General features: G+C 40.3%; 3 protein-coding genes, 1 long non-coding RNA gene and 1 pseudogene across 26 annotated transcripts; 4 read left to right on the forward strand and 1 right to left on the reverse strand.

Annotated features, from left to right (window-relative positions):
• The first annotated feature begins 3,725 nt into the window (after positions 1 to 3,725).
• Positions 3,726 to 69,424, forward strand: ANKDD1B (ankyrin repeat and death domain containing 1B). 11 transcript variants are annotated; one of them, XM_047730257.1, is made up of 15 exons: positions 3,726 to 4,031; positions 13,836 to 13,939; positions 16,909 to 17,007; positions 29,059 to 29,157; positions 29,274 to 29,378; positions 38,754 to 38,852; positions 39,541 to 39,639; positions 44,786 to 44,884; positions 51,219 to 51,317; positions 53,860 to 53,958; positions 56,863 to 56,961; positions 61,805 to 61,900; positions 65,311 to 65,512; positions 67,946 to 68,077; positions 68,948 to 69,424. In XM_047730257.1, exons 1-15 carry the CDS (start codon positions 3,857 to 3,859, stop codon positions 69,007 to 69,009), a joined length of 1,668 nt encoding a protein of 555 aa, XP_047586213.1. In that variant the 5' UTR covers positions 3,726 to 3,856; the 3' UTR covers positions 69,010 to 69,424. The 11 variants fall into 11 exon arrangements, 10 of the variants coding, with proteins under 10 accessions (XP_047586213.1, XP_047586214.1, XP_047586215.1 ...); XM_047730258.1 differs by having other exon boundaries at positions 65,314 to 65,512; XM_047730265.1 differs by having other exon boundaries at positions 3,891 to 4,230; positions 13,836 to 13,965.
• LOC125100237 (60S ribosomal protein L23a-like) lies at positions 19,159 to 19,885 on the forward strand. Its single transcript, XM_047730268.1, has one exon. It carries the CDS (start codon positions 19,359 to 19,361, stop codon positions 19,614 to 19,616), a length of 258 nt encoding a protein of 85 aa, XP_047586224.1. The 5' UTR covers positions 19,159 to 19,358; the 3' UTR covers positions 19,617 to 19,885.
• Positions 69,425 to 72,872: 3,448 nt separating the features above from the next.
• POC5 (POC5 centriolar protein) lies at positions 72,873 to 111,682 on the reverse strand. Of its 13 annotated transcripts, none has more exons than XM_047730246.1 (14): positions 111,520 to 111,659; positions 110,211 to 110,239; positions 106,896 to 106,991; positions 99,483 to 99,624; positions 97,502 to 97,588; positions 95,103 to 95,174; positions 94,969 to 95,024; positions 93,336 to 93,512; positions 90,991 to 91,095; positions 88,979 to 89,158; positions 86,643 to 86,796; positions 82,989 to 83,263; positions 76,248 to 76,424; positions 72,873 to 73,251 (listed from the first exon to the last, which is right to left on the reverse strand). In XM_047730246.1, the coding sequence occupies exons 3-14, from the start codon at positions 106,977 to 106,979 to the stop codon at positions 73,108 to 73,110; spliced, it is 1,653 nt and encodes a 550-aa protein (XP_047586202.1). In that variant the 5' UTR covers positions 106,980 to 106,991; positions 110,211 to 110,239; positions 111,520 to 111,659; the 3' UTR covers positions 72,873 to 73,107. The 13 variants fall into 13 exon arrangements, with proteins under 13 accessions (XP_047586202.1, XP_047586207.1, XP_047586203.1 ...); XM_047730251.1 differs by lacking the exon at positions 111,520 to 111,659 and adding exons at positions 110,394 to 110,602; positions 111,384 to 111,507 and having other exon boundaries at positions 94,969 to 95,174; positions 110,211 to 110,256; XM_047730247.1 differs by having other exon boundaries at positions 94,969 to 95,174; positions 99,570 to 99,624; positions 111,520 to 111,658.
• A 4,910-nt stretch (positions 111,683 to 116,592) lies between these two features.
• LOC125101182 (phosphoserine phosphatase-like) lies at positions 116,593 to 117,491 on the forward strand (annotated as a pseudogene).
• An 18,126-nt stretch (positions 117,492 to 135,617) lies between these two features.
• Positions 135,618 to 139,651, forward strand: LOC125101308 (uncharacterized). The gene is made up of 3 exons (XR_007127772.1): positions 135,618 to 135,885; positions 138,592 to 138,652; positions 139,616 to 139,651. It is a non-coding gene; the product is annotated as an uncharacterized LOC125101308 (long non-coding RNA).
• The last annotated feature ends 4,528 nt before the right edge of the window (positions 139,652 to 144,179 follow it).

The raw sequence follows: 144,179 nt of genomic DNA on the forward strand, positions 1-144,179 counted from the left end.
GGAAAACAGTTTGCTTTTCTTCAATAAATTTGAAGATGTGTACATTTAACAACCCAGCAATTGCACTCCTAAATAAACTCCATTTGCTCTCCAGATTTACTCTTGACCCTTCTCCCTGCTTTCTGTCCATGCAGTAAGGGGCTGTGGCAATGGGGGAACCACTACAGATTTCAGGGAGAAAAGAAAATGAAGTTGGGTATTTATTCCCACATGTACCATATTATACAATCATCTAGAGTTGGTTAGGTCCCTTGACCCAAGGTCACAAGTTTTTTATACTGTGTTCTCTCCTCTCTCTTAAGGTTTTTTTTTTTCTTTTTAAGCTTTATTTATTTATTTATTTTTTTAAGTTATCTCTGCACCCAGTGTTGGGCTCCAATGCATGACCCTGAGATCAAGAGTCGCATACTCTTCCAACTGAGCCAGCCAGGTGCCCCCTCTCTTCAGGTTCTGATAATCTTTTCCTTCCCTCACCCTTTCAGCCTAGAGGTGTCAACAAAGCCTTGCTTTTATTAGTTTTGGGGTGCTGCACCATCTTTTGTGTTTCCCCACACCTTTGTAAATGGTCCTTTTCAAAAACTCATCTCAAAATATAGTTTTTTTTCCTTCTACAGCCCTGATACAATGTCTTGGGAAAACTACTGAACATATTCCTTATAAGTAGGTACAAGAATGCTCTTAGCAGCACTGTAATAGCAAAAATGGAAAATAAATATTAATTTAATTCTACCATTGTATATTCATGTATATTCAAGCAATGGAATTCTACACAGTGGTAAAAATGGAGGAAATAGCTAATCAGAAAGTAGAGGAATATCTATCAGGTGGCTCTGTAGGTTAAGCATTTGACTTGGGCTCAGGTCATGCATGATCTGAGGGTCCTGGGATTAAGCCCTACATGGGGCTTCCTGCTCAGCAGGGAGGGTCCTGGGATTAAGCCTTACATGGGGCTTCCTGCTCCCTCTGCCCCTCCCCCCATTCATGTGTGCTCTTACACTATCTCTCTCAAATCAATAAAATCTTAGAAGAAAGTAGATATCTATCACAAACAATCTGGAGTAAAGTAAGTCATAGATGGCAAGTCATAGCATGCCACCAGCATGAATACATTTATATAAAGTTCAAAACCGTTGAAACTATTGTTCTAAGGATTTATCCAAATGAAATAAGATTATTAAGAAAAGCAAGTATGTTTCTGTCCTGAGAGAATAATGATTTCCTCTGTGGGGAGGTAGAGAAATGTGAACATAGAGCTGCTGGGATGCTGACAGTGCTCTATTTCTTGGGTGGTTCACTGCATAAAGGTTTACCATAAAACTATTCTTTAAACTGCACATATGTGACCGAAATCCTACTAAAAAGCCAGTTCACAAAATTCCTGAAAATTTAACAATCTACTCTTGCAAGCCAATACAAGCTAGCACCCATATATCATGTTACATGAAAAACACAGGCTGGGCATTCAAGGCTAATCAAGTCACACTGCATAGCTTAGAGTTTCCTGAATAGACCAAGCTATTGCTTCCTTCTGGTATGGTGCTTGGTTGCTCCCTCTGTCCAGAATGTACTTCCTGGTCATACACTCTCTCTCCCACCATGCACAACTTTGCTCTCGCTCCCTCCATACCGAACTTAACCCCAGGGGCCACATTCAGGAGAGGGTCCCTGCCCTCTGGAAAAACTGGTCAGTCACTCCTTTGTGCTCCTATTTTTTCTCTATGAGGACAATGAGACATTTTTTGCTATGGCTTTGCTGCAATCTTGTCCCACTAGATCTCTGAATATTAGGTGTGAAGTATATGGTCTGGCACTTAGTGTTACTATTATTTAAGGACCTATGAATGAATAAATCATATGTAACCAAAGAGTGGTGTCTATTACTATCTTACTTTCTCTGGGAAGAAAAAGCCGTGGCTGATGTAGGGTGGCTGCACTCAAACTGGGCCCTAAGGGATGGGCCTTTCAGAAGGAAGGAATTGCATTTCTTTCCTTTTATTGGATAATGGCTTGCGTTACAAATATTTTATTACTATGGCCTTTTGGCGTGCTTGGGAGTATTTGGAAGATGGCTCCAAAATGTACTATTTAACCTAAGGCTTAAAACATGTTTTTTGAGGAAATATTCCATTTTGAATACTGTCCTTGGTTCCTAGTGCTGATTTTTTTAAAAGTAATATTCCATTTTGAAAAGTAGTGCTAAATTTGAACATACCTGGTGCTGATAAGATTTTAGTGAACTTCACAGAGCAATGGTGTTTATTTCCCAGAGCAAAAACTTCCTTTTGTTGTATCATTAAAAGATAATCACTTTTCCTTGGTAATACAAACCAAAACAGTTGGATTAACAGTTCAAGAAAAATTCGAATGTTATTATAGTGAGTATTGGAAATGTAATTTCATTTATTAAGCAAACCATAATGAACTATTCTTACAAATGTGAAGTAATTTATGAGTCTTTTCTTCTTTTTTGTTAATGAGTCTTATTTCCTCATTATTGCTCAGAGACAGAAGAAAATTCAGAGGCAAATAGTGTTAACCCTTTACTTCTAACGCCAGTCTCTTAAGTTTATTATTATTTCAAACTCAGAATACATTCATATACATAAAAATACATACATGTGTGTGTATACATAGATATACATATATTTGTGTGTACACACACAACCTATCCAAACCCTTGTCTATAACTGAATTCTGTCTACACTTTTGAAAATGTCCACTTCTTTTCTTTCCTTTTGTCAAGTCCTCAGCAGTTGCCTAATCTCATCCAACATATTTCTCAGCTTTCATTAGTTTATTTCTCTTTAAACTGTCTTGTGTGTTTTTATAGGCAATGCTCTCTTAATATTCTTAGGCATGTGTGTGTGTGTGTGTGTGTGTGTGTGTGTGTGTGTGTGTGTATAAAGGGTGGGTCAGTTCTGGGGTCAAATCTAGCTGTTTTATAAGGACTTAGTTTTTTTTTTTTTTCACTCCTAGAACGCGCTAAACTTCCTATTTGACCTCTGAAGCCATCCACAGGTGTGAGATGTGCCATGGTTTTACTTTGTTTTGTAACGCATCAAACCCACTGTGCTTGGGTGCGGTGGATTCAGGGCAGAGGTCCTGGTTGTCCTTCAGCTTTCTACTTTTCTTTAATATGATGAGAATTTTAGCTACGCACATGGTTGCCCAGGATCCTATATTTAGTCAATTTTTTATTTCATAAACCACAAAGAAGAAAAAAAAAAAACCTAAGATGGGCAGTCCAATAGGTTATGGCTGGGTTTAAAATGGAATACCAAGGGGGAGACTGGGTGTCCGTCTTTTAAGCGTCTGAATTTTGGTTTTGGCTGAGGTCATGATCTCGGGGTGCTGCGATCGAGCCCCACTTGAGTCTCACGCTTATTGGGGACCCTGCTTAAGATCGTCTCCCTCTTCCTCCACCCCCCGCGCGCACTCATGCTCTGTCCTCTCTTTCTGAAACAAATAAAATCTTTGGGGGAAAAAAAAAAGGATAACAAGGTTTACACCTTCAGAGAAAAAATTGAGAGTCTTACTTAATTCAAAAGAAAATTCTGGAAGCCCATTCAGAAATGATTTAATATTGAAGTTCTCATAGTGTGGTTATAAATCCAGCCTGGACATTTCTCAAAGTTGTAGGAAGAACTAAAGTGTGAGCTGGGCGTTCTCTCCTGGGCGCTTTCCTTTAGGTAAAACCCAATCCTTAGACGTGCGCAGGCCACACCCGCAGGTGGGCCATTCCACGCGGCGGAGCTGGGCCGGGCGGGAGAACCCGGGCGAGCTGCCGAAACACCGCGGGGTAAAAAGCAGCGGCCAGACTGTGCCTGCCGGCGCTCCGCGGGCAGCGACGACCTACATGGACCCCGGCCAGAGCATCCCGGATCACCGGACGGCCGCCAGGGAGCTGCTGCAAGGGGCGGCCACGGCCGTGAAGGGCCTCCGGGAAGATCTGAGGGGTGCAGCGGGACGGCCCTGGATCCCGAAGCGGGAGGCGCCTCGAGAGGCTGCGGCGGCGGCGGGACACGAGATCCGTGAGTTCCAGGAGGCGGGCCGCAGCCCGCGCGGTGGCGGCCGGGCCGCGGGTGGGGGCTAGGGTGGAAGGTACAGAGGCGCCGCCTCAGGACGCGGCGGAGGTTGGGCGCCCACCCTCCGCCACCTCATCGCCTGTGCGCTGGTTTGCTAGCTCGCACTCACCCCGCCCAAGCTTTGACTCCGGCTGTTTGATTTCAGGTGAAACCTATCCTGTGGTTGGCAGGAAAGAGCTACTCGTGTAAGGAAGCGGGTTTTTGAAGAAATGATTAAGCCCCATTGCAAATAAGGAAAGGAGTTTCCTGTGGTGTTATCTCCTATATCCTGACTCAGGCGGTGACTTGTGTGACTTTAAATCGCTTAATCTTTCTGTGCTTAGGTTTTTTTTTTTTTTTTAAGATTTTATTTAATTATTTGACAGAGAGAGATCACAAGTAGGCAGAGAGGCAGGCAGAGAGAGAGAAAGAAGGAGGTTCCCTACCGAGCAAACAGCCTGATAGGGGGCTCGATCCCAGGATCCTGAGATCATGACCTGAGCCGAAGGCCGAGGCTTAACCCAACTGAGCCACCCAGGTGCTCCTCTGTGCTTAGGTTTTTAAAGCATGGGATGAGTCTTCTGAGCCTCTTGGAGAATACACTTATATTATAGCTTAAACTGAGGCACATCGTTGAAGAGTCTTCGAAAGTTGAGAATGATTTCAGGGCTGTTGACAGAGCACCCGTTCCTGAACGGTGTTCAATTAGTTCATCCATCCGTCTGTTCATTCATCTAGAAGTAGTCTCAGGAGTTTCAGGTTTACCAGACATTATTATTATTATTATTTTTTAAAGATTTTATTTATTTATTTGACAGAGAGAAATCACAAGTAGGCAGAGAGGCAGGCAGAGAGAGAGGAGGAAGCAGGCTCCCTGCTGAGCAGAAAGCCCGATGTGGGGCTCGAACCCAGGACCTGGGATCATGACCTGAGCCGAAGGCAGCGGCTTAACCCACTGAGCCACCCAGGCGCCCTACCAGACATTATTTTAAAGATTTTTTTTTTTTTTTTTTTTTTTTTTTTTTTTGACAGAGAGAGAGCACAAGCAGGCAGAGAGGCAGGCAGAGAGAGAGGAGGAGGAAGCAGGCTCCCTGCTGAGCAGAGAGCCCAATGCGGGGCTCGATCCCAGGACCCTGAGATCATGACCTGAGCCGAAGGCAGCGGCTTAACCCACTGAGCCACCCAGGCGCCCCTACCAGACATTATTTTAGATGTGAATATGCAGAGGCAGCAGGACAGTCCACGTTCTGGTTTGGGTGGAGGGTCGAAGGACGGTAGAACAAGCCAGCAAATCAGTGAGGAAGATCTTGGAAGGCAGTGATAATTGCTGTGGAGGCTACATAGCCAAACCCCAGCTTAGGAAGTTTTTCTCCTGTGTTTTCTTCTAAAAGTTTTGTAGGTTTATGGTTTATACTTACATCTGTGATCTGTTTTGAGTTCATTTCATATAAGGTGTGAATTTTACATTAGGGTTCAGATGTTTTTATTTGGACATCCTGTTTCCACCAAAATTTTGGTTTCCATTTGTTGATACCAGTCTAGAGAGATAGGATAGATTTTTATGTGTTGACTTCATATCCTACAACCTTGCTAACCTCATTTATTAGTTCCAGAGCTGCTTTGTACATTGCTTTGGATTTTATATGGAGATAATCAAATTGCTTGCCACTAGACAAGAGACAGTTTGGTTTCTTGCCAATCTGTTTGCCTTTTGATTTACTTTTACTGGTGTACTGTACTGGCTAACACTTCCAGCACAGTGTTTAAAAGAGTGACAGTGGATATTTCTGTTTCTTCCTGAGCAAAGAAAGTATTGAAACTTTTATGATTAAGTATGAAGTTGGCTGTCAGTTTTTTGTACATGTTCTTTGTCAGGTTGAGGAAGTTCCCTTCTATTGCCACTTTGCTGAGAGGGTTTTTGGTTTTTGTTTTTAGTTATAAATGGATGTTGAATTTTTTAAAATGCTAAAGTGTTATCAATCAGTCATATAGTTTTTCTTCTTTGGACTACTTGTGTGATAGATTACATTGCTTGGTTTTTGAATAATGAACTGGTCTTGTATTTTCAGGATAAACCTCAGTTGGTATGTTACGCTTTTATGTATCACTGAATTTGATTTGATAATGCTTATTCAAGGAGTTTTGAATCTATGTTGATGAGGGATATTGGTATGTAGTTTTCTATTCTTAGAGTGTCTGGTTTTAGAATGAAGGAAATGTTGATCTCAGAAGGTGAGTTGGGAAGTTTTTCCTCTTGTTATGGTTTATGGAAGAGATGGTATAGATTTAGTGTTATTTTTTAAATATTGGGCAGAATTCACTAGTGAAAGTATCTGGGCATGAAAATATCTTTATCTCGGGGCGCCTGGGTGGCTCAGTGGGTTAAGCCGCTGCCTTCGGCTCAGGTCATGATCTCGGAGTCCTGGGATCGAGTCCCGCATCGGGCTCTCTGCTCAGCGGGGAGCCTGCTTCTCCTGTCTCTCTGCCTGCCTCTCTGCCTGCTTGTGATCTCTCTCTGTCAAATAAATAAATAAAATCTTAAAAAAAAAAAAAAAAGAAAATATCTTTATCTCTTCTTTTTTTTTTAATGCACATCTGAATGTTTTTTAGGAGCATGAAGATTTCTTTTTAGATTATTTTAAATTACAAATTACATTCCTTTAATAGTTATGGTATTATTAGGTTATCTATGTAATCTCAAATATATTTGAATAGTTTGTGGTTTTCAAGAAATTATCAAAGTTGTTGAGTTTTTGTGCATGGAGTTGTTCATAATATGCCCTCGTTATCCTTTTAATGTCTGTGTGGACTGTGGTGTTATGTTCCCTGTTATTCCTTATATTGGTAATTTGTGCCTTCTTTCTCTCTCTTTTTTTCTTGTCAGTATTACCAGAAGTTTACTGATTTTACTGATACAGTCAAAGAACCAGCTTTTGTTCTCATTGATTTTTGTTTTCTATTTTTTATCTCTTTTCAGTGTCATTGATTACTGCCCTTACTTTTGCTATTTGTCTTCTCTGCTTGATTTAGGTTTTTACTTTCTCTCTTTTTTTTTTAAAGATTTATTTACTTATTTTAGAGAGAGAGTGCATGCGTGTGGAGGCAGAGAGAGAGAGAGGAGAATCTCAAGCAGAAACTCCGCTGAGCACAGAGCCCAGCACAGGGCTCAATCCCAGTAACCTGATGTCATGACCTGAGCCAAAATCAAAAGTCAGCTATTTAACCGACTGAGCCACCCAGGTGCCCTAGGTTTTTACTTTCTTAAGGTAGGAGCTTAGATTACTGACTTGAGACTTTCTTTTCTAATAATTTAATGCTATGAATTCCTGTTTTAGCTCTACTTTAGCTGCATCCCACACATTTTGATTTATTTTTATTTTCATTTAGTTCAGATTATTTTCTAATTTCTCTTGGGTTTTCCTCTTTGATACATGATGTGTGTGTGTGTGTGTGTGTGTGTGTGTGTGTGTGTGTGTGTGGTGTGTGTGTTTATGTTGGAAGTTTTAATAATACTGGGCATAATATTTCCTCTCCTGGCAGTATTGTTCTAGAGGTGGATAGTGGCTTCCCAACCCTTCCATGCATCCATCTAACAAATATTTATTGAACACCTACTAACACTAGGCACTGGACTTATTTCAGCTTCCTTATGGATAGTGTATTCTGGTGAAGGAAACAGATAGTGAGTAGGTAAACATTATATGTATTAGAATGTCAAGTAATAACAAACGATATGAAGGAGAAAAATGAAGGAGGGCACAGGGCAGAGAATGACAGGAGAAAGGGGATTGGGTGGTCAGATACAATTTTTCAGAAGTGGTATCAGTCGAGCAGAGACCTGAATGAAATGACAGATGGAGCTGGGCCTTGTTTTTCTACCTCAGCATGGTCTTCTGTTCTGGCCCTCTTGGTTTATACTTGCCCAACTCCTGAAGGCATTGGAGTTTTTGACCCCTAAAAGTTTAAGTGAATGATACAACTCTGTGTAACCTGTTGTTTTGGGCTGAACATTTAACCTTTCTTTGATCTTAAACATTTTGAAAAAAAAAAAAGACATATATAGTAAAGTTCTCTATTATTTAGTCAAGCTGAAAATTGATACCTTTATGATTTGTCTAGATCATATTTTCAACTCTGTCACTTACTAGCTAGAAGGTAGATAGTAGTATGTTAGTAAATGTTTGATTACCAGCTCTCTGGGGCAGGGTGGTTGGAGGAAGTTCTGATTTGTAGTATTTTCCAGTTTTCTTTGTGTAATACTTTCACCACGACTGATTTAAAGCTACAATATAATGTCATTGGACACAGAGTTGGGAAGAGATATAGCCAGTTCTTATTGGTCTGTACAAACTGGCTTCTCCACACTGCCAAAGGTAGTTTTATAATCTCCATTTTACATTTGAATGTAAAGATTCAAAATTGTTACAAGGTAACTCAGTAAATTATGGGCAAGTCTGCAAACATTTTGAAGCCTAGTGATTGTGATGCAGTTGGCTTGGGTTGAAGAACTTCACTTAGATTTCTTTTTTTTTTTTTTAAGGGATCCAGTTGATTTTATTGTGAAGCCAGAGCTAAGAACCATTGATTTTATAGATTAAGAATCTTGTATGGTGCTTCCCAGTTGTCTTAGGAACCCCTTCAAAATTACTTTTTCTTATAGATGTGGTAGAAAAGGGAGAAGATATTTGACTTCAAGGATGGAATAGAATCCATGTGTTCTATTTCAGAAGACCACAGGGACTTGATTTACCCTGGGACATAGCCAGGAGGGAAAAGACCAGGAACTAGAACTACACTCCCATTGGATTAACACAGAGGGGCAAAGTGAGTCAGGCTCTGTGGGAATGAAGAAAGAATTGAAAGAAACCCAGTCTAACTGACAGAATGCATTAGCTAAAACATCTGACAGTGGGCAGTCTATACTCTCATGCTGACACCCTGGACACTTGTGGGGCTTGGAAAGGTTGGGTTTGGATTCAGGCTGCGTGGGATAGTTCTATTATTTATTGTCTTTAAGACATGTGTAAGGGGGTTAGCTTTTCTAGGTCTCATTTTCCTCATCCGTAAGATGGGATGATAGTATCTACTCTGCAAAGTTGTTAACTTCATAAAAACCCCAGAGTGCTCCAACACTTAGAGATCAAGCAGAAGAGGAAGAGCCAGTAAAAGAGACTGGAAGATAGCAGGTAGTCTATCAGAAGCCTGAAGAAGAATGTAAGGAGAGTATGGCCCTCTGTCAGATCTGCCAAGAGTTTAAGGTGCACAAAGAGAAGCGATGACTGGGTTTTTTATCAAGATGGAGTGATCCTGTAAGTGCTGATTCAGTGAAGTGGTGGGAATGAGGTCTTATTAGCATGGAGATGACAAGAAGCTGTGAAGTGAGGAAAGAGAGACAGAAATCATAGAACACTTTTAAGAATTTGTGGGGAAGGATAGATTGAGAAATGGAGGGGCATTTGGAAAGGATGTGAAGTTAAGAGAGTTTTTTTCCACTGGCATATTATAATGTCTCTGTATATGCTGAAGGGCATGGTCCCTGGAGGGAGTATAAATGATGCAGAGGAGAATGGGATAATTTCTAGGGGACTGATACATGAAATAATTGAAAAGATAAGAAGGGTGCGATCCTTTGCCCCAGTAGGGGGTTAACCTTGGTAGGCTCGGGGATGCTTCATTGACTATAATAATAGTAAAAACAGAGAGTGTGGGTATCAAAGTAGGTAGGTAGGTTGATAAACTTAGTGATGGGAAAATAAGGGAATTACTATCAGATTGCTTATGTTTTCTGTATGCAATATTATCAGTTGAGATTTGGATGTTGTTGATCATGGATACTAAATTAGGCACATTAATAGATTAGGGTATTTGAAAGGAAAGGAAAAGTCATGGAATTGAAGAACAGAAGGCTAGGGAATTGAAGTAGGATTGCTGTGATGAGATCGTACTTGAGATTAGTAGGTAAGAATTTAGGAGTGTGAGGAATATGGGGCCACCTGAGTGGCTCAGTTGGTTAAGTGTCCAACTCTTGATTTTGGCTCAGGTCGTGATCTTAGGGTCATAGGATGTAGTCTTGCATCAGGCTGTATGCTCAGTGGAGAGTCTGCTTGAGATTCTCTCTCTCCCTCTCTCCCTGCCACTCCCCTTGCTTATGCACACATGTGTGGCCTCTCTTTCTCTCTGAAACAAATAAATAAACCATTATTTATTTATTTATTTGTTTTTTTTTAAAGATTTTATTTATTTATTTGACAGAGAGAGTGATCACAGGCAGGCAGACAGACAGGCAGAGAGGGAGCAGGGGAAGTAGGCTCCCTGTTGAGCAGAGAACCCAATGTGGGGCTTGATCCCAGGACCCTGAGATCATGACCTGAGTCAAAGGTAGAAGCTTAACCCACTGAGCCACCCAGGCACCCCAAATAAATCATTATTTTAAAAAAGAATTTAAGCCGCCTGGGTCTATCTCGCTTTTCCTACAGCAGCAAATAACCCCTTAATCTGAGTGACTGAATATAATCAATATCTCCTTCTTGTTTAGACAACATGTCTGACAGCAGGGTCTCTGCTCCACCTAGCTTCCCAGGAACCTGTGTGTCAAAAAGTGTTAGGAGGTCAGGGCGCCTGGGTGGCTCAGTCAGTTAAGTGTTTGCTTTTGCCTCAGGTCCTAATTCCAGGGTCCTGGGATCGAGCTCCACACCTCGGGGAACCTGCTTCTCCCTTTCCCTTTGCCCCCCACCCCCCCCCAGCTTGTTCTCTCTGTCTCTCTCAAATAAATAAAATCTTTTTTAAAAAAAAGTTTAAAGAGGCCATTTACTTTTTTTGTTTGTTTGCAAGCTAACAGGTTAGCCTACCATGGTATCACGGATACTAGCAGAAGACACTTCTGGATCAGACACAGAGGACTTTAGTACTCACAGAGGAGCAGTAGCCAGGCTGTCAACATTTGTGTCAGCTGTCCAAGCCCCTGTTCCGCAGGGAGATGCTAAGCGCACCAAGTGACACCTGCATAAGCTGTGGGTTGTGTTATGGATGAATCCTGAACTTAGGGAACCCAAACCTTTTCTCATAGGCCAGAAGGATGCCTTACTCTCTCTGTCTTTTAAGGCAAGCCATAAGCAAACTAGCCCCTTGCTCCAAAGGAGGACATTATCTCTCTTTTCTGACACAGTTGACTGTGCAAACATCCTGGAAAAGAGGGTCTACAACAAAAGCAGTCAGTTCTTCTGCTTATAAGATATACAGAAGCACCTGGGTGGCTCAGTCGTTAAGAGTCTGCCTTCAGCACAGGTCATGATCCCAGGGTCCATTGGGCTCCCTACTCAGTGAGGAGTCTGCCTCTCCCTCTGCCTGCTGGTCCCCCTGCTTGCACATTCTCTTTCTCTGTCAAATAAATAAATAAAATCTTAAAAAAAAAAAAAAAAGATGTACAGAGACCCATGGAGAATTGTCTCCCAGTACCAAGCTGATTGAGGTACTGCTATCATGTGACCCTATGTATTAGTTTGCTGGGGATAACTATAACAAAGTAAGCTGGATGGCTTAAACAACAAACATTTGTCTCAGTTTTTGAGTCTAGAAATCCTAGATCAAGGTGTCAGTGGAGTTAGTTTCCCTAGAGGCCTCTTTCCTTGGCTTGTAGATGACCATCTCCTCCCAGTGTCTCAACATGGTCTTTCCTATGTCATATCTGTATCCAAATTTCCTCTAAGGACACCAGTCACATTTGATTAGAGCCCACCCTAATGACCTCACTTTAATTACCTCTTGTAAGACCTTATCACCAAATATAGTCACATTTTGAGGTACCGGGGTTAGAGCTTCAACATGTAAAATTTGAGGGATTACAACGCAGCTACAACACTGCAACATTTAAACACATGGCTTCCAGGGTTGATAAAATGGGAAGAAAGCACCTGGAAGGTGACGCAGGAGCTTTTCACCAACTTCACCCCAAGGAACATACGACCCCTTCTGCTTTCAGTCCAGGGGAAGGACCTCACCTTAATTGCACCCTGACTGGGATGTGTAGGTATCCAGGCATTCAGATGGGGGAGCAGATATGAATGAGCACTATCCGAGTCTCCCACAGCACGGTTATGTGTTTCTCTGTAGTACTCTTCAGCTGTTCAGGTGCAGAAATGGAACAAAGAGAAGTTGGGTTTAGCCTCAGAATTAAGATTCTGCCAGCTGGTCTGATGAGGAAAGAAATTGGCAAGGGAGGTAAAGGTGTTTGTATAGAAGCAATTTCAGAGGTGGACTATAGGATCTAACCTGGGCAAGGGGTGGAGTAAAGGAATAAAGGATGAATAACAGGAAAAGCTGGTAAGAACAGTAGATTGGAGGACTTGATGAGGTTGCAAAATTTCAGGACTGTGAGAACTAGAGCAGGTGAGTTGGATGGATGAGGTGGTGGTCAGATGGTGGGATTCTTTTTTTTTTTTTTTTAAGATTTTATTTATTTATTTGACAGAGAGAGATCACAAGCAGGCAGAGAGGCAGGCAGAGAGAGGAGGAAGCAGGCTCCCTGCCAAGGAGAGAGCCTGATGCGGGGCTCGATCCCAGGACCCTGGGATTATGACCTGAGCCTAAGGCAGCAGCTTAACCCACTGAGCCACCCAGGCGCCCCCAGATGGTGGGATTCTTAAAGATGTCAGAGGTAATGTAGTTTTTGATGGTGATGTCAAGAGTAGGTCCCTGAAATTGGGTGGCTGAGTTCAGGTGGGACATAGATTGTTCTCCATGAGGGAGTCAGAGAACTGGGAGACCAGGGATTTGTCATCTGTGTGGATGTTGAAGTTATTTAGAGTGGGGACCATAAGAAGGGTGGAAGGCAAGAGGGGGATCCATGCGATAGAAAGAATGAATGTGTATTTCTCCCATGAAGATCCTCTTGGTCTTTGATTAGACTTGTTCATATTCTACAGTCTTCAACAGAATTTTGTTATTGTTGTTGTTATTATTATTGAGAACTACTTGGCAACACATCCATAAAACCTCTCTTAGGTGGCTTTCTTTTTAGAGATGGTCTGTTGCTGATTTCAGATCATTCCAATTCTGACTTTATCCCCCAATATTGGGGTTGTTCCCCAAATCCTCCTGCATATTAAAAAAACTAAATAAATCCTAAAAACTTTTCTAGGCTAGTTAATAAAACCTGCCACCCGAATGTGTGTGTGTGTGAAATATGTGATGTTTATAGTAGGTATGAATCTACTTTTACCTCTTTTTATATAAATGAAAATAAAACATGTTCATCCCTTTCAGCCTTTGTGTATATTTATATGATATGCTACATTTTAATGATTTATTTCTGCTGGCCAGCATCTTCAGTGGGTTCTGCAGACAGCAGTTTTATCTCTGTAAACTTGTATGGAGCATTTGGGCTTCTGCCTATCTAATCTTATACAGACATTTATTAAAAAACAAAACAAAAACCAAAAAACCAGAAAGTCCATGGCCACCCTCCAACCTCCTAGAGGCAGATGCTACATTGCTGACTTCAGGGTGGTCCTTGGAAATGATGTTTTGTTTGGGACCAGGAATATGTTTAAGGATGTGAAAACATTTGCATGGCAAGCACAGAGTGGAATCTTGATAATACAGCTCTGTAGAATATTGATGCAGAGTTCCTATGTCCAGATTGGCAGAATGTGAAAGGCTCAAGGCTGTTGTGTCAAGTTTTTAAAGTTACCAGGTTTGTCACGTGAGGTTTTTTTTCTTTTTGTCTTCATCCCCCTTAAAATTCTTCAGTCATGCTTGCTTTCATTCTTTCAGTACTGCCAAACGAGAGAAACTTTCAGAATGCTGCAAAAAGCAATAATTTGGATCTTATGGAGAAGCTGTTTGAAAAGAAGGTTAACATTAATGCTGTGAACAATGTGAGTAGAAGTCACAGATATGACAAGTGAGTACCCTAAGGGTGGTTTGGATTTACACAGTGCAACTGAAATAGTAATAAAAATTAAAATGATTGTGCTGGATGGGGTGAAGGATAGCTCTGTTGTTGGTAATTCCAGAATGTGTAAGCTCAAGGTGGAATTAAGCTGAGGAATAGTTCTGGGTGTTTTAATTTATCTTATCAGAGGGGAAATACACGTCACTGGTGCATCTTTGCAAAGACTGTGGGTGGGCAGTAAAGCCAGTTGTCAAGGTTATGGGCCTGGACGTGATCCTGGATTGCAGCCTGTGGATCATTGGCCTCACACATTCTGGAAAGGCAGAACATCTTTTGCTTCACAGTTTTGTCACTGCTTTCTCTCCAGGGATGTCCTTTGTTGTTCGGCCCACCAAGTTTAACATCCAAAGGAGCATGGGTTTGTATTTTACCACTTTGGAAATATGGTGCCTTTGCATGACAGGCACTAGGGCCTTTTCTAAAACCTGGCTCTTAACTTTATTGTTCTTGATGTGTCTGGGGTTAGGAGAGAAGTCCACGGCTAGAAATACGAATTTCCTACTGCTTAGTTTTGTAGAGATTTCCTGATAGCTTTTCAGGGCAATGTTTATCAAAGTGAACAGATTTGGGGCTGTGTTAATTGCTTAGGACAATCTGTGCAGTGGATCAAAAACGGGAAAATAGAGTTGGATTTAATGTTAAATGAAGTTCAGTGTTCTGACTTGTACAGACCCCTTCCCAGGCACTGGGGAGGGCTCTAGTAATATGTTCTCATGCTTAAGTGGTTTTGTAAAATCCAAAAAAAGTAAGAAACTTTAATTGCCATCAATTCAGCTTTTGACTCTGGCTTTAAAAAGGGCTCCCTAGAGAGTAGACTTTCCGTTCCACAGCACATAGATCTGTCCCAGACAGTGAGGTCATATGAATTGAAGTCATGCATCAGATGCAGTGGAAGGATGTTTACCAGTTGTGCTGTGTATATGTGAGAGATATATGTTTGCATATATATAGAAATTTATGTGTCTATGTGTATATTGTGTGCATGTGTATGTCTGATGTGTTACCGTTTTATATATCATTCGTTGTCCTTAGGTATCCTAGAAAGAGTAGAGAAATAGCAAAATTTTGCAGCATAACAATTTTAGGAACCAAACAAAAACAACAACAAAACCAAAAGGAAAAAAATCAGGAAGGAAGGGAGTAAAAACAAAGAAGTAAGCAGGGGTCTTTGAAAGTAATATCTAGTTAAACTGTTGAATAAGTAAAGCAATAATCATTTTCCCAAGTAGCGGGAAATAGATTCTCTAATATACTTTTACAATAATTTAAAATTTTTGCACATAAGACTTTCTGATGTTTTTTATCTTTAAAAAATATTTTATTTATTTATTTGCAAGAGAGTGAGCACGGAGGGAGAGTGAGAGGGAGAAGTAGACCCCCACACTGAGCAGAGAGCTCAGTGTGGGACTCCATCTGAGGACCCTGAGATCATGACCTGGCCGAAGGCAGACATTTAACCAACTGAGCCACCCAGGTGCCCCAAGACTTTCTGATATTTTAAACTGTATTTTTATGTTAAAGTATTGAAAAGGATTTAATGCTAAATGAAGTATCATTTAGGGCACATTTGAGGCATTTTAATTTATGGTCACTGTGGCAAGTTATCATCAGCACTCGATGAAATGTATTATACTTTCTAACAATATCTGTTTTGGTCCAATTTATAGCAAATTGTTGACGTGGTTAGTTGCAGAGTTCCTTAAAATCTGTGATGATAGAGATGAAAAAAAATATATAAGTGGTTTTATTGAATTCTCTTGGATGCTGTTTTGGCTTGACATACCAGAACACAGCTCTAAATGGCAGACACTATCAGGATAACTTATGTTTTGTCAAACGTCAGTTTACCATCAGTTTAGCTACCAAGAATATCAGATATTTAAATTTTGCAGTTTGAAATAAAGGAGGAAATCCATGTGCAGGTACCTTGTTTGGAAGTAAAACCAGTCTCTAGAATATGGGAAATACGACTTGTATTTTACTTACAAGCAAAACATCTCTTGTCTGAAACACAGTAAACTGTCTCTGGACATCTCAGGAGCACCTTGTTGGCTTTCCTTTGAAGCAACAGATAGTCAGAGCTTTCTTTTTCTGTGTCTGTTCTTTTTCTTTGTCTTGTTCTTTTCTTTTTTCTTCTCTTCCTTCTTTCTTTCATTTTGAAGGTGTTTGTTTAAGTGAAATAAACAGTACAAAAATTATAGAAGAAAGACCATATATGGGTTGAACATCTAGGGAAATTTTTGTTTTACATTACCAATATAAGCAGAAAAAATTACTGTTCTTTGTGATTGCATATGGGAGAAAATACAACTTTTACTTTTTATTAACTTATTTTTAAAAGTTTTATTTATTTGAGTGAGAGAGGGAAAGCATGTGTTGGGAAAGGGGCTGAGGGAGAGGGAGAGGGATAAGCAGACTCCCTGCTGAGCACAGAGCCTAATGCAGGGCTTGATCCCAGGACCCTGAGATCACGACCTGAGCTGAAGACAGATGCTTAACTGACTGACCCATCCAGACATCCCTATAACTTTTTTTTTTTTTAAGATTTTATTTATTTATTTGACAGAAGGAGAGATCATAAGTAGGCAGAGAGGCAGGCAGAGAGAGAAGGGGAAGCAGACTCCCCGATGAGCAGAGAGCCCGATGAGGTGCTTGATCTCAGAACCCTGAGATCATGACCTTAGCCGAAGGCAGAGGCTTAACCCAGTCAGCCACCCAAGAGCCCCAACTTTTACTTTTTAATTAAAATCCATTACACTGTTACAATCAATCATAGTTTATGCCATGCACATATAAACATATGATAGAAAATTATGACCATTTAAGACATAGGAATCATGAAGAAGCTAAATAACAATTAGATGATGGAAAATACAAATTATGTTTCCTCAGATGAACCGCACAGCCCTGCATTTTGCAGTGGGGGCAAATCATATATCTGCGGTGGATTTCTTGCTCAATCACAAGGCAAGAGTGGATATTGCTGATAAGGTAAGTTCATTTTCATTTGGTAGAATGGACTGGAGCATAACCAGTGTATGGGGGAAATCTGGTTACTTCAGTTATCTTTTCTTCACATACACACCCAATATTTCCAAATTCGGCTTTCACTTTGGAAAGATATCTTTAAGGTGTATTGGTAACTAAATTGTTTACCCACTACCTGTAGGACTTAGGCTTTTGCTCATTTTCTCATATTGACCTTACGGCCAGTAATATGCATTTGTGGACATTGTGGAGGGTATGTGCTATGGTGAGTGCTGTCAAATGTGTAAGCCTGATGATTCACAGACCTGTACCCCTGGGGCAAATAATACATAATTACATTATATGTTAATTGAAAAAAAAGAATAAGAGGGTTGCCTATAGTATAATTTGGGACATGGAGGACAGAAACTAACTGGCCTCAGGGACACTAAGTCTTGACTTTGCTGTGTGAACTCTAACAAAGCTTGTTAAGTACATACTGTGTACTAGGCACCAGTCTTAGGATTTTGATATTTAATGCTCAACCTTGTCTCCCAACCTTGTGAGAACAGGGTTACTAAAAATACACAGTTTTCATATGAAGAGCCCAAGACACAGAAGTTAAATATCTTGCCCAAAGTATTACATCTAAGAAGGGGTGAAGGCAGGATTTAAACCTGGTTTACCTGGTTCCAGAGACCAAGCTGTTAGCCCCAAAGCAGCTTAACTATTTGTCTGCATTGATATGAAAACCCACCCTAAGGATTTTCTCCCTATTTTTCCTAACTTCACTTACTACTTTACCATGGCCCAAGAAAACCACTTGGGCTGGATATACCCAATATCACGTTCATCATCTCCAGCTGCAATGAAGGATGATGGGCTTGGTTTTTAGAATCCTATGGACTATGGCTCCTGGTTCTTAATCAAATGGGCCATTGTTCTTAAAGTGTTCAGTAAGTAGGTTTCTACATAGCTATTCTGTATTCTGTCTGGATTGACTCATTGGAAGATAAAGCTCAACACTGCTTTACTTTCATTCTCCCGGAGCCTGGGTTTTTACTATGTGCTTAGTAAATCTTTGGAAGATGAGTGAATGAAGTCAGATCAAACTAGCTGGTCATCTTATTGGCTTTGTTGGTATAGACATGGCCTAGACATGATAATGATGAACATTTTTCTTTGTTTTACAAGTGGAACACATCCTTCTCTGTCTACTTTATTCCTCTGAGATTGGTAGGCAAGTTGATTGTTATGTAGTAGAATCAGAATGAAGAAGTACCCTTTATTAAAAACTGGCACAGAAAGCACTCTAATTTTGTGAGGATAGTAAGTTGTATTATGGTTATGGTACTTTACATGTTGTTTGGGTCTGGAAGTTGTTATTTGATTATTTTACAATGTTAGTTAGCCTGAAAAAGATGATTTGATAATAGAACTGATTGCCAAGGGTCTATTCTTATTTTGACATTGAAACCCTGATACAGGGGCGCCTGGGTGGCTCAGTGGGTTAAGCCGCTGCCTTCGGCTCAGGTCATGATCTCAGGGTCCTGGGATCGAGTCCCACATCGGGCTCTCTGCTCGGCAAGAAGCCTGCTTCCCTCTCTCTCTCTCTCTGCCTGCCTCTCCGTCTACTTGTGATCTCTCTCTGTCAAATAAATAAATAAAAAATCTTTAAAAAAAAAAAAAAGAAACCCTGATACAGTAACTTTTTGTTTTAATTTTTAAATGGACAATACAATTTTCTTTCTTTTTGGTATACAGTTCTATGAATTTTAGGTCATGTGTAGATTCATGTAGTCACCACCGTAAACAAAATACAGAACAGTTGCATCACCCAGAAAATTTCCTCATACCGCCTCTTTGTAGTCAAACCCTCTCCTCTCCATCTCTATATTTTTGCATTTTTGAGAATGCCATATAAATGATGTCATGTAGCAGACAAAATGTTGACAATTGCCTCTTTCACTCAGAAAAATCTCTCCTGGATTCATTCATATTGTATGTATCAGTAATTCTTCCCTTTTTGTTGCGAATAGTATTTCTGTATATAGATGTGCCACAAGTTTATTTAGGCCTTCACCTGTTGAAGGACATTAGAGTTGTTTCCTGTTTTTTACTATTACAAATAAAGCTGCTATGACTTTCATGAAAATGTCTGCTGAAGGCTAAGAAGGAAGCCTCTGGCCCTCCCAAAGGTGAAGCCAAAACAAAGACTTTGAAGGCCAAGAAAGCGGTGCTGAAAGGCATTCACGGTCAGGAAAAAAAGATGACTTGCACGTCACCTACTTTCTGATGGCCCACGACACTGCATCTCCAAAGGCAGCCCAAATAGCCTCAAAAGAGTACCCCCAAGAGAAACAGGCTTGATCACCATGCCATCATCCAGCTCCTCTGCCACCCCAACTACTGATTCAGCCGCGAAGAAGACAGAAGAGAGCAACACACTTGTGTTCATTGTGAATGTCAAGGACAACCACCACCAGATCGAACAGGCTAGGAAGAAGCTCTATGACATTGTTGTGGCCAAGGTCCACACCCTGATCAGGCCTGATGGAGAGAAGAAGGCATATGTTCAATTGGCTCCTGACTATGATGCTTTGGATGTTGCCAACAAAACTGGGATCATCTAAACCGAGCCCAGCTGGCTAAACCTATATAAGTTTTATTCACAAACACCAACAACAAAAAACAAATAAAGGTGTTATCAACATTTGTGTACCAATTTTATGTAGGTGTAAGTTTTCCTTTCTCTAGTAGAACGTCCTAGCAGCGAGATATCTGGGTGGTATAGTAAGCTGTATGTAAGAAACTGTTTTCTGGGGCACCTGGGTGGCTCACTGGAATAAAGCCTCTGCCTTTGGCTTAGGTCATGATCCTGGGATCCAGCGGCATGGGGCTCTCTGCTTGGTGGGGGGCCTGCTTCCCTTCCTCTCTCTCTGCCTGCCTCTCTGCCTACACGTGATCTCTGTCTGTCAAATAAATAAATAAAATCTTTAAAAAAAAGAAAAGAAAGAAACTGTTTTCTTTTGTGGCTGGGCCTTGCATTTCCAGCAGCAGTGTAGCAGAACTATTTGTTCCAGATCCTCATCAGCACTTGTAGCTTTCATTTTTTCATTTTTTCTTAAGATTTCATTTATGCATTTGAGAGGGAGAGAGACAGAGCACAAGCTGGGGAAGAGGCAGAGGGAGAAGAGACTCCCCACGAAACAGAGAACCTGATGTAGGGCTCGATCTCAGGACATGACCTGAGTCAAAGGCAGATACTTAACCATCTGAGCCACCCAGGTGCCCCTAGATTTTCTTTTTTTCTCCACAGTGTTTTCTTTTCTAATGGATATGTATTGGTGTTTCATTGCTATTTTAATTTGCATTTCTTTAATGGCTAATAATATCGAGCATCTTTCTTGTGTTATTTGCCATTTGTATATTTTCTTTGGAGATGTGTTTATTCAAATCTTCTGAATATTTTTTAATAGGGTTGTTTGTTTTCTTAATGTTCAGTTTTGAGAGTTCTTTACATATTCTGGATATAGGTCCTTGGTTAGATCTGTGATTTGCAAATATTTTCTCACACTCTGTAATGTATCTTTTTCACAGAACAAAAGTTTTTAATTTTGATGAAGTCCAACTTAGCAGTATTTTAAAAAATGAACCTGGGTGTTGTATTGTACCTAAGAATGACTTGCCTAACTTGTCATGAGATTTTCTCCTATTTTTCTTGTAAAATGTTTAGAGTTGTATGCTTACATTTAGATCTATTGTCTATTTTGAGTTACTAAGTATAAAGTATGAGGAAGAGGTCAAGGTTCATTTTTTTCCTTGCATAGGGATGACCAGTTTCTTCATAATTTGACACTAGTTTCCCTTCAGTTTTCAACACTTTTGCAGAGCTCTTTGGACCTGCTCCACAGGTCCACTATCCAGGGCCTGGTCTGAGACCTGGGCAGTAGTCTGCCCCCGTAGTTCTGCATGCCAGGCCTTGGTCATGCTCTGTAGGGTCTGGTCTGTGTACAGATCAGGGTGAGGCCACACACTCACTTCTCAAGCTTCCACCTCTCCAGCATCCTCACCCCCACATTCTCCAGCTCCAGGGTCCCTTTCCCCCTTTTCCTGCCATTCTGACTAGAAAGTCAAAGGTGTGCTCTCTGAGCTAGCTGTGTTGCTTCCCACAATTAGGTCTGCTTCTGGGACTGAGGAAGGAAAATAACCAGCATGGGTCCCCACTCCACCGACTCTTCTGGTCCAAGAAGATTTCTCTGTTAGTTTCAGGTGCTTGCCCAGTTAGTGCTATTGCTACCCCTTCTACCACAGGGTTCCAGCTTTGGGAATGAGGCTTGCCTGGGGCAGGGCCAGAAGAGAATAAAGAAACAGTATTTCTGCTACTTTTCTCTATCCTGTAGGGCCTCCCTTCTGCTCCTCAGACTAGAAAGAGAGGGCTTCTCTTGGAGCTCTTTCTGTCTGTTCCCAGAGCACACTTCTGTGACTTATACTGCATTGAGTTCAAGCTGCAAGGTATGGAAGGAAAAAAACAGAAACCAAATCAGGAAAGAATCTTCGTTTATATTCTGAGTTATGGTTTACTTCCTAATCTACCTGCTATCATTTACTTCTCAGAGTCCTCAAATAGCTACTCTATGAATTTTATCTGGAGATTTTAGTTGCGTTTGGTGAGAGACAGTGTACTTATTCCATCCTACCCAGGACTGTAATCCCAAATCTTTAACATACTAAAAAGTGAAAAGATAGCTACTCTATGAATTTTGTCTGGAGATTTTAGTTGTGTTTGGTGAGAGACAGTGTACTTATTCCATCCTACCCAGGACTGTAATCCCAAATCTTTAACATACTAAAAAGTGAAAAGAATTGTACAATAAACACTTATGCATCCATTGCCCAGATTGGTAGCATCTTTTCTTATAAACACCATGTTTCTAATATATTGAATATACTGCTGGTTTCTGTCAGACCATAAGTCAGTTGTTCCTGGAATGATGAAGAAATGTTCTACCATCTTATTCCAAACATACATTTGGAAGCTAGCATCAGCTTTGTTGTTGTTGTTGTTGTTTGTTTGTTTGTTTGTAATTTGGCCTTGTAAGATTGAAATGCTGTCAGGTGGGAAATATGGTATTGTACATATATATTTCAGATATTCCTCTGTACTCCACTTTGAAAGTTTCACTAAGTTTAATATTTCTTTTTTTTTTAAAGATTTTATTTATTTATTTGACAGAGAGAAATCACAAGTAGGCAGAGAGGCAAGCAGAGAGAGAGGAGGAAGCAGGCTCCCTGCCAAGCAGAGAGCCCGATACGGGGCTCGATCCCAGGACCCTGGGATCATGACCTGAGCCGAAGGCAGAGGCTTTAACCCACTGAGCCACCCAGGTGCCCCAAAGTTTAATATTTCTATAACTTTATCCACTGTGGCATTAGAACATAACTAAGAAAATGCTTTTTATAATTCAAGCAATGCTCTGTTTGGTCAAACTTTCTTTATCTGGGTCATGAGCCTTGAATTTGACTTGGCAGATCTGTTTTCTCACACCGGATTGTAAAGAGCCAACAGTTGAACCCCTTCACCATCAATATTTATTCATTTCCTGCTGTGGGTAAATCTCCATGCCAGCTACTGGAGATTTAATAACATTTAAGTTCTTGTTATTCAAAGTGTCGTCCTGAGACTAGAAACCCTGGCCTTTCCTGGGAGCTTGACATGCAGAATCCCAGACCCCACCCCAGACTTCCTGAATCAGAATCTGTGACTTAACAAGATCCCTAGGTGATCATGTCAGGAAGCACTGGCATGATATACAGTCCCTACTTTGAGGGGTGTACAGTCTATTAAGGACAAAGACCTTTAACATAATGTATCTCTCAAGGCATTACAAGCTAACCATGGCCTAGGTGCTGAGAGCTCCAGGTTCAAAGTCAGTGGCATCCCTGATTCTTGGGAAGAGGCACACTGGATAAATGGAGGCCCTTAACAGATGTGAGTCAAGGATCCCAGGTGGAGAGCAGGTGGTGCTTAGAGAATAATGACAGCATCAGCTCTCAGCTTCTTATCTCTGGGGAGGTACTCCAATGCATGTGTTCCTCAGGGGAAGTTAATGACCTCACCTATGACCACACTGTTGATAGGGATAGATCACCACTGACTGTGGGTCTTTCATGCTCTACAGAACATTCTGTACAAGTGTGAGTGTAATCCATGATACATGCTCACAAACTGTCCTAGACATGTCAGTTTCTTGTCACAAGACATAGTTTTATGAACATTTTTGTTAGGGAATTAACATCTGTGAGCAGTGATTCTTAACCTCTGAGGAATGATGCCTTCAAAGATTCCTGTTGTTGGCAGTTTGAATTCCTGACTCTTGGATTTTATGATTAGTGTTTGAAATCCTTAACTGTTGCCTGCTTTGAAATTAGGAATGACCTCTTAGGAAAAAATAGAGCTCCTATCCAGGTGTGATTTATCTTCTATCAAAAATATTTCTGAGAAGGGCTTGCAAAGCATCTGGTTTTACTGCTATTCTTTAGAAAACTCACAGTGCAATGTTCTTCCTGACTGAACAGGTGTCTTGTGATCCCTTGGGGATGTCAATTCATTTGTTTGACAGGGAGACATGATTTTTGGAGTCATCAGTTTGTGTGGAACTTAAAGCCATCTTGTGAGGACGAGACCACCTAAGGAAAATCCAAAACTGATGACATCACAATCCTGGACTTCAAGCTCTAATACAAAGCTGTAATCATCAAGACAGTATGGTACTTGTACAAAAACAGACATATAGATCAATGGAACAGAATAGAGAACCCAGAAATGCACCCTCAACTCTATAGTCAACTAATCTTTGGCAAAGCAGGAAAGAACATCCAATGGAAGAAAGACAGTCTCTTCCACAAATGGAGCTGAGAAAATTGGACAGCCACATGCTGAGAATGAAACTGGATCATTTCCTTACACCATACACAATGGATTCAAAATGGATGGAAGATCTCAATGTGAGAGAGGAATCCATCAAAATCCTAGAGGAGACTACCGGCAGCAACATCTTTGACTTCAGCTGCAGCAACTTCTTGCTAGACACATCTCCAAAGGCAAGGCAAACAAAGGCAAAAATGAGCTATTGGGACTTCATCAAGATAAAAAGCTTTTGCACAGCAAAGGAAACAGCTGACAAAACCAAAGGCAATCAACAGAATGGGAGAAGCTATTTGCAAATGGCATATCAGATAAAGGGCTAGTATCCGAAATCTATGAAGAACTTATCAAACTCAATACCCAAAGAACAAATAATCCAATCAAGAAATGGGTTGAAGACATGAACAGACATTTCTGCAAAGAAGACATCCAAATGGCCAACAGACACATGAAAGAATGTTCATCATCACTTGGCATCAGGGAAATACAAATCAAAACCACAGTGAGATACCACCTCACACCGTCAGATGGCTAAAATTAACCAGTCAGGAAACGATGTTGGAGAGGATGCAGAGAAAGGGAAACCCTCTTAGACTGTTGGTGGGTATGAAAGCTGGTTCAGCCACTCTTGAAAACAGTATGGAGATTCCTCAAAAGGTTGAAAACAGAGCTACCCTACGACCCAGCAATTGCACTACTGGGTGTTTATCCCAAAGATACAAATGTAGTGATCCTAAGAGTCACTTGCACCCCAGTGTTTATGGCAACAATGTTCACAATAGCCAAGCTATGGAAAGAGCCCAGATGTCCATTGATAGATGAATAAAGAAGATGTGGTATGTATATACAATGGAATACTACTCAGCTATCAAAAAATGAAATCTTGCCACTTGCAATGACCTGGATGGAACTAGGGGGTGTTATGCTAAGCTAAATATGTTGATCAGAGAAAAACAATTATCATATGATCTCGCTGATATGTAGAATTTAAAAAACAAGACAGAGGATCATAGGGGAAGAGAGGGAAAAATAAAACAAGACAAAATCAGAGAGGGAGACAAACCGTAAGAGAGTCTTTTCTTTTCTTTTTATGATTTTTATTTATTTATTTGACAGAGAGAGACATCACAAGTAGGTAGAGAGGCAGGCAGAGAGAGGTGGAAGCAGGCTCCCCGCTGAGGAGAGAGTCCGATGCGGGGCTCAATCCCAGGACCCTGAGACCATGACCCAAGCCGAAGGCAGAGGCTTAACCCACTGAGCCATCCAAATGCCCCCCTGTAAGAGACTCTTAAGCATAGGAAACAAACTGAGGGTTGCTGGAGGGGAGGGTGTGGGGGATGGGGTAACTGAGTGATGGACATTAAGGAGGGTACATGATGTAATGAGCACTGGGTATTATATGAGACTGATGGATCACCTCTACCTCTGAAACAAATAATATATTGTGTTAATTGATTTTAAATAAAAATAAATAAATTTAAAAAATATATCTGACCTCTTTTTGGCCATATGTGAAACTGGATTTAGTATTCCTGAATAGAGACCATTAATTTGTAGAGAAGAGTCATTAAGGAAGGGTCATTAAGGAAATTGTGTTTAGGGCACATTTCTTGAAGAACCTCAATGAGTTATTGTCCATCATTAGTCCTTGGGAAAAAGTGCAGAACTTGATGAGCATTTTCTGCATATTGGAATTGTAAATATATAAATAGACTTAAGTAGACTCACTGGGTAGTGTGACAGCTGAAATGTACATTTTATAGAGTGTGTACATTTAAAGCAGAGTTTATCAACAGTGACCCTATGACATTTTGGTCAGATGGTTTTTTTGTTGTGGGGGACTGTTTGGGATTATAGGATGCTTTGCAGTATCTCTGGCTTCTACCCACTAAATGCCAGTATCTCTACTCAGCCACAGCAATCAAAAGTTATCTTCAGACATCTCCAAATGTCCCCTGGGGGGCAAAATTGGCCCATCTCCCCCACTCAGAACCACTGAGTTACACCTCATAATCTGGGACTTCCTTTTCACTTTTCTGTATCTGTACTTTCTTGAGAAGAAGAGAATACATTAATGCAGTTTCTGGGGCAACCAAAGTAAATGCCAAAAGGCAAATGAAAGTGCCCCCCACAGACCCTCCTTCCTTGTTTTAGTCATACTGTATATCTCTAGCAAACTGGTTTCTTGACTACAAACAAAGTCAATTAGGAGAGGCAGTTAAGATGGAAGTCACTTGAACAGATCAATGGGTGATTTTTTTTGACAGAGATAAAAGGAAACAGAAGATCAGACACATGAACTTACGGTTAAGGAGTATGAGGCTGAGTGTGAACTAGAACATTACTTGAAAGTAGGAGAGTGAAATTGGTCAGTTTCTTTTAACTCCACAGGTCACGCTCATAATGTCTGCTCTATATTACTTCTCTAACTTGGGGCCTAGGATGCATGTCCCAACTTTCCTAGTTTAGTACTCTCCAATTCCACCTTCCTGAGACAGCCAATGTTAACTACCGGCCGTTTCCTTTCACACTTTTCTCCTGCTCCTTCCGTCTACAAGTCTAACTACCCACAGCATCCCTAAAGGTCAGTAGGTACTTACTGAGTCTGTCAGTCTGTTTCATGCACATGCACACCTATATAATTTCATATAGAAAAATATTTTAAATGATTTATATATAAATAGGATTATTTTTTATTAATTATTTTATTAACATATAATATATTATTTGCCCCAGGGGTACAGGTCTGTGAATCATCAAGCTTACACACTTCAAAGCACTCACCATAGCACATACCCTCCCCAATGTCCACAACCCAACCACCTTCTCCATAACCCCCTTCCCCCCAGCAACCCTCAGATTGTTTTGTGAAATTAAGAGTCTCCCTGGTTTGTCTCCCTCCTGATCCCATCTTATTTTATTTTTTTCCTTCCCAACTCCCCAGACCCCTCACTCTGCCTCTCAAATTCCTCACATCCGGGAGATTATATGATATTTGTCTTTCTCTGATTGACTTATTTCACTCAGCACAATACCCTCTAGTTCCATCCACGTCGTTGCAAATGGCAAGATTTCATTTCTTTTGATGGCTGCATAGTATTCCATTGTGTATATATACTACCTCTTTATCCATTCATCTGTTGATGGATATCTACATTCTTTTTTTAATTTTTAATTTTTAATTTTTTTAAAGATTTTATTTATTTATTTGACAGAGGGAGAGAGAGATCACAAGTAGGCAGAGAGGCAGGCAGAGAGAGGGGGGGAAGCAGGCTCCCTGCTGAGCAGAGAGCCCAATGCGGGGCTCGATCCCAGGACCCTGAGATCGTGACCTGAGCTGAAGGCAGAGGCTTAACCCACTGAGCCACCCAGGCACCCCTACGTTCTTTTTTAAAAAAATTTTTAAAATTAACATATAATGTATTATTAGCCCCAGGGGTACAGGTCTGTGAATCGCCAGGTTTACATACTTCACAGCAATCACCATAGCACATACCTTCCCCAATGTTCATAACCCAACCACCCTCTCCCTATCCCCCTCCCCCCCAGAAACCCTCAGTTTGTTTTGTGAGATTAAGAGTCTCTTATGGTTTATCTTCCTCCCTATCCCACCTTGTTTCATTTATTCTTTTCCTACCCTCCAAACCCTTCATGTTGCCTCTCAACTTCCTCATATCAGGGAGATCATATGATAATTGTTTTTCTCTGATTGACTTATTTTGCTAAGCATAATACCCTCTAGTTCCATCCATGTCGTTGCAAATGGCAAGATTTCATTTCTTTTGATGGCTGCATAGTATTCCATTGTATATATATACCACCTCTTCTTTATCCATTCATCTGTTGATGGACATCTAGGTTCTTTCCATAGTTTGGCTATCGTGGACATTGCTGCTGTAAACATTGGTGTGCACGTGCCCCTTCGGATCACTACATTTGTATCTTTAGAGTATATACCCAGTAGTGTGATTGCTGGGTTGGTAGGGTAGCTCTATTTTAAGCTATTTGAGGAAAAATAGGATTGCTTTTTATAACCTCAGTCTTCTCTGTTTTTTCTTTTTTGTGCATCTGCTCCTTCTCCAGTAACTACATTTAACAGTTAAACTACATTTAATGGAGTATATGTGTTTATTTCTGTACTTTTCCTCATGCTCATAGAATCATATCTATATTGGTATTGAACATCTGTCTACCTACATACCCACCTTAGACAGATATAGATAAATACGTGTACACATGAGTTTTTGTCATTGCTTGTTTTATAAAAAATGGGACTATTTTTTTCTGCATTGTATTCTTCACATTTAACAGCTACTTCTTGGAAGTCTCTCCAAGTCGGTTTTTATAGCTCTAACTCATTATTTCTAATGACTGCTTGATGTGATCTGACTGTGCCCTAATTTGTTCAGCATTCTTATATCGATGGACATTTGCCTTGCTCTCATTTTAAAGGGCTACAGTTAATATTCTTATTTACATAATATTAGGTCTTAAAAACTCATTTTCAAAGAATAGATTCCTAGTGGTGGGATCGCTGGTTGAATTGAAATTTTCAATAGATATTGCCAGATTGCTCAAACCATAACAGTTCATTTCCACTAATACCTTAAGAGAGTGCCTTTTTTTTTTTTTTTTGGTCCACTTTTTCAGTTGGTTTAATTGCCTTCTTTTTTGTTGATTTGCAAGAAGTTTCATGTATTAGAAAAAGTAACCATTTATCTTTATTAAAATACATTTTTAAAAATCTATCATTTGTTTCTTGACTTTACCACCATTCTTTCCTTTTATAACTTGTGGATTAAGACACTGTACCTTACAGTCTAGATTTTCTTCTTATTCTTTTTTGTGTATAAGATTTAATATAATATAAGATATATTATGGTATATATTATAATATAATATAATATAAGATATAATATAAGATTTAGTTATATTTTCTTCCCTGTGGAGACTGACTTGTGCCTCTACCACTTATTAAATGCATTCCTTTTCCCCATAGAATTGAAATATCACATTTGCTATATATTAAGTTTTTTCCCCTATTTGTTAATTTTCACTAACTGAATATTAACTTGGCCTTTGTTGACTGAGACTGTGTTATGGCTCATTCCAGTGATAGATGCTTTTCTTTTATCTTCTTGGGGAAGCACGGCTTGACAGTACTTCACCTTGCAGCCTGGTCTGGAAGTCTCGAGATCACGCTTATGCTCATTCGAGCTGGAGCAGACCAAAGGGCCAAGAATGAGGTAGGTTTGTAGGCCACACCAGGACATAGTTCGCACTGCCCCAGTGTGGGATGGGGAAGTCCTAAGATCACTGTGTAATTATGTCCCTCACCTTGGCTCACCTTGGCTCTCTTCAGGATGGTATGAATGCCCTCCACTTTGCAGCTCAGAGCAATAATGTACGCATTGTGGAGTACCTCATTCAAGATCTGCACTTGAAGGACCTGGACCAGCCTGATGAGGTATATCTGCTCTAGTAGTACAGATCCTATGCATACCCCTATGCATTCCTCTTTCTTCCCTCTCCTGCTAGAGCTGCCAAAGCAGCCAGCACAGACAGACCTGGCCCTGGAGCTAGCTCCTCCATCACTCTGAGACGGCAGAACAGATGAGAAGTGTTGGTGGTGGCCCTGGCATCTCATGTGAGAAGGGCAGGAAGCATTGAGCAAGTATCCAGATTCATTTTTCCCTCTCTGTTCCCTAATCCTGGCTTATTGTGGACAGTATCCTCCCTGTTTTGTATTCAGAATGTATGTTTGCATTTTACTCCATTGTGTGTGGCCTTTTGGGAGTATATTTGATCCAAGACTATGCAGTAATGGGTCATGGAATATAATGCAATGTTAACCATATTTGTGTACATTCTATTTCTTTTCTTTTCTTTTTTTTTTTTTAAGATTTTTAAAAATATATTTATTTGACACAGAGAGAGAGACAGTGAGAGCAGGAACACAAGCAGGGGGAGTGGGAGAGGGAGGAGCAGGATTCCCGCCCAGCAGGAAGTCTGATGCAGGGCTTGATCCCAGGACTCCAGAATCATGACCTGAGCTGAAGGCAGATGCTTAATGACTGAGCCACCCAGGCTTCCCTCTTTTTCTTTTCATAGGGAGATATATACTAATAATAGCCACCACCTACTGAGTATTTATTAGTGTGCTAGGTATAGAGGAACGCTATTTACATACATTATTTCACTGAGAGGTCTAGGGCCTGGTGTATATGGATGCTTGAATCATTGCTGAATGAATGAATGATCTGGTTAATTCCCATAATCATATATAGAAAGATTTTGCTTATTTTTAAAGGTGATGAAATTGAGGCTCACAGAACCCCAGTACCTGGTCTAGTGTCCCCAAACTGGAAAGTGAAAGCTAGGATTTGAATTCAGGTCTAGTTGACCCCAGTCACCGTGCTATCCTGCTGTCCTGTCTCCCTTCTCAGATGACAGTGGGCATCCCCTATGTGCCAGGGACTTTTTCCTGGAATATCTTCTTCTAGGCTTTTCTCACAGGGGAGCATACCCTGTGAGGTTGACATTTGGATTTCAAATGGGACCTCCTTTTCACTGTACCTAGAACATTATTATCCATAAAAGTCTCTCCAGAAATTAAGCAGTAATACCTCACTTTACCTCTTGTAAAAAATTTTCACATTCTTTTCTGACCTTAGTCTTTTTTTTTTTTTTTTAAGATTTTATTTATTTATTTGACAGATGGAGATCACAAGCAGGCAGAGAAGCAGGCAGAGAGGGCGGGGGGGAAGCAGGCTCCCTGTTGAGCAGAGAGCCCAATGTGGGGCTTGATCCCAGGACCCTGGGATCATGACCTGAGCCTAAGGCAGAGGCTTTAACCCACTAAGCCACCCAGGTGCCCTGAACTTAGTCTTTTTAAAAAAGATTTTATTTATTGACAGAAAGAGAGAGAGGGGACAAGCAGGGGTAGCACGGCAGACAGAAGGAGAAGCAGACTCTTTGCTGAGCAGGAGCACCCTATGTGGGGCTCCATTCCAGGACCTGGAGATCATGACCGGAGCTGAAGGCAGATGCTTAAGAGACTGAACCACCCAGGTGCCCCTGACCTTAGTCTTAGTAACAATAGCAACAATAATAATAACAACTCTTTTCTTCAAATGAAGTCTATAAATTTGTTTTACTTCCTCAGAGTATGACTGAGCAACTGTACATTTACAACTTGGAGGAGACAGACTTGGGCTGTGGTATGGGCATATATTAGCTATGAGTTTCAAGCAAGTTTTCCAGCTGGTCAAAGCTACAGTGTGTAAAAGGGATGATTGGGAAGGGGGGCTTCCATATAATTTTTTATCAGCAATACCTCTATGATTTCATATAGATGATTGATATTTCCTTAATTTTATGTAAAAAAGGCCTCTGCCATTGAATTTCATTATAAGCCATTCCACCACCCCTTTCCAGTCAGACACTACCCCTAAGTGGTTCCCATGTAGCAATACTGAAACAGCCACTGTTGGGATGTTTTAATGAGTTAATGATTGTAAAGCACTTAGGCAAAGAGCCTGATATGTGGTAAGTGCTCACTAAATGGTAGTTATTATAACAATTATTATAGGATAAAATACACTGTCTGATATCCTCAAACTGATAATCATAGTCAAATAGCACCCAGTGACACAGGAAGTTAGATCATTCTGGTTTGATTGATGTTAAGTAGGGATGTGAATGAATTCCACTCAGTTCAATTTAGCAGATGTTTGTTGAGGGCATATTATCTAGGAGACACATGACAGTCTTTCCTTTCAGTGGGCTCTGGCTGATTTCACAGGAGCCAACATGTGTGGGGAGGATCATGAGGCTGAAGGGACTCAAAACCAAAGCAGGGTTCTGAGAAGTCTTGGCCATGTCTGCAGCTTCTGGCCAGCAACCTTCTTGGCTACCATCTCTTTAACTGGCTCTGAAGTTGTCCTGTTCCCACCCCTCTTCCTCCTCCCCTGTCTGTTGGGAAAAAGGCGGAGGAGCCCTGGCAGCAGACTGTGCAGGCATGTCCAGCTGGGAGATGTTAAAATTAAGATGGATTCAGAGACATATGAGGAATGAGCAAATAATGAGTCCCCTGGCTCATTTAGTGAGAGAAGAATCTCTGAGTCCAATTTTAGTTCTGTAAGAAACCTAGATGGATCAATGGAATAGACAAAGTCTACTCTTTTTCTGAGATCTGTGAGTGGGTCAAGGATGTTGGCAAAACCCAGTAGGACCTCGGATCAGGAGCTCAGGTATATTAATTCATCATTAGATTTTTCTGTGTTTGCTTAAAAGTATTGTGGAACTCACTGAATGCATTTGATAGAAATGACTGCTTTGCCTTCACAGCTGACCCTCTCGCATACTTTCTTATCTGCAGAAAGTGACTGAGAGCCTGCTAACCTGACCAGCATTGGTAAAATTCTCTTTAGCCCAGAGGGGACTTCAAAAGCTAGCAAGGAAAGCCTTGTGAGGAGGAGGTCTTTATAAATAAAAGAGATTTAACTACGCGTAGGAGAGTGTGGGTGGGGGTGGGAGAGATGGAATACACTGGAAGATATTTTGAAGTTTCTTCCAGCTCCATGGCCTCTCCAGGGGAGAGAGATTAGAGCAGCCAAGAGAAGTTATTAGTAAAGCAGTGTAGATGTTTTGAGTCTACATGCAAACTTCCATCTAGTGGTCAAAAATAAGTACTCACAATGTTTAGGGTGGAGCAGGGGCAGAGAAAGGAATGGCCTTAGAGTATATGAATACTTGTTGAATATTTATAGCGTTTGGTGGTACACTATTAGGTTGGTTTCAGCTGTAGACTTAACGGAACTTCCACTGGTTCAAAGGAATCTTTATAGGGAGTCTTTAGAGATCAAAATGCAAAGAAGCTTCCCTTTTTGGAGGATTGGGAATAATGAGCATGAGGGGATTTGGGAAGGCATACCTTCTTACATGGACCTGAGGCCAGTATTTAAGGGCTCCCATGTGCAAGGGGAGAACTCAGTCCACACTCTATAGTTCTGTGACTGCATATTTAACACACTGCTCCTTCAGCACTTTTTTAAAAAACAGATTTTATTTATTTATTTGAGAGAAAGAGACAGCCTGAGAGAGAGAGAACGTAAGCCGGGGGAGGGCGGAGGTAGGTAGTGGCGGGCAGAGGGAGAAGGAAAAGCAGGATGTGGGACTCAATCCCAGGACCTTGAGATCATGACTTGAGCCAAAGGCAGACACTTAACTGACTGAGCCACTCAGGCACTCCTCCTTCAACACTTTTTAATTCATGGTAACATTCTTTTTTTCCCTCTCAAATCTCTAATTATTAAGCAAACTGCTGGTTTTCCTCTTATGCCTGGGTTCTGGTTGTGGGTCCCAAGGTAAGGGGAAATGTTGTGGGGGATAGACCTGCACATAGGGCACTAGGGGACTTTGTGCTGGGTTCTCCCTGGCCTCCTCTCAGAGGCTCTCCTCTCTCCATCTCTGGGATCATTGTGGGAAAGGATGGTCAGTTTGATCTCTGGGTGCCATTTAATGGCTGTTTATGAAATTTTTGCTGCATGTGTTAACTGAACCCTGCTAATAAACTGAAAAATAATTTCTAATAAGCAACGAAACCTCTCAGACTTATTCACATGCAAACAAATGCATTGAATTAAAACATGTTAGGTTAAATAGACATTGTGTTAATCAAGGAAAAAGGAAACAGGAATTCTGGCCCCTCCTTATTTTCATTAATTAGGAAAGGGAATCAGGATCCTGAGCTGGGAAGGCATTGTGGTTTCTTTGAGACTGGAGCTCTGATGCCAGGTTCCACTGTCCTGGCTGGAAGGCCTCCCCGCCTTGCAGGTGAGAATCAGTCCTAGGGGACTGTGCTGGATAGAGGCCAACTTGAACAGCATTTTAGAAGAGTTTGGTGGTTAAAAAAGGAAATAAGACATGGAAAGAAACTATTTTTTAAAATTATTTTTAGAGTTCTTGTTATTTTTCCTAATTATATGTGATAAGATAGGAGAAAGTTTTATAGCTCATTTTGCTCTCACTTCATCTTTATGTTGCCTTCTGGTATGTTTCTAAGGTATAGATTACTTTAAATGCCCTTATTTTGTGTAATTTGGCTATCATATTTTCTTCTTGATGGTAATATTTTTAAAAGGCATCAAAAGTTTAAAGTAATAGCTGTTTTCTTGGTGAGGAAAAATATTTCATCTGTGATAATCTTCCATTTCTTAACCACACTGGGCTTTCTTTGGGGGAGGGTCCTCTGTTACCTAGTTTAGCCACGCAGAAATTTAGGTCTTTGTAGCAGCTAAGGGTAAGAGTAAGCCATTTTATTTAATTTTTTAAAAGATTTTATTTATTTATTTGAGAGAGACAGCGTGCACAAGGGTAGGAGCAGGGGGAGGGTCAGAGGGAGAAGCAGGGCTTGATCCCAGGACCCTGGAATCAAGACCCAAGTGACCCCAATGCAGATCTTTAACCAACTGAAACACCCAGGTGCCCCAAGAGTGAAGCCATTTTAAAGTTGAATAGATCCCTGGTACTTCTAGTAATATTTGTCCCCAAACTGCTAATTATGTATTAGACTGCTTTCTGTTATGAGTGATAAAAATCCAGTTTAATCTAGATTAAGCAATAGAGGTAATTTACTTATTGCGAACTGAAGAGTTTGAGGGTTTATCTGATGGTTTCTGGCTTCTACCAGTTTCAAGATATTTTTATGGAGATTCTTTTTTATTTTATTTTATTTTATTTTTTAAGATTTTATTTATTTATTTGACATAGAGAGAGAAGCAAGAGCGAGCACAGGCAGACAGAGTGGCAGGTAGAGGCAGAGGGAGAAGCAGGCTCCCTGCCAAGCAAGGAGCCCTATGTGGGACTCGATCCCAGGATGCTGGGATCATGACCTGAGCTGAAGGCAGCCGCCCAACCAACTGAGCCACCCAGGCGTCCCTGGAGATTCTTTTTTTTTTTTTTTTTATAGATTTTATTTGTTTATTTGACAGAGAGAGATCACAAGTAGACAGAGAGGCAGGCAGAGAGAGAGAGAGAGAGGGAAGCAGGCTCCTTGCTGAGCAGAGAGCCCGATGCGGGACTCGATCCCAGGACCCTGAGATCATGACCTGAGCCGAAGGCAGTGGCTTAACCCACTGAGCCACCCAGGCGCCCCCCTGGAGATTCTTTTTTAAAAAAGATTTTATTTATTTATTTGAGAGAGAGAGCATGCATGTGTTCATGAGTAGGGGGAAGGGCAGAGAAAGAAAGAATCTCAAGCAGACTCCCTGTGGAGTACTGTACCCAACACGGGGCTTGATCTCATGACCTAGAGATCATGACCTGAGTTGAAACCAAGTCAGACCTTAACTGACTGAGCCACCTAGGAGCCCCTCTTATGGATATTCTTATAGATTTTGATTCATAAGAAAGAACATTCCTCTCATCAAATGTTCATGTTCTGAATCTCAGGAACAACTCTGTTTGGCCTGCTTGAATCATCTGCCCAATCCTGAACCAATCACTGTGACCAGCCTGGGTTAAGTGGTCACTTCATGGGGGTATTTAAAGCCTGGCAGTTGACAGCACTAAATAGATAAATGACAGAGTCTGTGTGTGTATAATTGGGAAAGTTCTCTACAGGAAAATGAAGCTGCTGTTATTAGAAGAAAAGAACAGAGATACAAAAGCAGCTGATGTCTACTCTAGGACACAACTCCCTCATGTATTGTTTATGGTCTCTGTGGGTAAAGAGCCAACAAAACCCCTTTTGCTTCTGCGTGAGAATTTAAACTTTGGTTAGCTGTCTGGCCCTGTGTCACTGCAAATAAGATAAGTATTGCTTATGATAAAAGTGGCCCCTAATTAGCAAATAGCATTTGGACTTGGAGGAACTACCGATGACCTATGAACCCCAGATGGGGGCTCCATACTGTGGACTTCTCTGAGGGTAGTAACTTTTGTAATGAACTGGGCATGTCCCTTGAGGGGACCTGGAAGCTATGCTCCAAGAGTTGTTACAGGGGATATCTGTTCCTGTAGGGCACCAGCCCTCTAAGCCAAGGTGGCTCTAGTACCTGCTCAGTGTGGATTTGTCACCTTGCAACTGAGCTGTCCTCTGGGGCCTCAAAGCCAACAGTTGGACAGCTGTGTAGGACATGGTATGAAGAGGAAGAGCTGACACTGGCAAGCTTTGGTTTGTGTCCTACATCTTGAGAGTAGACTGGTATCAGGTGTGGCTTTTGATAATCCTGTGATTCTGAAATGTTTAGTTGAAGCCAAAGAGACCCTCTGTGTGGGCATTAAAGTCATTCTAATGATCCTTTGAGGTAGGGGGGGGTGGTTTAAGGAAGCCCTGCTAGTGACAGGCGACAGAAGCTCAATTCCAACTACTTAAAGAAAAAAAAAAAAATGGACTTGATTGACTCACTCACACATGTTGTGCACATGTAACTTCAGGTATGTCTGATTCCAATAGCGCCTATGCTGTTAGCAGGGCTCTTGTCTCTTTTTCTGTTTTTCGTCTGTGCTGGCTTCATTCTTAGGTGGGTTCTCCTTGTTGGGTGACAAAGAGGGCCGATGATGGCTTAGCCGATGACTCTAGACTAGAGACAGATAGAATGTGCCAGAAAAATATCCCACAGTTGACTCTGAGTGGTCTCGCCAGGCATGTGACCATCCCTGACCCAAACAGTGTGACTAAGGGATAGATGGTGGAAGAAGTAGGAGCCTTTGATTAATAGTTCTGTAAAAACAGGGCATAGGCTCCCAGTGGGAAAGATGGTGAGCAGGAAATGTCACCACCCTTGCTCTTTTCTCCTGTTCTAGTGCTTTAGTGAATTTAAAAGGCCTTCTTCCTCCATTTCTTGTCACCTCCCTCCCCATCCACAAATACACACTCATGCTGAGTTATATACTCCCATATATCACCAGCACTCAGTTACTGTATTTCATTTTAATTACTTGCTCATGTCTTTATCTTCCCTGTTGGACTCTGAGCTTCTTGAGGATGGGGCAGTGTATTTTTCAACTTGGCCACTCTGTTGCTGAGCACAATATCTGGCATATTCCCGGATGCTCAATAATTGTGGAATAAATAAGTAAATAACTTATAAGGATATGTGACTAAATGTTTTCATGTAGTATATAATTCTCTCTCACATCACACATCCTTCCTTGTGATTTTTTAAAATATGAACCTTTATCCATTGTCACCATTTGCAGATATTTGTATAAGCCAGACACAATAATTTTTGGTCTGTCATTTCCAAAATGTTGTTCAGATCTCAAGACTAAATTCTGTTTTTCAATTAGGTGTCTAATAACTTGCAGAAAATCAGAAAACTGGGGGTCCAAGCAATCTGGTTTTTTTTGTTTGTTTGTTTTGTGTGTGTGTGTGTGTGTGTATGCTTCCTTAGTGAATTCATGAGAATGAGGATGAAAGCCAAGCCTTCTGGGGTTGAAGATTGGGGATGTAGACCTCATTGGCAAACATGTTTGGCTCAAGAATAGTGAATTAGGTGAACTTTTTGGTACTACTTTGTTTTCTCCAGCTTCTATAAATGCATGAATACAGAGTTCCATAGGATGAATCCTTATAGACATTTTTTTTGTTGCCATTATTATTTCAGCATTTTTCCTTCCCTTTTTCCCCAATTAATGGGGAATCATGTGCTCTTCGTCTCAAGTTAGCAGTCTCTATGATCTTTTCATAACCCTGCATTAGCAGGGGATGAGTTAACAAATCTCAGGTTTAGAAATCTTCTTACAAAGAGGCTTGCATCTTGTTTCCCACATTTCAAACATCTTACTAAGCTTTTGGTTAATAACACACCAAGCCAATTTGTGAGTGTTTTCTTTAATTGAAAAAAAATATTTCGGCCTCCATCTTGCTGCCCCAACTTCCTTTTCCTTCTTTTAAATATCTGGAATTAAAGGGGCACCTGGTGGCTCAGTCGGTTAAATGCCTGACTCTTGGTTTTGGCTCAGGTCATGATGTCAGGGTTGTGAGACTCAGCCCCATGTTGAACCCTGCCGTGAGCCTTGAGTAGGACTCCATGCTCAGCACACAGTCTGCTTGACATTGTCTCTCCCTCTCCCTTCCCCTCTACCCTTCCCCCCTCTCATGTCTCTGTGTGTGTGTGCATGTGTGTGTGTGTGCTTTCTCGCTCAGATGAATAAATAGCATTTTTAGCATTTTTTTTTAAGATGTTATTTGTTTATTTGACAGACACAACAAGAGAGGGAACACAAGCAGGGACGATGGAAGAGGGAGATACAGGCCTCCTGCTGAGCAGGGAGCCTGACATGGGGCTCGATCCCAGGACACTGGGATCACTACCTGAGCTGAAGGCAGACGCTTAACAACTGAGCCACCCAAACATTTTTTTTGTTTGGTGCTTCGCACATTTTTATCAGTAAGGCAAGGCTTAGGGTGTTATGTGCAGGTACCTGAGACAGGTCACCTAATTGCTTCTCTTTGTTAAGAGTTGAGCAACAGAACTATTCAATAAACACAGAAAGTTGGTAAAAATCCTACATTTGTATGGGAAGCTTGTTGTCTGGCTCTGAATCAGCACTTCCCCAGGTGCTTGGGAGGAACACCTCTGAACAGTACTTTTCTGTCCCCTAAAAATGATTCTGTGCTCATGGGAAGTTCCCACAGTTTTGGGCAATGACTCAGAACAGAAGCTGGTTGGGACTTACAGGGATTGTTATCGCCTAGGAAGGGCCTAAATGCTACAACCAGAAGCACCATCTTGGCCTTCTTGTAACCATCAAAATGCCGTCCATTCTGTCAGTTGTCTTGCTTATTCAATAAATGTGTAATAAACACTGGAGGTTTGTGATTGATTTTCAGAAAGGAAGAAAACCATTTCTTTGGGCAGCTGAGAGGGGCCACACTGAAATGATAGAAAAACTTATCTTCCTTAATCTACATACTTCAGAAAAGGACAAGGTGAGTGGGACTTTTATTTCTTTGCTGAGAACAAGAGAAAGGAGAGTGACTCCTGGTATCAGGTGTTCAGTTTGTTCAATTGCTGCTACAGTCAGAGTATGGAATATCCAGATGAAATGAACCTACTTTTGCAGTGGGTCAAACAGATTGCTAATTTTCACCCCATAAATGTTTGTGACATCAATAGACTACATGGATTTTTCCGCTGTTATTTCCAGTTTCCTCTTTTCTTTTCCTGACGTCTGCTGGAGATTCAGTGTCACCTCCCTGGGGAGGGAAACTGTAATAGACACCCATATCTTTCTGCATATCTTTGATTATTAAGAGGAATTGATACACACATATGGGATTGTGGGTCCAAAAGTTCTGCATGCTAACTCTTTTGGTACCTTCACATAGGTCATATGGGATTGCTTCTTCTGCTTCACTTTTTGTTAGCAAATTAACAGCAAGGATAGAACAAGAAGTATGGATGGTTTTTCCCTACTGGTTCAAACAACTATATCTTTACATTTGAAACTTTAAAAAATTGTAAATTTCACTTGACACTGTGGATAATATGACCCACATTCTGGACTGCAGCTTTAATCAAAATGAAACCTCTCAGAAGTCCCATTGCAACCCTGACCGTTGGAAGGCCATGTTCCTCAGTGCTCTGGACTCTATCATGAATTTGTCTCTTTTGCAGGAGGGGAATGCTGCCCTGCATCTTGCAGCAAAGCATGGTCACAGTCCTGTGGTCAGGGTGCTGCTAACCCAGTGGCAAGAAACAAATGAGATCAATGAGGTATGTGAAGGTGCTCATTACAGATGAATACAAGACTGGGAAGTGGAAGGCAGGGGAGGAATGGCTTTCATGGGAGGAAAACAAAGAGATTAGTGCTACAGAGTGTAAAATGTCATGCTGAAAAGTCCCTTCTTTTTTCTTTAAAGTATGCCAGCAAGTCATTTTTTTTCTTTTATGTTATGTTAATCACCATACAGTACCTCATTAGTTTTTTTTTAAAGATTTTATTTATTTATTTGACAGAGAGAGATCACAAGTAGACGGAGAGGCAGGCAGAGAGAGAGAGAGAGGGAAGCAGGCTTCCTGCTGAGCAGAGAGCCTGATGCGGGACTCAATCCCAGGACCCTGAGATCATGACCTGAGCCGAAGGCAGCGGCCCAACCCATTGAGCCACCCAGGCGCCCCACCTCAATAGTTTTTGATGTAGTGTTCCATGATTCATTGTGTGTAACTCCCAGTGCTCCATGCAATCCATACCCTCCTGAATACCCATCACCAGGCTTGTTAATCCATTCATTTATTTACCCATTACCTTAAAAATATTTAGTACGTAATTTATGCTAGGTAATGTATTTTTATTCTAGGAGCCTACAGGGTGAGAGGCGCCTGGGTGGCTCAGTGGGTTAAGCCTCCGCCTTGGGCTCAGGTCATGATCTCGGGGTCCTGGGATCGAGCCCCACATTGGGCTCTCTGCATGGCGGGGAGCCTGCTTCCCCCTCTCTCTCTCTGCCTGTCTTTCTGCCTACTTGTGATCTCTCTCTCTGTGTCAAATAAATAAATAAAATATTTAAAAATTTTAAAAAAGAAGAAGAAGGCTACAAGGCGAGAAGGGCATGCAAAAAGGTCAGAGCTGAGAGGGTCAAGGTAGAGATAAAGAAGGGCTGTGCTCCCCATGGGGAGGGCTTGGCTTTGACTTGTAGACAATAGAGACTTTGCCAGGTTCTAAGCCGCAAAGAGCGATGGGCTCCATTTTGTGTATAGGCCTGTGAATGTCACAGTGGTCTAAAGGGGGCTTGGTGCCTGGAGAGCCTGGAGGTGGGGACAGGCAGTCAGGGGATGCTGCAAATTGCTGAATCAAGATCTATGGAGAAAACTTGCCTCCAGTGCACTCACAAGGAGCAAATAGGATGAAGTGATAGAGGGAGACAGAGGCCACAGGCTTTGTGACTCGAGTTAGAGAGAGGGAAGACTTTTTGATGCCCAGTTCACCAGTTTGGACACGTGGGAAGGTGGAGTGCCCTCCCCTGAGCAGGTGCGGAGCAGGTGAGTGAGATCAGTAATAAGGACTATGGAGGAGGTTACTCCGAGGCACCGGGAGGGTATAGGTACCTTCAGGTGGAGAGCAGTGGGGAGATGGAAACTCTCTGGGGTTCTGTGGAAGGCAGGGGGATGGGAACTGAGTGCAGTCTTGGGTGGAGAAGCTATGGCTGTGAAGGCAGATTTGTGAGTCATCTGCTCTAGATGGTCACTTTTGACCTTTGGGTCAGTGACTTCCACACTGGCTCTTGGGAAACTCAAATGAATGGAGTCCTCTTGGACTTCACAGTTTAATGTTCTGATAACTTCTAAACTTGGTACTTCTCTGAGCTATACTGTAAGAAGTAATATAGTCTTTTAACTTAAGGCACCAGTGATTGTAAAGTGTATTATTATTTTATGTAACACTAAGAAAAAAATAGTGTTGCCACTTAAACCATGACACAAACTTTTTTTGTCCCAGAATAGTTTATATTTATTGAAAGAGTTTTTTAGACTTTTATATTAGATTTTATTATATACATAAAAAGGAACAAATAAGCAAGATAAGTTGGTTCCTAAACTTCACACTGAACTTGATTGTTCTAAATCACTTTCTTACTCAGAGTCTCGATGTCTTTGTTTTTCTGAACAAAGTAATATCCTCTTTGCCTTCAGAAGTACTTGTGATGCAGTATTTCTTTAAGGGGTTCCCTGCTATGACTTCTGAGGTTTTCTTCCAACTCGACACCCATTCTGATATAATGTATGCTGCAAGCAGTGACAACAATATCCCATCTACTACCTGATTGAGATTGTGAGATGCATCCTGATCTCAGATATGTTAAACCAAGGTGGTACTTAGAGTTGGTGGCTTATGACCATAAAAGTACCAACTGCAGGCAACATAATGAAAATGGAAGGGTATGAAAATGAGCCTCCATGATGTCTGCCCAAGTCAGTGTTCCTTTTGGACCAGAGAAGCCCACCAGGCTAGTCCCTTGCATCCCTTGACTTACACACCCAGCAATGAAAACCAGGGCTCTGACTGTGTGGGTCAGGTCCTGGCTCCATCAGTCTTCTAGAAAGGTAATCATGGGCTTAGTCCTTAGCCCCTCTTAGCCTCAGTTTTGTCAAATAGCCTTCTAAGGCCATAGTGAAGTTTAAATGGGAAGGCAATGTCACACACATAGCACTGGGAATAGTGCCTAGCACATGTTTGTAAGTATCTGGTATCTGTTGTCATTATTGGTGTGGTATGGATGCAGTATATGAGTTTGTACCAGTGGTATATATTGCTATTATCTTCATTTTATTCTCTTCAAGTTCCTGGGGGAAGTTAAGCCAAGATTTCGCTTGAGGATCATGGACAAAAATAGATCCTTCCTTTGTTTACTTTTGTGTGTCTTTTCTGACAGTCTGGCATAATGATGATCAGGCTTAATTGGTTTAAATTATTTAAAGAAAATCCCAGGAATTTGGTCTTCCTGAATAAAAGTTATGAATGATGGTGAGACACTTAAAAAAAAATCACCTAGGGGGGCGCCTGGGTGGCTCAGTGGGTTAAGCCGCTGCCTTCGGCTCAGGTCATGATCTCAGGGTCCTGGGATCGAGCCCCGCATGGGGGTCTCTGCTCAGCAGGGAGCCTGCTTCCTCCTCTCTCTCTACCTGCTTCTCTGCCTGCTTGTGATCTCTCTCTGTCAAATAAATAAATAAAATCTTTAAAAAAAAAAATCACCTAGGTAAATCTTAGGTGTGACTGGCCTTCACAAATCAATGTAGAGATCAAGTCCTATAGTCACAGGATTTTTAAAAAAGATTTTATTTATGTATTTGACACAGAAAGAGAAGGGGAGGCACAAGAAGGGGAATGGCGGACAGAGGGAGAAGCAGACTCCCCGCTGAGCAGGGAGCCTGACACAGGGCTTGATCCTAGGACCCTGGGATCATGACCCAAGCTGAAGGCAGAAGCTTAACCATCTGAGCCACCCAGACACCCCCTGTAGTCACAGGATTTAATCGAAAGTCTTAGTCATGTTTGTCCTCTTCTGTTTTAATACTTTACCACTGGAATGTGTGCACTTGGATTTCTTCCACCTTTTAGCTATTTTTGAATTAGGGCACATTGGAGAGAGCTCATAAAGCCCAACAAACTGTAATTGCAGATTATGATAAATTTCATCTGCACAGAATAACGACTAGAGCTAATATTAGCCTTTTGGATAAGGCCCATAGTATTCATACAATCTTGGGCTGCCTGTGTTTCCTGTTGTAAACTGTTGCCAGACCAGTTGGAGTGACTCTAGAGGAGTTGTCTCTAAACAGTCTTGGTAGCAAACTCCTATCCATAAGGAAAGTTTGGGTGTGTATCTGTCACACATACATTTATAATTAAATTAATACATTACAAAGCATAAGCCAGAAATATACATTTAAAATTTTTGATCTAAAAATAAACATAAATAGTAGTTCTTGTATTTTCTCCACACTGAAATGATTATTTTAGAGATATTGTATATATTTTCCTTTCCTTCCATTATCTTTGTGTTCCTATGCATATATATTTTTATTGGCTGCCCAGAGTTCATTTGACTCTTCAGTTCTTGGACATTTACTTTAAATTCATTTTCCTTTTCTTAAAAATAATGTTGTTGCAAACCTCTTTGTATAAATACCATACTCTGAATTCCTCACTATTTCCTTTGGGTATATTCTTAGAAGTAGGACTGTTGGGTTAAAGGTAGGAATGTTTATTAGACTCCTGATACATTAAAGATGTGAATTCTTTCCTTTACATTTTTTTGCTAATGCCTTTCCCACTGAGGCTTGCCATTTGGCATCCATTTTCCTGGAAAATGAGAAGGCCTCTTGTGGGGGAGAAATTCCTCTGTAACAGATGGCTGTCCCAGGCACTCAGGTAAAGCAGCGTGGATACAATTTTTCCATCCGTTTGAGATGGGGACATTGGTTCCATGCTCCTGCATCCCTCTTGACATGATTGTTCATATCTAATTAGCCATGAGTAAAACCTTCTATATTAACCTAATGCATTTGTTAGAATAATACCCAAGGGGGAAAATGGTTAGGGAATGGGAAGGAATTCTGCATTTCTTCCCAATATTTTTAGGAAAGAATCTTCATGAGGAGGGGAAAATATCCATGTACTATGTGATACCAGTTCCTTTCTTTCTTTCTTTCTGTGTTTTGGCCTAAACTAAGGTCTCACTTTGTCCTAATAGCTTTTATCATAATGAATTTCAGGAAACCTAATTACTGAGAAAGAGTATTACTGTTTATTTTCTTTAAAGGACACACAACCGCTTAAATCAGTTTTAAACAGTAAAGCCTTCTTGGTACAAATGTGTGCCATTTGTGTCTCTATATCTATTTTTATGAGTTGCACACTGCATTGTAATTCATATTTCTGTGATTATCTTGCTTGCTGGGCTGTTCCCTTCTTGTGGGCAGGGTTTGTATGTATTCATCTTCCTAATCGCAGTACCTCTGTCAGACAGGCAGTAAGTGTCTAGTAAATATTTGCTAGATAAATTAATAAAGATAAGAGTCTCAATGGTGGATGGAAATCTTGAAAAGAGGCATAACAGGATAGGTAAGGGTACAGGCTTTGGAGCCAAACAGCTGAATTTGTGTACTAGACTTGTTACTTTCCAGCTAAGGCTTAGTTTCCCTTTCTGTAAAATGGGGGTAATATTAATCCTGACCTCACAGAGTTGTGCTTTTAACTTTGCCAAGGCATATAGTCTTGGTAATATAAGTTGGCATATAGAAACTTAATCAATGCTATCCATTAAAACTAATGCATAAAAGGTATAGAGAAAGCATGCTGTTTCTCAAGGAATTTCTTTCCATGCCAAAGGGCAATTAATTTTAATTTTTTTCCTTTTTTTAGAATGGAGAAACACCATTTTTCCTGGCTGTTAAAGGAGGTCATGAAGAATGCAGCAAAGTGCTTCTGGCAGCAGGAAGTGATGTCAACATTCCAAATAAAGTATGTGCACCATGCCATGTTCACTCACACTATGGTAGGGGACTCAGAATGTTCTTTGGTTAATCTAGTCCTGAACAGATCCACTCACTAGGCTTTTGTAGAATTGATATTTATAATTTGCTTTGTTTGGGGTAACAATTAATGATTTACCTCTGATAGTCCCCTAATTACTGTCTCCTTGAAAGCATTGCCATTCTTCCTATTTATTGGGGATGGAATAATTGAAAACAGGGGCAAAAGGAGCAGATAGTTGTTAGTCTCAAATACAGAGACATTCTCATTCTACCTTGTTTTCTCCCTAGCCACTCTACGTGCCTGGCTTACACACAGTAAATGCTGAAAAAAAAAAAACCCATTATTGTGTGAAAGCTCAAGTGGTCAGTCTGGGCCTGAAGAAGACACTATGGTGCCTTCTTGTAAACACAGAATGCTTTTGTATTTAGGCATGGAGCTAAGATCCTGTGTCACTTACCTTCATTTCTTGGTGAGGGAACTGGAATTTAGGAAAGTTAAGGAACTCGTTCAGGATTATCTGACGAGTCAGTGACCGTGGTGAGGATTCTCACCCTTGCAGTGGTCTTGCCCTTCAGATGGTTTTGCTTTCATTTTCCATTTTTTGAAGTAATTTTCAATTACAATTAAAGTAACAAAAAACTTGAATAGTTCCGAAGGGTATATTCTAACTGCAGATTTCAATTTCATCTCCCCAGAACTAATGGGATCAATAGTTCATTGAATCTGTTTTTTCCATGCATTTACATGGAAACTGTGATGAAGCATGGACATGTATAAATACTGACACCACTACGTGGATCTCCTGTTCTGGACTTTGGGTTTTGTTTTTGTTTGTTTGTTTTTTTAAGTGCTAGTATGTTTTGGGACTCCCTTCGTATCAGCCAATGTACAGGCAAACTTTTAAGATAGAGCAGATTTGGTTCCAGACCATTGCAAAAAAGCGACTATCACAATAAAGTGAGTGAAATGAATTTTTTGGTGGTCTGTTGTGGTCTGTTAAGTGTGCAATAGCATTATATCCCCAAAAACAACGTACATACATTAATTAAAAAATACTTTATTGCTAAAAAAGTCTAACTGTCCTCTAAGCTCTCAGTAAGTTAACAATCTTTTCACTGGTGGAGGGTCTGGCCTCAGTGTTGATGGCGGCTAACTGATCAGGGTGATGATTACTGAAGGTTGAGGTGGCTGTCACAGTTTCTTAAATGTGAAGTTTGGTGCAGCGATTGACTCTTCCTTTTGTGAACCGTTTCTCTGTAGCATGGATCCTGTTTGGCATTTTACCCACAGTAGAACTTAATGAAAAATTGGAGTCAGTCCTCTCAGATCCTGTCCCTGTATTCAGTATTCTAAATCCTTTGTCATTTCAGTAATCTTCACAGCATTTTCACTAGGAGTAGTTTCCATCTCAAGAAACCACTTTTTTTGCTTGTCTGTAAGAAGCAACTCCCCATCTCTTATTTTTATCACGAGATTGTAGCAATTTATGTACATTTTCAGGTTCCACTTCTAATTCTATTTCTTGTATTACTTCTACCTCATCTGCAGTTACTTTCTCCACTGAAGTCTTATGCCTTCATCTTGTAAAAAAAAACCAAAAAGCAGTATCTGTGAAGTACAATAAAGCAAATCAATAAAATGAGGTATGTCTGTAGAAACAATACCTTTTCAAAAGGTGTAAAGATAACACTAGGATCAAGAACAGAGTCTGAAATTGGTAATGTTTTATGCTCTTTATTCTGCTGGTGGAAGTTTACATTTGTACAATGCTTTTGAAAAGCAATTTGTCACTTTTCTTTCACCCAGCCTTGAAGAATTCTGTTAAGGGAGTAATCTTAAAAAGGGAAAAAGGTACATGCATTAAGATAGATAATGAAGTTATCTCCAATAGCCAAGAATTAGATACAGCCTATACATGCTAAGAATTCTAGAGGAAAGCCAAATAAGTCTGGTGTATCTTTTTCTTGGAAAATTACGTAGCTGTTAAAAATATTAATGATAAATACTAAATATACTAAATATGTTCCATGTTCCAAATAAATATGTTCATAATATGGGATGCCTGGGTGGCTCAGTCTGTTAAGTGTCTGCTTTTGGCTCAGGTCATGATCCCAGGGTCCTGGGATCAAGTCCTGAATTGGGCTTCTTGTCAGCAGGAATCCTGCTTCTCCCTCTGCCTCTGCTGTTCGCCCCTGCTTGTGCACTCTCTCTCTCTTTTACAAATAAATAAATAAAATCTTAAAAAAAAGTTCAAGATAGAACACAAATAGAAAAGATGATATGTATTTGTACATACATCTTCACTGTCTAAAATTATATAATGGACAAGATTGTGAGAGAGAGTAGTAAATAAAGATATCATGAGTTGATTCCCACTGGAGTTGCAGGCTCATGCAGTAAATGAGCACCATTATTTATGCAATAAATGTACACAACATTAAGAATTCATGGGTCCCACGAAATACTTGAGTGTGGAGAGCTGTTGTGTTTTTCAGGCATTCACAGGTGCCTCCCTACCCCCAGTCTTCAGCCCCCTTGAAGTCCCTGGAAAAGCCTCCCTCGTTATTGGGGTCCTGCTGGGCTCACTTCTGTTGGCTGACTCCATTGATCGGTTCCCTCCCTCTCTTCTGTACTTAATTCTGTTAGCCTCCAGAGAGGCTTTGCTTTGTAATGGTTTTCACATGTTCACATTCTCCCCACCCAACTAAGACTACAGACTCCACGTTATCCATATCCTTACAGCCTTGACATTATCTAGGCAGCCTGGAAATTGTCCTGGGTCCATTTTTCAACTTGTACATTTTCTTGAGTTTTCCCCTGAGTTCATTAGCACACTTCCTGCATCAACAGCCTCAGCTCTTACTGGTTGTTCACACCTGTCTCCACCAAACCCAGTGAAGACCCTGGGGGACTGAGCTGTGGGCAGCAAGAAGCCTGCAGCACGGATACATCACTGTGGGGACACGTTAGGCTTAGTTTGCTCTTACATCTGTAGGTGATTACTGTGTTTGATCTTGGAAATGCTTCACCACTTGACAATGATTAGTGTTGCTGTGCAGGAGATTGCCTTTGTGCTCCAACCCCCAACTAAGGGGAAGGGGTAAGGGATTGAACCATTTCTGGGGAGGTAGTTGGAGACTATGGATTTAGCTGACAGCAGAGGCTTCCTCTGTTTGGGCTGATGGTATGCTGCCCAGAGTTGGGCAGGAGGTTCTCTTTCAGGGTCGTACAAAATGCCCCTGGACCAGTGAAGACTTTTGTAGACCCTAACAACTCCTTTTTGGAGGCTTTACCCTTATAGCCTATCAAACATATTTAAAGGCCCCAATATTCCACATTAAAAAAGTTGTGTTTGCTGTAAATCATTTTAAAAGCTCTTTAATTGGTGCTTTCATAATTATTTGGCTATGATACACTCCCTCAATTTATGACTGATTTTGGTCTTCTTAGAACTCTGTATATACTTGGGAATTTGAAGAGGTGAAAAAATTTAACCTACAAATTGTTTACGAATATAATGAATATTTTATGACTATTACATTTTACAATCAATGGGGTATGACTATGTCAATTAAATATTTATTCACTTCAATTTCACGGTTTTCTTTTGGTATCTTGGAATCAATAATTTTTTTGGTAAAGACTTTAAACATTTATTTGGCTCTTAAAAAGTCTGTAGGCCCTACACTCATTGCCTGTGGTACCTCTGGGGTAAGATGCCAGAGTCCCACAGCTCTTCCTACTATTTCTTGGCTTTGGGTTCTTCACAGACTTGCTTCTGATTCAGATCTTCTTAGATCTCAGTCCCAGTGTCACCCTATCCTGGAGGATTTCCTTGATCACCTACTGGAAAGTAGCCATCCAGTCCTGCTGTTTTACTTTGTTTTGTTGCACTTAGTATAGCTGTTATTATTCTTGTAACATCTAGATCTAGTAAACAGATTTGTTCTCAGTCTGCTGGTGCACTGATCTGTCTGCCAGTCTAGAGGTCTACTGATTGTCCACCTCTACTGGAATGTAATAGTGGAGAGCTTGTTTACCAGCATATCTCCCCATTATCTAGCATTGTGCCTGGCGCATAAGAAGGGCTCAAGCTATTTGTGTGTGTGTGTGTGTGTGTGTGTGTGTGTGAAATGAATAACATGATAGTTATGATTACTGTACATATTTACTAGTTCATTTATTCTCCCAGTATTATGGGAAATATTCTCCCAGTATATGGCTTGGGAAAAAGAGGTAGGATGGTGTGGTAAACAGAAGAATGCCCCCTCACTCCAAGGACGTCCATGTCCTAATCCTTGGAATCTGTGAATATGTTATGGTACAAGGCAAAGAAAGATTTAGGTTGTGCATGGAATTAAGGCTGCTAATCATCTGACCTTAAAATGAGATTATCCTCAGTTATCCAGGCAGGCCCAGTATAATCACAAAGGTATTTTAAAGCAGAAGGGGAAGGCAGTTGAGGAGGTCAAAGCTAAGCAGGATGAGAAGGACTTAGCGCATCATGACTGGCTCAGAAGATGGAGGGAAGGGCCCGTGAGCCTCAGGATATGAGCAGCTTCTACAAACTAGAAAAGTCAAAGAAGGGGATTTTCTTGAGGGCCTCTAGAAAGACCTTTATTTTAGCCCAGTGAGACCCATTTCAGGCTTCAGAATCCCAGAATGGTAACATAATACATGTGTATTGTTTAAGCCACTGAGTTTGTGGCAATTCATTAGCAGCAGCAATAAAAATTAGTACAGGTGGTTATATCCTTTTTTAAGGATGAAGAGGGCCACAAATGTCATAGAGACATTTAGTAGCTGCTCAAGCTAGAGTCCAGGTGGTCAGGGTGTGTATCATTCTTATGAGCATCTTATCTGTTACTTCACAAGAAACCCACCAGAAGATCAGTGGCTTGAACCAATAATACACTGGTATCTGTCATTCATGGCTCTGAGGCTTGGGCTGAGCTGAGAGATTCTTCCTTTGGGTCTGTTAGTCAGACTATGTGGTCATAGTCAGATGTCAGCCAGGACTTCGGTCCTTTGAAAGCATAAGTGAGCTGGACGTCCACGGTAGCTCACTCACATGCCTGGCAGTTGGTGTCAGCTGTCAGCCGGGAGCTCAGCTGGGGCTGTTGAGCGGCACTGATGTGTGGTCTCTTCTCCTGGCAAGGCAGCTGGATTTTAATAGGCAGGGAGCAGACCCTGCCAGGCCGGTTAGCAGCTACACCTGCCACGGGCACGCTGTACCTTCTGCCATATTCTGTTGATCGGTCCGAGCACTTACAGAGTCCACCCAGATGCAAGGGTAGACTGCGTGTTGGGGAAGTGGAAGGCTCACATTGCCAATGGGCCCATGAAATGTCAGTTACTTACGTAGCCATTTTTTGGAAAACGTTAACATCCTATAGAATCTTATTTAGTGGACCTAGAAATACTTTGTAGCTATCTTATAATTAATCGGCCAGCAACTATCCATTGATCTTATATTACTGCAGAGCAGCATGCTAAAACCTTTCGGAAGACAGCACAATAATCAAACGCAGTTCTGCCATCTAGCGTGGGCATGAAGTGAAGCCACTTGAGCACGGGGAGCGGTAGGAGGCAGCACGCAGCAGGGAAGGAGAGGCACTGAAGTTGAGTGAGGGGCCATGAGGGAACCCTGCACAAAGATCGCAGTCATGCTAAGCTTTGGAGCCAGACCTGGTGGAAGGGAAAGCTGTAGGTAAGCTGGCCAGGGGGCACGAGGGTGTTGAGGAATTTCCTGGGACCAATACCAGGACAGCCGTTTTGGTTTAAGGAGGGGTTTTGCAGGATGTTTGGAGAGAAGACTTGGCCCTTGTCCGCTTTGTACTCTTTATAGAAGGGAAACAGGGATTTAGCTTGTATTTGCCTGAGGCATGTGTTACCTAGGACTCTCACTCTTAGGGGAAACACTTATAGGAAGTAACGAAGAGGCCCTCCAAATGATCAAAAACACGTTGGATTTTCTTTTTTATTTATTTATTTTTTAATTTATTTTTTTTTAAAGATTTCATTTATTTATTTGACAGACAGGGATCACAAGTAGACAGAGAGGCAGGCAGAGAGAGAGGAGGAAGCAGGCTCCCCACCGAGCAGAGAGCCCGACATGGGGCTCGATCCCAGGACCCTGAGATCACAACCCAAGCTGAAGGCAGCGGCTTAACCCACTGAGCCACCCAGGCGCCCTGGATTTTCTTTTTTAAATAGTTGCACTGTTTCATTGTATTAATCAATTACCACGTGATGGATACCAGAAAGCATGCTGGATTGTAATGGAGTCCTCCCTGCCCTTTCCACCTGTGTCTTGCAGCACAACATCACTGCTTTGGAGATGGCAACCCAGAATGGGCATACATCCCTTGTCAGCTGTCTTCTTGGAGAGAATGTTGATCTGCACCAGAACACGGAAGTGAGTCTATTCCAGTAACATGCGCTTGGATCGTGGTGCCGTGAGGCTGGCTGTGTGGGGAGATACTCCTCACAGATACTTGAGGGGATGAGATGTTCACAAAGGAGGAATTCTTTCTGGGAACGCTGACTGACTTCTTTTGGAGACTCAGTCTTAATTTTGAGAAATAAAATCCAAGGGATGAATTTTAGAAAGTCGTTGAAGTTCCTGAACAAAATGAGTTCTTTGTCTTTTAAATATTGATATTTGCTGCAATAAAACTTTCCCAGGTATCTAAAGATGCTGTTATTCTTGTATTAAATTTATCAGCCTGGGAAAAGAAAGGACACTGCTATAAATGGGAAGAAGAATGATCATTCCCCACCCCCCCTTCACTGAGTGATCTTGTTTTTCTTTTGAAAGTCAATCCTTTTTTCTGATTTACATTTTCTGAAGTTTGAGTTGGCTTTGGTAGCATTAACAAAAGCCCTCTGTGCTGGAATTGGATGGGAAACATTCCTCTGTTTTTTACTCTATTTTCATTTCTCCTGTGAGAATGTTATTTCCTCTGATTTTGCTTAGCCATTATTATTTATTATATTAACTGGAGAGAAGGGATGTGATTTGATCACGTTTGGTAGTTTTTGGAGAATGACGTTAGGGAATTGGCTCTGAACTCGCCTGGTCTATCCAAGGATGCTTCCCGTTTCTCAGGAGGGGCTGGGTCCCAGCAAGGCCGGTGGCCCTGGCAGGAAGGACACTGCCCACTTCCTTGGGCCAAGGGATGCTTTCTCTTTTTTCATGCTTGGTGCCTCAAGAGAGAACATTCTTCCTGAATAGAAGAGGCCTGCCTAGAAAGCCTTCCTCCCACCCTACCCTGAAAGCCTTCCTCCCACTCTGCCCTAGCCAGTCCCATCATTTCCATTTCCTTGTTCACGCCTGTGGCAGCCTGACCTATGCAGCTGTGGAGTCCTACTTCCTCCTTTTCTCCTCTTCCTCTGTGTGCTGGTGCAGCTCTTGCAAACTCAGTACCTCTCTCTTCCATAGGTTTCTTTGCTAGTAGTTTTCCTGGGAAGGAGCCTGGTGCCAATGTTAGAGTCAGGTGGATAGGGGTTCAAATCCTGTCTCTGCCACTTCCTGACCCCAAGGCCTTTCGGAAGTTATGTAACTGCTCTTGACCTCATATATAAAGTGGGGAGTAGAGGATCTAGCTGCTAGGGTTATTGTGAATGAAAACTGTTAGCCCAGAGTTTAAAACAGAGTATAAACTCTTGGAGAAGTGAGTATGCATTAAGTAGCATTATAAAAATATGTTCAATGTGTCTAAGTGGTTCTTATCATTAATGTCTCTTTCCCTTGAGCAACACCACGCTCTGTCCTCATCACACCTGCCCTCACACACACGTGTACTCCCTGTCAGCTGCCTTGGCTCTCAGCTCTCCTATTGTTCACAGCCTCCCTGGATCTCCTGAAGACCCTGCTCTTTCACACTTGCACCCCCCTCCCCTTGCCTCCTGCTGCCTTCCCTCCACCCTGACTGCCCCTCAGCTCACTCTCTCTCCCGTCTAACCCCTTTCCCACACCTGTTTTTCTTTTTGGCTGCCTTCAGTACCCCTAGAGACATTTCCCTAGTGCCTCCATAGGCCAGTGGCAGCTGGGTGTTGGTGAAGCAGCAGGAGCCAAGTGAGTGATCCTAGAGGCAGTCATGACCTCCTGGGAAAGAATCCTGCCTTTGGGGATGGCTTAGAGGGACTGGACATGGGTGAGGCTGCAGGACAGGCATTTTAACCACAACTGAGGAGGAAAGGGGAGCAGGCTGGAGGGGCTTGGTGAACATCCTGGGGCTGTATACTCTATATCCATGGGAGGGCTAACCATGAGAATGGTGCCCCTGGGTGAGTGCAGCATTAGTCCCACAGAAAGCTCTAGGGAGAAAGAACTCTAAATCACAACAATTCAGGAAATGCTGAATGTGCATAGTTTTTCTTCCTTGGAGCTATTCCCACCGTACTTTAGGTCTTGGAAGGCACTGAGAAGTCCTGCAGTTAAGCCTATTTCATCTTTCTTATCATTTTTATCTAAGTGAAAGTGTCAGATCTTCAGGAAAGTTTTTTTCATCTTCAGAAAGGTTAGCAATCTGCCCATCCCAATACGCTCTCCTGGTACTCTCCTGTACCTCCAAAGCACTTTTCACAATTTATGTATTTTGTGATTTTAAAAAAATTAATATTTTCTTACCCCCACTAGATTGGAAGATTCCTGAGAATGGGCCATGTTTACCACTAAATCCTTAGCCTCCTGAAAAGAGCCTGTTCCATAGTAGGTGTTAAGTGTATAGTTCCAGAACAAATGAGGGGGAGAGCTGATTGCTGGTGAGTGGGTTTGCTGCACAACCCTGGGATGGAAATGATGCTGAACACTTGCTATTGGCCTGATGCTGTGTTGGGCAGTTCCAGTACTAGGAGATTATCAGGACATCTCTATCAAAATGAATGCTTTTTGTTCTGAATGATGAACCCAGAATCTTTTGGATTTGAAATTTTGTTTCTTTTTCTTTCTGCAGCCGAAGGACTCCCCTCTTCATTTAGCTGTTATCAACAACCATATCTCAGTTGTGAACAGCTTAATAAGGGCACAGCACGACGTTGACACTTTAAATCAGGTAAGCAAAGTATATCAGAAACCTAAGAGTCTGTTTTCTTATGATTCAATGTGTTGTGTAGTTAAAGGTAGTTTTGAGCAAGTTCAAGTTACTTTAAAAATTTCCAAGTGGAATATATATATCTTATCCTTTTTTTTCTGTGACCCCCATTCCCACTTGCACACACATACTTTTTCAGATGCACAACTGGGGTTCAGCTAGTGCATTCTTAACCTGTTTGCACTTAATAGGTCCAGCACCTCTGGTTGATAAACAGTAGCTCAGGGATGGATTGCCAGCGGCTCTTTAAATCAAAAGCCACTCCCTCCACATGAAATATAATTGGCTAGTGATAGCCCTTTGCCACAAGGAGGAAGCTTTGTTTCTATATTAGAGACTGTAAATGGTCTTCCTTTTACCCAAAGGCAAAAGAGACCTCTTGGAATTAAAAAAAAAAATCACAATGAATTCAGTCCACTGGAGCAGAATCAAATGCCCTGTAAAAGGAATCCATCACTGGCTGGAAATGGAAATGCTGAGGTGAAAGATTAAGAGGATGGGAGTGGGCACTGTCTGAATCAGGGCCAACTCTGGGGCTGAGCTGCCTCTCCCAAGAGCTGTCGGAAGTAGGAAGAGAAACTCTATTTGGGGAGGAGCCCTTCTGGAACCCTGGGGACAGATGAGAACTCTGGACACGTCTTGCTTTTCTGACTGCCTCTACCTAAAGAAGCCTCCGCTGGGCCCTGAGATGAGGGAGCAGCCAGATCCGGGGCACATGCTTGTCCTAACCTTCTGGGTGGCCCTCAGCTTCTGTCTGGGGAACCAGAGCCTCTGGTCTCTCCAGTCACCTCCATCTCCAGCCTAGGTATTCCTTTGTCCGGGAGCAGAATGGAGACTTACCTGCGCTTCCATTCCTTCCCCCCTCAACGGATCTTCCTCCCTGTGTTTCATTATCACAAATGTTTGGGGGAGGTGGGGGAGGACCTTTTTGTTATTATATATGCTTATGTGTTTGAATCTGCTAATGCCTCAAATATTTACAAATGAGCAGAATCTTTGCTCCATACATAGAACTTACACGTGATTTTGGTTTCACCAGAATTGGCTAGATTCATTCCAGAGAAGGATGGCTTATTATTCTGCACCCCCCGCCCATTATAGAATTAGACTTTTTCATTTCAGTTTTATCTTAGATTGGGAATACACTCAATGTATAACAATAAAAAAACATAAATAAGGTAAAAAACTTCCATTTGTTTGTAATTCCCCCCAAGGAAGGACAATCTTGTTAACATTTTGGTTCATTTCCTGCCTTTTAGACTTACAACAGTATCGTCGCAATGAAATTTTATTGGTATTTAATGTGTGACACTTGTATCTCTGTTCCGTGTTGGTATAGACCTTCGATAGTTTGTCATTGTAAGTGTGATGTTTCTGATGAGCCCTCAGAGGGGCACATTGCCATCCAAAAGTGAGTCTTTAACAAATGCTTTCTGATATTAATTATGCTAATGCCCCAAGCAGGTTGGCCCAGTGCTCTGGTTGGAGGAGTATTGAGCTAGATGCTATTGCCCAGTTGTGTGACTCTGGGGAAATTGCTTCCTCTCTCTGGTTCAAGGGTTGGGCTAGACCATAAATAGCATACTAATATTTTTTAAAAATATTTTATTTATTTATTTGACAGGCAGAGATCACAAGTAGGCAGAGAGGCAGGCAGAGAGAGAGGGGGAAGCAGGCTCCCTGCTGAGCAGAGAGCCTGATCTGGGACTTGATCCCAGGACCCTGAGATCATGACCTGAGCCAAAGGCAGAGGCTCAACCCACTGAGCCACCCAGGCACCTCTCAGTACTAATATTTTAGAAGTATCTGCACATTAGCATATCCCTTCAGTGAAAGGTTAAAGTGGGTGATTTTCTTGTGATTTTGTCTTTTTCTTTGAAACACTGTTATCCTCTTGGTAAGAAAATGATTACCCCAGAAAGAAATTTAACCACTTTTAAATGTAAAGTTCATTGGCATTAAGTACATTCACATTGTTGAGCAACCATGGCCACCATCCAACTCCAGAACTTTTCCATCTTCCCAAACTGAAACTCTGTATTCTTTAAACACTAACTCCCTATTCTCCCTTCCCCCCAAGTCCTGGTAACCATCATTCTTCTTTCTTGTCTCTATGAACTTGACTATTCTAGTATCTCCTATTGAAATCATTTTTTTTAAAGATTTTATTTATTTATTTGACAGAGAGAGATCACAAGTAGACAGAGAGGCAGGCAGAGAGAGAGAGAGAGAGGGAAGCAGGCTCCCTGCCGAGCAGAGAGCCCGACGCGGGACTCGATCCCCGGACCCTGAGATCATGACCTGAGCCGAAGGCAGCGGCTTAACCCACTGAGCCACCAGGCGCCCCTTGAAATCATTTTTTAAAAATAATTAATTGTTGCCTACTAATCCAGCATGTGGATTTACCATAATTTATCAAACGAATCTCCTAGTGAAACATGCAACTTCCTTTCAGTTTCTCACTGTTAAAAATAACACTGTAGTGAATGTCCCCTGTACCTATGTAAAAATATGATCTTGGGGTGCCTGGGTGGCTCAGTCAGTTAAGTGTCTACCTTTGGCCGAGGTCATGATCTCAGGGTCCTGGGATTGAGCCCTGAGTTGGGCTCCCTGCTCAGTAGGGAGTCTGCTTCCTCCTCTTCTCCTTCCCCCTGCTCGTGTGCTCTCTCTTTCTCTTTCTCTCCCTCTCCCTCAAATGAATAAATAAAATCTTAAAAAAAATTTTGAAAAATAAAAATGTGATCTTAGTCTATCTTCCCTTATGCCCATATAGGACACCTCTGCATTCCCTGTGTCTTTTGATTATGCAAGTTTTTTCCCCTCCTTAATGTGTTTAGATTACATTTTTGAAATTTCTCATGGCAGAGGCGGCAGACTCCCTTGCATGTTGCTGCTGATCTTGGCAATGTGGAACTGGTGGAAACCTTGCTGAAGGCAGGATGTGACCTGAAGATTGTTGATAAGGTAAGTTCACAGTCTTCACCATGTTCAGCGGAGATGGTCATGAAGAGCTCCCTGTTGTCTGTAACCCTTGAACGGCAGCCTTACTTAGCACACCCCTTGTGAGTCGGACACACATGAGAGAAACCATGTATCCAAGCAGTCAGTAGAACATCCTGATTTTGATTGAGTTGTGTAGGTAAAATATTTTACCCTGAATAATAAAACAGGTATTTTTAAAAATAAAATTATTTATTAATCTTTGGGAAAGATGGTAGATTCACTTGGTCCAAAAATTAAAAAACATAATCAGTAAAGGTTTTACAATAAAAATGTGCCCCCCCCGACCCTAGTTATCTGGGTTCCACACTACTCCGGCCATACAGATCTATTGTCAAAATTTCTTTGTTCTTTCCAGTTTCTTTACACATAAATAAGCAAACATAAATATATTATACTCTTACCATATCACTCCATCCTTTTTACATTGTGGTGATATACTTCTCCATGCTATCCTGCATTTAGCTTTTCTTCTTTAAGTATATAAAGTGGAAACTGTCCCATATTAGTACAAGGAGAGTTTCTTCATTCTTCTTTATACAACAGACTGTGGCATGGACATGTCATAATTTGTTTCGTTTTCAGTGGATGGGCATTTAAATTGTTCCTAAGCTTTTGCTGTGACCGAGCTGCAGTGAACAAACATACACATGTCTAAACTTGTTCTTACTTAAAAATTCTTTAATTGTAAAATAAATATAACATAGAATATATCATTTTAACCATTTTTCAGTGTATGGTTCTGTAGCGTTAAGTCTATTCACACTGTTATGCAGCCAATTTCCAGAACTTTTGCATCTTGCCAATCTGAAACTCCAAACAGCAACTCCTTGTTTCCTCCTCCTTCCCCAGCCCTGGCAACCACTGCTCTATTTTCTGTTTCCGCGAATTTGACTATTCTGGGTACCTCATGTAAATAGAATCATACAGTGTTTGTCATTTTGTAACTAGCTAAGTTCATGCAGCATAATGTTCTCAAGGTTTATCCGTGTCGTGGTGTGTGTCAGACTAGCCTTCCTTGTAAGGATGAATGATACTCCACTGTGTATAGAACACATTTTGTGTATCCTTGTATCTGTGGATGGACATTGGGTTGCTCCCACCTTTTGGGCATTGTGTAGACTTGTTTTTAAAAGAAAGACAACTTCGTTTCTCTCAAGTAAAGCAGTAAGCTGGGCTCCATGTCAGGAGGATTGCAGGGTGGCCATCTGCTAGGTTCCAGTTTACTGAAAAGCATAAACACAGGAGACTGAGGTGTGGCAGTCCTGTTAGGTGCTCACACACGTGCACCTTGTTTCACTCCTCACATCTCTGTGAGGTGGACAAAATTATCCCAGTTTTGAAGAGATTTCTATGATGTCAAGGGTCATGTGCACAGTAAGATGTAGAGCCAAGCTTCAAAGCCAAGGCTGCTTGGTTGTCCAGTGCTTTCCCACAGCTGTGAGCAGAGCTGACTGCTTCTGAAACTTGCCGCTTTCCCCTTTCTTGTGTTCACCCAAACTCTTCATTAGCTCCACACGTCTTTAATTCCTAGTGCACGCGGGGTTCACCCTATGTACTCTTTCAGAATCTTTTTTACATGTTACATTTGTGGGACTTGGAGTAGTGATGTGTTATTTTACTTTTCTCTAGAGGTCAGTTTTTTAAGTTATCATGAAAAGTAATACAAGCCTACTGTGCATGATCTGGAAAACAGAAGCATATGGAAGGAAAACGCAACCACCCAGAACTCGTCACATAGGTGGCATTCTACCACTTTCACCACTGTGGCTCCTTACCATCCCTTAACATTTAGCTTTGGTATTAACATTTCACATTCGTATTTTCCTGTGCTTTCTCGTCCCACTTTATTTCACTTTCTCATTAATACTTAACTCCTGTGGGACACCCACCCCTTATGGGTAAAGACTCTGTCGCATTGGGAAGGGAATTCAGGCTGGGTCCCCAGTGCTCGTGGACTGGGTGTCCTGGTAAATACCATCAGTGCTGCAACTTGACTCATAATTTGATTTTCCCATTTTTCCCTTCTCTGCCTCCCTCTTTCTTCTCTGGGCCTGGCACATGGTTGGCCCCAATACCTATTTAATTAATAAAAACTACCTTTTCTACTTACTCCCACAAGTTTTACCAAGGATAAATGTTGTAAGAGTGATTCAGACTGTGGATGGGAAAAAGGAGCCAGGGTTTGGTGTGAATGACTTTCCCAGAAACCTGTTCTCTCAGTCTGAGGTGTCCCCAAGCTCCTGGAGGGCTTCCCACACTCAACAGCAGTTTTATTTGGGTTACCATTCCAGGACACACTGCCTGGGAAGGTTTTCCTAGGTATTTGGTAACACTGGCTTCAGAATGCTGCATTCCCACAGAAGGCTAATCATGGTGATTCCAATGGCTTCTTAAGCCAGAATTTAGGTAGCATGCAATGAGAGACTTGCTAACTGCCTGCACAGTACACTTCTTCCTAATTTCATTACTGTGTCATTTGACTAGAAACTGGTAAATGTCACCTCTGACCTTCTGGCCCACCTGGGTGTTATCACCTTCACTAACAGCCGGATCATTTGGGTTGGTAGGAGTTGCACTTGCTCAGCCATGTGAGGGAATTAGTGGGATAAATTGCTGGATCCTTAAGCAGAGAAGCATGGGTTGCTAAGAACTTTTTCTGGGGTTATTTATGACATTCATTTTGATTATTTTCAGGACCCCTGAGCAAATTTTTAATGTGCCATTTAAAAAATAGATGAAAACCACCATCTTTTGCTTAGGGAAAAAAATGTATAGATGTGTAGATTGTGCACTGCATAAAATCTAGGGGACATTGCTTGTAAAGCTGTGTGCTGTAGCTTTGAGCTATATCCATCTTAACAAAGGTGTGCCTTTTGTAATTTGTAAAAGATACCAGATGGGATCCCAGGCCACTCATGCCCAAAATCATGTTCAGAATATCCTTTATTGCTCATTCCATTTGGTTAAGTTTCCAATCCCTCACACTTGATTAGAGGCCATATAATAGAGAAAAATTCTAGATAGGAATCCAAGTGATCTGAATTCTGTACTATGAATTAGTAGTTTTGTCATGGATGCTATTATTCTCTTTTTAAATTAACATATAATGTATTATTTGTTTCAGGGGTACAGGTCTGTGAATCATCAGTCTTATACAATTCACGGTGCACACCATAGCACATACATTCCTCAATGTCCATCACCCAGCTACCCCAGCCCTCCCATGACCCTACCCCCCAGCAGCACTCAGTTTCCTGAGATTCAGAGTCTCTTATGTTTTGTCTCCCTCTTGGTTTCATCTTCCTTCATTTTCTCCCTCCCTTCCCCTATGATCCTGTGTCTTATTTCTCAAATTCTTCACATCAGAGAGATCATATGAAAATTGTCTTTCTCTGATTGACTTATTTCACTTAGCATAATACCCTCTAGTTCCATCCACATTGTTGCAAACAGCAAGATTTCTTTTTTGATGGCTGTATAATATTCCATTGTATATATGTACCACATCTTCTTTATCCATTCATCTGCCAATGGACATCTTGGCTCTTTCCATAGTTTGGCTATTGCGGACATTGCTGCTATAAACATTGGGGTGCACATGCCCCTTCGGATCACTACATTTGTATTTGTATTTGTAAATACCTAATAGTGCAATTTCTGAGTCGTAGGGTAGCTCTATTTTCAACTTTTTTAGGAACTTCCATACTGTTTTCCAGAATGGCTTCACCAGTTTGCATTCTCACCAACAGTGTAGGAGGGTTGCCCTTTCTCTGATGAATGCTCTTATTCTTTTTTTTTTTTTAAGATTTTATTTATTTATTTGACAGACAGAGATAACAAGCAGGCAGAGAGAGGAAGGGAAGCAGGCTCCCCAATGAGCCGAGAGCTCAATGTGGGGCTCGGTCCCAGGACCCTGGGATCATGACCTGAGCTGAAGGCAGAGGCTTTAACCCACTGAGCCACCCAGGCACCTGAATGCTATTATTCTTAATGAGATCCAGCAATTTCTGTCCTTTACCTACTCTCTACAACACATGGCTTCAACTTCTTGGTCTAAGACGGCTGTTCAAGCTCCTGCCATCATGTCAGCATTCCACTCAGGAGGAGGAGGAAAGGAAGGAGAATAACATCCTTCCTTTCTTTAAAAATACTTTCCAGAAGTTGCATTTGCCACTTCTATTTATATACCAGAATTTAGGTCACATATTTAAGTGTGAGGGAGGCTAGGAAATGTCTGGAGTGGCCAAGTGCCTAGCTAGAATCAGGAGGTCTCTTCCCATAAAAGAAGGAAAAGGCTACTGGGGGAAGGAATCATGGCATATTGACCAAAGTCTCAACCACAGGTAGAGTCAGTCCTGAGGAGAAAAGTGTGTGATCATATTATTTATTTGCTGAGGACTCCCTCGTGCAGTGAGCCAGGGGGACCCCTGGGGATCTTGGAGACATGTTTGGGTTCTCACTGATAGAGCATGTGTAAAATATCATCTGCTGATGGTTGGTCCCTAAACCCAAATCTTTTCCCCTGCCCTGTTGCCACAGCACCTGACACTTTCAATACCTAGCATCTCTTGAATAATTACCGCGTGGCATGCACAGTCCTAAGGGCTTGATATGCACTATCACATTTGCCCCTCACCAGTACACCATGGGGTTCTTTGAGACCTAGGGAAGCCAAGGACTGGCTCAAGCTCCCAAGTGCAGGGAAGCAGTTGGATCAGGATCTGAATGCAGGTCCCTCTGTTCCAAAACTCGAGCTCCTAAATACTATACCATACTGCCTGACACTTTAATTTTTAACTTTTAGCAAGGGAAGACTGCCCTGGCCGTGGCCTCCAGGAGCAACCACAGCCTTGTTGTGGACATGATCATTAAAGCAGAGAGATACTATGCCTGGAAAGAGGTAAGGAAGCATGATGCCAGCTTAGCTGTGGCTCTTCTGCAACCACCATCTTCTTATGGGTAGTGTGGGGTTTGTGTAATTCTTTTTCTGCTCTAATGGGAGGGCCCTGGTCAGTGCAATTATAACAGTCCCTTTGGCCTGTGCTGCTCCATTCATGGAATGAACAGCTGCTGCTTCCTCCCTTTGCCAGCATCAGTAGTCAGAACTGAGGTGTGTAGAGCTCATTGGGCTAAGCAGGCTGGTCCGGGCTAACGGGCTTAGCATGCTTGCCCTGCATGGTTGGCTCCCAGATTGTGCCCTCTGTCACGGAGTCTCTGGCTCTGCTACTTTGTGGAAGTTCTCAAACCCACATTCTAATGAGTGATAACGAAGTTTATGTTCATGGCTCTGCTGTTTTCTACACACCCCTTTCTGGCTGTCACTCAAGTGTCCTATGATAGTCACAAAAACCTTATTCATTTTGAGGAAACAGACGACTTGACTCCAAGACATTCTCTGTCCCTTTTTTCATTATTATTTCCTCTGATAGCTACCACACATGCAGCTTCTCAACAGCAGGCCTTCCCTCCAACATCAAAATCTAAGCCTTCAGGCAGGATTTGCATTATTGGGCAACACCTTCAGTTTCTACTTTCGCTTTGGGTTGTTTCCATCCTAAGCTGAATGGCTCCCCTAGTCTCATAGGTTGGTGCCAGAATTCAGGTCTTAACCCTCATGTGTTTACCCTGAGGAGACTCAGGCTGGTTTGCTGTCTAATTTATCAATCTGTGAAATTTCCCTTAAATCTTTAAGGCAAAGTGCATTGATTTGCCTCTTCCTTGCTCACAATCCTGTTTAATTGGCTCAGGGGTCCTGATATATATATTTGGATGATATGACATATATGTCATTTAAAGGCCACACCATCCTCCTCGAACTTTTCTTACTTGCCTATAAAACAAAACATTTTTGTGACCATTAGAAATGCTTTCTCTCTCCTCCTCCTACTTGATTTCTATTCCTCCTGCTCCTTCATTTTCTTCCTCTTGGCCTTAGCTTCTTTCTCATTTTCTTAGATCATCACTGTATTTGATTGAAGGAAACTTTCCCAACTTCCACCTTTTCTCTTGCTTCTTAAATGACTGTTTTCACATTTTCTTTGAAAATAGAAATAGTCATTGGTTCTATTTTTAATTTTTTTTTTTTTAATTTGACAGACAGAGATCACAAGTAGGCAGAGAGGCAGGCAGAGAGAAAGGAGGAAGCAGGCTCTCTGCTCAGCAGAGAGCCTGATGTGGGGCTCAATCCCAGGACCCTGGGATCATGACCTGAGCTGAAGGCAGAGGCTTTAACCCACTGAGCCACCTAGGCGCCCCCTATTTTTAATGTTTTAATGCTGCTAGCATTTTTAGATTCTTTTTCCTAGAGGAGAATAAATTACTTTCCACCAAATGAATAAGCCCTTTTTCCTAACAAATCTTTAAGATGTGAGAGTTAGATGAACTTTGAGAATCCTATGCAATACATAAATGGATAAAGGAGACTCTCTGAAATGTGAGCATTGTTAACCTTAATGACAAGTGGGGACAGACATCTGGAGTGGGAGGAAGGCTTGTTTTTTAATATATATTTTTAAATGTTTTAAACAAAATTTGTTACTTAAAGAGTTATTCATTTATTTTAGAGAGAGCATGTGGAGGGGAGGGGGAGGGGGAAGGGGAGGGAGAAACCCAAGCAGACTCTGAGCTAAGGGCGGCTCAGTTCCAGGACCCTGAGATCACAACCTGAGCCAAAACCAAGAGTCGGCCACTTAACTGACTGTGCCACCCAGGTGCCCCTATTTATTACTTATTTTAAGTTCACTTTGTTTATTAAACAAATCTATCCCCTGATTTTTTTTTTTAAACCAAATGCATTTATTATTATTTCAAATTCTCTTTGTATATTAAACAAGTTTCTATTCTGGCCCAATATAAAATGATTCCTAATAAAGAACATCAAAGAGAGGACTGACATTTCCTCTCTTGTATCGATCATTAAATCCAGTGGTTGAGGCAAATGGGAAGCTTCCTAAAATCTGGCTCATGCTATTTTAATTTCCACCAGTTTTGGCACGTGATACTCCTGCAAATATTTCAGTGTTTGTCAGACAAACTATTAATGCTTCCATGAACTGTTGAAAAAGACCTGGGCTTTCCAACTTGATGACCCTTTCCTTTGGAATCCTGAAGGACCACCCAACCCAATCCTGGAATGCAGAGCATGTGTGTTTCTCAAAGAACTAAAAATGCTGTGGTGCAAAGGTTGATGCATTTTGCAGTTCTTTCCTCTACCTTGTGGTGTTTCAGATTTTGTTCTTATTGGAATCCTGTTTCAGGAGAGGGAATGAAGAAAAAAGGAAAAAGTGAAGGGGCCACGGCTCCCATGGCTTCCAAATTTGTTGGATCCCCCACCCTCAGCCTTTCCTCTTTCAGGACTCCCTGGGAGTTAGGCACTGTGGGAGTAAAGCTAAGGTTGGGACAGAGAAGACCCTGTATTTTACAACCTCTGAAACAATTACAGGTAATTTATACCTCCTGTTATAGTCCAACTTCTGTTCATAAGTTTCAGATACTAGAGAAAAGACTGGCCTGTTTGCTTGGGTGTGCTTCCCAGGACATTGTAGACCTTCCCGAGGAGCTCACAGGTGCTGTGAAAGACACAAGCTGCTCTGTGACTGGGCTGAGGTACAAGGCCCACCATGTTCTTCCCAGGGGTTTTGACAACCAGGTGTCCATGTCCTCTTATTCCACTTCCTGTCTCAGCATGGACTCTTCCCTTGCTGTTCAGATTATCTTTCACTAAGATTTACTTTTAATTAACAGACAAAAGAACAGGGGAGGGGCACCTCAGCTGGTTAAGTGTCTGCCTTCCGCTCAGGTCATGAGCCTGATGACCCAGAACCCCAGGGTTCTGGGATCATGCATCGGGCTCTCTGCTCAGCGGGAGCCTGCTTCTCTCCTTCTGTCTAGCACTTTGACTACTTGTGCTCTTTCTCTCTCAAATAAATAAATGAAATCTTAAAAAAAAAAAAAAGAACAGAGGATACTGGTTGAAAGTAAGGCCTTCAAAGATATATATGTTATTGTGATATTTCCTTAGCTGAGGCAACCCCTCTGTTTTCTTGTGGGGTGAATAAATATCAGTAGGCTGGGATAGAAGCATGTAACATGGCAAAAGCCCTCACGTTTCCTGTGTCAGATAGTACTCAAGCTTTTTATTTCAGACATTTATCTCCATTATTATCTTGGATGACAAAAATGTCAGTTAATACTGACAGCATAAGCCTTGGTTACCACCTTACCAGTTATAGCTGAAAAACTGTATACATACCATGAAATAAGGCAATAAGCAGAAAATGAAATCGTCTGATGTAGTTATCTTTAATTTAGCAGCATGGTGAGAACATCAGGGACCCATCAACCAGCTTTACTTTGACATTCAAGCAAGATCACAGTTTGGAGACCAGACATATTCGTAGTCTCCTCTGGAAACTGGCTTACCAGCAGCTTAAGGCCAACGAGTGGCAGAGGCTGGCCCGTTCCTGGAACTTTACAGATGACCAGATCAGAGCCATTGAGGAGCAGTGGACAGGTGAGCATGGTTTAGATGTGGGCAGGAAGGAACAGCAGTTCTTCTTGGTGGCAGATCTTCCAAGTAAGTGGTTGGTGCTCACAACAAGCAGCAGACAAGGGCCCAGGAATTGGGACAGTTAGCTTAGGACCACAGAGATTGAGAACTTTGCAAATCATGAACGTTCCTGGACTCTGCAATAAACTAAAGTTTGCAAAGGATAATTAACGAGCCATTTGGAAAGTTGGCATTTAGCCTTTAGGGAAATGAAGTTTCCCAACTGAATAGGCGCTAGGGAAGCAAGGACTTAACAGCTTGTCCCTGGGAAAGCAACTTCTTCTAGTGTTCCTTGAGATTATCTTGGGGTGAAAATGTTCATTCTCTAACAAAAGGCTTACTGTTTAGTGCTTCCACTCCAGGAGGAATCCCTTAAGCAACATCTGGGTATAGAATTCTTATAGGATGCAGTCTTGAGTGAGATCACCTATCCCATGAGAGATGTGGGCCACAGACTCAGGGCTCTCCCGAGAAGATCCCAAGCTAATGAATCAATTCAGCCAGACTCCAGCTGTCAGAATTAGTGAGGTCAGGTCAGCTGGAGTCATTAGCTTTGCTTTTTTATGATTTGACCAAAACCTGGGAAATATATAAAGTTTATTTGGCATTAACCAACTAATTAGCTTTAAAAACAAGGAAACAGATACTTTTCTTGGCAAAACATTCTATCCAGAGCACTTTCCTTACATGGATATTATGAGCTGTGAACAAGTCCCATATTCAGGGGCTGATCTGCATTATTGATTGCTGGGACTGTAGATGGCAAAATCACAGCCCAAGAACACATGCCATTCACACCACATACAAGTAGGCACTTTTTCTTTTTAAGAGACTTTTTTTTTTTAAAGATTTCATTTATTTGACAGAGAGAGAGATCACAAGCAGAGAGAGAGAGAGAGAGAGAGGAGGAAGCAGGCTCCCTGCCTAGCAGAGAGCCTGATGTGGGACTCGATCCCAGAACCCCGAGATCAGGACCTGAGCTGAAGGCAGAGGCTTAACCCACTGAGCCACCCAAGCAGCCCCCAAGTAGGCACTTTTAATTGCTAATTCTATGGCTACATTATGGAGAAGATAATGCATCGAAAATGTTGAATATTGACTATAGTTTCTGAAAAGATTTCTTTTTTACTGTTTTCTCCTTTTTCACTAATTAGGCATTTGGCATCCTGTGACATTTTTAAGAAAATTTAGTTGCCTTCTGGAAATCTCTCTTGACCTAAAGAAATGATTTGAAAATACAGTGTGTCTTCAGAGTAACTGCCAGCAGGATAAAGGCGATTTAAAGTGTTTTAGTCAAACAATGTGGAGTGCCTAGAGTGTGTTTAGCTCTACCAGGTGAGGGATGCAACTGCTCTAGGAGCCAAGGTACATTATTTGGTGGAATTTATAATCTAGTTGGCGTGATAACAGCAACATTCATAATCCAGATACAATCCAGGGTTAATGGTTCTGGCACTAAGGAGTTTGTAGGCTTAATTTTAAGCAAAGGAGTGACACGTTGATGGTGCTATTGAAGAATTAGTTTGGCAAGGGCAAGATTAGGAAAGGAACAGGATTCACCTAGGAGTACATTCTTTATGGTTACAGTTCACTCTCCCTGCAACACCTGCTTCTTTAAGTCTGTCCAGCAAGCTTCCTCCCCAGAGCTCAGGCCCTCCTTCTGTGGTATCTGCCTGCTCCCACACACAGAGTGGCTACAACTAGGAGCCTGTTCTGTGTTCTCGTTCTGTTCTGTGTTCTGCCTGTTCTCTCGCAACTCCTGTTGCGAGAGACACATCTCAGCTCAGCACTTCCCACCAACATCTCTCAGGGCTCAGGTATCCAGTGAATAATCTTGGTTCAGGGGATGCAGAAACTGCATCAGAAACTGGAGTGCCAGGCCAGTACACATTTGCTGCTCAAAGTGTGGTTAAAAGACAGCAACACCAGCATCTGAGTGATTAAAAGTGCAGATCCTAACCCCAGACCGACTGCATGAGACTCTCTCCATTGTAATAGGATTTCCCATTGAAGTATGCACTTTGCGTGTGAGAAATGGTGGTGGATAGCAGTGCCACGTGAATGCTGAAAGAGAGCTCCCCATCTCATTCAGATTGTTCCTTACCATCGGGCAGGGACTCAGCTGCTTCATGTCTTACCTGCTCCTTCAGTCTGTGCCAAGCACAGCAGGTGCAAGACAAGTGCTGGAGTGAATCCAAACTCTGGTCACCCTAAAGCAGTTCCAATGAGGGGAACTGGAAGGGCTTTCATCCATTGGTCTTTTTATCTAACAGCCATCAGAAGAGTGAGTGGCAACCACAGTCATACAGAAAATTCAGTGAGAACCAAGATCACAATAAAAAGCATATAATAAAAATCATGTGGTGTTTTGCCTCTGACTCTACGTACTTGGCACAGGGAAGGGAAGTTTCCGTGAACACGGCCACAGGGCTCTGCTCATCTGGCTGCATGGGACCCTGATGACACAGGCCACTCCAGTCAAGCATCTGTATGAAGAGCTGATACGCGCAGGTTTCCCAGAACTAGCTGGTGAGTTAGTTTTCAAGACAGAAGCTCCTCCTCCCTTCAAATGGTGGGGGGACAGCCAGCAGAAACAATACTGTCTGTTAACAGTGGCAGTCCCAATCTGAGAGCAGTGGCTTGTAAAAAATCTGCAGCTCCTCTGGTGAGTGACTCTGTCAGTACTGAGCCCACCTTAGCCTGGTGGTTCTCAGCATGACCCCCCTGCTGGGGCATTTGAAAAAGTGGGGGAGGATTTCTGTTGATGTGAATGTGTGGCAGGGTGTGGAGGTGTGTGTGGCGTGTGGGGAGCAGGAGAGGGCAGGAATGCTACGCCATCTCATAAAGTTAAAGGAGAGTTTCAAAACTGATTGATAAATTAGGGGGTGTTAAAACTCTCATGTAATAATAACCATTCAAGCAAAATATAGGCACATCTGCCATTACTTTCACTGATACAGTTTTACCTGAAGCTGAGCTTAAAATGTCTGAATCATACCACTGAGCCAATACTCCATTTCAAGAGATCGTGCATGGATGACAGCTCCTCCTGTGACATTATCTTCATAGCACTGGGATTGTTCCATCTACTTTAAATTTCTGTTTCTATAAGAGTATCTGTAAGAACTCTCCGGGGAGAGTAAGAGGCACTCCCCTAAAGTGGTGCAGGGATGTGCTCAGGAGCAAGACTGTGTGGGTCCGTACTTGACCTCCAGCGCTGACAGCATGTGATCTTGAGCAAGTTCTACACCCTCACAGTGGCAGTTTCCTTCTTTACTAACTAGAAAATTGCCTGTGTCAGAGAGTGGTTGGGGGATTAAGTGAGTCATAGGGCCTGGCACATAGTTAGTACTTAATAAATGTTAGCTTTAATAATAAATGTTATCTTATTTTTTCCAGAAAAGATCTGTCAACAAAAAAACGAAACAGACTCAAGGTCCAAGAAATGTGCAGTTTCATAGATGCCTAAAGGAATTGTATTTAATTGATTTTCCACTCAGCATTTTCCTTTAAATTCAGTCTTCTAATGCCATAAAATTCTAGCAGTAGTATTGATTTTTAACTATGACGATGGTGGTGACAGGAAGCTCTACCAGATGAAAAAATGGTATTAGTACTTTCCAACTACAGAAATGAAAGGTCAGAAACTTTTTTCGATTTTTAAAGCAAATTGTATATGATTTTTGCCTTTCTGTCATTTGATGCAATATATGTCTAGGTTTTGCACATCTTTTTTTTTTTTTTTTTTTTAATGTTGGTAGGAGCAGCATCCCGGTATATGAAAAATCCAAGAGATTTAGAATAGACAGACATATATATTTTTCTTTTTTTCTTTTTTTTTTTGACAGACACGGTTTTAATCATGGTTTGCCCCTTTCATTAAAAAATTTTTTTATAAACACAGAATGTATTATTAGCCCCAGGGGTACAGGTCTGTGAATCGCCAGGTTTACACACTTCACAGCACTCACCATAGCACATACCCTCCCCAATGTCCATAACCCCACCATCCTCTCCTGACCCCCCTCCCTCCAGCAACCCTCAGTTTGTTTTGTGACATTAAGAGTCTCTTATGGTTTGTCTCCCTCCCGATCCCATCTTTTTTCATTTATTCTTTTCCTATCCCCTAAGCCCCCCACGTTGCATCTCCACTTCCTCATATCAGGGAGATCATGATAGTTGTCTTTCTCCGATTGACTTATTTTGCTAAGCATAATACCCTCTAGTTCCATCCACGTTGTTGCAAATGGCAAGATTTCATTTCTTTTGATGGCTGCATAGTATTCCATTGTGTGTGTGTGTGTGTGTGTGTGTGTGTGTGTGTGTGTGTGTGTGTGTGTGTATACCACCTCTTCTTTATCCATTCATCTGTTGATGGACATCTAGGTTCTTTCCATAGTTTGGCTATTGTGGACACTGCCTCTATAAACATTGCGGTGCACGTGCCCCTTCAGATCACTAGGTTTGTATCTTTAGGGTAAATACCCAGTAGTGCAATTGTGGGTCATAGGGTAGCTCTATTTTCAACTTTTTGAGGAACCTCCATGCTGTTTTCCAGAGTGGTTGCACCAGCTTGCATTCCCATCAACAGTGTAGGAGGGTTCCCCTTTCTCCACATCCTCGCCAGCATCTGTCATTTCCTGACTTATTAATTTTAGCCATTCTGACTGATGTGAGGTGGTATCTCATTGTGGTTTTGATTTGTATTTCCCTGATGCTGAGGGATGTGGAGTATTTTTTCATAGGTCTGTTGGCCATCTGGATGTCTTCTTTGCAGAAATGTCTCTTCATGTCCTCTGCCCATTTCCTGATTGGATTATTTGTTCTTTGGGTGTTGAGTTAAGCTCTTTATAGATTTTGGGTGTTAAGCTCATGCATGGTTTGCCACTTATTAACTGTGATTCAAGTTCTCAGATCTTTAGTTCCTTCTTTATAAAATGGGGTAGTGTCTCACTCTTCCACAGCATTGAAGATCAAGGTTGAATGCCGGTGAAATGCCTAATTTCATGCCCACTGTATTGAAATCATCCACTGTTATTTATCCTCACTGAGAAAAATTAGTTTTGGAAATTTACAGTTACTGTTGGCTTTAAATTACACATATGTGTAGTATATTGCTTAGAAAAGACCAGTAGTGTATACATCAATGTTTGCTGTTGTTTTTTTAAATCTCTTGGTGATGTAATTACAGGTGATTTTCATTTACTTTGTACTTTCTGATACTTTCCAGGTTTTTTTTTTTGACAGTCAGCATTTAGTATTTTTATAATCTGAGAAAATTATGAAATAAATATGAAATCAGATATCAAGTTATATCAGTTTATCTGCACCTATTCATTATAATTTAAGGCTCTCCATTTTCAAATTCTGATCTTAATTCTATAAGGCCAGAGATAAAATCCTGAGCAATATCAGTACAGTTATTCTATCATGAATTTATGGTTTTACATCTTTGTCTCATGCTGATTATAAATGCCTCACTTACTTTTATGAATGTTTAAAATAGGTAATATATCCACATGAGTCCAAAAAGTTTTTAAGAAAGGTATTCAGTGAAAAGTCTTGTCCTCATTTGTTCTTCAGTATGGATGGTATCCACTGACCATGCTACTTGCTCCCTCTTTTAAAATCTGGGTAACCTCTTTATGCAAAAGTAAACAAATAGAATACATACTCTTACTGTGTAAGTGTTTTAGTTGTGGAATTTAACTTAGGCTAGCACTAATTATTTGCTTCCACCTTGGACAATATACAATCTCTAGAGCTTAAAGCTTAAAAATATGGTTATGATATTCTTAATTACAATATTCATAATATTCCTTTTAGTTTGTCCATATGGTTATGGCTTGGATATTAAAAACCATACCTAGTTGTCATCTAGGTTCCTCAAAAGGCACAGCCTGAGACCAAAGTCCATGAGTACTGTTTTTTAGGAGTGCAAATCCAAGGAAGCAAGACAGAAAAAAGGAGTGCAATGGGGAAGGTGGGTGAAATATCAAATTGGCTACCACTTGGTATGAAGCGTAACTGATCATCTGATTTCCAGGATACTTTCTTCTGAGAGAAGGGATGGACTAGTATACCTCGGGGCAATTCATACAGTGGAGAAAGGAAGAACTGATCTGTTACCACAATGGGGTGTTAACTCTGGGCTGCATGAGTAGGCTCCAAGTGGAGCCTGTGGTCGGTTGTGCTTCTCTCGGAGTGCACGGTGAAGTCCTAGAGAAGAGCATGGCCGAGGTACGGGTAGCACAAGAGGCACTGTTGGTTTGTGTTTGTTGTAACTCCTGATGTGCTGTCTGCCACAGTGGTAGCTGGACCAGAATTCACAACAGTGCTGCAAAAGAAGGATCTAATACTCTAAGACACAATACTCTAATTCTTTTATTCTTTAATTCAGAAAAGCCTTGGTGTGCCCTTTAGGAAATAGGATATTTGCCTATCTCACATTTATTCTCATGTTCTATTACAAGGTGAGACAGTAAGAAAAACTATTTCCTATAATAAAGTTAGAGCACAGAGCTAGATCACATTCAAAGTGAAACAGGCTTCTAATTAAGTCCATCCAATTCTGTTAAAGATATGAAAATTGAGGCTATGGACAGATTCTTTAGAATTGACTTGTTTTTATGTAAGCCAGAGTACTTTATGAAATTAGGAGGGGTAGGTAGATCTGTTTCACAAGTGGTATCCTATGATTTATGACATTAAATGTCTGGCCCAAGATAACCCAGTCAGCCAGCAATAAAACCATTAGAAGCCTGGTCTTGCTTTCCTCAATCATTTTAACCCAGATGGTTTCTTCCACTGAAAAGTCTCTGCCCAGGCCTAGAAGATTTGCTGAATTGCCCAGTGCTATACCCACTCCCATACAGAGATGTTTAGATGTTCAGAGAGAAAAAAGGCTCAACACCATACAGTTTCAGAAAGGCAAGAAAGAACATCAGAAATAGGATCATTCTAAGAGGAAATTTTTTTGATGTTTCTGTGTCTCTCTTTTTGTGTTAGCAAAAAAATCTTTCCCTTTTAACATTAAAATTATTCATAGATCTTACCAATTCCCATTTTTAATTGTAATAATCTTAGGAAAATGAAGACTAATATACCAACATCACAGAAACTTTGTATTAAAATATCATTATTACTTTTTAATTTTATAATAAAAATACCTTAATTCTATTTTAATATTTTTAGTGAAGTTCTCAGAGTTGACTTGGTAACACTGGAAATGATTGAGCCTTTTGGAAATAATGTTGAGAAACAGGATTTATATACTTTGATGATGTAATCAGTGACCGGCTGAACCTATTAAAAAATTAAGTCATTTTTTAATTTAAAAAAGTTTTACTTAATCATTTAAATTAAAAAAAAATAACATTAAAATAATCCTACATATAGTTACAAAGGATGGTATGGCTTGAAAAAGTCTCTTGTAATTTTGAAAAGATGAACATGATGTATCCATGATGTTTTAAGAATATGAAATTTTAAAAATGAGAGACTTCTAATCCTCGGTAAAACCAGAAGAATTAAAAGATCTCAATATGTGCATATTCATTTTAGTCAACCACTTTTATGGAATGGATGCTTGTGAGAGATTGGGTGTGAGTTGACCTGGTTCCGAGGGATCTAGAAGCTGAGGTACTACTTTCAGGATGAATTGTCCGGGGATACTTTGCTGCAGCAGCTTGAGGAATGGTTTGCTGAAAAGGTAAAAATCTGCTTTAACAATCCCATAAAATTATACATATTAAATACCATTTCATTATATATAATTTAACCAAACAAACATTTGTTAAGCATCCAGTAGATACATGCAGTTAAGTTGGTAAAGCAGTCATTGAAACAAATAAGATGTGGTTCTTAATCCATATGTTAGACTGATGTGCTCAATACCCACAATTCAGTATCAGAGCCATATTCCAGAGGATCACAAAAAGAGCCACGGGAGTCATTCTTCAAAGAAGGCTCAAGTGGAATCTTGTAATGTTTATAGAAACCAACTACAGAAAGGGGCTTTATAGTGTTTGGAAGACACCATCCCTCTATTCTAATCAATTTTCTCCTCCCTATTTCTGTTAACATACGGAGTTCAATCTCAGGGATCATGGGGAAAGCTCTGAGGAATCCTGCCTGGTCCTTGTTTCAAACCAGAGTAAAGCACATCTTTTATATATCACCCTGGTTCACCTGGGAGCTGACTAAACCTTTTCCTATCATACAAGAGGAGAATTTCCAGAAGCCTGGTGCTCCTTAGTGTGGATTACAACTTTCTATACAAATAACTAGACATTGAGGAAATACGGTGAGAGGAGGATACCCACACCATATCAGAGCTCAGGGGAACATTTAGACCCAAGCACCGAAGCATTAGAGTCAGTACACAGCCGACTTCACTTTGTCTATACAAGTATGTATTACATGCATTCATATGTATAAAATGTACAAGTTTAAGGATTTCCTCTATTATACTGGATATAGCTTCTGAGTAGGCAGCAGTGGGACCTGTTATCCAATTCTCAGTCCACGTCACTGAGCAGTACATGTACATTCGTAGTACAGTCTTCCCCTTAGAAAAGTCATCCTTAAAATATCTGAAGCAAGATTATATGTACTTGATCAAAACATTCACTATGTATTTTAAAAACCCTTTACTTAAAAAACTTACTACAAAGGTCTTCATGACAGGTACTGCTTTAAGAGTTCCTCTTTAAGGAAATGGAAAAATGATTTCCTGTTTTAAGAGGTATTTTATAAAAATGTTTCATTGTACATAAATAACTGGATAACCATTACAGATGGGGGAGATTCTTCCAGTTTCCATAACTAGTATGAAAATTTAGTTGCTAACCACCTAATCCGACCCCGTTAAAAGAGCTATTTCTCCTTGGGAAGGATGGGCAAGAGGAAATGTAGAAACAGATTCACCTTACCAGTGGCTGGTTTCATGATCTACAAAAATAGGGCAGAGAATCAAGTAGCTTTAGGGACAAGCAATTAGCCAGCAGATGGGGCTAAAGTGTCAGAAATCTGACTACTGGTTTATTAGTAATAATTGTTTCTGATAGTTACAGGTCTTGATTTTGGGGATAAAATGAAAAGTAGTACAGAGGACTGCCATAGTGTCTGTTAAAACAATCCTAATTAGGTAATCATGCAAGCAGTTTATGGCTGTCTCGTTCATAACTAATTAACTGGAGAAGTACTATACATATTGAATCAGCAAAGGACAGCTAGAGAGGTGAATCTAAGAAACGGGTTTTAAGTCTTTTATTTCTATGTTTGTTTGTTTTCGTAGAATAAGAATTCCTATCATTAGTACAAAAACAAAAGGCTGCCTAAATTAAAAGTAAGCATATATGTGGTCTCTTTATGTCTTCTTTATCTTAGAAATGGATAGTCCCTCTTCCTCTCTGTACACATATGTGCAGACAAAAATAGATTGTTCTTATTTCTGATAACTAATCTCACATACTTAAACATATATTGAGAAGTCACTTAAGGACTTTCAGAGTCTACAATCTCTGAAGGCTGACACTCCTCCACCCTCCATATCCTCCCATCTGGACTTGGTGCCTCAGTCTCCACTTCACTGTGGTCATTCTTTACCTGAGGCTAAATTTAAACACTCCAGCTCCTCTTAATCATCTAGCAACCATCTAGTGCCAGAAAGAAAAGGATGTAAACTTATTTCACATATATTTTTGCTAATATTTTGACATAGTATGTAGACAGGAATGTTGTCTAATATTGAAAATTTATAAAGGGGGCATTTTCTTTTAAAGTCAATTCTTGTTGGTCTTTAAGGATGTGATCTTGTAACTTTCAAAAATTAAAACTTTTTGAGGCAACTGTTGATTCATATGCAGTTTAAGAAATAATACAGAGGTATCCCATGTACCTTTCTCTAGTAATTTTTATTAAGTTAAATCTGCTTATGGTTTTACAATTTATAAAGTGCCTTTATTTTTTTAAGTGTATCTCATTCAATTTTCACATTATCTCATTTACTCCTGAATCCAGATAATAACTCTAGGAGCTAAGTATTCTTAACACTTCCATTTTACACAAGAGGAAATGGAAGCTCAAATATTTTACTTGATTTGTATATGATCACAAAGGCAGTAAGTAGCAAAACTGAGGCACTAACTCAAGCTTTTTTATTTTTGCTTAAATTCCAAGCGTTTTCTTTTCTATCGCGTGAATTTACTGCAAACCCTTAAATTTTTTTTGAAACTACAAGTATGCTGACAGTTATATAGAAAAAAGGGGAAGAAGACTTAAAAAAAGAGCAAAAAATTAAAGACTATAGAAATAGGGAAGTGTTTCTTGTAATCAAATACCTGTTACAGAAACAGTAGGTAATGAGGAAACTGCTTTTGTCTCTCTTTTTAAATTAATGAGAAATCATTTGTCTCTTTTGGTCACCAACATAGTGGATAACTTTTTGTGTTGCTAATTTTTACACTGTTGAGAAGAAACAACATTTCTGAAATTAATTTTTTTAAAAGAGGAAAGGTAGGTAGATTTAGAGCAGGTTTGAGAATTATAAGTATATAAAGTACCACAATAAAGGGTAGAATAAGTAAGAGTCATCATGAATTTTCATCTTTTCCTCAACATGTAGCTTAAGTGCTTATTGGTCTATAAACTCTAAGGAAAAAGATTTTTTGACAAAGGTCATCAAATATGTACTCACCACTGTGACTGGATGATGTTTTTCCACAACAACTGAGCTCATGGGAGGAGAAACTCCCATTATAGCTAAGCTGCTACTAACTCTGTTTTTTGAGGCAAAATCACATCTCCCTGTGATCCGAGCTGTAATTGTTCTTCCAGCTTTCTGTTGTGCAGATGTCACAACTCTGGGCACATACTAAAAAAACAAAGAAATATCCAGCTGGTAGAAAAATCCATAGCAAAATATATAGTACTTTTGCTTCTGTAACTTGTGAGGGAAATACACAGGCACTTAAAAAATAATTGTGTGTTAACCAACTTTAACATGGAAAAAATAAAGCAATCAGACAAAAAGCAAAATATAGAACCAAGCACCCTAAAACGCCCCATTAATTGGGTGTACCAACCATTTTATAGGATTTTATAAACTTTTAATAAACTCTTCATTCTGAAATACAGATTCATAGGAAGTTGCAAAGATAGTATAGAGAAGTCCTGTATATTCCTTACCTGGTTCCCTGCAAGGATTACATCTTATAAGTATAGTATAATTATGATGTCAAAGCCAGAAAGCTGACATGGGTAAAAATGCCTTGGTATTATAGATCCATGTCATTTTTATCACGTTTGATTCCTGTAACTATCACCGTAATCAAGACACAAAACTATTCTAGCACCACAGTTTCCCTCTTGTGAACTTTTAGGATCATATCCATTTCCCTTCCTCATCCACCCTTAACCCTTGGCAACCATTATTCTATTTTATGAATGCTTTTGATCCTTATGTATAATTAACTTTATGCATATGCCTCTCATTAGACATATGCTTTTGTGTTTTTTCTTATTGCTTTGTTAATATACTTTTCCTCACGAATACAGAGACCTGTTATAACTTTTTTTTTAAACAGATTTTTAAAATTTTTTAAAATTTATTTATTTATTTATTTGACAAAGAGAGAGAGAGAGAGAGAGAGCACAAGTAGGCAGAGAGAAAGGGGAAGCAGGCTTGCTGCCGGGGAGAGTGCCCGATGTGGGACTCGATCCCAGGACTCTGAGATCATGACTTGAGCCGAAGGCAGAGGCTTAACCCACTGAGCCACCCAGGCGCCCCATGTTATAACTTTTAATGAGAGGTTTTAATAACTGACAAACGAAGGTTTATCTAACTCAGTTATTTTCCCACTATAAAAGGAAACAAAATTTTTGTAAATGGGGATTCCCCTTTTGAGTTTTTTCTATAGAGTATTTTGCAAAAATGAGATGATCATATCAAAAGGTAATGTCAGCTTATACAGCTTTTGTTACTTACTGCTGGATGATACTCCAGAAAGATATTTCTATCAGGAATAACATATATATTTAATTTGTGGTTCCTTATTAATTTTTCATATTTGCAGTTCATTTTCTCAACTATCCATGTTCTTTAATTACTTGCCAGGAATGGGTATTGCTCTCAAAAACGTTTAACTGCTCCTGATATAGGTACTTATAGTATTTTCCCTATTTCACTTACCTGTTTTATTTTTTAATGCACATAAATTTTAAAAATTATAGCTAATTTTATCATTAATTTCTTCCATAATTGAATCAAGCAGCTTCCCTTGGACAGCTGGGGTACTTATACTCTTCTAACATTTACTTATTTGGTTTAACTTATTAAAACATGTGAAATTTCAGTGTGAATTATGAACCTAAATTAATTTTCCCTCTAACCATAGTTTTTCCAAAAGCATTATTAGTGATCTTTCCTCATTATCTCGTCTATCTGAGGTTTCATTCATTGAAGTTCTTTACATATCTGCATCTAGCTACAGATGGTTACAACTGTATACTGAAAGAGGATGACGTGCGTTCCATGAGAAATGTCTGGGAAAATTAAAATGACAGAATATTGATATGTCAGGAAGACCCTGGGAAAACAGCACTCAGTGAGGTTTTGTAAATCCTTGGAGAGTTTGGATTTGAGACTTACTTAGAGTTGCAGAGAAAACCAAGTAAAGACAAAAATGAAGGGATCAATTCCAGGAACAAAAAACTGTACTAGAAAGGAAATATAGGCATAATGTACATTTGTAGCTTAGCCATATTTACATCGTCATCATAAACTTTAACTTAATGCAAAGTTGGAATATTTGTATCTAAATATATAAGTGGAGGAGCGCCTGGGTGACTCAGTAGGTTCAGCATCCGACTCTTGATTTTGGCTCAGGTTATGATCTCAGGGTTGTGAGAGATCGAGCCCTATGTTGGGCTTTGTGCTGAGCGTGGAGCCTGCTTAAGATTCTCTGCTTAAGATTCTCTATCTCCTTTTCCCACTGCCCCTCCCTCTGCTTGCACTCTCTCTCTCAAATACATACATACATACATACAGTGGATGAGGGAGGGGAAGGGAAGGAATAAGGTGGTATGAAAAGGCCAAGTTCTTCCATCCATAATAGGAAGTCAACAGATAATGTCTGAAACTGATGCATGTGGAATGATATGAGCATATAATTTAGGGAAAAAAGGGTAAATAGGAGAAACAACTAAAAGAATTTAGGGAGAGATATTTAGACAACTGCTTCTCATATATACTTGTAGAAACTATTTGGCTATTTAAATTTTTTTTTTTTTTAAAGAATTTATTTATTTGACAGAGTGAGAGAAGGAGAGAGAGCACAAGTGGGGGGAGCAGCAGAGGGAGAGGGGGAAGCAGGCTCCCTGCTGAGCAGGGAGCCCGATGCGGAACTTGATCCCAGGATCCTGAGATCATGACCTGAGCCAAAGGCAGAGGCTTAACCCACTGAGCCACCCAGGTGCCCCGACTATTTAAATTTTTATGGGTCTTATGAATTTAAGAAACTGAAACTCTGATCTTAAAATATTTACAAATATGTTTTTGTGTACTTTTACTTTTGACCTTAGGAAAACCTTATCCTATTTCTTATTAAAGTACAAAAACGACTTTATGAACTGCTGAAGAGTTTTAAAAACCATATACAAATGTAAAACTGATTGCAGGTAAGAATATTTTTATGAAAAAATTTAAAACTGAAGTACAATTAAGCTGATAACCATATTGCTGCCCAGTCACATTTGAGGGGTATAAACACGCCCAACTCTAACGGTGTTCTTACTTGGAGGATGAAAGAATGAAAGAAAAACTAGGTAAATTTTGACAGGGAAACATGTGGCATGAGAAAAACTAGAGTAGCTAGGAAAATGTCCATGGGTTTTGATAACCTTCATCCAACTAGCTGAGAATTGCTTTCAAATGCCTTTGGTAGGGGGTGCCTGAGTGGCTCAGTTGGTTAAGCACTTGCCTTTGGCTCAGGTCATGATCTCAGGGTCCTGGGATTGAGCCACACATAGTGCCTAGTGCATACATAGTACTTAGGCTCCCTGCTCAGTGGGGAACCTGCTTCTCCCTCTCCCTTTGCCCCTCCCCCTGGCTCGTGCTCACTCTCTCTCTTTCTCTCTCTCTCACTCTCTCAAATAAAATCTTAAAAAAAATAAAATAAAATGCCTTCAGTAAGATGAAAAATACATATTCTAGTAAAGAACAATAAGGACTAAAAAGAAACCTCTATCACTTTTTTGAAATAGTTGTCTTAATTGACTTGCATGTTTACCAAGTCTGCTTTTTGTTTTCAAATAGTTTGTTCTATAATCAGATTGCATTGCAAGTTCTGTTAGGTTCTTGCTTTACTTACAAAAAGTGAAATTGGAAATTATAGAAAAAATAATCCACTTAGTGTAGCTTATTTAAAAGAGATGGCTTAATTACAATCTGTGAACCCATACTCAGTTCAGCTACACTAGCAAATACTCACACTCATGTTTGAACATAAAATGATGTGTAAGATATGTATATATAATTTTTAAAAATTTCCTGCTTTAACTTTTTTTTTAAACTGACTTTTTAACTAAAATGACCACTTAAATGACCACTTACTGGTCCCAGTCATGTTGAATCACATTAAATTTATCAGCTTAATTGACTTTAAAAATGTAAATTCTAGCATTTTATGCCATATCAACAAAAGCAACAAAATCAAAAGGATTAAGAAAGAAAAGGAAAATGACATATTTTTAAAACTCATTATTTTATCTTAATAATTGACATGGAGACAAACTCAATTATTGGTTAAGAAACAAGGTCCTAGGGGCACCTGGGTGGCTCAGTGGGTTAAGCCTCTGCCTTTGGCTCAGGTCATGATCCCAGGGTCCTGGGATTGAGCCCCGAATCGGGCTCTCTGCTCAGCGGGGAGCCTGCTTCCCCCTCTCTCTCTGCCTGCCTCTCTGCCTACTTGTGACCTCTGTCTGTCAAATAAGTAAATAAAATCTTAAAAAAAAAAAAAAAGAAAGAAAGAAAGAAAAAAAGAAACAGGGTTCTGTGATCAAACTGTCAAAAGTCTGAATTCCAGTTCTGTTACTGCTTATATCCACAGGCAAGTTACCCCTCCCTCTCTCTAAACCCCAGTTTCTATTTATAAAATGAGGAAACCAGTGCTGGGTGCCTAATGATACCCTCTTACTTTACATTCAGATGAAGAGGAAAGTTAAGAGGGGGCCTCAGTATTACTAAAGAGTTTAAAAATCCAACTGAAACCTCTCAACTTTCCAACTGGGAGTTAGAAAAAGAATAAAGTGTCTGTCACCCATTGTCCAGCCTTGTGAACTGCAACATATTTGCTTGTATAACTGCCTAATCTATTTCTGAAGAGTGCTTTCCACCATGAAATTGTGGCATTTTATTTAACATACTGAGGATGTCTGGAGAAATTAAAAATTTTGCAGAGGGAAGTGTTATTTCACTAGGATGGTAATCCTCCTTTCTCCAGTTATTTGTTTCCCAGGCTTTGCAGTTTATTCTCTGTAAACAGCTCCTTTCAGCTACTGAAAATACTAAGACTGGAAAAAGTTTTGAATAGTTCCTAGGAAGCCTCTGTGATTAAAATGAAAAGATAGATAACCAGGCCTACCTCACAAATCTCTCCGTTCCTAGTCCCAACAATGACAGTTTCACATTAGGTAATCTAGCCAACTAATGTCCTTGTTCCTTTTTTTTTGTTATTATGGTTTTTTAAAAATGAGACAAATCTGAGGTAAACCTGAATCTGAGGACTGTAATTATATAAGGAAGGAAGAAAAGTAGCATTATACTTAGAGTGATTTACTTCTGATTTTCCTCTCCCCCTAACCCTAAAGGCTGTATTTATGTGAACAAAATTGAATGTGTATCTATTAATAGAGGAGGATGTAATTGAAAGGGCTGTCTCCACAATATTGTGTTTTTCAGGTTTCAAAGACTTCAAAATTATATCAAATTATTTCAAAAAGTAACAAATAGGATGGTAAACATACTCATTCATTTTCTTCCTGTGCATGTTCAGGTTTATACATATATGCAGATGTACAAATGGTGTAGACATACTTGAAGGGAATTTTTGAAAAATTTACGTCTGTGTATTATCTGAATATGCAACATGAATGACAAACCAGAAATTTAAATAAACACTCACTGTATTTACTTAAATGAAATCATCTGTATAGAATCACACTTGAAAATGTGTAATCATGAAAAATAAACACAGCTGAACATATGTCAGAGTTGAATTTCAGTGTCTTATTTCTAAGTCAAAACTCCCTCACACATTCAAATTTCTCTTAACAGCTATATTTTTTAACCTCTTTGAATCAAGAGCAAATGTGATGAATAGCAGATCTCAACGTATTTTCCCCCTAAAGTTAGTAGCTTCCAAAAGGCAGAAATTCATGTCAGCTGGAATACTCCAGATGGACATTTGTCTGGCTGACTCAATGCCTTCCTTAGCTACAGAGAGCTGTCCAGGGCAATGGCAGCTTCTGATGGTCTGCCAGGAGAGCTTTGGGACATCAAACCTATTCTGCCATCTTCTTTCTTCTCAGGTAAGTGCTTGGGGTCAGGGAGGAGAGGAACACAAGCAAATCAGAATCATCTCAGGAGCTTTCTAAAACTAGACATGCCTTCGTGCCTAGGAGATACATTGTTTTTTAAAAAGCCCAGCAGAAGTGAGTCTGATAAGTTTGGATCGTATCTCTACTCCCTTCACTTTTGAGAACTGCTGTTTATAAAGAATACAGGTTTAACAAGGGGACCCTCAGGAATCAGAACCTTGACATGCTTTGTAACTCTTCCATATTAATTAGCTTGATTAATTCCCCTTCAGGCAAGTTCTCACACAAATACTCCCATTCAACAGTTCTATGCTCTATGCATTTCTCTTTTGAAAGAAGCCCAGTGACTAGGAAAAACTACTCCCATCTTTATTCCAACTGTGAATTACAAACACAAACCTACTCAAATCAAGATGGAGTAACTACAGAATAGTATTAATGATATAGCTACATTCAGGGAAAGGGAAAGCTGTAGTTAAATACAAAATATTCAAAAGAGCCGTTAATCTTCTAAGCTCTTGAAAATACATATCCATAAGAGTTCCCTTCAAAATAAAGTCTGTCATCAACTCTTTCTCAAATCTATTTTTCCTGACTAATTCTTGAAAAATGTGAAATGAAGAAGTTTTTAATTCTCACTACTGTAATAGAACTCTCAGCCATTATTTTCATTTAAAATTGTTTTAGCTACTTCATATATTAACTATTTTCTATGGCTGGGCCTAAATACCATATAGAATTTTCCTCCATGGGAAAGTATGTCCTAACTGAAAAATCTCCAATATACATGCAAGTTTTGAGCCCTTTTCCCCACACGGGCACCTGTATTAACCGTACTGACCATTTCTTCTGGTGCAGCAGCAGCTGTAGACCCGGAGCCAAGAGTTGCAGAAACCGGAAGGTGAGCAGAGGAAGCAGAAGTGGCCCCAGCAGAAGTGATGGAGGCAGCGGAGGTAAAAGCAGAGGCGCTGGCCGCTCCCATGGCTGCTGCTGGCGGGGATGGTGGCAGTGCAACCACTGAGGGCATCTGAGGGGCCAGAGAATCTGACTGAGAAGAATGTTCTTTGCCTTGAATGCCAGGGCCATACTCTTCTTTTTTATTTGTGAAGTCCATCCCTACAAATTGCAAAGTAATTCCATTAACAGTCTTCCAGATTAAGATTCCTTTTATGCCCCCAACAATGAAAATACATAATAGCTGAAATTTGGTTCTAAAGAAAATGTAGGAATCTGTCATGTATTGCATATAATGTTTAGCATTATTAACTGGTTAATGTTAGCATTAACCACTAAAGACTAAAGACCATTTCCTTCAATATGTGAAAACTAATAAAGATTTGCTCTTATGTAAAAGATAAAAATAAGTATGTACTCAGCTAGGATGTCAGCTGAGTAAATGTATTCCCAAAACAGCCATTATAATAATATGGTCACACTGAGTCTAAGGATTCATTCTGAACCATTTCATACAACTGCCTGGTATTTAGATCAGTAGAATTTTTTTCTGATATCACTATACCCTCTCATTTCCATCTGTTGTTCCTATCCAAACAAAATCAATATATTTTAAACTTGATTTTTCAGCAAACAATAATAAATCAGTAAATAACACTAAAAATCAGTAACACTAAAATTTTTACTTTTAACTTTGTAAAAGAAATCAGTTCTTGCAAGTTGATTAAATAAACTCATGGATTAGGTATATTTGCACACTTAACTAATGTTAGTGGCACCCTATATAGTAACCTTCTCTCAAAAATGAACCTTACCCTTGGATCAAAGGAGCAACACTGGCTTCCAGAAGCTAAACCAAAGCGTTTCTTCATATTTTAGATCCCACACCACCCCCCCAGTATTATAAGCACTGTATAAGTATTAAGACTGTATAAGACTGTATCTATGTAGCACCCAACACCAGGGTGAGGGTTTGGAAATTCAGTCACTGAGATGCTTCAGAATGTCTGAATATAGGGTGTTCTATGGCCCTACGTTTAAATGGTTTTTGATGTTATCCTCTTTGTATTTGAAATTTGGGCTTCTGTAAGTCCTTCTCTTAGGCTATCTTTATATAAAACAGAGTAACAGTACCTCATTAGCAAAGCTGAATGAGAATTATAATTCATAGATCTTTTGAAATCCTTTGATGAGAGGGACTAATTCAAAATAAAGTACTGCTTTTTACTTTAAAAGCAAAACAGAGTTTTAACATGCTTTTGATAGCAAGTGATTCTGACTGTGTCTTTTTAGGTGGGTGGCAGACTTAATCAGATGTGGAACAAGTACAAAGGTGAGTTCTCATGATGGGATTCCCTGGAATAGAGGTAGCTGACTAACTCTTGCTAATGTGGGCTGATTTATGCAGTTCCCTTTTGGCAATCACTGTAATTTAAGATTAATAACTGTTCTCCTTTTAACTGGGATAAGTTTTTTCATCTGTAAAGCATTTTTCTACTTTCCTAAAATTACTTTAATATTTGGCAGGTACCATTTAAAGGCCATTTTTATTGTCACATTTGCCTTCTCCATAAAACTTCTAATTTCCAATCTTTAAGATTTAGGATACTACACAGATTTGAGATTCAGGATTTAGGATTTAGATTTAAGATTTAGGATACTACTGAGATGCACTGCAGATCATGGACAGCAGAAAATCAGGACATACAAAAAACCAAGTATTTGTTCTGCTGTGACAAGATAGATACATCATTATTAAAAACTGCTTTTAAAAAAACAGTTGTTTTAAAGGAAAAAGGGCCAGAAGTAATTTTATCTTGTTAGAATTAAAATTTTTTTAAAGCTCTTAATGAAATGCCACAAAATTACGAATCACAGAGCAAACCTTGCATTAGTTAACACTGAACTTTTGCTTTTGGTAGCTTTACCAACACTACTGCTAATGTGTCTTACTTTCCTGTCATTTTTATCCCCCATTGTGATGACAGCCACTCAGAACAATTAAGATCCCAGGACTTGGCATTAACTGCAGATAAAAGGAGATTTAAAAGCAACAGGGGCAAAACAAATCATGTTGTGTAATTATCAGAATACTTTTTCTCCAAATCCAGTTCTGGATATTTGCCTGTAGGAGACAAAGCTGTATCTGAATTTAAAAATTTAAGACAGTAAAGTTATTAAGGTGGTAGAACACTCTGTCCCAGTTAATTCATAATCTTCTTATGTAGGTTATGAGAAACAGGTCTCTTATAATTGAATGTAGGAAGTATAATTTGTCACTTGTGAAATCTAGGATCTGTTAGAAGTAGATAATTAAATTCTTCAATTTAATACATATAACTTGCTAATAATTACAACTGGTGGTGGTGAGTTTGTTTTCACTGTTGACACTCAATTAAAAGACCATTTATTGAAGAAATCAAGTACTCCTTTGGGTATTAGCAAGATAAACTATTCTGCCCTGAGATTCTAGGATTTCTCACTGCTTCAGAAAAAAATTATTGGCCTTAACTTGCTAGTATCCACACCACATGCAATTTAAATAATAAATGTTTGAAGATGTTTTAAAATAAAGGTATGACAACCACATTAAAGTTATTCACTGGATTGGAATGTTAATGATGTTCTAAATGAAACTGTGTCATTGATAAACTGTGAATCTCAAATATGATTTAATATGAGGATATACTGCAAAAAACTGTTCACATATTTACATAAAACAGGTTGATGTGAATTAACATAGTGATAATTTTATCATTGCTATCATCTTACATGTCAAAGTATGTTTTGTCTTTTAAAGAGCTTCCAATTATATTTCACTGCATTTCCAAAAGAACCCTCTGTGAAGCAGGTAGGGAAGATTTATATTATCTTCTTTGCTCAGAGCAGAATACTAAAACTCACTAAGGAAAATAGGCCTCGGTGCAAATTAGTGGCAAAGACTCTAGTCATGTGCTATTCTAAGCCCTGCTGGAGAAACACCCACATAAACCACACAGATTCCAGCTAATACAGGGACTTCTCTTTTCTTGAAATAAAACTATTTTACTTGACTGTTGTAGATAGGCCTATATTTATATTTGTTGAAAATTAGTTTTAGTTGGGTTCTCTCTTAAACTGAAAACGAGAATTTTTAAAATGGGAAACCATGACTAGATAAATATTTAATAAACAAAATGGTCCAAGGAATTTGGCTACTTAAAAAAATAAATAAAAATTTTGTACTTGAAGGCATTGCAGTTATTAGTTAAAAGAGCCTTAAAATACTGTTTTGTATTCAAAACATCATTTTAACACTAAGCCAAAACACTTAAGAGTTGACAGTTTACTTGATCAGATCTAAGATACCATAAATAACCAAAACTGAGTGAATTTTCAAGGCAGATTTAAAACTGGGTATGACACCACCAAGTTAAAAATACCAGTACCTGGACAAGACATAGTCATTGCAGAAAATCAGTACTACAGACCACATCAATCACTGAAATCTCCTCATATCCTTTTTGAAAGTAGGCAGAGAACTTTATACAAAATAACTAACCTGTATCACCTCTGTTTTGAAATATAGTCATGGCTTCGAGATTTAATGCACACACACCCCTCATGAAAGCTTTCTTCATGGAATCTTCAAAGTGCTCTTTTTCTTGCTGCATTCTTTGAATCTCAGCTTTTGCATTTTCCAAAGCTCCAGATAACTAAATAAGGGGAATTTTTGAAAAGAAGAAGATGATTGAGACACAAGGAAGGATATCAGTCAAAACACAGACTTACACTGTGAAGTTATTTTTATTTTTATTTTTTTTACAAAAAGCAGGCTATGTTTATTTACAATCACAAGGAGTTGACTGACTCAGTGTGACTCAAACTGCAAGGAAACCATTCTACTTCACTCCATTCTGAGTCCTAGGGTGGCCTAGACTGGCCGGAGTGCTGCCTGAGCCCATTCACAGGTTTATTAGTTTCTCAGTGAGGGCAATCTGTGACTCTCTGAGATTGGCTAAGTGGCTGTTGAACATGGTCTCAAAGTCACTGGGAATTATCTTGGGTACTTGGTGACCCAGACTCCTCAAGAAATGGACCGTGGTATTGTCAGCTGACACCCTTCCAGACAGCACATCCTCTGTGTACTGCAACACTATCAGCGCATCCCAGATGTGAACCGATGCCCCTCAGGCTTGCTGCAGATTGCTCGAGAGTCTGAACATCTGGTTGGGGCTCAAACGGGTCTTCATGATCAGGTCGACTCGAATGTGTTCAGTGTCATAGTATGCCTATTTCACTGTCAGAGGTGTGAACATTACCCTCATGGTACTCCCAGGGACACCCATTAAAGTGCTGACCTAGGCCTTGCTGCTCAGAGAGGCTGGTGCCCACAGTGAGGTGAATGGGAATGGGGACTTCCCTGCCATAGTACTTAACAGCACAGGGTGCTCTGTAATGTCACGGCCTGCTGGGTACCAGCCCAGGATGAGCTCATTTGGAGAGACTTTCTTGTGTAATTCATACACGTTCTTAATGAATTTCACGTCAACAACTACTTCATCTTTTGATTCATTGGGAGGTACTGAAAAGAAGCTGTTAGTGCCTTTCGTTGAATGCTTGTCAACAGTTCTCAACAGGGTCCCGAAAACTCAGGCTGTGCTTCTACTGCATTGTCGCTCTTCACAATGGAGGCCAAAATGACCTGGCGTGGCTGGACCACGTGGCTGCAGTGGGGAGAAGGGAAGAGGACTAAGGGGCTGCACAACAGCCGGAGCTGAGCCAGTGCTGGTGCTGAAGCCAGGGATGGGCTGGGGTTGGGGCTGGGGCTGGAGTGGTGGCAGGAGTCCTTGCTGGCACTGTTAGTGTGGCCCTATTGTCAAGCTCTGAAGTTATTCTTATGTAAAATACTAAAAACACTTTACCTCTTCCACCACGTATCTCTATTTTAAAAGGTGCATTTTTACCTCTTACTGTCTCTATCAATAAACCATTTTCATTCCTAACCATAAAATCAAGTTTCAAACAAGGGGAATTTCATGCTGGTCCCACCAAAGGCTGTTGATGTGTTTTAATTATACCGATAGATATGTCATTTCTTACCATAAAACTTTTATGCAGACTATTAAGCAAAATACATGAAAAGCCACAGACTCTCATCTCTTCAGAAAAAAAATACCTAAATGCACTATTAAGAGAATTTTTCTTTCATTCTTTCTTTTTAATTAAACATTATCTATAGAATTTACAGGGCAAAGTGACATTAGGTACAATCCCATAGGCCAAATCTCAAGGGACTGCGTTTTTCTTTTTGCAAGTCATCTTGAATTGCAGCAAACTATTTATATAATGAATATTATTTTTAACGTTAAGAACTTAGTCCTATAATGATGAAAAAAGGGTTTTAATATTTGATTTCAAGAGGTCCTCTGCATTCTTCACCATGGTTTTTATTTAATTTTGGGTCTCAAATATTTTCCCTTGGAAACAATGTTTATTTTGTTAATAAAAGTCAGTGGGAAAATGACTTCAATGTATATGCAACTGCTTATCAGAACATAATTTACTTACATTAACATAAGGATAAACATTTTTGTTTTGGGTCTTTATTTTTGGCTCAATAAAGGCCAAGTAAGGAAGCATAAGAAAGCATGCTTTCTTAGAAATGTAAGGGTCTAAAGGTGATTTCCAAGGGAAGTGTACATTTAAGAGAGCCAACTAAAGTTTGGAGGTCAGAGTTAAGTTAGTCTTAACTAGTGTTCTCTGCCAGGAAGTCTCATTTGAATCTACATGGCATTAAATGGAACTGGAGAAATGGGTTACTCTGCCTAACTATAAACAGTATTTTATCTTTTTAATTTTTATTAAAAGAAATTGAAAGTATAAAAAAAAGTTTACCACAGCGACTCTGGTTTCATAATCATTGGAAATCTGGACACAAACTTCTTCTGCTCTTGCTTGACAAGCTCGTTCTACCACATCTTTCCACTGTTTCTGTACTATGGATCTCCAGCCTTTCCAGACTTTCTTCAGTAAAGTTCTCTGGAAGTACTGGTCAGCTAGTTTACCTTCATAGGCCTAAATGAAAGTAATATACAACCTCAAAAACACAGTAACTGGTAAATATATTGGCAGTGATATTAAAAAACATAATGAAACCCTGAGGTAAGCAGTGTATATACATTATCATCTAATCCTGTATAATCATATTATTCTCATTTGCAGACAGGAGAACAGGCTTAGAGAGAGGTTAAGTAACCTGCCCAGGTCACACAAATAGAAAGGGAAAAGCCAGCCTCACCTCATTTCAGAACCTAAGCTCTTATCCTTAGATCACTGCTGTATGTCACCCATCAAGTTAGGAGGAAAAAAAAAAAAAAAAAGAAAAGAAACGAGTAACTTGACATTGGCATTGTGAGTCTGTATCACCTTTCAGCTGAAAGCAGGTCTAGGCGAAGGACAGAGTGGCTGCAAGGCCGAGAAGGTGGGGCCTGTGGCTTTACATGCCACTGCTTCCTCTTCCACCTGGTGGCCACCGCCATAAGCAAGGCTAATTTAATTCACACACTTTGCCATCAAATAGAGTGCCAAATAGATCCAGATAGAAGCATATGCCAGTCTTCTTTTATCAATGGATTGAAATTCTTTTGAAGTAGTTCAGTTTCAATTTTCTTAAATTTGAAAAGCTATTCAAAAACTGATGGTAGCCTCAAGTATTTCAACTAACATTTAAACATAATATATTCTCATCATTTCACTTGATAAATAACTTTTAAAATATGACATTCTCATTTAAATAGCTCGTTTCAATATGTGTAGGTTAGTGTAGAATTAATCTACCAGGATTAATAAAAAACAATGAAAGCATAAGAAAGTATCCTTTAAAGAGAAATCCTGTTCCATGATAGAGTAGCCTTTTCCTTAAGTATTAATTTCTTAGAAGTAAATGCACAGAGATCATTCCATGGCTCACATGAACATCAAATAAAACAAACACACACACACACACACACATCCATCCATCCCCTATACTCTTGAGTCTCTATACTGTCTTCTTGTGGGATATACATAAATTCTCATACATTTCCACTTCTGATATTGTAACTTACTATTCTTGGTTTATATTTACTCTGCTATCCTGATTCAGCTCTTATTAAAATAAAGATGTTCAAGTTTAAATTATAAACAAACTAAAGAATTTTTAAGAAGTTATATAGACACAATTTTCTTTGATTCTCATCTCTAAGGCAAGTCTACACAATAAACATTCACACAATTTTATAATATATTGATACAGTACTGCCTCTTTATGAAGAAGATATATTCAGGCATTTCTGAAGGAGAAACAATATGATATGTTAAAGATTATAAATTCTTTCTCCTCATAATCACATCTGACATTAAATTTGTTAAAGGGGGGCGCCTGGGTGGCTCAGTGGGTTGGGCCGCTGCCTTCGGCTCAGGTCATGATCTCGGGTTTCCTGGGATCGAGCCCCGCATCGGGCTCTCTGCTCAGCAGGGAGCCTGCTTCCCTCTCTCTCTCTCTGCCTGCCTCTCTGCCTACTTGTGATCTATCTCTGTCAAATAAATAAATAAAATCTTTAAAAAATAAAAATAAAATAAATTTGTTAAAGGGATTCCATGACATGGGCATCTATTAGTCAGGTAAGATCCTTACTAACTTACTACAAAGTGGGAAATGAAAGATCAATTGATCTATATAAAAGAGGTGTTTTCCCCAACCTATACTAAAATTCTTTGAAATAAGAGCGACATTAAATTATAAATTCATTTTGATTAGAAAATAAATCTTTCTTTAGCTTTAACAATAACTCTAAAATGTGATCCTAAACCCTTTTGAGTTTCAGAAGTCTAATATCTGTCAGTTATCATTTTGTTTTTATACTTACATCCTGTCTGCATTTAACATGGCCAATTCGCCAGTGGAAGAATGTTCTCATCAACTCTATCCTTTCCTTTTGCTTCCCTATGGCATGAGACAAGCTAGAAATCACCTGTAAATAGCAATTAACTCAATTATTGTGTTGTTACAATAATAGTAATTTGTAAAGTGATTTTCTCATTTATCAAAAAATGCTCAAGAGAATACTTATGCATCACTTGTATATTCATCCAGTTAACCTCTTTATTATCTGTAAAAAGGCCAAAAACCTTGACCACATGAATGCACTACATATCAATGAATGAAAATGAACAAAAGAAAAGAAAGAAAAATCTTCATTATGTGTATCTTGGCAATCATAAAAAAAGTTTACATATATGAAAATTAATATAGTCACTGGCATTTAATTCAAGAAAGACAACTACATATTTGAATATTTTGCTACATATACACAAAGTCCCTGTTCACTAGACTTGAGGGTAGCGACCAGGGTTTTAAACATCTTTCTGGTCCCTAAATACTTTTGGTACTTTGGATTAGAAGTTGCTAAGGATTTTCTAGATTCAACAAACTCAAAAAAGCAAACAACAGTTATACTATAATGTTCTTCTTCAGTTTTTCCTGTTCTTTTTTTTTTTAAACCTATGAAGACTTTTAAATTTTAAAACGATATTCTCTCTTACAAAGAACTGAGAAGCCGAAATATATTTTTTAAATTGGCCACATTAAAGCAAGATTTAGTAAATTGGGCATATTTACTGAAAGACATTTATTCTGGCTCTTCTTCAAATAATTTTCAAAAGTGGAAAAGGGTATACATGCTAAGACATTAGTAATATTCCATTTCTTGAGCTCTATAATGGTGCATAGCTGTCTATCTTATTCATTTTCAAACTGGACCCATGTACACTCTTTTGTGTGTGATACTTTGAAATTTAAAAATATATATTTAAAATATTTTGGGGCGCCTGGGTGGGTCAATCAGTTAAGTGTCTGCCTTCCTCAGGTCATGATCTCAGGGTCCTAGGATTGAGCCCTGTGGCAGGGAGCCTGCTTCTCCCTCTGCCCCTCCTGCCTGCTCATGCACTCTCTCTCAAATAAATAAATAAAATCTTTAAACTTAAATATTTTAAAACCTTAGGAAAGAGTTTTGAGGGCAATAGAGAAAATGATTGATGTTAGTATCTATTGTTTCAAAAAAGTAAATTAAATGTTTGATTTTATATAATTCCTGAACACCAAAATAAATATATATTTTTAAAAATATATAATCTTTATCTAGTTCATTAAAACAGTAAATGCTGCATCTGCAGACAAATAGCTGAGGCATTGTCTCTGAAAACCACCATGGCGGGGGAAGGGTGGGAAAAACAGTGGATATATTGCCCATTCTGCTGTTGAAGGTGCTGTCGTGAGGTACAAAATTAGTAAAGACTGGAACCTTACTCTTTTGTTCTTAAGAGCCTAAAAGAAAGTGAAGTACAAAGTATTCTCTGTGTGGGGTGTCTGGGTGGCTCAGTCTGTTAAGCATCTGATTCTTGATTTCAGGACAAGTCATGATCTCGGGGTGGTGACATTGAGCCCAGTGTTGGGCTCCTCTCTGGGCGTGGAACCTGCTTGAGATTCTCTTTCTCTCTCTCCCTCTCCCTCTGACTCACCCACCCTTTGGGCACTTGTGCTCTCTCTTTAAAAAAAAAAAAAAAGTGCTCTCTGTGTCTGTAATAATAGAAAAAAATTTTTATTAATGAATAAAGACATATCACAAATAAAATGTGATATACTTAAAATGGCCCCTAAAAACATAGTTTAACATGGGGGTAATGCTGGTTCCATGATATTCTCTTAAGAACAGTTAGGAAGAAAAAGACTGGGGAAAACAATTAAGTGTCCCAATATTTAGCATGCACTTTTAAAACTTTAAGCACTCTTATGGTGGTGACAAAGATTAAATGACATGACCCTGGCATGTTTAAGAGGATGAATGTATCTTATTTCTATGCATCTGGGGTTTTTTTGTTTTTTGTTTTTTTTAAAAGATTTTATTTATTTGACAGACAGAGATCACAACTAGGCAGAGAGGCAGGCAGAGAGGGAAGCAGGCTCCCCGTCAAGCAAAGAGCCGGATGCAGGGCTCGATCCCAGGACCCTGGGATCATGACCTGAGCTGAAGGCAGAGGCTTTAAGGCACTGAGCCACCCAGGCGCCCCTCTATGCATCTGTTTTTGTTTTTTCCAGCTTCTGAAACAATCTTCCCTTTGTATCTTGTATGACCTAAATAATCCGTTCCTGGCATTTATTACCTAGCAAGATCTTTATTGCATCTCACTTAAAAAGAAATGTAAAAGTGAAGACCTCATCTTTTCTCCCGATGGAAACTTCATAGGCTTTTTGCAGCTCCTTCAAGCTGTTGATCTGGTTGCACAGTTGTTTTAAGTGTGCTGCATGTTTTTCTTTCTCTTTTTTCATTTCCATTCGGTGCCAGTCAATAAAATTAAGTCTCCATTTGCTTAGTTCAGATATGATGTTTGTCTGAAAAATAAATACACCAGCAATTAAGCAGTTTGTTTAACATTACTTCTTAAAATTACACCAAAATTAAGAAACATTAAAGATAATCAGAACAAGCAATCAACGTAAGAGCTGTTTATAAAAATCCCTAATGAAAATGTCTTCAAGTTCAACAGCCGTGACTGTTGTTCTCAGTTCACATTCGCCATACTAGGGAAATGAATTTTTTTCCTATTTTAAGTTATTTTGTATGAAACCTTGTTGTTCTTTAAAAAAAAAAAACTTCAGGTCTCCTTCACTAGTAAACAGATACTTTGTTTATTCAAGGACTTCAATGTCCACATTAAGATGGCCCAGGGAAAGCAGAAATGTAGGCGTATGGCCAAGGCTCAGCCATAGGACTGGGAAGTTACTTAGATAGAAGTGGATAGTGGAAACCATGGGACTGATGCTTTCTTCCCCGAAATCATTTATCACAAAGGACATCTTACAACAAACTGCTGAATCTGACCGCTTTTCACCCTACTGACTGGCATAAGTAAAAATACCAAATAATTATGTTATCAAAAAAACTAGGTAACAATATGATTATCTGAACCTAGAACAAATTAAATGACTGGCAGTGGCTACTCCACTGGATTTGCACCATGATTAGAAGGATGAAACCTGTTCCACAGGGGAAAAATGGTAACAACTATACTGAAAGATTATTTCTAAAATATATAGTTTTAAGTAGTAGAGAAATATAAATGCCATAGAACTCTCATGACCATAATTTCACTGTGAATGTGAAATCAGTTGTCTCAAACTATGTTTTAGAAAAACTGTCATTTTCTGCTTTATATATTAAATAGCAAAAAAAAAAAAAAAAAAGAAAGAAAAGAAAAGCCATTTCTGTAATACTTTGTTTTATTTAGAGGCCAATAATATCACTAAAATAATCAGATTTTATAGTCTTGGAAGTTACACACCATGGTTGCTCAAAGCAGCTATAAAATGAATACACGTTGCTAAAATATGATCTTGTGTTTCCTACAAAAGGAGACTTTTCCCTTCATCACAGCTATGATATGGTCAGGGTTCACTAGGTGTCTCTGTCACACATAGGCTGAGTCTTTAAAAACATCTGAGAAATCCAGTGGAAACCCATAGTAGGTCTTTCTACTAAAAAGTATGCTATTCAAAGTATGGGTCCTGAACTCACAGAATCACCTGGGAGCTTGTCAGAAATGCATATTCTCAGGGCCCTGGTGAAGACCTGCTGAACGACAAGCTGCTGCTTAACACAATGAGCCGTATGGATATTAAAGACTGAGAAATACAGATTTAAAACACTGGACTGATCTTCTCAGGAAACTCTTTAGTTTTTAGTTCTTTTCACAAAATCTTTTGATTCAAAGAAGACAGTGAGTAGTGGGATCATGAGCAGAACTGTTATCCTACATATTAAACAACTCTAACTGAACAAGTGTAATACCTTAAGCCCTGAACTCCAAAGATCCAGTACATTTTCCATCTTCTGAAGGTTTTCATCTGAAGTAAGAAAATCGCTCACAATGATTTCATGGACGTCTGCATGACTAGAAATAGATGCTGGTGAGGAAGAGTCACCTAAGAGGTTAGAGCTGAAAAAATCCATGACAGGGTGTGAGGGTTTCCTCGGTGACGACACTGGCGATGACCCTGTAGAAGAAGGAAAGGTATTGTGGTCAGGCTGGAGGATGGATAACCCAAATGTAAGGAGTTCTAATGGAGGGTGACATGTCAATTACTCACAGAGGTGGAGAAAAATGCAGAGAAATGACCTCTCAGTGTACTTTTAAACTGCGCTTAGGCTGAAATTAATACTGTAATTTTAGTCCTGTCACTGATTCAGGACTGACAAGCATGAGATGCCTCCTACCCTCCCTTCCCCAAAATGACCTCTGTCCCAATCAAGGATGCTTCATATATCCAGTTCCAGTGTGAATTGAAGGTATTATCATCTGCATCATATCAACATTTACTAAGTGCTTACTATGTTCCTGTAATAAAAGTGTTGTAAAGATGAGCTCTCCTAATACATGCTGCTCTGAGATACAGGCATTATTATCTCCACTTCACTGATGAGGAAACAGGTTCAGAAAGGGTTAAGCAACTAACCAAGGTCCCAGTGGTTGTATACAGGTCATTACTACTTTATGTAAAACACTGGTATGGGTTTTAACACGACTAAAATTCAACTCTCTAAGTAGAAGGAGACTAGTACGTACTAGTACAGATAATCAGATAATCAGTTGTAAGGCACACTGTTGGCCTTCAACATATGGGTGGAAATATGTACATATATATGCATACCTATAGGTCTATATATGTATATACATAATTCCCACCCTCTGCCCCTATACATGGTGGAAGGGTGGGGGATAGAGGGATGGGTGAAAAAGCCAGAAGAACTGGCATCTCCTTTTAAAAAGCAAAAAATAGAAAAGGTTACTCTTTTATCACATGTGCATGTTGGAATTAGAGACTATTTATCATCATTTCTCACATACTTCACTTTTGTTATGAGGGTCCTAACAACCAAGATTAAAAGCCCTCCCTATCTAACTTAATGAGTGAGATGAGTCAAACAAAGATAAGGCTAGTATAGAACTTGTTACTTAAAAGTAAATCAAGAATTCTTTGTGAAAGGGAAAGTCATTCCCTATTATATATTTTTACATAAACAATTTATCAACAAATGGTTTAGGATAGTCAAATATGAGATACTACCTACCTATTCTGAAGAATAATCCCAAAGAATAAAAGCAGAGTGACAAAGTATATGAATGTTTTCTTTCACTAGATTTCACCAAGATCAGCACTTGTGGGAAATGCAAGAGGCTCTGCTTTTTAAAATTTTTTTACCTTTTTAAAAAGATATTTATTTATTTATTTATTTATTTGACAGAGAGAGAGAGAGAGAGAGAGAACAAGTAGGGAAAGAGGCAGGCAGAGAGAGAGGGGGAAGCAGGCTCCCTGCTGAGCAGAGAGCTCGATGCGGGGCTTGATCCCAGGATCCTGAGATCATGACCTGAGCCAAAAGCAGAGACTTAACCCAATAAGCCACCCAGGCGCCCCTTTATTTTTTATTTTTAAACATATATTCACTTTTTAAAAATAGAATCACATAAATGAAGAGCTTGAAATGTCCCCCAGCGATTACACTGCCCAAGCCTTTTATTTACAAGTGAGGAAACTAAAGGATAAAGATATTTCTTATGCGATGGCTTAAATGGCCCATACATTATATAACATTGAGTCACAGGGCAAGGAAAATGTTCTATTTTAATTATTTTAAAACATTCTGTGTCAAAGGAAAAGTTTCAGTCTGGTGCTAGTATCCTTTTATAACCTCTGTAACATTTGCTCCTCTCTCCTTTCAACAAAGAAAAAGCAGACTTCGGGCTGAACACAACACATTCACCAGCGGTATTCAATCAAAACTTAATAATTGTGTTTTAGTTTCATTTATTTTTACCACTGTTTTCTTTTATAAAAAGGGCATATGCGAGTTTTAGGCTATAATCAGCAATGGCACATACAAATTTTCCTTTTAATGAATTTAAGCGAAAAATGAATATATCTGAAGAAAAAACACAAAAAGATAGAACAAGTGGTATGAAGATAGGACAAAAATCATATACAAATGCCTGAATGTTGGGAAATAACACACTGGTTCATGAAAACATTTAAATGGGCCAAACTCTCTGACATCCCAATAATTCTTCTAAAGGATTTGCCTTCTAACCTAGCAGTTTTAAGAAAGGATGCCACACACTGTAATAGATTAACCTGTCTTAATTGTAGTATTTTGGAATTTTATGAAATTATTTTAAACAGTTACTAGTTAATAAATTAGCAACAGCAACATTTAAAAATCCTGCCAATAAGTAATATGCTGAAATATTCCTCTTACTACACAAATGTTTTTCACCAAACCACACAATATCATATACTAATAAAAAGAAGCTAAGGAAAAGTCATACCATCTGTCTTTGAATGACTTGAAATATTTAAATCACATCCTTTTCCAACTTCCATCCTTGTTTCTCTTACTGCAGGGCTATTTCCTGCTGAAAATAAAATAAAAAAATATTTTTTTTATTAAACCAAACAACTCTCATATTAAATGCCCAAATGCACATCCCTAATTTAAGAAGGTAACAGTATCTAAGATTTTAGAACAAGCAAAATACAACATGCTGGGGAAAGAGGAACACTAAGTCAAAGAATAAGAAGAAAGAAAAAAAATCTGAGTCTAGAAAACATCTTATTGTATTATCAGGAAGCTCAACTTTACCCACCAAATATAGATGAAAGAGAATTCAGCCTATATAGCATTCAATTCATACTAAGAGACTAAGTGGAAGAATGACATTAGAAATTGGAAAAAGCTGTGCTATATTATAACACAGGTATTTCCAGGTGCCTGCCGCTCTTCACTAGTTGTAATCAAACAAAAATGACAGCGGTTCCCCCAGAACAGGGACTGCCTCACTTCCACCTTAGGAACCCTCACTCAATATATGGTGAAAAGAAAACAGGAAAACTTCACAAGGATGGCTGTGTTTGAGGCTTATGTATACTTTACCAACCTCCACATAGCCTTATACCAAGCAACAGCAATACCAAGAGGAGAAAATGGGATGATAAATTTATAAATTCTAACCAAGTCTACTTGTGAATTGGGATATCTAAATTCACTGCATGTTGTACGCTTAGATCTCAAACTCTTTGTGAAAAAGGCAGAGTATTAATGAATAAATACTATCTTGCATGCTAGAAAAGAACAGGGGTCTTAGATCCCAAGTGATGACCTTGAAAGGTTGGAGCTGGGGAAAGGAAAGGAATCCCATATTGTGTCACTGGGAAACAAGATTTTGCTGATCACCAAAAAGGTAGAGACACAGAAGGCAAACACATGGATTGATTATAAAACATTTTATGATAGTAGGCAGCACTTCGGGTTTGCTCAGCAGGAACTACAGGCTGAGGTACCCAGTGTAATCAAAACATGGTCAAGATCACTAATGAAGAATGAATAAATCCCAGGGTCCGATCTCTTAAAATCAGTTAAAATTTTGGGCAGAAAATGTTCAGTGTTAGAATGTTTAGTGGTAGGTTCTGGTCTTATTTGATGATCCAGTGCAGTAGGCTGAAGACTGAAGAGCAATGGAAATTCCATGTCTACAGAGGGAGAGGAACCAAATACCAGGGCTGTAAAATTTCCCATAAACCCACAAGCCCGCTGACTCTGAGTAGGCTGTGTCCTGTACCTTCAAGGAGAGATCCTTGGAGTTATGACTATTTTTGGTACCTGCCCATTGCCAGGCCCATCTTAGGAGGGCTTTCTGTGCCCTTTTAAGGAATATTTACTTAGGGTGAGCTGTTTCGGATCTTGTACTTTACTGAATACAGAATGGATAGGTGAAAGGAGGTTTATCCTCCTTTTTCCACCTTCCATTCATCTATCAATATACTTCTTGGTATGTATTAGCTTTCAATTCTGTTCCTGACATAGTCCAAAACGGGTTCATCTTTGTGGTGATAATCTAAACAGTCTGCCGACAAAGTCCTAGCAATGGTTCATAAACTTAAAAGGTTCTGAGGGTTACCTATCTTTAATTTGGGGCCTTGGGCATTTAGTTTCCAAAATAATCCTGGTATATAACCGACTGGAGTAAGTAGAGATGCAGTATATTCCACTGAGCAACATATAATGGCTACCATGTTACTTTAACACTATTGTTTTTCATAAAAGTAATAGTCCAACAAAGTTCATATAAAAATCCAGCTGTCATATAAGAGCCAAGAGTAACATTAAAATGGAAAAAGATCCCCCCAGATGATAGTGATACACAGGACTGAGAAGAATCACTGGAGAAGCATTTTTGCAATCCTAGGTCAACAGCATTAATGAGCTCATAACATCTTAAATTAAGAGATATCTTTAAAAATATACATAACCTTGATTATGAAGAATATCATCAATTATAGTAGGAACCCGCATATCTGGTACCACTTCTCCCTTAGAATGACATGGCTGTAGAGCACCTGATTCAATGTTTGGAGTCACGATAGCGTAACGAAGCAGTTCTTCATACTCTTCCTATGAGAAGCCAAGAACAAAGAATGTATTACAACAGTCACAATAGATATTCAGGCAAGGAACAATAAGGCCCAATTAAAAATGTTCTCTACTTCACTTCTCAAAATAGTATTCCCATGTCATAAGGAATGTGTACTTTCTTAAAAACAGGAAAAATCCAACAAGTAAACCTACCCAGATTGCTTCCAGTGATAGGACCTTAGTACACAGATTCCTTCAGTACGTCAATTTAGCAACGGTGACATAAAGGTAACCTAAAGTAGGTGCCTGAAGCCAATCAGCAGCTCCAAGGCAGAAGAGCCCTCCCTCCAAGGCAGCTCCTTGCAGGTGGGCAGAGACACGGTTAGCCACTTGTCTGCTTTTCGGAAACCTAGTTTGAAGATGTTGCTCCCAAAGACTCCACAATAGGACAGTCTAGGGATGAAAAGGAGTTGGATTGTGGCTTTCCGACAGCCACGATCCAAAAACAGCCACTCAGCAACAACCCTGAGTCTCTTTTCACAGCATGGAAAGAGAATAAGGGAAATATTGGAAGAGAACAAATACTGAAGATTAAAAAATATGAATGCAAACCTGCCGTTCTAGCAGCTGACACCTTCATGGCACATGAAAAAGGAGCGATAAAAAACAGAGGAGACAAAGTGTAGACCTTATGCGAATATTCCTTAGGTTTAAAAAAAATTAGAATTTCCTAACATAGATACTTAGCTATTTCTTTAGCCAAATCAAAAAAGGATACCTGTGAAGTAAAAAATATAGTGGAACTTAGTTTCTATTCACAAGGGATTGGTCATAATGTAACAAATATTTCTACTAAAAGGAGTCATTTCTAAGAGTCTTATGCACAGACCCAGAGAATATCTTTGTATTATAAAACTGGGGGGAAGGTTTTCAAGAATGTTAAATGTTATTATTCTAAAGGATTATTTTGTATTAATTTTTCTCCATAAGAAGTTGTTTAGCTCAGATAGAGAACTATCATCTTATTAGTCATAACTGTTTTATTATTTGGATTCACCTTCAGTTTGAAGATAACCAATGGTCAAAGCTACCTCTTTGAAAGGTCCTAGTCAATACCTGCTGAAGTGAATTAAGTGAATTCTGTCTAGTATTATATATATATATATATATATATAATATATATATATAATATTTTATTTATTTGACACAGAGAGAGAGAGAGAGATCACAAGTAGGCAGGGAAGCATGCAGAGAGGGAGGGGGAAGCAGGCTCCTGCGGAGCAGAAAGCCCTATGTGGGGCTCAATCCCAGGACCCCGAGATCATGACCTGAGCTGAAGGCAGAGGCTTATTAACCCACTGAGCCACCCAGGTGCCCCTGTCTAGTATTATATTTAATAAAATCATTATGATATGATATAGGTATTCAAAAATTAGCAATCTTTACTTTTTCCCTTTGGTTTTCTATGAGTAAGAGTATTTAACTGCCCACCACACTCAAGTTTCGAGCCATGGCTGTATCACAGTTAACAAATTAAGTGTCTTGGTGTTTCCCAAAGGAACAAATGTAACTGCACTCAGAGTTCTGTAGTTGGAACTACCTTGAATACTGCATCAGTAGGCGATATCAATGCATTTCAAACTAGCTTCCAAGGAGGTGTTTCAAGGGATCCACAATATTTTCTTCAAATTTCATTTTTAAGCTATTTAGCTCTTTTAGAAACAGTAATAAAAGGAGCATGCGCTAACAGATATACCATAAATGCTAAATGTTAACAGGCCCAAAAAAGTATAAATTCTTAAATTTTTGTGTTGGTTGGAATAAAGCTGCTTCTCCCATTGATGTACATGTCAAGGTCTTGTGAACGTGTCACGGATTAGAATGACTGTAGCTCTGCACAAGTTTATTTTTTGTTTTGAATTCACATCTGTATATCTATGTTCACGTAACTTGTACAGAGGAATGCACAACTGTAACACATGTGGCCACAACAATTTCGAACCACTCAAACTCAAGCACGTCTAATGGCTCCTGTCCCTCCTTAAACGAGTATTGAGCTAGCAGTGCAGTAGTAAATGACTTCAGACCATGTTACATGCTTATCATAATACAAAGAGTTTCAGCACTTATCCAAGTTTGAGTCTTCTGGGTGTTCTTCTGTGATTTTTAAATTTATTATATAAAGTTTGAAGAAGCGACAGATTTTGTTGGTGATTGAACACTGAATCAAAAATTTTCTATCAATCCTTTTTTATACTTTGGATCAGTTTATTTGAAGATGAGATATGCTTTTAAAAAGCTACCAATTTTTCATAATGCATATAGAAACTGAATCACTATGTTATACACCTGAAACTAACATAACACTGTGTGTCAACTATACTAAAAAAAACCCAAAACAAAACAAAAAAGCTACCGTGTTCAACTACTTATGTTAAAAATTAGAATTTTCGGGCGCCTGGGTGGCTCAGTGGGTTAAGCCGCTGCCTTCGGCTCGGGTCATGATCTCAGGGTCCTGGGATCGAGTCTCGCATCGGGTTCTCTGCTTGGCGGAGATCCTGCTCCCCCCCCCCTCTCTCTGCCTGCCTCTCCATCTACTTGTGATCTCTCTCTGTCAAATAAATAAATAAAATCTTAAAAAAAAAAATTAGAATTTTCTTGAAACAAGATGGGACTGGGGAGGGAGACAAACTGTAAGAGACTCTTAATCTCAGGAATCAAACTGAGGGTTGCTGGAGGGGATGGGGGTAGGAAGGATGGAATGGCTGGGTCATGGTCACTGGGGAGGGTATGTGCTATGGTGAGTGCTGTGAATTATGTAAGACTGATGATTCACAGACCTGTACCCCTGAAGCAAAAACTATATTAATAAATATATGAATATATAAATACATGTGTGTATATATACATATACATATATATATATATACATATACATGTGTATATGTTAATAAAAAAAATCTAAAAAAAAAGAACTAGAATTTTCTTGATATCACATATCCCAAATAACATATAGAAGCAAAAAGGTCACTTAAGCTCATCAAACTATGCTGGTCTTCTATTATCCATTAACATCAAATGTGCATTCATAAAAGCAGCTTCATTGTTTTTCCTGAGTCTGTGAGAAGTGAATGTCACAAATTTGCATTTATAACATAAATCTATACAATCATATTTCTGCTTTAGCCTTTTCCTACTGGAATTTGAAGTAAAAATGTTTTGTAAAGACGGTTTATGCTGGCAGATGTTTGAAAATTTCAAGTCTTTAGGGTAATTAAATGTAAAGAAGTGACCTGGTTTCAGTTTCAGTCTTGATTTGCATATTTAACATAGATTACTTATAAAAAGTAAATGTTAAGTCATAGCAAACACAGCTCTTTACATGTCACGGCTAAGGGCAGAAGAGAAACAGATACTCCAAAGGGAGAATCATTAGAAAGAAAATTCAATCATCAGAATTTGGGGTGTGGTATCAAACTCTGCATGGGGCCCCCCCACTCAGCAGAGGGCTTGCTTGAGATTCTCTCTCCCTCTCCTGCTACCCCCCAAAATAAATAAATCTTCAAAAAGAATCCCCCCTTCATATTCCCATTGTCAACTCCTTTGTTAGAGATGTCCCCTTCATAATAATAAACACATGTCTTAATTTTAAATTTACATTTCATGACAGAAAATAAAAGTCAGTATTTCACATGATCCTATCACCAAGGCAGGGGGCTCTTAATAGAGAAAAAGCAATTTAGACCATCAGAGATACATTTAATTTTTATCTTGACAAAAATAACTATAATTCTTAAAATAGATTTAAATATTCTTTTTTTAAATTAAATTTATTTATTTGTCAGAGAGAGAGCATGCTTACATTAAGCAGTGGGAGCAGCAGGCAGAGGGAGAAGCAGGCTCCCCATTGAGCAAGGGGCCCAAGACGGAACTTGATCCCAGGACTAAGGGACCATGACCCGAACCAAAGGCAGACACTTAACCCACTGAGCTACCCCAGCATCCCATAGATTTAAATATTCTTATCACTTATCACTGAGGCAGGAGGCTCTTATTAGAGGCTCTTATCACTGCCACTGAGGCAGGAGGCTCTTATTAGAGAAAAAGTGATTTAGACTATTACAGATACATTTAATTTTCATGTTGACAAAAATAACTATAATTCTTTAAATAGATTTAAATATTCTTAAATTTGAAATATTCCTAAATCTTAAATTCTTAAATTTAAGATTCTGAAATCTTAAATCACATCAGTTTCCCAGTTATTACAATAAAAGGAAATACCCAAACAGTTTGATAAACTGAAGCCATACACAAGATAATCTACTGGTTTCTATAAACCTGAGTCAGTCCTAACAAAACACATAAAATTTCAAGTTCAGTAACGCCCTGCCACAGAGAAGTATAACAGTCCAGCAGCAGCTGTTTTCCTTTTATTCCTTTAAGTTACTAAAACCTCAGGGTCTGACCGGGGAAAGGCCACCCAGCAACATTTCTCAACCTCCCCTTCAGCAGGTATCAAGAGACCTGGTCTATGAGGTCCAGGTAGAAATGATGTGTACAACTTCAGGTCATGTCCTTAGAAAGGAAGCTTCTTGCTTCCTTCTCGTGGGTTAGAGGTGGTGGTGAGCTAGGCACCCAATGATACAAACCTTTTCAACACCCTAGGGTATGGCAGAGCAACACAAGAAAGAGACTGAGTCCTGGGGTGACCTCAGGACTCTCTATCAGCTCTGACTTACATGAGTCTATGTATCAGCTCAGGCTTTTAAGCAATTCACTTAAGCAAATCTTATTTGGTTCCTGTTAAAGTGGCCAAAATAACACACTATTATACTTCCCAAAGAGCCAAAATAAACTTTTGATTTTGGCTGAGAACATATAAAAATGTGGCTGTTATAGACCGAACGTCTGTGTCCTCCCCAAATTCATATATTGAAACCTGACTCCCCAGAGCACCTATATTTGGAGATGGGGAAGCTAAAGTAATTAAGGTTACATAAGGTCCCAAGAGTGGGGCTGATATGTTAGGATTAGTGTCCTTCTAAGAAGAGAAGACACAGAGTTCTCTCTCAGCCCATGCATGTGCACTTAAGAAAGGCCATGTTGAGGACTCAATGAGAAGGCAGCTCTCTGTGGGCGAAGAAGAGAGCCCACCAGAAACGGACCCTGCCAGACCTAGCTTTGGTACATCCAGCATTCAGAACTACAAGAAAATAAATTTCTGTTGTTTTAGCCACCCAGTCTATGGTGTTTTGTTGTGACAGCCCAAGCAAACTAATATAGTGACTATCCTGTATTTGTATTTTGAGGTCAATTAGCTTTTTATTTTATTAGTAAATGTATTATTTTTATTAAAGTATATCAATACCTAGAAACAATAAAGGGTACTTGAGGTTAATATTTTTTTAATGTTTTGCTAACTTTGTACTTTATTATAGGTTTGTGATTACATATAATTTGAGTTGAAAACCGAGGAAGTATTTAAATTTTTGGAGAACTGAAGACATACTTTTCTTAGTTTCTTTTGGCAAAATTTAGACCATTATATTAACTCAAAGACAAAGATTTCAGGGAAAATGGAGTATGGTATTTAAAATTACTGCTGTAGGAACGCCTGGGTGGCTCAGTGGGTTGGAGCCTCTGCCTTCGGCTCGGGTCATGATCTCAGGGTCCTGGATCAAGCCCTGCATTGGGATCTCTGCTCAGTGGAGAGCCTGCTTCCTCTTCTCTCTCTGCCTGCCTCTCTGTCTACTTGTGATCTCTGTCTGTCAAATAAATAAATAAAATCTTAAAAATAAATAAATAAATAAAATTATTACTGTAGTTTTACTTTTGCATCCCTTCTTCCCTTTTGAACCTGGTTGAAATGTATGAGGTCAATTAACTTTTTAATTGGGGGCAATTATCACTAGATTTAGCCAATTCAGCTTTGCTCAATCAGAGTTATTTTATTACAACTTCCTGCCTGATATATCAGTTCTATGTACATATTTAAAGGTATTTAAACAACTATTTTTGTTTCATTTATGTAGATATGGGGCAAATGGGCTATTTTTTTTTTTTTTAAAGATCTTATTTATTTACTTCACCTCCCCCAATCTCAGACACCAGTAGCAAGCCCAAGCCTTCCTGGAGCTCAGGGTGGGTAGGTCTAAAAGTTCCAACTCTCTAAACATGTGGTGGGCTCCTCAGCAACCAGCCTCTATCCTCAGGTGGGGTCCAAAAGTCACCTTGTAGTGTAACACATTTATCACTCTCATTATTTAAGAAATTTCAAAGGTTTTTGACACTGTGTGCAAAAAATAGGGATGAAGACCAAAATATATTTATTATAAATCGCAATATCAAAAGTATAAATGAGTTAATCAGTTCTGTTCTAAAGGAAGTCTGGAAAAGTTAGAGATAAAAACTTCAGGAAAGCACTGTTACCTTAAAAGACAGCACTAGGTAGAAGTACATCCGAATGGAAGGCAAGGATGAAACATGTACATAACAATTCCAGACTACTTTTACCCTAATAAAAAGTCACAGCTATTTTTTCAGTAGCTTCCCAATTTCTAAATCTGTAATTTCAATTAAAAGAACACATATGTTTCATAAAATATCTTCTTAAAACTTTTCTCATATTAAGTGTCAAAAACAACTTACTTTATTGAAGCATAAACGTAACATCCAGTTTTCCCCTTGCAGCTGATATAACTATAAAATTCAAGCTATGTATCAGGCTCTCACACTTAAAAATCTACTCTAGAAATCTGAATCCACATTTCCAATAATAAACATTTAGAAATAAATGTAAAAGAGTTCATTAAAAAACCACACCATTTATCTGTCACCATCCAGGTCCCGCGCAGCAGAATGTGCTGAACGTTGTAGCAACAGGGATTAGAACCTCGAATAGAACACGAGGGAATCTAGGTCCCCAGAACTCTGGGTGGTTTGATATTATACTAATTTGCATTAAAGTGAAAGCAGCATTCAGAAGAGAGACCTATAATGAGAAAACCTTCAGAAAAAAGTTTCTTGAGATTTCCAGCTTCTCTCATTGTGCTGTTTGAATCTTTTGCATGAAAAGTGAAGAGTTCATGACTATTTTCTGAAAGGTTCAAACAATGTAAGGTATGTGTGTCCCAAAGTCTGTGAATTCTTGACATCTGATATTATTATAATTTGATATACACTATATATAAAACATAATTATAAATGTAAATGGCATGAATAAGGGAAAAATGTATTCCTAGTTTTCCCTCATATTGTCCCTTGTTTAAAATAGATAAGTCACGACAAATTTAGACATGTCTTCCTACCTGAAGATCTGAAGAGACAGAACTGCCCCGCTCAGAGTCATTCTGTATAACAGGAAGTGAGCCTTTCTCCTCATCTGATGACATTCTACACAAACACTACAACATAATAGAAAATCACTTGATATTTAAACTAAAATAACATGTTCTCTACATATACACACATCCTATTCTGTAAATAATAATCCCGTGAAATGTTAAAATCACTCAACATATTGAGCACCCACAAATAACTAACTAAAAAAAAAAAGTAAAAGACTCAATTCCCAACAGCAGTGAGTTTTTAATATAGTCAAGAAGATGACACAAATCTATGAAACGTTAAAGAGAAATGGGAGCTTGTCAGACACATCCACAGTGGGGTCTGTTGAGAACAGACCACGATCATTGTACTTTTTTTTTAAAGATTTTATTATGTATTTGAGAGGGAGAGTGAACAAGAGAGAGCACATGAGGTGGGGCGGGGGCGGGGGGAGCAGAAGGAGAAGCAAGAGCTTTGTGACTCCCTGCAGAGCAGGGAGCTGGATGCAGGGCTCGATCCTGGGACCTTGGGATCATGACCTGAGCTGAAGGCAGATGCTTAACCAACTGAGCCACCCAGCGTCCCATGATTAGCGTTCTTGAGCAATGTCTGGCAATCTGTGTGCTGTATGTTTTCCTGTAAGATAATCGTGCAAATGTTTTGTGCAAATGCTTTTGTGCAAATGCTTTGCTTGAGAAACTTAACATTTGGGAATATGTGCAAATGCTTTGCTTGAGAAACTTAACATTTGAGGATATTTTAAGAAAAGCAAGACTGTACAGAACAATAGATTCCTACATGCCACAGAAAAATTGTTAAAAGCCTTAACCAAAAAAATAAAATTTCTAGTAAACAAATTATTGTTTGCACTTTTAGTAAACAAATTATTTAAAGGACAAGTAGTGAGACAGCTGGGAGGCTCAGTTGGTCAAGTGTCTGAATCTTGATTTGGGGTCAGGTCATGATCTTGGGGTCCTGGGACTGAGACCCATGTTGGGCTCTGCGCTCAGCATGGAGTCTCCTTGGAATTCTCTCTCCCTCTTTTCCCCCCTTCTCCCCCTGCTTGTTTGGGTTCTCTCTCTCTCTAAAATAAATAAATAAATCTTTAAAAAAAAAACCATAAAGGACAAGTAGTGACTATTCAAACTATCTGAACACAGCTATACGGAAGACAATGGTGAGGAATGTAAGATGAAAAGTCCTGTCCTCATGGATTATAATCTGTAGAGACAGCCAGACATACATAAAATATAAATGACTAGGAGCGCCTGGATGGCTCAGTGGGTTAAGCCTCTTCCTTCAGCTCAGGTCATGATCCCAGGGGCCTGGGATCGAGTCCCGCATTGGGCTCTCTGCTCAGCAAGGAGCCTGCTTCTCCTCATCTCTCTCTGTCTGTCTCTCTGCCTACTTGTGATCTCTCTCTCTGTCAAATAAATAAATAAAATCTTTAAAAAATATATATAAATGACTAACCCCCCCCCCCAAAAAGCTAGTACACCCTAAAACAACAGGGGTACAAAGTAGGGAGGAAAGAGTAGCTATTTTTCATGGGGTGGGATCATGAGGGTGAAGAAGTGGAATGGAACCAGAGTAGGTTTTCACGGAAAAGATGAACCAGGTATTGAGATCTAACAGATAAAAGCTGTGAGGATGTGCTAGGCATTCGAGCAGCAGAAGCAGACAGAGGCATGGGTGTGTATGCCAGGAATATAAGTGGTTTGTAAGGCTGAAGCGAAGAGTGCAGAGCAAGGCTTGGCAAAGGATTGAACAGGCAAGGAAAGGGGCAGCCAGAACATGGAAGATCATGATCATGCCAGGTCAGAAAAATGTGTTTTTTACCTTAGAGAGGTTACTGCAATGTTTTAAACAAGTGATGACATGATTAGGCTTGTATTGTAATGTTGGCAACTTCCAGATTTCTGGCTTGGTAATCAGACAGATAATAGTGCCACTCTCCAAGGCAAGAAATGTAGGAAGGTAAGCAGGTTGGGCAGAGGGAGGACAATGGGTTCAGTATCAGAGGAGTTGGGTATGAGGCATCTGAGACAGGAAGTGAAGCTTTAGATATGCAGGATATGGCCACAACCATTACACTATACACCAAAGACTGCCATTCACAAGGGCTACAATGTGAATGGTGCTTTCTGGAGTTAAGCAGTGAGGGAGCTCTTCCCTGGAGGTATAGGCTAGAGATAAAGTTTGAGGAATCATCAGCATAAAGGGGAAAAACTGAACATGGGAGAGGATAAGATTACATATGAAAAGGAGTGTCAGAAAGAGTTCTCATTCTGAGGTCCATACACCCAAATTATATGCAATATTTTTTTTTTTAAGATTTTATTTATTTATTTGTCAGGGACAGAGGGAGAGAGAGCGAGCAAGCACAGGCAGACAGAGAGGCAGGCAGAGGCAGAGGGAGAAGCAGGTTCCCTGCCCAGCAAGGAGCCCGATGCGGGACTTGATCCCAGGATGCTGGGATCATGACCTGAGCCGAAGGCAGCCGCTTAACCAACTGAGCCACCCAGGCGTCCCTATATGCAATATTTTTAGAATAAATGCATATGTGGGGCGCCTGGGTGGCTCAGTGGGTTAAGCCGCTGCCTTCGGCTCAGGTCATGATCTCGGGGTCCTGGGATCGAGTCCCACATTGGGCTCTCTGCTCAGCAGGAAGCCTGCTTCCCTCTCTCTCTCTCTCTGCCTGCCTCTCCGTCTACTTGTGATCTCTCTCTGTCAAATAAATAAAATCTTTAAAAAAAAAAAAAAAAGAATAAATGCATATGTGTATTTTTCTAGTAAGAGGATACTTAGCTTTTTTTTAAAAAAATATTTATTTGTCAGAGAGAGAGAGAAATAGAAAGCACAAGCAGAGGAAGCAGCAAATAGAGAGAGAAGCAGGATTCCCACTGAGCAAGGAGCCTGATGTGGCACTTGATCCCAGGACCCTGGGACCATGACCTGAGCCAAAGGCAGCCGCTTAACTGACCGAGCCACCCAGGTATCCTGAGGATCCTTAGCTTCTAATATGTGTTCAGAGGGGTCTATAACCCTAACAAAGTTAAAGGCCTACTACAGTAGTGGAAGGGGATTAAAAACTAGAAACACTAACATTTAGTGTTTCTAATTTAGCTCTTCTAAGAGAAGAGCCAGCAAAGACAGAAAAGGAAGTCAGAGTGGTAGAATTATCAGAAAGAAAAGCATCATAAAAACTTGGGGAAGGGAATGCTTAGTCAGATGCCAAAGAAAGATGAAAATTGGGGTCTCCTGAATACCGCAGTAAGGAAGTTGCATACATTTACCTGAACAATTTCAGTGGAAGGTGAAACAGGTCTCAATCACAGCGGCCTGAAAAATAAATGAAATAAGAAAATTCAAGTAGAAAAGTCAGATACAGGGAAAAGTACAATATTAGAAAGGAAACATAGGTTGGGATTCGTTCATGGAAACTTAGCTTTATTCATTAAGTATTACTGTGTACACGCCTGGTAAGTAAACTAACTGGCAGCATGGCTGTCTTTAGTTAAGCCAATTAGGGAGGATAAAATAAGCACACACATGCCCAGCAAGGAAGGGCTGCTTCATGGACGTCAAATCCACCACCCTGGTAACCTGGTTAATTTCTATATTCATTCACTTCTTTCAGGATGTATTCGCATGCCCTATAGACAGCAGGAGTGGAGGTGGGCTGGTGCTGATTATTCAATAAAGAAATAAGGTTGGGTCAAAATAAGTTTGAAAGGTTGGGTCAGAATTCAAAAAGAGTCTCTGAATAGGCACTGCAGCCACAAAACAACTACTGTATTTTTGGAAAATAGGACATTAAGCCTTCCATCCGCCCTGCTTTGATGCCAGCAAGGTACGACAGTTTCTTTGAAACTCTACAATCACAGCATTTTCTTACTGTTTCTAGGTTCAGAAAGGAGAAAAATGAAGCTTGCTTTAATGGGTGGAAGATGTGAATCAGTTCACTAAATTTCCAATATTTTCTAACCCAAGATACCAGAAACCACGAGATAAGAAGTTCTGGGTACTTCTCGATTGCCAGAGAAATCAAAGTACGTCTTGGTAAATACCTGGCTGCTAAGGAAAGAGGGGTCCGGGAATTCAAATGTAACCCCAAGAGACAGGAAGAGTGAATTAAAGTGCAAGCTGGCAGCAGGGTGACGTCCCTGCGCTCTTCACCCATCTTAGCTGCAAGAAAGGAGAGGGGATGCGCCAACCCTGCCCCCGCCCCGTAAGGGACTAGAAGCAGAGGACACCAGGTGTGAAGTTCTGGAAGGGCTGGGAGTGCTCTTCGATCACCTTCTTTCCCACCGTGGTTTGAATCACACTCTTAAAAAAACGTTAGCCATGGTTACTTTCCCCCTTACGTTTTAAATGACCGGAACCTATGGCGATAGGAACCGTTATACTTCAAGTACCCCTCACTCCTGACCTCTGTTCCCGGACCCTCGGAGGGAAAACGTCTGCACCTTGCGACCCGCAGAAGAGCATATAGCCTACGTCTCGGGGAAGACGCCACCGGCTCCGTACTGAGTCCCGGGAGCGGAAACCGGAGCCAAGGCACTTTCAACCCCACTCCACTCCCTCCGTCAGGGGCGCCGCTACCCACCGTCGCGGCTCTCCACAAACCCAGACGCCTGCTTCCCCTTCTCCTCGCCGCGTCGTAGCCGAAACAACAGCAGTAAAGCGGCTCCCTTGGCAGCGACCTGACAGTTTCAAACTGCAGAGAGGAATAAAAGACGGCCCTGTGCATTGGCCCCGAACTTCAGCAACCTGGGATTTGATTGGTCCCAGCTCGGGGGCGGGGCTCTGGACCGCTGCAGGAAGACTCCGGCATTAGGTTACTTAGGGAGAGCCGTGCTCCCGGCGCAGGCGTGTAACGAGGGGGCGAGGCCTCAGGGAGCCCCGCCCAGCTTCTGAGAGCTAAGTACTGCGCGTGCTCAGTTTCCGACTGCGACTGCGGCTGCGACTGAGGCGGCTGTGGGAGTGGATTTGGTTAAAGTATGGCAAGCTGGGCTCTAGTCAGCCGCGGTGGTATGTTGTCAACTTTCGATAGAACCCGAGGCCAGTGTGTGTGGTCCTCGTGCATAAGAATCATCTGCGTCCATAATGTCCTGCAACAGAATCACTTGGAGGTGCTTTTTCTGACTCCCACCCCTCTCCTTGATTCCTTCCGTCTTAGAGCCAGGGAATCTGAATTTTTAACAAAGACTACCATTGATTTCGATGCAGGGTTCAGCGGACCACGAGTTAAGAAACTGCTGGACTAGGTTTTACTAATAACCTCAAGGGTGTCAAATTGCAAGTCGGGCCCTTCTGGCGAAGTGATTATGAACCCTGTAATAATCAGGTCATAATTATATCCTGGCTCTCTCGCCTATTCTTCTTGGGTAATGCTACCCACATAATAGGGCTGTAGGAAGATTAAATGAGTAAATATATCTAAAATACCTACCACACAATATCAGAACTACTAGTCTTTCAATTTGTATTGGCAACAGATGTGGTTAAAGATATCTTAGGATCCAGGATGCAAAGGACGCGCCTCAATCTGGAGATCAAATAATGAGATCTGGGTGAGTTTTCAGACTCCCTTTGTTACCTGGAGGGTGAGGTATCTGGATTTTTTTGTTTGTTTGTTTGTTTGTTTCTGTAGATAAAAATGGCAAAACCTGGGTCTCATCTTCCTACCTGTTGGTGGAACCAGACTTCTACTTGTACCAACATTGAGGAAGAGCGGGCAGTTTCTCTGGCACAAGCTATGCTTGTGTTCCTCTGCCCAGTCCCCTCTATCCCATGGTTATTATAAACAGAACACATTCCTACTAATGCGTACGAATTCATAACTGGTTGAGATTGGTGTTTTTTAATTGAATTGCCACCTGGTGATTGCATACACTGTGATCATTACGGATGCACTTATCCTTTTGCTCTCCCGCCACTTTGGCTCCATGTTGCTTTTCTTTGTCTTCTCTCTCTTAGGAGATAGATTTTATAGAAAACCACTGGTTAAGACATCTCCATTCTTCTGTGAAGCTACAGAGAGAAAGAGACCAAACCTAATCTGGATGTTATGAATTTGAAACTGATTCTTTTCCTAAGCTTCTTAGAGAAGGGAGAGGAGGGAGTTGGAGAGAGAGAATCGAGCACCCCAAACTCACAGTAATTATGTTGCCAGCTTGAACCCTCCATAATTATTCATTCAAGAACATTTATTTAACATTCATTGTATGCAAAACGTTTTGTTGGTGCTAGGCATACAGTGGTAAACAAAATAGACACAGTCTGCCCTCATGGAACTGGGAACCCACACATGTGAATAAAAAATTATGAATTATGTTTGAAGAGAGGGGAAATCAAGAAATGGCTGTCTGAGAATGTACATTTAAGCTGAGACCTGAGGATGAATGAGTAAAGAACTTATTTTATCTAATAAACACACATGTGTTACTATGTTCTGGGCACTCTACTCATTAACTCATTTAATCCTCACATTATCTCTATAATATAGATGTTATACCTATCCTTGTTTTACAAATATGAAAACTGAAGTTCAGAGAATTTATGTGACTTGCCTAGGATCACACAGCCAATAAGAACAGAACTGGTATTCCAATCAAGGTAGTCCAGACTCTAAAGTCCATGTTTTTATCACTCAATATGTTCTGTTGAGAACAACCTGGCAGTTATGGATTGAATGGTGTCCTCCAAAAAAGATATTCAAGTCCTAACCCCTAGTATTTGTGAATATGATCTTACTTGGAAATACGGTCTCTGCAAATGTAATCAAGTTAAAATGAGGTTGTTCTGGATTGGGGTAGGGGCTAGTGTCCAAAAGCTAGTGTCTTTATAGGAGAAAGAGATACATGGAAGAAGATGGAGGTGTTACTGAGAATCAGTTGGAAAAGAAAGTTCATTGCTGTTTTATTTTATTTTTTAAAAAGATTTTATTTATTTACTTGAAGGAGAGAAAGGGCGAACACAAGCAGGGGGAGCAGCAGAGGCAGAGGAAGAAGCAGGCTCCCCACTGAGCAGGGGATCATGACCTGAGCTGAAGGCATACACTTAACCAACTGAACCATGGCACTCAAGAAAAGTTCAATTTCAAATATGCTATCTGAAATGCCTAGAGATATGCAAGAGCACTGTCCATTAGGCCATTTGACATACATGTCTAGAGCTCAGAAGAGATCAGGACTCAGAGAAATAAACTGGGGTGGCTTTGCATATAGATCTGTAGAGGACTTCAGAATGACTCTACTTCTTCATCTCTCCCATATCAATGTCCTTTACCATGCCCTCTCATTAATGGCCGTTGGGATGTTTAACATGATGGAAGCCGAGGCTTTGAAGACACTTGTGTGATTGGCTTGGCTTTACTCTTGCCCTCTTTTATGATCATGGGAACATCCCTAGACTAGTCAGTTGGAGATGAAAGACAAGTGTATTAGACTTGATGGGCCTGGTCATCCCAGTGGAGGCCTTCCGAGATCAGTCTATAGCCAGGGGACACCCAGACAATACTTAAGTGCAGTCAAAGATGGCAGGACCACCAGGCCAGTTTGCAGAGTGTTGAGCTCAATGAACATTGACTGTTGAAAGGCACTGTGTTTTGGGTGGTGTGTTATGTAGATTTATCCTGTAAGAGATAACAGATAAGATGCAATTTAAAGCTGAGGACCTAGATATGAGAGCCTTGGGGATTGGGCAGGGAATGGGGAGAGGAAGGTGAACAGAAAAGAGGGTTCAGAATGGAACCCTGGAGTCAGCTAATGTTTAGGAATTGATATCAGTGGAGGAGCAGCAAAGGAGACCAAGAAGGAGGGGCCAGAGTAGTGGGAGGAGAACCTGGAGAGGCTTCAGTAAAATGGCAGTGAAGTGACTGATGAGTTTGACAATATGGAGGCGTTTCCACAGGCCCTAAACTCTGAACCGCTGCTCTAATAATCTTTCATCTTTTAATCACCACCGTTTTAGATTCGGCCATTGTTGAGTTTGGCTTGCATTGTTTCTTTAGTTGCGTGTCTTTGGATCTTCTTTCTACAATTTACCCTTCACAATACTGACAAATTATCTTCTTAAAAGAACATTGCATCATATGTCTTCTTCCTCTAAAATCTTCCATGGTGTTATATGGCTTTCGAAGCCCTCCCAAACTTGGACGATCTAGGCTGGAGTCTTTAAATTGTTCGTGTACGAGGTGTACAACTTTAGGGAAGCTTTATATCTTTCATGATCCTAAGCCTTGTTTTTTTAAAGTTGAGAAAATAATAGAACCTCTCAAAACTAAATCTGAACCTGAACCTGAACCTGAATCAACTATCTACCTACGAAAATTATTCCCTCTTGAAGCTGGGGAGATGGCCGCCTGGTTAGATTACATGTGCCAGTCTACTTTGCAGTTAAGTGAGGCAATAGAATATGTATGGAAGTGAAATGTACTACTCCCTGAACTGGTTTTTAAGACTTTAGGTATGTTTTTTTCTGAGCCTTCTGCTTCCCCACTGTGTTGAATGATCATGTGGAATAGAACTCCTTTGCCAGTTCTGTAATATTAAAAAAACATGTTTTTTCCCTTAAAGTCACTGTATTTTGGGGTCAGTCTGTTACAGCCATCACTCTAATATCACTTCTAGGTGGGTATAGATGGATATATGATGCTGTTGAGAGGTAACATATGTGAGATTATTTAGAAATTTTTTTAAAGTGAGGCAAAAATCACATAGGGTTTGAATTCATAACCTTTTCCAAGAAGTCAGCAGGAAGCTTTTCTGGCTCTCATTACCTGTTGGGAACACTTAGTATTTGTGGTCGCAGGAGTTGAAATCCATGTCATTTTTGCTAGACCTGGCTTAGGAGACTGATTTGAAACCCGTTTCTTTTTCAGGTCATCCCTAATTCATCTAAAAGGGCTTCTGTCTCCTTACCCTATGATTTGTTTAGCTGGACATTCCTCAACCTGAGAATCTGTAACACTGATGACTTGTCCTAGGGTAGCAACTGTAATTTAGCCCATCACTGTGATTTTATGGAGAAAAAGAAATAAGGTCTAGAAAGAAATAGATTTGTTTTTCTTTAGCTGCAAATCTGGGCCCACTCCCTGGCCCTTTTATTGCAGAAGGGTGTTCATTTCTTAGCTTCCTCATCAGCCTTCTGTTCTTCCTAATTATTTAACGATTCATCCTGGACCCTCTCCATTAGCATCCTCTCGCCATGTAAAATCTTCCCTACCCTTAGGATTTCTTTTTCTGGGGTGAAACCATCTAGGTCTAACTGCAAGAGGCAGGATTAATTCGTTTTTCAGAGAACAAGGTTAGTGAGTCCCACTGATGTTTTGAGTCCTACGCAGATGCTGTATTCTTGGGTCTTCAGGGATTCTGAGATGGGTTTGCAAATCAGGGTAATTCAGCCCAGTGATAAGAATCTGTGCCATTGGAGTCTAAGAATGCACATGGAAAACCTACCAGAAGCCACTGCACTTATCAACAGATTTCATATGATTGTTCAGTAAAAGCTCTGCAGGTCTGCACAGGTCACCTCTCTTGGGATTCTGGGACTGAACCTCGGAGCCAGCCATGGTCCCCCTGCAATCTGGGGGTTACAGCTGCAGAAGCCTAGGAGGTGGGAGGTGGAAGGTGAGAGGTGGTGGGGTGGGGGGAGGAGGGAAGGGGCCCAGGAAGGAGCAGCAGCACGGGCTCCTGCTCTTGCCTAACCCACAAAATCTCTCATGAAGAAGTTTGTAGTCAGAACTTGACACTGCATTTTTAGTCAGGAAAGAAGCAGGAAGAGAAGAGTGTCATCTTCTGGGAATCCAGCCCTGGAGAAACAAGGAAAATTCTTCCAGGGATGGTCTCCCTTTCAGAGTGAGGAAAGAGGAAACCTTTCTGTCCAGCTGATGAAGTGTGGCTTGATGTGGCTAGCACAATCCTCAGAGAAGATGGAATTGGTGAGCTAGCCAAATTCTGTAGAATGACAACGGTGAGCTGTGGGTGGGGCAGTGCCTTTCATGGGGGCCCTCACAGAACTCTTAGCTCTTACCTGGCGCTCCCGGCAGCAGGTGTGAAGGCTTATAGTATAGAGCCCCCCCACACCCCAACACCTGACTCAGGGCATAAGGGAGCTAGTAGGTCACCTGCAAGAGCGAAATGTTCAGGTTTTCCTCTTATCTGGTGGCTTTACAAGGATCGTAGAGCATGTTGCTTCAAAGTTCAGTATCCCATAGACCAACATATTTGCCAGTAGGCTGAACTTCTACTTTGATGGTGAATAAGCAGGTTTTGATGAGGCAGCCAACAGCCAAATCTGGTGGGAAAGGAAAAGTTCTTAAACTTGTGAAGGAAAAATTTCATTCGAAGGAAATAGTTACGATTGGAGATGGAGCCACCGACCTGGGAGCCTTTCTTACTGCTGATGTTTCCATTACATTTAAAGGAAATGTGATCAGACAGCAAGTAAGAGATAAAACAGAATGGTACATCACTGATTTTGTGGAGCTTTTGGGAGACTTGAAAAATAATATCAATTTTCATACAGTTCTTAAGAATTTTAGGTTAATTTTTAAAAGCTATACAGTTTGAGGGATGTCTGGCTGGCTAGTTGGTAGAGCATGTGACTCAAGAGTCTTAGGGTCATGAGTTCAAGCCCCATGTTGGTTGTGGAGCCTACTTAAAATTAAAAAAAAAAAGCTATACAGTTTGATACTGTTTGCTTACAAGTGCCTATTATAACTTAATATGTAGATTTGGTACTGTTTTTCTGTACTTCCAAGTAAACTATGGAAAATGCTTTTTTTAACTTCAGTCCCAATATTGTTATGACAATTAATTATCTGGAGAGTTTTATAATCTGAATTCTTTGTTTATTCTCCTAGGTGTATTTTATTTGAAGCCTTTAAAAGTAGATAGTAAATTAAACACCTTCACTCTTGGGAATATAGGTTAAACAGCTTTTAGTGAACATTGGTTTTCTCTTTGGTAGGTAAATAATAAAAGTGTATCCATGAGGCAGGAAAAAAAAAAAAGAACCTATGCAATTCTAAATTACGCCCCCACTTCCTTTCTTCCTTTCTTTTTTATCTTTCCTCTTTTTTCAATGGAGGGAAGGGAAGAGAGGCTAGATCCAGCATTTGAAAGCAGATTTGGAACGCTGTGGTAGAACTTGTTTCGTCTCCTTGATGGTACCATTTGTGTAGATTTTTTTCTTTTTTTTTTTCTGTTTCAGTTTGTGAGGAATTATGCCAATCATTCCACCTCCCATCTATGGACATGTTCGAAAGCTCAGTTGTAAATGTATTGTTTGTAAGTTTAATTGCATCTTTCTGTAGAAAAATGAAAATATTGTAACTCCAAGATCAGTTCAGTTATGATTCTATGATGGGGCTGAAATGTCGTTCACAAGCAGTAACATAAAGTAGAAAATAATACCGTCACCATACTAGTGAATTTGATAAGGAGGAGAAATAACAGGGAATGAACAAGATTTTATTGTGTGTTTGTCTTGAATGCTGATGAAAAAGACATGGTTATAGGAGTGGGTTGTGTGGTGCACCCAGTAGGGGCTAGTGAAAGCATAATGAACATAGGGAATTGATGGGGTAATGACAGGAGATGAGTAGACACTCAAGGTTAGTGTGAAACCCATCTATGTGAGTGTCTGTGCCTGTCGATCTCACACAGGTTCACAACGTGAGTTGAAATGTTGGTCTCACTTTATACAGTCTGTGTCTGGGTCTTAATGGGTCTCCCATTTCCAAATCTGTTGGAAGATTGGTGAAAGGAGATTGGGATTCCCGGATCATAGCCTCCATTGTGTTGCTTACTACTCGGGGTCTGTCTTTGGTCTGATATTAATCCCCAATATATATCTCCCTCCAACCCGTTGGGTCTTCTGAGTCCCTTGTTTGTACCAAAATTACGTGAATGGTTTACTAAAAACCCAGGTTGCTGGGCTCTACCCTCAGGATTTCTGATTAAGTACTCTTGGGATGGAACCCAAGAATTTGTATTCAAACAAATCCCCAGGTGATACTGACTCTCTGTTCCTGGGGCCACACTTTACCCGAGGTCAATCCAGATCCTCCTCTGGATTGTGAGCAGCATTCTTTCTGGCTCCAAGCTTCAGCCTTCTTCTTCTTTTTTTTTTTTTTTTAAGTTCTTTTTTTTTTTTTAAGATTTTATTTATTTATTTGACAGAGAGAGATCTCAAGTAGACAGAAAGGCAGGCAGAGAGAGAGAGAGAGAGGGAAGCAGGCTCCCTGCTGAGCAGAGAGCCCGATGCGGGACTCGATCCCAGGACCCTGAGATCATGACCTGAGCTGAAGGCAGTGGCTTAACCCACTGAGCCACCCAGGCGCCCCAAGCTTCAGCCTTCTCCACCCAGTCACAATCAGACATCTCTAAGGCTCTGCTCAGGACCTTCCAAGCTTCCTATCTAGTGCTCTGGACGTTGAAGACTGTTTCTTTCCTAAGTTCTGAGGATACCGTTCCAGATTGAAGACTATGGAGCCCTGTTTTGACAGCTGCCCACCGTAGAGACCTCTGGGGTCCTGGGACTTGGAAGTCTCTTCCCTTCACCCCAGTTCCTGCGATTCTTTTTAGCTGCCTGCAATGTATTCACCCCCCACCCCTGCAAATCCACTCGCTGAAGCTCAGCTTTTTACCCACTCCTCTGAGTAGCCCTAGGTCCTAATTCATCCTCTTCCAGGTGGGTGTCTGATCCTGAAAGCCAATTTGTGCCACATCCAATAGCTTTTAGCAGATATCTGTTCCCTGCCTCAAAGCTGTGGGTCACTGAAACTGTGAAGTGGCTTCCAGGGAGCCAATCCCCCAGCTTTGGCTCCCCAATCTATAAGTTTGGATTCTTCCCGTGTACTATCTCATCACTCAGATGGTGACCATTCTCCTAGGGAAGCATATATTTTGCTATTAGTTGTTACAAAATTCTGCTTAAATAAACCATGGGACCAGGACTACATTGCCAATAAAATTTAGTTTGATGATATACAGGAAATTGTGATGATTTTTCAGATTTTTTTTTCAGTTTCAAGCCCACAGAAGCCTTGGAGTAAAGCCAAAGTCTCTATAGTATTTCTTTTGTTTTGTCCCTACCAACCTATCTTAAAACAGCCTTCCTCTTGACTGGTTTCTGTGAATCGCAGGGGCTGGCTCACATGCAGTCAGAGAGCATCTTCTCAGGTGCCCAGGAACCACCTCCCCCTCCCCCCGCCCCCCCCCCACCTTCCTTTTGTTGATGCCTGCCAAAATTGCCTTCAACTTCCACGCCCAGCAAATGTGGCTCTGCTCTCTCGGTCATCTGCCAGATGCACTATTGCTGGCCAGTCTGCTATGGCAAAGATGCTAATGTCTCTGCCACATGTAGTGACACCTGTTGGCAAAGTTGTGAGTGTTCTGCCCTCTTGATGCAGACCCTGACAGTGGCCCTGACTTGATAAAGTCTTCATGGCACCAACTGGTTCTCTGTGAATGGGGGAAGGATCCTTTTATCTCTTGTCTTATGTGTTTTTCCTGGGTTCCAAAGTAGTGCTTCTGGTGTTGTCGGTGACTGGAAAGAATTTCGTGAAGGAGCTTTCGGCAGAGATGGCCAGCGGTCTACCAGAGTTCCATTATGTAGAATTAGTTCCAAGAACTTGCTACCTGAGCATTTAAAACATTTCTGAGCCCCCCGACCCCTCCTGTGCATTCAGTAGAATTACAGAACTAGTTCACCACAATTTCACAATCACAGTTTTGCAGAGCTGATGGGTATCATTTTCAGGCCAAGGAGTTTAAGAAGTAGGTGCATTTTCTTTTTCCTTTCTTAGCTCTAAGACCTCAGGGAATGTCAGAATATAGGATGGAAGGAACCAGGACACCTTGGACTCTTCTATAAGTAAAAAAATACATTTTCTTTACATTTAAAAATGATTAAAATGATAAATTATTAAGAACAGTTTGCCACAATTTAAAAAATACATTTCTGTTATTCTAAGCTACTAAATATTTGAGGTTTATGTGTACAGTAGCTAATGTTACCCTAATTAATTCTCATCTCCCTAAATTTGTTCTCCTTTAGGGCTCTACTTCTCAGAACCTTGTTTCAGGTCACACACAGAGTATAGTAGAAGCAACATTCAGAATTCCTTTCTTCTTTTCACACTGGCCCTTTGTCCTTGGCAAGTCTTTCTGTGCCTGGACTTCCTTAATACGCCTTTAAAGACCTTTTTGGAGGGGCGCCTGGGTGGCTCAGTGGGTTAAGCCGCTGCTTAACCCATGCTCAGGTCATGATCCCAGGTCCTGGGTTCAAGCCCCACATCGGGCTTTCTGCTCAGCAGGGAGCCTGCTTCCTCCTCTCTCTCTGCCTGCCTCTCTGCTTACTTGTGATTTCTCTCTGTCAAATAAATAAATAAAAATCTTAAAAAAAAAAAAAGACCTTTTTGGAAACAGACTGTTGTTATTACAGAGTAATAGTTAAGCTCACAGACCCCAAAGAGAGGGTTTTTGGGTTTGAACTTCACCTTTGCCCCTTACTAGCTGTGTGACCTTGGGCAAGTTATTTAACCTCTGTGTGTGTCAGTTGTTTTAAGTGCAAAAACATCGGATGATATTATTACTTACCTCTAGAGGTTCTTGTGAGAATTCCTCAAGTCAAAAGATATAGAGTACATGTACCTGACTGAAATATGCATTGCTGTTACACTATTGATAATATTCACATCTCCTCTAGTCACATGTGTGAATCTTGGATAAACAATTGAAATTTGAGCTGAGCTTCTTCCTACAAAATAGTAAAATGCCATATTAATAACAGATGTGATTTCCACTCTGAGAGAAAGGGCATATCCCTACATTTTGGAGTGCTGAACTCCAAAAGTACTTGAGTTATGTATCAAGCAATGTGGGAGGCCATTTCACATATTTTGCTCTTAGTGGTTACAAAATTCTGCATAGTTAAATCATGAGACCAGGAATAAATTCATGGTAGTTGGGTGATATATAGGGAATTGTGATATAATATTAGTCATTATTATAAATATAATACTGTATTGTATGTTTACCTGCAAAGTATAAGAATTATTTTTTAAAATGTTATTTTTTGTCCTTTTAAATTTTCTGGGCCTCCACATTTCCCTCTCTCAGAGGAACCTAAGGAAGGACCCAATCATGGGTCCAAGCTGGCCTCAGTAACAAAATCCAGTGGTTGGTATTGCTGTCTGAGTACCATGAGTTGAACTGCACTGACTCTGTCTTTGACAAAAGTAACTAATCTGTTGATAATGCAGGGCCCAAAGGTAAAGAGGAGAAGGGGGATAATGAGGGTCACTTTTCACTCTGTGCACTGGTGTAAGAAGAGGGCATAGTATAAGTAACATTAGTGGGATATGTGAGAGCAGCGCAGTGTCAGCTTTAGGGGATTGTCCTTGTCCAGCTGGCTCTTCCATTCTGGAACAAAATCCTTGAGAATGGCATGTGGGTCAGCTGGCCGGACATGGGTGTAGTGGACCCAGGGAGTAATCCTGTCGACTTTGAGAGTGGTGGGAGTAGTCAGGATCATGATGTAAGGTCCCTTCCAGCGTGGTTGAAGTGTCTGGTGTTGGTGTCTCCGGACGTATACCCAGTCACCCAGCTGATATTGATGGGGGTCCGGGGGTGGCCCGGTCTCGTAGAGGGCCCTCAGCTTAGGCCATACCTGTTTATGGGTCCATTGTAACATTTGGAGAGAGAGAGGAGTTGGTGATCATCAAACTCAGCAAGTACCTCAGGTTTTAAATTGGGAATAATAGGTGGAGGAATACTGAACATGATCTCGTAGAAGGTAAGTCCCATCTTATATGGGGAGTTTCATACCCTATAGAGGGCGAAGGGGAGGAGAGTCACCCAATCCCTGCCAGTCTCTAGGGCTAATTTAGTTAAGGTCTCCTTTAATGTTTTATTCATTCTTTCTACCTGTCCTGAGCTTTGGGGCCTATATGCACAATGTAATTTCCAGTCTGCCCCAAGCACAAGTGCCACTCCCTGTGTTACCTTAGAGACGAATCCTGGTCCATTATCTGATCCAATTTTAACAGGAAAACTATACCTCGGTAAGATGTCTTCTAGCAGTTTCTTGGTCACAGTCTGTGCTGTTTCATGTTTAGTGGGAAATGACTCTGTCCATCCTGAAAACATCCTGAAAAAGTATCTACAAACACTAGCAAATACTTATATCCGTATTTTGCAGGTTTTACCTCTATGAAGTCTACTTCCCAGTAGGCTCCTGGGCGGTCCCCCTGGAGCCAGGTGCCCGGGTTAGATCCCTGGGCGGTGGTGGCATTAGTTAATTGACATGCGTGGCAGCTTGCCACAATCTGTTCGATCTTTGATCAGGAATCTTTGATGGTGGTCTTTGCATGTCGCACCAAGTCTTCCAATTTTTTTGTTCCCATGTGGGAACATGCTTTTTTGGATAGGACTTGCCGTCCCAGTTCCTCTGGTAGGATTATGCTGCAATCTGCAGCTCTCCACCATCCTTGTAAACATTGTGTCATGGGCAGACGCCTAATCCATTGTAAGTCTGCATCAGTGTAGTTGGGGCTGTCTGGCAAGCTCGGTGCTCCCGGATCAGGCAGTGTGGTCACTAAGACATGGTCCACTGAGAAGGCTGCCTCTTTTGCCCTTAAGTCGGCCAGACGGTTTCCCCTAGCCACTGGCGTGTCTGCTTTTTGGTGTCCCGGACGATGGATGATGGCCAGTGCCTTAGGCAGCCAGAGGGCTCTTAGGAGCTCAAGGATTTCTACCTTGTTTTTAATAGTCTTTCCTTCTGCTGTTAAGAGCCTTCTTTCTCTATAAATGGCTCCGTGGATGTGGGCTGTAGCAAAGGCATATCTGCTATCAGTACAGATGTTTATTCGCTTGCCTGCTCCCATTGTTAGTGCCTTGGTCAGTGCAATCAGTTCTGCATGTTGGGCAGATGTCCCGGCCGCACAGTTCTGCCCAAACAGTCTCTGTCTCTGTGGTTACCGCCGCCCCCGCATACCTGATTCCTTCTCGGACAGAGCTGCTGCCATCTGTATACCAGGTGTCATCCGTGTTCGGCAGTGGTTGGTCCTGAAGATCGGCTCTGACTCTGTGTACCTGAGCTAGGATTTCTTGACAGTCATGTAGGGGGGTTTCCCAGTCAGGGTTAGGGAGCAGTGTCACTGGGTTTAGGGCTGTTGGTGTCTGGAACAAAATTCTGGTAGGGTTTAAAAGCAAGCCCTGGTAATGGGTCAAGTGATCCATCGGTCCAGGGGTTGTTTGAGCACCCCTTCGATGGCATGTGGGTAAGTGACATATAGTTCCTGCCCCATAGCCAGCTTATCTGCATCCTTGACCATGGTGGCCACTGCAGCAATAATTTTTAAGCATGGGGGCCATCCGGCAGCTACAGCATCTAATTTCTTTGAGAGGTAGGCCACCGGTCTTTTCCAGGGGCCCACATACTAATATAGGACTCCCTTCGCCACCCCTTCCTTTTCATCTACGTAAAGGTGGAAGGGCTTAGTCAGATCTGGCAGCCCGAGTGCCGGGGCTGAGAACAAGGCTTGTTTAAGATCACTGAAGGCTTTGTTCATGGCCTCAGTCCACACAAAGTCCTGTTTTTGTTTCATGCCCTTGTAAAGGGGCTTAGCCATTTCAACGAAACCAGGGATCCACAATCGGCAGAACCCCACCGACCCTAGGAATTCACGTACCTGGCGGATGTTTCGAGGCTGTGGGATTCTCATAACGGTCTCCTTCCATGCATCTGTTAACCATCTTTGCCATCTTTTAATTTGTACCCCAGGTAACTCACCTCCATTCTGCAGATCTGGGCCTTTTTAGCTGAAGCCCGGTATCCCAGAGTTGCTATCGCTTGGAGCAGATCCTTGGTGCCTTGTAGGCATGGTTCCTGGTCTTCTGCTGCCAACAGGATATCATCTACGTATTGTAATAGAGTCAGATTAGGGTTTTTGGCATGGAACTCATCTAAGTCTTCGCGCAGTGCCTCGTCGAAGATGGTGGGTGAATTCTTGAATCCTTGCGACAGTCGAGTCCAGGTGAGTTGGCCATGGATGCCCTTCTCCGGGTCTGTCCGTTCAAAAATGAAGAGATCTTGGCTCTTTGGGGCCAAGGGCAAGCGGAAAAAGGCATCTTTTAGGTCTAGCACTGTATACCAAGGTTTGTCTAGGGGCAAGGTGGAGAGGAGAGTGTAGGGGTTTGGGACCATAGGGTGCATGTCCATCACTCGTCAGTTAACTTCTCTCAAGTCCTGGACCGGTCTATAATCATTAGAGTGTGGCTTTTGCACCGGCAGCAGGGGAGTGTTCCATGCCGTTTGATAAGGCCGCAGTATCCCTGAGTCTAGCAGTCGCCGGATGTGTGGGGTGATTCCCTTCCAAGCTGTGAGAGGCATGGGGTATTGGCGGACCCTGACTGGATCTGCTCCTGGCTTTAGTTCAATGTATATGACTGGCCGATGTTGGACCAGTCCCATTCCCCCAGTTTCTGCCTATGCTTGGGGAAACTCCTGCTACCAGTGGTTACTGTCGGTCATTGGTGCTGGAGGCATTTGGTGAAGACGATATTTGTCCTCAGGGTTCAAGACAAGCACCTGGATCGGGTGCCCCTCTTTATCCTGCACCTTTGCCCCTTTAGGGTGGAAACTAATTTGGGCTCCCATCTTGGTGAGTAGGTCTCAGCCTAACAAGGGGTATGGGCCACTCAGGAATGACAACGAAAAAGTGGGATACCCGGTCCACTCTGAGATCCACTGTTCTTCGGGTAGTCCATGAATATTGTTTAGTGCCCATGACCCCCTGTACCCATGAGGTCTTATTTGTTAACTTCCCCTGAGGTTGTAGCAAAACAGAGTGTTGTGCCCCGGTGTCTACTAGGAATTTAATTGGCTGCTCCTCCACTTTAAGGGTTACCCTGGGCTCGGGGAGGGGTGCCGAACCCTGACCCCCCTAATCATCTAAATCTTCAACCTCCAAGATAGTAGTGGATGCCTTTGGTTTTCTGTTGGAACACTCCTTCACCCAGTGGCCTTTTTCCTTGCAAAAAACACACTGGTTCATATTCAGTGGGGCGTCCTCAGTGGGGGCCATCCTTCTTACCTGCTCTTGAAGCCAACTTCTTGAGACGTCTTTGTTTTTCGCGTGGGTCATCCATGATTGCGGCCAGTAGGATCTTAACCAGGTTCTGGGTCTGATGGTCTCTTATCTTAGCCTGTTGTTCCTCCTGAGTCTCTCTGTTATTGTAGACTCTTTCTGCCACCACTATCAGATCCTGTAGGCTTTTTTCTCCCACTCTTTCTACCCTCTGCAGTTTTCTTTTAATGTCTGGAGTGGCTTGATTAACAAAGGCCATAATCATGGCAGCTTGGGTTTCTGGGGCCTCTGGATTCATAGGGGTGTATTGTCTGAACGCCTCTATGATCCTTTCTAGAAATGCTGCTGGACTCTCATCTTTACCCTGTCTTACATCATATACCTTGGCCAGACTGGTAGGCTTGCCTGCTGCGGCCTTGAGACCTGCCATTAGAGTCTGGTGGTAGACCCGGAGCTTCTCCTTACCTTCTGCAGAGTTGTAGTCCTAAGCGGGGTGAGACAAGGGGAAAGCTGCATTTATGAGGTCAGGGTTCTGGGTGGCTGTCTGTCGTTACCCAGGACGGACTTTCGGGCTTCCACCTGGATTCGCTCTCTTTCCTCAGTGGTAAAGAGAATCTGCAGGAGCTGCTGACAGTCATCCCAGGTGGACCGATGGGTGAAAAGAACGGTATCCAAAAGATCGATAAGATCTTTTGGGTTATTGGAGAACTTTGCGTTTTGGGTTTTCCAGTTATATAAATCACTGGTAGAAAATGGCCAATATAACATTGGCTGTCCCCCTGTTTCATCGGCCGGGGGGGGGGGTCCCATGACACAGAGGGGAAGGACAGTGGAATTAGCCAGTCCCAGATTTGGGGCTGGGGCTGCCCGATGGGTCCATCCACGTGTCCCTGCCGCTGGCCCATGCATGGGGGCCCCTCCATCTGGCGGGGGGGGGTGCACTCCCTCGGCAGCCCCTGATGCTTCCGCTGGGGGGGCAGATGGTGGGGAAAGGGGGACCTGGTAGTGTGGTGGAAAAATCAGGTCCTCCGTGGAGGTATTCTGAAGGACAGGGTAAAGCGGAGTCTTTGGTTTGAACTCCATCTTTTTGTCAGACTTAGAAGTTGGGTTCCACAGGGCTAGAGCCTTGGATGTGGGTCCTGCTTTGGGAGGAAGAAAAGGTTTAAGCCAGGAGGGAGGATTTTCGATCATGTCTTGCCAGACCAGGATGTAAGGTATCTGGTCAGGGTAGCTGTGAAGGGTAGCTCTGAAGATGATGGCCTTAACCTGTAAGATAATAGGTAGTTGAAAAGTTCCCTCCTGGGGCCATCCAACATTAAGGGATGGCCATTCAGACATGCAGAAAGTCTGAAACTTTCCCTTTCGTATGTCAGTGCTCAGGTTATGAGCTCTTTCTCTGACGTCTGAGAAGTGGGCAATCATCAGAGACAGAGGGGTCGTCTGTGTCTGTCCCATCACGTCCTCAGTCCACAAGACAAATACACTTACGACAATTAACAAGAACACACTCACAAAGACAAAAGATCCGGCGCAGCCACGGAGACAAAACCAAAAGGAAGTTAAGGGAGAATCCGACCTCAACGGCAGCCGGCTCTCTTCACAGATGAGGACCTCGTCCTCCGGGCCCGACTGCAACAGCAGCCGAGTCTCCAGACATGGGCAAAGGGATGTCTCCCAAGACCCCCCTGGTCGACGGCCCGCCACACGTCCGCTTGAGCCAATGTTGACTCCAGATACTCAGATTGGAATTCCTACAGGTAAAAAAAAATGCAGAGTGGAGCTCCCAAAGTATGTGCACAAATAGATTTAAAAAAAAAAAAAAAAAAAAGCAAGTGCACTCACCAGCTGGTGCAAGACCCTCCGGGTTGGTATCCTGGGAGTCTCCCAGATCTCGGTGGAACCTCCAAATGTTGTGCCCGAGTTTTCATGTCCAAGAGACCACAAAGGAGCCAACACCAATGCAACCACACAAGGGTTTATTTGGCAAGCTTAAGCTTGGGCCCAAGTGTACCCGACACAGCAGAGTAGGTACTTGGACCCCAAACCAGATTACAGTCAGAGTTTTTAAAGGCAGAGTGGGGGCGGATTCGGCAGTAGATAATTGGGCCACGACTGCTGGCTCAGCAGTAGGTGAGGACAAAGGGGATGTTCAGAAGGGCTATCAGGGTAAAAAAGACTGTCAAGATATTGGAGGCCTGGTTATTATCAAGTCAAGGCTGTTTCTCCCTCTGATGAGGCACTAACATGAGGACAATTGGGAGTTTCCTAGTGGAATGTCACATTTCTCCTATCAAGTGTTCTTGTTAGTGAGATTTAGGTTTAACTTTGTTTCCATTTTCTTTCGCCTCAGCCTCCTTCAGTTTTATGGAGGGGAAGGTGATGTTAGGGCTAGACTCGAGGTGGGTACAGCCTTGTTTTTCTTAGCCTCCACGCCAAAACATGCTCTTCTGTAAAATCAAATTTAAATAAGATTGCAAAATACCATGATAACCCTATCTAGACTATGATTCAAATAACTGAAATTAAAATTGAAGATGTTGACAAAAACATACATAGTATGAAAGCATTAAGTTTACCTTAAGAATAAATGAGGGGATGTAATCTATTTGCTGAATTTCTAAGAATCCTCACCTAGATTACCCACATTTCTTTAAAAAGAGCTGTAAAAGTGAACAGATACTAATTCACTCACAGTCAGTGAATATATAATATATATTAATATAATATGAATATATAAGGTAAGTTATTTTAAATTATAAATAATCCTGTATTAATAAAATTATGGAAAATCTATATGGGAGGATTTTTATCTTTTCTATTTTTTTTAGGCAAAAGGGTTTGATGAAAACTTAATGGAAGTATTGCTATCCAACACTGTCATTTAGAAATTACTTTTCAAAGAAAGAAAATTCGATTGTATTGCTACATAAATATCTCTCCCTTCTAATAATAACATTCTAATCCTGGGTGACTGTGAAAACTGCAAATTTTCTCTTATATACTTTGCTGATGAAAAAGAATAAGATAAAAATAAAATAAGACTTATTTTTTTCAGATTTTATTTATTTATTTGAGAGCCAGAGCAAGAGAAAGAGAGAGAAAATGCGCATGATGCAGAGAGGGGCAGAGACAGAGAATCTCAAGCAGACTCTGCACCAAGGGTGGGTGTCGGGGGCTTGATGTCACAACCCTGAGATCATGACCTGAGCTGAAACCAAGAGTTGTCACTTGACTGACCGAGCCACCCAGTCGCCCCAAGATTCTTTTTTTATTTTATTTTTTTTTAAATTTTTTAATTTTTTATTTTTTAAAAGATTTTATTTATTTATTTGACAAAGAGAGATCACAAGTAGGCAGAGAAGCAGGCAGAGAGAGAGAGAGAGGGAAGCAGGCTCCCTGCCGAGCAGAGAGCCTGATGCAGAACTCGATCCCAGGACCCCGAGATCATGACCTGAGCCGAAGGCAGCAGCTTAACCCACTGAGCCATCCAGGCGCCCAAGATTCTTTTTTTAAATTAGAGGTTTTAATTTATTATTTTTGGCATGGATTTTTCCTCTTCCTCCTCAGTTCCCAATTGTTGCCCATCAAATCCCAAATCTTACTCAGGCCTGTCTCAAATATTAGTCCCCATAAGAAGCCTATTTTAGTTTGTTTTTGTTTTTCTGTTTTGATATTACTTCTTATGATCTGTTCTCACCTCAAGCACTCCGTCTTCTTAACTCATATTGTATTGTGCTGCTTATAGGCTGCTAGGCCCTCTGGGGCAGGGATTGTACCTTCTTCCTTTTTGTGTCACCTGTGGGAACCAAGCACAGAACTTTGTGCAGTGGGCCCTAAATAAACGAATTAAAAATGCTAAGTACATGCAGTTTTCCCAGTCCCCTATGCAATAATTTGGGTTTGCCGTTGATCCAAACTTCTCTTCACTTACGTAGGCCTGCAAATCCCTTCAGAACAAAGCCCAGCCTGCGGCATGACTCAGCAGTGCTGGGTCTGTGCGTTCCCCTGCTCTGGTAGCTTCCGCAGAATGGAAGGAAGATTCTTTCAGCCACACCAGAGGGCAGTGTGACACATCGGCGTGGCCATCCAGGCAGGTAGGAGAGGAAAAACAATGCAGTGATTCTGCAAAGAAAACATTTAGAACATAATTTACTACCAAAGGGATAAATGAACTTAATTTTCTGTACTTTAATCAGACATCCCAAGACTGCCATGATTTGTATCACTGCTGCTGACAGTGATTTATTATTTGTGCTGTCAACAGGTAGAGAGAAATAGGTGTCTGGGCAGACAAGGGTCAATCTTTACATTTTTTTTTTTAAAGATTTTATTTATTTTTTTGATAGAGAGAAATCACAAGTAGGCAGAGAGGCAAGCAGAGAGAGAGAGAGAGGAGGAAGCAGGCTTCCCGCAGAGCAGAGAGCCCGACGCGGGGCTCGATCCCAGGACCCTGAGATCATGACCTGAGCCGAAGGCAGAGGCTTAACCCACTGAGCCACCCAGGCGCCCCAATCTTTACATTTATATAAAGAAATAAGTGATCATATTGAAAGTTAATGTTGTTTTGTAAATATGAGAACAGCTATAAAAGGCACAATTATTATTTATAATTCAAATGGTCAGAGCATCTTAACCTATCAACTAAGAGCTTAATCTGCTTCTCAATATGTAGTATTTTTTGAGTTACAAAATGGAGCAAGTGAATGATTTGTGCAAATCTTTCTCCATGCCTACAAATATCATTATTGCCTCCAAGTTGGGATTCTAGCTGAAGTCCCACTGAACTTGAGATATGATGAAATAAGGCACAGTTGCATAATTCTAGTTCCGTATTCTTCTATGAAGTGGCATACTGTGTAATACTTGCCAGGTGTCATCATTTCTACATTTCATGATGAGTATTTATTAAGCTGTAAAATAGAGGAAGCAGTCACTAACAGAGAGAAATCTCTCCTTGAGGGCTTATTGTGGACATTTGTCATTGTGGGCATTTCTGATCACCCAGCACCCTTTGAACACCTCCTAATGTTTGCAAACATCCTATTTTATGAGGCCGCCTTCCTCAGGTTGAAGCTGAAAGCTGGCTTTCCCAGATTCCCTTGCAGCAAGGGTACAGGTGTGTGGTCTGGGTTCCACCAATCAGATGCACTTGCCTGTGACTTTGATTGGGAGGGGAGCAATGGGAGGAAGGAGGCATACAGAATGTGTTGTTTGGCAAGGGCGGCAACAAAAACGGTGGGCTCTTTAGGAGCATTACTGCCAGAGTTTCCGGCATCCACTCCTGTGCATCATGCAGCATGAGCTGGGCCCCATCTGTGCAAGTGATGGTGGAAGGGCTGACCAGTGACAGCAGCCGCGTTTGAGCTGTAGTGGCTCCTGCGGGGTATTGGACATTGTTCCTGGCTGCTCAGCGTCCAAGCCTGGTCACAAGCCCTCTCGGCTTCTGTGAATTACTCACTAGCGTTTAAGTAATTCTTTTTCCTCTTAATCTAGCCAACGTAGATTTTGTTGTTCGCCACTTAATTGATAGAAACAAGGAATGAGAAGACATACATATATATATTTTTAGACTAAATTTTGGGATAACTTATAAAAATTATATCATGTTGTGAATCTAGGGAAATTTTCTTATGAAAACAAGAAAGGAGGAATGAAAGAGTACAATATAATACTTGTAACTTGGACCTGATAAAAGATTCCATGAATGAGATAAAGCAACTACAACTCAGTAAATATAAAGTCATTTTAATATTTATATCTATAAGAAGCATGCTTTTTATAAATAAGGAGATATCATTTTAATGTTCAGAACTAAGGATTTGAATGTCATATCAGGAAACACTTAAATTTCATAACAAAGTGTAATTTAGCAAAGTACCAATCTTTTAGAAAAGCCAAATAGGAAACTGTTGTTTTTGTCTGATTAGTACCCCATTTACCTTCAAGTTATAGACTCCCTCTTTATTTTTGGGAGCCCTTGGGAGGATAAATACATTGTTAAGAAGGGTTGGCCAGCAGGATATAACATGATAAAAAGTTTTACATCTTATCCCCGAATTTATGAACCAGGAAGCAGACTCTCACCAGTTACTGAACTGATCAACACTTTAATCTTGGATGTCCAGCCTCCGGAACTGTGAGAAATAAATGTTTACTGTTTAAGTAACCCAGTCTATGGTGTTTTTGTTGTAGTATTCCCAACAAATTAAACATTCCTGGGCCCTCACCTCAACAAAACACTGGTCTGATTTTTTTTAATTGCTATAGATGACTTTTAACTTATTCTGGAAATTAAAATAAGTGGAATCATAGAGTATGCACCTTGACCCTGGCGACTTTCACCCAGGGGAATGTTTGTGAAATTCATCCATGATATATTTTTTTAAAGATTATTTATTTATTTATTTATTTGACAGAGAGAGAGAGAGAGAGAGAGATCACAAGTAGGCAGAGAGGCAGACAGAGAGAGGGGGAAGCAGGCTCCTCGATGAGCAGACAGCCCAATGTGGGGCTCGATCCCAGGACCCTGAGATCATGGCCTGAGCCGAAGGCAGAGGATTAATCCACTGAGCCACCCAGGCGCCCCCATCCATGATATTTTGTCAGTATAATTTGTTCCTTTTTTTACTGAGTGCCATTGCATTGTGTAAATGTACAATGTTTGTTCACTTGTGGGTGGACATTTGGGCTCTTTCCAGTTTGGGCTGTTATTATTGTTCATATATGTCTTTTTATGGAAATGTGTTTTCATTTTCTTGGGTAAATACCTAAGACTATATTTGCTTCTGTGCATTAACTGTTTTTACATATTGTTAGCTTTGATTTGCTAATATTTTATTTAGGGCTTTCCTGTCTATATTCATAGGCCAAGGAAGTCACCATTGACTGTCATTCAAGGAGGGGAACATTTAGTCCTTTACTGGAAGGTTGAGGCAATGCTAAGCCTTTAGCTCTTGATCTGTGTGAGAGTCATCATAGTAACAATCGGTTATCCTAAGCAATGGCCAGTGAAACTAGAATACATATAAACTGGAGGGAATCATCCAGTGGAATAATCCGTCTATGGATGAAACCACAGAAAGAAAGGTACAGTAAATAAATGGCCATGGTAATGAGGAGTCATGCTGAAATTCAGAGGCCACAAGACTCCATCCTCATAGCTAAGTCAGCTTGCTCTACATTCCTTCCAATCTCTGCTTTTAGGGGGGTTAATATACATATGTTCTTAGGCAACCAAGCTGTAAATCAATGATCTTCTGATGGAAAGACAGTCAGAAACTGCCTGGAGGGAAACTGTACATTTTTGGAAGGCTACTGATATAATTTAAAATGTCAAAAATGCCACGTCATCATGAGGCACACCGTTTTCAGGTGTGGTGTGACCACTGCACCACTGTATCCAAAGGCGGGTTGAGAGAAAGTGCAGCTGCTCTGAATCCATGGAGTTACCGCTATCAACACTGGATGAAATGTCCTCTTTTCTTTCTTTCTTTCTTTTTTTTTTTTTTAAGATTTTATTTATTTATTTGAAAGAGAGAAAGTGAGCAGGGGTCAGAGGGAGAGGGAGATGCAGACTCTGCTGGGCAGGGAGCCCGATGTAGGACTTGATCCTAGAACCCTGGGATCGTGACGTGAGCTGAAGGCAGATACTTAACTGACTGAGTCACCCAGGTGCCCCAGATGTCCTCTTTCTTAAGTGTGAAGTGTCTTGGAGTGTTACTGCTTTGGAAATTGTCCAATTCCCAAAAAGTAAAATTACTTATTCCATAGTAAATAATTCTCTTTGCAAGTTAAGCTTTATAACAAATTTACTGCAACTTCTCTTTCCTGTATACTTCTTAAATACTTGACTGAATCTTTGGCATGTCCCGAAGCAATTGGTAGACTTTTAAGAAAGTAATCAATATTCCAAGATGTCTTATTGCAAAATTAGGAATTATGTAAAGATAACTGAGGTAAAAGACGAAGAACACATTGTTCTCTTGACTCATTTCACTTCCACCCTGGCAATGAATATTCATGAGCTGCTTGGACTACTAAGGCAAATTGATATTTAAAGTCTGTGATTATTTGTGTCAGGAATACAATACTTGTAGGCTTTTGTTTGTGTACTTATATTTAATACTGAATATCTATGACCAATTGTAAGTAAAATACCTTCTGTTCTTAAATTGCTCAATTAGTGTCATACTTGCCAAACATCACTTGAATAAATACTTAGTATACATGAAACACAAGTGCTTTATAACTTGCCTTTAAAATACTTAATTAAGAAATGGAGGAGCACAATATAAATAGCTTCTATGACTTTGTGAGGAAGGATCTATTAGAATAATTTTTCTGAGCGCTTTCAAGAGCTGCCTTTTTCCTTTTAACCAAGTGAATGATATTCTTTCAAAATATATTGCTTGATTTCCTGCCATCTTAAGCAGAACAAATAGAATATAATCTACACCTCGTGCAGGTGATAATTAGGCATGTCAGTTCACCAAGAGGTGTTGCCCTTCAGGTTTATTAAAGTGCACAGACCAAAAGAAGAGATCAGAAAATGAAGCAGCACAGCAGTTTGGGACCATATAGTAAGTAATGGAAAGACAGTTTGGGACCATATAGTAAGTGATGGAAAGACAGTTTGGGACCATATATAGTAAGTGATGGGGCCATCTATTAAATGCTTCCTCTCTCCTCCCATTCCCCTCTCTCATACCCACTGACATCTAATCTATTTGTTTAAACTCAGGAAGATTGAGGGTTGAGACAAGGTGCCAAATAAACTTGGTTTATGTGACTTTATTTTATATTCTTTCATATTGTTTTGGGGGGGCAAGGGTGACTCTAAATGCAGGTATCAAGTGCATATATTTATAGACCCTTTCCTCTCATTTTTGTGCCATGGGTCTTCTAGTTTAATAAACTTAGCTGAAGAGTGACTGCTGGAGACGTGGCACTTTACTGGACTAAGGTCCGTGTTCTTTACAAGCTTTCAGTTTATAAGGTAAATATGTATGTTCTGGGGATCTAATGTACAGTGTGGTGACTGTAGTTACTGTTTTATATATTTGAAATATGCTGCAAGAGTAGATATTAAGTGTTCCCAACTCACACACACACACACACATACAAACGGTGACTATGTGAGGTGATGGACATATTAACCATCTTGATTGTGGTAATCATTTCACAACTATATATATATGTGTGTGTGTGTGTGTGTATAAAATTACAATCTATATATATTATAATGCATATTAAATCATCACATTGTATATTTTAAATACTTACAACTCTTATTTGTCAATTATATCTCAGTAAAGCTGGGGGGTGGAAGTCCTGTGTACTAAAGTGTAAGAAAAGTATGGATAACCCTCTTAAGACATGGCTTTTAAAGTGTTTTTTTTGTGTGTCTTTTCTTAGAAGCAGGTCCTGGGACACAGATTCAGTAAGAGTAGTTCATTTGGCTGGGGAAGGACACATAGGTAGTGAGGCATGCGGAGTGTGAACTATGCAGACAGCAACCCCTGCAGGCACCTGGAGTGTGGGCAGGCTGTGCGTGGGGCAGAGAGTGGAGCGCGTGCGCAGTCACCACAACCACCTTCCACTTCCACGTGCCGCGTTCTCGTCACCGCGCTCTGCACTAGCCCGCGTGGGGGGCTTAGGCGGCCACAGAGAGCCCTCAGGTGAGGGAATGCAGTTCCAGGTGGAGTGGAATTAAGACCTGGTAAAAGATGAACTGACACATGGTAGACAGTTTAAGACTGAGCAGAAATCAGCGGGAAACCGGCAGTGCCGAATGAAAAGTAGTCAGGGGCACTTTGCCACAGACAGAAGCTGGGGAGAGACTTTCATAGAGAAAAGGCAGAAGCAAGGTGAGGAATGATTGATCAACTCTAGCTGAAAGCCTAGTTGACTGTTTGTGATTGGTTGAACTTAGGTTTTAATTTTGTAACCTTCAGGCATTTACAAACTTAGATTTTGGTTTGCTTAGGAAGTCGGCCACAACTTTGAAGCTGCCTATTGCGTGGCTTCCTTGTGTAATTAAATTTAACAAGTTTCTTGCCCTAAAGTGGCCATGGGGAGGGGGTAAAGGGGCGCCACCATTCGTGTCCACTCTAGCTGGAGGCCTTGACATGTGAGTGGCCTCTGTGATTTGTAGATTTGAATTTTGAGAACAAATTGGCAACCTAAAGAAAGAGGTAAACTGAGGAAAGCTCAAATTACCTGAAATTGAGTTTATTCTGGAACAGCAGAGGAATTGCAATTTGGGAAGCACGAATTGTAACCAGCTATAGGTGAATCCCTTGAGGGTTTGCAGGGATTTGTATTTATGGGCAAGGAGTGTAAAGAAGGGGGAGTCCAGCCAGTAAGCTCATTGGCTTGAAGATAGGGAGAGTTAGTGGTGGCTGTTGTTGTTTTTAAGATTTTATTTATTTATTTGACACAAAGGGAGAGAGAGCTCAAGCAGCGGGAGTGACGCAGAGGGAGAGGGAGAAGCAGGCTCCCCACTGAGCACAGAGCGCAATGCGGGGCTCCATCCCAGGCCCTGGAGCCAAAGGCAGGCACTTAACCACTTAACTGACTGAGGCACCCAGGTGCTCTGGGATCGGGAGAGATTCCTGATGGATGTTCAGTGAGATCTATGGATCTCATGGCAGATACATTTGAGTCTTTTGTAAATCACGCATTTATGGGGAAATAAGTCTCTCAGTTCTTCAGCTTTTGTTTTCCCAATGGTACATGCATGAGACTCTCCAATTCATATCCTCTAGCTTCCATCTGAGTTTGAAATCCTTTCACAAAATCAAGAGATGGTTGTGAGTTTCCTTTAACTATATACCAATGTCTAAAAACATTAGTCTGTAATGCTTCTGGAGGAAAAACTCAATTCCTATTAAGTAGATCCACATTGCCTATCTTTTCTGGTTGACTTCCCAACTAAGTTATCCAGCAAATTGTCTAACTCAGCCTTCTACTTTTATAATAATTTAATTATTGCCAATTTGAATGTCTTCTGTTTTTTGAATAGTCAGCCTTGGTCAGAGGAGTGAGAGGTGATTGATTTTCTAGTGTCCGTTTACCCCACTGCCTGAGCTCAGACAGTTTTTAAAATTACAAAGTAATGATTCTGAAAAATATTATGTCAAGCACTGCTAATTTATGAAAACTTTATACTGTCTTTGTAAGATGCTCAGCTGTGGGAGCAGTGAGTACAGATAAACAGCGCTTCTGTAGGTTGTAGCAGAGAGCTCTTTTTATTGGCTAGCATCTTTTTTGTGTGTGGATCCGTTTCTCCTCAAATCCATTTCGCCCTCGAGGTATTTCTCTAATGGGGTCTCACACATCCACGTACCATTACGGGGTTGGCATATATATTAGTTTTAGGTGTCGTCTTGACTGAGTCAAGGCATGCCGAGATTAAACATTACTTCTAAGTGTGTCTGTGAGGGTGTTTCTGGATGAGATTAGCATTTGAAGCCATACATCCAAGTGTAGTAGACTGCCCCCCCAACATGGGTGGGCTTCATCCAATCCTTTAAGGGCCTGAATGGAACAAAAATCAGAAGAAAGGAGGGTTCATTCCTGTCTTGCCTTCTTGCTTGAGCCAGGACATTGGTTTTCTGGCTCCTGGACTGAGATTTATACTATCAGCTCCTGTGGTTCTTAGGTCTGTGAAGTTGGACTGATATATATATATATATATATATATATATATATATATATGATATATATATGTATATGATATATATATAAAGTATAATATATGTAATATATATATATATATATATAATATCCTAGTGGTTCTCTTTCTCTGGAGAACCTTGACTAAGGCAGCATGTGACCAGTGCTGGGCCAATCGTAGTACACTATTTGGTTTAGCACACAGAAGTGGAAACATGATCCAGTCATGGCCAACCTGTGTGTGCATGTGTGTGTGTTTGTGTGTGAGAAAGAGAGAGAGAGAGAAAGAGAGAGAGGTGGGGGAGAGGAAATGGGAGAGAAAGAGGGAGGGAGGGAAGAAGAAAGATTGATTATGGATGTGGGGAGAATGAAATTCTCTTTCTGCCTCATTTGCTAATCTGATAATAAAAGACGAGGCGTGATTGTGGTCTCTGTCTTGACTCCCTTAAGTGGAAAGAGATTCTATGCAGAATGCAGCCAAGTAGAGACAAGTCGTGAAGACAGAAAGTCCTGAAGACTCTAGTCCCTAGATCTAGCTGTGATTGAGTTTAACATCAAGGGCCTCTGTTTTTCTGTTAGCTAATTCCTCTTCCTCTTCAGTTTAGTTTAATTTAGATTTCTAGCACCTGCAGTAGAAAAAGTTCCAACTAAAACACTACTCAGAACTGGTAAGAAATTGAAGATAAAAATGAGAAAATGTATCAGGAAACATTTTTGGGAAATTTTCTTGATGGTTAAAAATCTCCTTAAATATAATCAAAACTGATTTAATATCAACTAACAAGATGTGTTTTGAAACCAGAATATGTGTGAAATTTTGACAGAAGTTTTCAATGGCTCTTGCATTACAGCATCTCTAAGAAAAAAAGATAGGTAATATTTATGTTTACTTGCAGAAAATTACTCCTGAATATTTTTATCTCCTGGCATCCTGTTCCAATGAGTTTGTGAAAGCTGGTAAGTAAATATATAGATATTTATAAGTCATATTTAAAATGGTGTATTTTAGTTATATTATGTATTATATATAATATATAGTTATATATTTAGTTATATTTAGTTAATATATATTTAAAGTTATATATATTAAAAATTATATATATGTATATGTACATATGTATATACATACATATATATACTTTTATATTTTTTGTTCCTATGTGCGGCTTTATTTTCCGGGTTAGGGGATTAGGGTGTGAAGTAACTCCCAAACACAAGAAGCATTTCTTGATGTGCAATATTTACACTCTCCAGTAAATCAAATAGTACTTGTAATTCCTTTAAGAATTTGTCAGAAAGCCTTGAGGTTTCAGTTGATGTCTGGCCTTGGAAACCTTAAAGATTCATTATAGGATGGTCAATCTTGTGGCAAATCCCTATTCTCTCCTAAGCACCAAGACCCCACACTGCCACCAAGCAATGTTCTCAGCTGTAGTTGCCTTACTTTAAAAGCAACCCATGGTTGTACAGCAAAAATGAATAAGAGGCTGAAGCCTCTTAGTGCATAAGTTCAGAGTTGTGTGAGTTCTGCCATTAACATATCCATGGAAACACCTAGGTTGTGAAAAGCAAGGAGGATCACACAATGATTGTGACAAATCATCTGTTCTCAAACTTTGTTTTCAGGATTGCTTATACTCTTAAAAATTATGGAAAAACTCAGAGCTTTTGTTTATGTGGATCACATCCATTTGTATTTATAGTATTAGAAGTTAGATTTAAAAAAATGTAAGTATTGGGAGGCTTACAAGCACATGGTACAGGATATGAGTTTCCAGTATCTTAATTTATATTGAGAGATTAGAGTTTGTAATTGGCAGCATTTACTGTTTTCTTTTCCTTAAAGTAACTAGAATGTGAAGTGAAAATGTCCACCAAGACACAAATCCAAATAACCATAGTTTGCCACTGTTTTTTCAGGACAACATGGTGTTCTATCAAGAAAATGTCTATGAGACATTCAACAATAGAGAACAAACAGGGTAGATGGAGGGAGCTAGGTGGGGGATGGTCTAAATGGGTGATGGGTGGGTAATTGTTAGGATAAGCACAAGGGGTTAGAGGTAAGTGAAGAAACACTAAATTCTACTGAAATAAGTATTACACTAAATGTTAACTAATTAGAATTTAAATAAAAATCTAAAGAACAAAAAAGAAAAAAAGTATCTAGGTTAGTTCACAACTTAAATACTTACACAGGTTGTTTTTCTTGAACCAGCCATTGTGCTTTGTTATAGAGCAGATGTGCTTTATGAGAATTTCTCATTTCCTAACAGAATATTAAAAAGGAGCGTACTCAAGTGTTGAGAACTAACAACTTGTGGTGTTTTATCAAGGCCATTCTTACATGAAACTGGCTTTTTTTTTCTTAATTGCAAGCACATGGCAATGAAGAATAATACAATGACTACTAGAATAGTTTGTTGCCACTGCTTTGATGGGTGCTAAGATGCCAGAAGTTTTCCCCATTGAGTATGAATGTTTGCTGCAGGTTTTTCATATATGGCCTTTATTATGTTGAAGTATGTTCCATCTAAACCTAATTTGTTGAGGGCTTTTATCATGAATGGCTCTTGTACTTAGTCAAATGCTTTCTCTGCATGTATTGAAATGATCATATAGTTTCTATCCTTATTGATGTGATGTATCACATTGATTGATTTGCAAACATTGAATTACCATTGCAAGCCAGGAATAAATTCCTCCTGATCACAGTGAATGATTTTTTAAAAATGTATTGTTGGATTTGGCTTACTAGTATTTTGCTGAGGATTTTTACATCTATCCTTAGAGATATTGGCCTATAGTTCTCTTTTGTGTGTGTGTGTTGTCTTTATCCTGTTTTGATATCAGGATGATACTGGCCTCATGCAATGAATTTGGAAGTTTTCCTTTGAAGCAAAGTCTTAAAGGAGTCAGTTATCTGGTAGAGGAGCATTTCAAACAAGGAAACAACTGTGTAAATGTGGGAGTATGCCTGACATGGTCAAAATAGAACAAGGAAGCCAGTAAAGAGGGAGTGGAAGTGTTGAATGGTAAAGTTTGAGATATATGGTCAGAGAAGGGAGGGAGGGAGCAGATCATGTCATGTAAAGAAATGACAACTATTGGAGAATTTGTAGCAGAAGAGGGACCTGATTTCTCTTATGCTTTAAAAAGATCATTTTTCTTATTGTGCTAAGGATAGACTATACAGGATAAGGAAAGAAAATGGAGATTAATTAAGAGACTTGTACCACAAACTGATGAAAGATAACAGTGTTGGGCCAGGTGTGGAATAGGCAAGAAGAGGGAGTCAGTAGAACTTCGTTTTGATATGTAGTATAAGAGAGACGTCAAAGGTAACTGCAAAATTTTTAGTTTGAGTAACTGAAAACATAGTATATCTCACATACAAAGATTAACCAAAATTTACCATAGATCCATGTATAAAATTACAAAACTTTTAGGAAAAAACACAAAAGAAAATCCCTTCATGACCCCTGGATAGGTAAAATTTCTTAAACTTGACATCAAAAGCATGATTCATAAAATAAAAGTTCTATACATTGGGCTTCATCAGAGTTAAAAATTTTGTTCTTTAAAAGACAACATTCAGAAAATGAAAATAGGGATCCCTGGGTGGCTCAGTTGGTTAAGTGTCTACCTTCAGCTCAGGTCATGATCCCAGGGTTCTGGGATCCAACCCTGCATCTGGCTCTCTGCTCAGCGGAAAGCCTGCTTCTCCCTCTGCCTGCCACTCCCTGCTTGTGTTCTCTGTGTGTGTGTGTGTGTGTGTGTGTGTCAAATAAATAAATAAAATAATTTTTTAAAAATGAAAACAAAGTGACAGTATGTGATAAATTATTTGTCAGTTACATATCCCAAAAGGATACACACACACATACACACTCTTTAAACTCAACAGGAAGAAAACAAACAAGTTTGGGAAAATGCGAAGAAGATTTGAAGAGATACTCCCACAAAAAATGCCAAATAAGCACATGGAAGGATGCTTAACATCATTAGCCATTAGGGAAATGCAAATTAAAGCTGCTATGAGATGCTACAGTATATTATTAGAAGGCCTAAAATTAAAAATATAGGCAATAGCAAGTGCTCATAAGGATATGAAGAACTGAGTCTCATATGTCGTTGGCAGGAATGGAAAATGGCATGGCTACTCTGGAAAAAATTTGGCAGTTTCTTTCATTCTTTCTTTTTTTTTTTGGTTTTTATTTAAATTCAATTAATAAATATATAGTGTCTTATTAATTTCAGAGGTAGAGGTCAGTGATTCATCAGTCATATGTAACACCTAGGGATCACTACATCACATGCCTTCCATAATGTCCATCACTCAGTTACCCCATTCCCCCAACCCACCTCCCCTCCAGCAATCCTCAGGTTATTTCCTATAATTAAGAGTCTCTTATGCTTTGTTTCCTTCTCTGCTTTTGTGTTATTTTATTTTTTCCTCCCTTTCCCTATGATCCTGTTTTGCTGTTTAAATCCACATATGAGTGAAATCATATGACAATTGTCTTTCTCTGATTGACTTATTTTGCTTAGCATAATACCCTCTAATTCCAACCATGTCGTTGCAAATGGCAAGATTTCATTTGTCAATAGCTGAGTAGTATTCCATTATATGTGTATGTGTGTGTGTGTGTATATATACACACACACATACATACATACATACATTCATACCACATCTTCTTAATCCATTCATTTGTTGGTGAACATCTGGGGTCTTTCCATAGTTTGGCTATTGTGGACATTGCCATGCACACACACACACACACACATTGGGGTGCAGGTAACAGTTTGGTAGTTTCTTATAAAGTTCATTATCTACTTACCATATAACCTAGTAATCCCACACCTAGATATTTATCCTAGAGAAGTGAAAATTTATATTTAATGAAAACCTATATATGAATATCCATAATTTTGTTTGTAATAGGCAAAAATTGAAATAATCCAAGTGTCCTTCAACAAGTGAATGGATAAACAAACTATAGTATATCTAAAAAACTGAGTATTGCTCAGCAAAAAGGAAAAAAGAAGAGAACTAAATACAATAACTTGGATGAATGATGTCAAGGGTATTATAGTAAGTTAAGTGAAAATAGCCCATCCCAAAAGGTTACATACCATATGATTCTAGTTATGTAACATTCTTGATATGGTAAAATTATAGCAATGGGGAACAAATCTGTGGTTTCCAGGGGTTAGGGCTGGAGTAAGGAGGATATGACTATTAATGGGTAGCAAAAGGGAATTTTTCTGCTGTAATGGAACAACTCTGTATACATTGTATCTATTGCTGGTTACAAAAATCTAAACATGTGATAACATTTCACAAAACTATGCACCAAAGACAAAATAGAGCACATGTCCAGGCACCTGGGTGGCTCAGTTGGTTAAGTGATCGACTCTTGGTTTTGGCTCAGGTCATGATCTTGGGGTCATGGAATTGAACCCCATGCCAGGCTCTATGCTCAGAGAAGTCTGCTTGAGATACTCTCTCTCCCTCTGCCCCCCCACACCCCCCAAGTAAATAAATGAATAGATCTTTTTTAAAAAGTGCATGTTAAAACTAGTGAAATCCAAGTAAGGTCTGTATTTAGTTAATAGTATTGCACCGATCCTAATTCCCTGATTGTTATAATTGTACTATGTTTATGTAAGAGTTTCTTTTGTGGGAAAAGCTGGGAAAGCATTCTCAGAAACTCTACACTATTTTTGCAAATTCTCTGTGAGCCTAAAATTACTTCAAAATGAAAAGAAAAAAGATAGCATTTCTATTAACTGGAATGAAAGAGGCTGCATATAGAGCAGAATTTAGAGGAGATGTGTTCAGTTTTGGATATCCTAAATTGAAGATGTCTATTTTATATGCTTATGTGTAGAAGTCTGGAATTTGGGAGAGGATACTGAATGAAATATACATTTGGGAAATGATATTTAAGGCCGGGAGATTGGATCAGCTCATCTAGGGCAGGAATATAAATCAAGAAGAAAAGCAGAGTCAGGACGGAGCCTTGGGATACTCCACTATCAGACGACTTGAGAAAGTAGAACTCCAAGAAGGTCATAGTTTCAAGTGTAGTATTTCCCCTTTATTGAGAGCTCTTTGGTGTGCATGCTTGTGTGCATGTGTGCGTACATACGTGTGTGTGAGTGTGTGTGTTTCTGGCCTGACAGAGTTCTGTTCCAACCAGTAGATCGTTTTACCGATAGATTTGAACCTCTTTCAGTTGTTATGGTCTTGTTTCTCTGTTCCTCTGTAGTTTGTCAATTAACAATAAAATTTTAGAGTATATCAGTAGGAATGCCCTTCCCTTTCTGTCACATGTTGAACTCTGGTCAATGATTTTACAACCTGTTCTCCTAATGCCTGCTACCTCAGGAATAATATATGGTATAATCTCAATGCTTTGGGAGAAACTAGCATTAGTTCCATTTAAAGAGATAGAGCATCTGTTTTGAGACTACT

This window comes from Lutra lutra, chromosome 5 (assembly GCF_902655055.1).
Source record: "Lutra lutra chromosome 5, mLutLut1.2, whole genome shotgun sequence".
Classification (NCBI taxonomy): domain Eukaryota; kingdom Metazoa; phylum Chordata; class Mammalia; order Carnivora; family Mustelidae; genus Lutra; species Lutra lutra.

Coding starts and splice junctions, on each gene's coding strand:
- ANKDD1B (XM_047730257.1), top strand. CDS start 3,857: ATGGACCCCGGCCAGAGCATCCCGGATCACCGGACGGCCGCCAGGGAG. Junction 13,940..16,908: donor ACATTAATGCTGTGAACAAT/GTGAGTAGAAGT, acceptor ATGTTTCCTCAG/ATGAACCGCACAGCCCTGCA. Junction 17,008..29,058: donor GAGTGGATATTGCTGATAAG/GTAAGTTCATTT, acceptor TTCTTGGGGAAG/CACGGCTTGACAGTACTTCA.
- LOC125100237 (XM_047730268.1), top strand. CDS start 19,359: ATGCCATCATCCAGCTCCTCTGCCACCCCAACTACTGATTCAGCCGCG.
- POC5 (XM_047730248.1), bottom strand. CDS start 111,667: ATGCACAGGGCCGTCTTTTATTCCTCTCTGCAGTTTGAAACTGTCAGG. Junction 99,625..111,523: donor GTTTGTGGAGAGCCGCGACG/GTGGGTAGCGGC, acceptor GGCTTCTCATAG/GAAGAGTATGAAGAACTGCT. Junction 76,425..82,988: donor CTGCTGCACCAGAAGAAATG/GTCAGTACGGTT, acceptor TTGTTTTTTTAG/TATGTGCCCAGAGTTGTGAC.